The sequence below is a fragment of the Delphinus delphis genome, chromosome 11 (genome assembly GCF_949987515.2).
Source record: "Delphinus delphis chromosome 11, mDelDel1.2, whole genome shotgun sequence".
In the NCBI taxonomy this organism is placed as follows: Eukaryota; Metazoa; Chordata; class Mammalia; order Artiodactyla; family Delphinidae; genus Delphinus; species Delphinus delphis.
Genome location: NC_082693.1, coordinates 28513767 through 28657945, shown reverse-complemented (window position 1 = coordinate 28657945; position 144179 = coordinate 28513767). Strand labels below are relative to the sequence as shown.

The 144179-nt window shown below is 37.4% G+C and overlaps 2 protein-coding genes across 2 annotated transcripts; both read left to right on the top strand.

The window, feature by feature from the left end:
* Nucleotides 1-33987: 33987 nt before the first annotated feature.
* LOC138414217 (putative CENPB DNA-binding domain-containing protein 1) lies at nt 33988-34386 on the top strand. The gene has a single exon (XM_069541232.1). The coding sequence runs from the start codon at nt 33988-33990 to the stop codon at nt 34384-34386; it is 399 nt and encodes a 132-aa protein (XP_069397333.1).
* Nucleotides 34387-73689: 39303 nt separating this feature from the next.
* Nucleotides 73690-138829, top strand: LOC138414204 (uncharacterized). The gene is made up of 4 exons (XM_069541196.1): nt 73690-74357; nt 123242-123282; nt 124762-124808; nt 138289-138829. Exons 1-4 carry the CDS (start codon nt 73765-73767, stop codon nt 138304-138306), a joined length of 699 nt encoding a protein of 232 aa, XP_069397297.1. The 5' UTR covers nt 73690-73764; the 3' UTR covers nt 138307-138829.
* The last annotated feature ends 5350 nt before the right edge of the window (nt 138830-144179 follow it).

Sequence of the window (144179 nt, the reverse complement as noted above, 5' to 3'; positions counted from 1 at the left end):
ATGTTGACAGTATGTTCTCTAGATATCTTGTGTTGAAAATGACACTCTACTCTCTGTTACCTTCCTTCCCCAAACCTTTAATCCCAGTCTAACTATGAGAAAAACCCAACTTGAGAGATATTCTACAAACTACCTGACCAGCACTCTTCAAAAACTGTTAAGATCATTAAAATTAAGAAAAGGCTGAGAAACTGACCCAGTCCAGAAAAAAGAATGATGACAAATGTCATGTGATATGTTGGATAGGCTCCTGGAAGAGAAAAAGACGGTTGGTAAAAACAATGAAATCTGATAATGAATCAAGTCTAGTTAATAACAATGTATCAACATAGATTAATTATGACAAGTATACCATAGTGATATAATACTCTACCAATAGGAGAAACGGGGTGCAGAATATATGGAAACTGTCTGTACTATCATTAGGACTTTTCTATAAGACTTTTCTATATAATTATTCTGAAATAAAAAATTTTATGAAAAAGAAAACATATTAAGATTCACAGGAGTTCACATATTTGCTCGAAATTTGATGTCACCTTCCCAGTAGGAGTCACTGTAGTCACTATTAAATTATCTCTTCAGGTTATAACCATTTCAGCTTCCCATTCATTATGACTTCCTCCAATGCTGCTGTGACATCAATATGGCATTTGTAACAAAGGAGCTGGTTACCTTAATTTTGTACACGGTGTACAAAATATATGAAAATATAATTATCTTTTTAAGTTCAGAAGCTTCCAACTATTTACACTATTTTAATAAAACTTTATTGAAATCCAGATTGCTCTAGTATTAAATTTATGTTTTACCCAGGATTACAAAGATGTAATAAATACAGTGTGGATATACTTAATGATAGTTTCTGTCTCTTAGTATTGCCAGCATAGGATAAATCAACTCACTTATTTATGAGGTCTGTGTCACGGGCCTCCTGTGTGACAAGCATTTTGCTAACTGCTAGGGATACAAGGGGGAAAGACATCATCTCAGACCTCTAGTTTATGACATTTATATCCTCTTTAAGAAACCATGTCAGGGCCTACTAGAAAAGACAGCAAAGACCAAGCATCTTGCCAAATCCTTTAAAAGTCTCAGATGCTGGTACTGAGTCCAGATCCTCAGGTCCAAAGGCCTTGGGACAGAAAAAAATTTCCCAAAGCCCCTTGTAGGGACTCCTGCATGTCAGGAGAGACAGTGAAGGATTAAAAAAAACTATTCTATCTTTGATGAACAAGGGGAAAACCATCAAATATTTATCATTGTTGAGGAACATTTTACCCTATAAACTTACCACCAGAGATATTTGAAACTTTCAAGAATAACTTTTAAAGAATTACATAAAACAAATATTTCTTTTCAGAAGAGACAGACCACACCACCTGGCAGCATGTAACATCCCATCAAAATGTCACATCATGACTGCCTACCTGAACAAGCCTCTTCTGCTGTAAGAATGCTTCAAGTAATTCCACTGAATTCTTAGCAGTTTGAGAACATCAAAGTTCTCTCATGCTACACTTTTCAAAACAAATGTGATTTTATAAAGAAAATAATTTTAAAACATATTGAAATGAATCAATTGATTATTACCTTTAAAATGTTCCTTGAACTGTTCTCTGCCATTTTTTTAAACCAATCTCCCTGAACTTTTAAAAACCTGAGGTCACTTAGAACTAAGTCACAAAATCCTTTATGCACCATCCATTAATAAAGATTTTTGTGGTTTCTTTGTTTCTACATGGTATATAAGCTTAGTGTATTTATTTTACTAGAAACAAACAACATTAAACAAAAACAAAATTCAATGAAAATATTATGGTTGTCAAGCCTAACCACACCAGGAAACATGGAATTAATTTATTTTCAAACATATTCTCAAGACTAATTACTGCCTATTCCAAACCCACAGAAAATGTGAATTTCAACAAAGCACATGTAATAATATTACCTAGGTCCACCTCCAATCCCAGAACTTGTCATCACATGTGGTGGGCAAGAAATTTATTTGCTAGCAAAACAGGGTCTTCTGCTTATTTTCCTCAGTGAATTTATACAGAAAGCAAACTCACTCTGCTTTTCCACACCAAGGAAAACAAATGATACTGCAATTGGAAGGAAATTAGTACCAATTAAGACAATTGTGCAGCTGTAAAAGAGGGCATGTTTATACTTAGATTACGGCCATCATGGTATAATTAATAATAGCAAATCTAACAGTATGATATATAAATCAGGCTTATAATTTCCAACAAAGTTTTAACTTTTATTTGACAAATGGTGCTATTTTTATTCTGGCTCACAAATTGGAACTGATTTGTGTAAATTATTTAAAATGCATGCTGGAGTGTTCATTGTACTGTCACATTTTTCCACTTACATTCCCCATTCTATCTGTCATTTTTTTCCTCAGAGAATTCTGTACATGTTAAAATAGATCACTTATTGTGGTGTTAATTATGTACAAGAGAAGACCCAACTGTGAATGGATTGGCATCATCAAGGGCTTTATAGTTTTACCTTTTAAGTGTTTTCTTATATGTGGCGGTAAAGTATTCAGAGCTAGGCAGACACAATAATGTCAGTAGCACATTCTACATTCTCAGACAGTTTGTAGATGAATTTGTGGGCAACTTACAGACATACAAGCAGAAAGGATCCCAAACACTGAAAAAATATACACACACACACACACACACACACACACACACACACACACACACACATATATATATATATATAATTAAATGCTCATATTGCATAGAAGTATAATATAAACTAGGTTTTTGATTAAACATGATGGCATTTGTAGGAACCCATATTAAGATAAAGTGGCTCCTCTTGTTGGTAAAAGATTTTGTACATGAGAAAGAATTCAGGTTTCAAAAGAAGAAAGAAAGTGATCTTATTAAACCTGAGGAAGGAATTTGGAGGGAACACAAAATAGAAGACAGAAAGCACTTTCAAAGTAGAAAATGTTGCAAAGCTTTCTAAAAGGAGGGAAAGTAGCTTAACACAGGGAAGAAAAAAGACATGAGTGAGTCTAGGATATCTTGGAAATGGCTTTAAATCAGATGAAGATAATATTATATACCATTTAAAAGAAAACGGGAAAAATTCTAAACTGACAAGTGTAGATGAGTTACATTTCTTGGTTACAAAACACTGTGATGCTGAGCAAGATGAAGGATCATGGAGAACTGAGGTACAGACAGAACGAACACCTCATAATGTAGACAGTTAATAGGCAAAAATATCATTTTAGGTGGATAAACATCACTATGTATTGCATGTCATTGTTCATGGTCCCAGGATGAATAACTATGTTTGCCTTTGTGTGTATGTAGGGGTGTTGAGATACACAGAAAACAATTCACTTCCCCTCCCACATAGACACATGCAAATGCAGGTATTCAGTGATAAGTCTGGGACTAAATAAATATTGTGTACTTTTAACTTGTGGATTCTCTAAAAAAGAAAATGAAGGTATGAACAAATAAATAAAGCACAAAGAAAAGTATTATGGAATATAGAAATTAGGGAGATAACAAAATGTGCCCTCTTGTTATGCTCAAAGCAGCATTTTGGTGAAGAACTATAGCACAGAATAAGCCTATGAATGTAGTAATGTAGTAACGTAGTCATTTGATCCTGATAAATTTTGCCTCTGAGGAGGTTATTTTAAATCAGATTACAATTGCACTGAAGGCGTTCCTCTTTACTGAAAGTTAATGAAAAAGAATACTGCATACTTTTGGACGTGAGGGGTTGCTGGATTTACTCTCCCACCTTTAATAACTGGAAAAAACAGACAAAATATATGAAACAGCAGTTTTCAGGCAGTGGACAACAGACATTTCAGGATGGTGATCCTTGAGAGACAGAAAACAAAGGAGGTAAGCTTTAGGAGTACTCCAGCTTCCTGCCAGGACAGAGCTTCCAGGCCATGGCTCATAGAAGGAACTCAGGCACAGCCCAGATGACTGCCCAACTCAGGAGACAGAGCTTGGAACCCAGAGGCCAACCAAGCAGCTAGAATTTGTAAGGCACAGAACCAAAGAGCCTTATACTTCTATGAAAGGAGTCTAAAATTGTCAAAGAAATCAAATATCATTTTTAAAATTGAGTTCTAACTTACTAATCTATAAATCTAATACACTAATGAGTTCTATTCAAATTCTAAAATACTCCCTGTACTATTAAAAGGTACAATTTCTAATCCACAATAGTTTTTCCTAAAATCCAATTCTGTCACACCCTGCAGCTGAACTGGGGTTATAATTTGTTTAATTCTTCACTTCCTTCTTCAACTCTTCCTTCAAACCCCAGCAAGAGGCAGGAGTGGTCCTGGCTTTTGCTCTACTACTCCCTTCTTCTCCTTCGCCATCACCCAGTCATCTAGATTTTCCCTACCCATTCTTCGTATTCTACATTACCAAAGCCCAGCAGCTGGTTATCTTCTAAAACTCTCCTTTAATGGAGGGGAAGCTGAGTGGGCTAAGATAGACCTGAGCAGTATTTGTAGAGGAGAGAGGGCAGGAAACACCTGCAGGTGAATAAATCCTGTCCCTCTCCTAGAAAGATAAACTGTCATAGATATTTCTCATCCTTTTTTTTTGCATAGAATTAAACAACCTCTTCAGTGGGCTATATTAAGAATCAAAATAACTGAATTTTGGATATTCAGCAGAAAGACCAGTGCTGAATTTGCAGTTCATTATATTTAAGATTGAATGCTGGGCCAAACAACTAACTTAATTCACGTATTCCCAGTCTTCCTTTGGGAAAAACAAATTGCTGGAAGGCATTTTTGGACAATTTTCTGGCAAAGCCTAAATATATTGAATTTATTTGAAGGAAACAAATTTAGCAGCTGCAACAGCATTTCAAGGTTATATTTTTTCTTGAATAACAGCTCATTTATATTAATCAGATTCCACACACATATACACAAAGGTGCTAGATTCTTCCCACACAGATTTTATTAGTAAATAGTGAACTTTCAAATAGCTCTCATAACCAATACTAGCTGAAATGTACAAACGTGATACTGAGCAGATAGAATTATTGATATGATGATAACTTATGAAAATTTGTTAATCTCTATTGAAAAGATGGATAAATGAGATAATTGCACGTTCATGTACTTTAGCTGCCAAGTTCTGAGTAAAATTCCTTGATGCAATTTTTGAAGCATAAATTTTAAGCTAAGTGTTATAACTGATGACAACTTAATCAGAATTTTCTTGAGGAAAAAAATTATTAAAAAAGAAATACATGACCATATTCATATTTAAATTCTTTGATTTAAATGATACCAGCCAAAGACTCTCATGGGATCAGAATAATCTATCAGTAAAAACTTTTTCTCTTCAAAGCCTTGATTTTTGTCTTAGCAACAAACATACAAACAAATTTTGCTGCCACCTTTAAGTTTGGATGAACTGCATGAGCAGTATCTTATTGCAGAAATAATAAAGGTAATTTATTTACATCTTCTTAGACAAAATTAGTAACATGACAGAAATAGGACTTGTCAAATGGAGGATGCAAAGATGAACATAAATGGAGACAATCTGCTTACCTATAGCAGTGAACAGTGTATGTCCTAGACCTCATGTAAAGATTCATATCTGTATTGGGAGAAGTCATGAAAACTTCGGGAGGAAAGGAGGTAAATAAAGGCACTACTGGAACTAAACAGAGACAGGAGAAAAGAGCTGCTAAGGTGTCCAGGATTCACCATGCAGGAACTGTCTATTATCAGCATTCTCTGGTAGTAATCCCAAATGAAAAGCAGGAAAAGAAAATGTGGTCCCATGTTGTAGCCCCTCTGCAAAAGACCCAATGCCATCTTTCTGGCACTATAAACTCCTCCTCATTATTTTCATATCACATAATTATATTCCGTGATTACCCTAGAGAATTCTCTGAAAACATTAGGATTACTAGAAATCCATTAGCATGACTAGAAAAGTATGTTGTATATAAATATGCAAAAGTTACCAATTATTCTATGTATTGTAATAACCAGTGAAAACACCTACTCATAAACAACTTAAAACTAAGGATAAGTTAATCACAAAACATCTAGAAATTAATTTAAATTAAGAAAGAGAATTGTATAAAAAAACAAACATGCTTATTACTTGATATGGAAGAAGGATTTAATAAATGAAGAGAAATATGGAACTCTTCGGTGGTATAACTTAATGATACAAATATTTAAATTCTTTCTAAATTAAAACTTTAATACAACATTTGTCAAAATTCCAAAGCAAGAATAAAGTCTCAGACAAATGAAATGTGAAACTAGAGGTGAGGAATAAATCATCAAATCATCTAAGAAGAGAGGAAACCCAGGTCTGGGTGGGTTAAAGAGGCATTAGAACAACAACAACAAAAATCCCATAATTCAAAGTGGGTTTAGTTATTTCATTCAAAGTCCATTTATTCTAGCATAATAAAAGTTTAAATTTTGTGTACATTTCTATCACAAAGCAGGTTAATGAATACATTTATCTCAGATCAACAGATTTTTTCAATAATCCCAGTATTTTAATGTAAGGAATTCAAAGGCAGAGTATTAAATGTTCTTTTTATTATATATGAATATGATATTACCAGCCTAAAATCATGTTTGGAAAATTTTCTAATGGGCTGTGGTTTTTGTTATTCAGCACCCACTCCTTCCCTCTCACACTCCCTCATTTTTGGTAATAATACTGTTATTTTCCTTTGGGGACAGACCTCTACTCCATTATCATTCCATGTGTTTTGATGCATTGACTCTTCTCATGTTCAAGAGTGTGCATGAAATGGGGAGTGGGGACTGGGGAGTGGGGCATGACTAACTAGTAAGAGCCTCACACCCCCTGGCCAATGTGATTGAATCAAGGGTCTGCACGGGTCCCAATCCAACCCAATGAAATATAATATGAAAGATTTTTACCAGGATCACTGAAAGAGTCAAGTTTTCTTCTCCAGCATAACATTTGCTATACAAAATTACGTGAGACTACAACTGACAAGGAGTATGATAATGCAGAAAATAGAGGGTAAGGAGAGAACCATGTGAAATCCTGGGTCAAGATCATATTTTAAAATATTATTTAAAATATGATTACTTAGATTTTTCAGTTTTTGATTCCATAAATTATCTTTCTATTCAAATCACTTGACTGAGTGTCCTCTTACTGGCAGTTAAGGAGTCATAATGGATTCAACCAACTATTTAAAAGTGAAAAAGGTCAATACATTATTTTGTAAAGGAAAGGGAAGGATTTTACATGTTGCTATAACATACAAAATATGAATGTTATACAAAACACTTCAGTGAGAGTTATGTTTAAAAGCTTTTAAATTCAATTCATAAAATACCTATAGCTTCTGTTCAGAGACAAACAGTCCTTTTTTTTTTAACAACTCTATTGGAGTATAATTGCTTTACAATTGTGTGTTAGTTTCTGCTTTATAACAAAGTGAATCAGCTATACGTATACATATATCCCCATATCTCCTCCCTCTTGCGTCTCCCTCCCACCCTCCCTATCCCACCCTTCTAGGTGGTCACAAAGCATAGAGCTGATGTCACTGTGCTATCTGGCTGCTACCCACTAGCTATCTATTTTACATTTGGTAGTGTATATATGTCTCTGCCACTCTCTTACTTCATCCCAACTTACCCTTCCCCCTCCCTGTGTCCTCAAGTCCATTCTCTATGTCTTCATCTTTATTCCTGTCTTGCCACTAGGTTCATCAGAACTATTTTCTTTTTTTTTAGATTGTATGTATATGTGTTACATTACAGTATTTGTTTTTCTCTTTCTGACTTACTTCACTCTGTATGACAGACTCTAGGCCCATCCACCTAACTACAAATAACTCAATTTCTTTGTTTTTTATGGCTGAGTAATATTCTGTTGTATATATGTGCCACATTTTCTTTACCTATTGATCTGTTGATGGACACATAGGTCGCTTCGATGACCTGGCTATTGTAAATAGTGCTTCAATGAACATTGTGGTACATGACTCTTTTGAATTATGGTTTTCTCAGGGTATATGTCCAGTAGTGGGATTGCTGGGTCATATGGTAGTTCTATTTTTAGGTTTTTAAGGAACCTCCATACTGTTCTCCATAGTGGCTGTATCAAATTACATTCCCACCAACAGTGCAAGAGAGTTCCCTTTTCTTCACACCCTCTCCAGCATTTATTATTTGTAGATTTTTTGATGATAGCCATTCTGACTGGTGTGAGGTGATACGTCATTGTGGTTTTGATTTGCATTTCTCTAATGATTAGTGATGTTCAGCATCTTTTCTTATGTTTGTTGGCAATCTGCATGTCTTCTTTGGAGAAATGTCTATTTAGGTCTGTTGCCCATTTTTGGATTGGATTATTTGTTTTTTTGATATTGAGCTCCCTGTAAATTTGAGAGATTAATCCTTTGTCAGTTGCTTCACTTGCAAATATTTTCTCCCATTTTGAGTGTGTCTTTCCTTCTTGTCTATGGTTTCCTTTGCTGTGCAAAAGCTTTTAAGTCACATTAGGTCCCATTTGTTTATTTTTGTTTTAATTTCCATTTCTCTAGGAGGTGGGTCAAAAAGGATCATGCTGTGATTTACGTCATAGAGTGCTCTGCCTCTGTTTTCCTCAGAGTTTTATAGTGTCTAGTCTTACATCCCAGCCTTTAATCCATTTTGAGTTTATTTTTGTGTATGGTGTTAGGGAGTGTTCTCTTTTCATTCTTTTACATGTAGCTGTCCAGTTTTTCCAGCACCAGTTATTGAAAAGATTATTTTCTCCATTGTATACTCTTGCCTCCTTTATCAAAGATAAGGTGACCATATGTGCATGGGTTTACCTCTGGGCTTAGTATCCTGTTCCATTGATCTATATTTCTGTTTTTGTGCCAGTACTATCCTGTCTTGACTACTATAGCTTTGTAGTATAGTTGAAGTCTGGGCGCCTGATTCCTCCAGCTCCATTGTTCTTTCTCAAGATTGCTTTGGCTATTCAGGGTCTTTTGTTTTTCCATACAAATTGTGAAATTCTGTGTTCTAGTTCTGTGAAAAGTGCCATTGGTAGTTTGGTAGCGATTGCAATTAATCTGTAGATTGCTGTGGGTAGTACAGTCATTTTCACAATGTTGATTCTTCCAATCCAAGAACATGGTATATCTCTCCATCTGTTTGTATCCTCTTTAATTTCTTTCATCAGTGTCTTATAGTTTTCTGCATACAGGTCTTTTGTCTCCTTAGGTAGTTTTTTTTTTTTAACATCTTTATTGGGGTATAATTGCTTTACAATGGTGTGTTAGTTTCTGCTTTATAACAAAGTGAATCAGTTATGCATATACATATGTTCCCATATCTCCTCCTTCTTGTGTCTCCCTCCCTCCCACTCTCCCTATCCCACCCCTCCAGGTGGTCACAAAGCACCGAGCTGATCTCCCTGTGCTATGCGGCTGCTTCCCACTAGCTATCTACCTTACGTTTGATAGTGTATATATGTCCATGCCTCTCGCTTTGTCACAACTCACCCTTCCCCCTCCCCATATCCTCAAGTCCGTTCTCTAGTAGGCCTGTGTCTTTATTCCTGTCATACCCCTAGGTTCTTCATGACATTTTTTTTCTTAAATTCCATATATATGTGTTAGCATATGGTATTTGTCTTTCTATTTCTGACTTACTTCACTCTGTATGACAGACTCTAGGTCTATCCACATCATTACAAATAGCTCAATTTCATTTCTTTTTATGGCTGAATACTATTCCATTGTATATATGTGCCACATCTTCTTTATTCATTCATCCAATGATGGGCACATAGGTTGTTTCCATCTCCGGGCTATTGTAAATAGAGCTACAATGGATATTTTGGTACATGACTCTTTTTGAATTATGGTTATCTCAGGGTATATGCCCAGTAGTGGGATTGCTGGGTCATATGGTAGTTCTATTTGTAGTTTTTTAAGGAACCTCCATACTGTTCTCCATAGTGGCTGAACCAATTAACATTCCCACCAGCAGTGCAAGAATGTTCCCTTTTCCCAACACCCTCTCCAGTATTTATTGCTTCTAGATATTTTGATGATGGCCATTCTGACCGGTGTGAGATGATATCTCATTGGAGTTTTGATTTGCATTTCTCTAATGATTAATGATGTTGAGCATTTTTTCATGTGTTTGTTGGCAGTCTGTATATCTTCTTTGGAGAAATGTCTATTTAGGTCTTCTGCCCATTTTTGGATTGGGTTGTTTGTTTTTTTCGTTATTGAGCTGCATGAGCTGCCTGTAAATTGTGGACATTAATCCTTTGTCAGTTGCTTCATTTGCAAATATTTTCTCCCATTCTGAGTGTTGTCTTTTGGTCTTGTTTATGGTTTCCTCTGCTGTGCAAAAGCTTTGAAGTTTCATTAGGTCCCATTTGTTTATTTTTGTTTTTATTCCATTTCTCTTGGAAGTGGGTCATAAAGGATCTTGCTGTGATTTATGTCATAGAGTGTCCTGTCTATGTTTTCCTCTAAAAGTTTGACAGTTTCTGGCCTTACATTTATGTCTTTAATCCATTTTGAGCTTATTTTCGTGTATGGTGTTAGGGAGTGATCTAATCTCATAATTTTACATGTACCTATCCAGTTTTCCCAGCACCACATATTGAAGAGGCTGTCCTTTCTCCACTCTACATTCCTGCCTCCTTTATCAAAGATAAGGTGACCATATGTGCATTGGTTTATCTCTGGGATTTCTATCCTGTTCCATTGATCTATATTTCTGTTTTTGTGCCAGTACCATACTGTCTTGATTACTGTATCTTTGTAGTATAGTCTGAACTCAGGGAAACTGACTCCTCCAGCTCCATTTTTCATTCTCTACATTGCTTTGGCTATTCGGGGTCTTTTGTGTTTCCATACAAATTGTGAAATTTTATGTTCTAGTTCTGTGAAAAATGCCAGTGGTAGTTTGATAGAGATTGCATTGAATCTGTAGATTGCTTTGGGTAGTAGAGTCATTTTCACAATGTAGATTCTTCCAATCCAAGAACATGGTATATCTCTCCATCTATTTGTATCATTTTAAATTTCTTTCCTCAGTGTCTTATAATTTTCTGCATACAGGTCTTTTGTCTCCTTAGGTATGTTTATTCCTAGATATTTTATTCATTTTGTTGCAATGGTAAATGGGAGTGTTTTCTTGATTTCACTTTCAGATTTTTCATCATTAGTGTATAAGAATGTCAGAGATTACTGTGCATTAATTTTGTATCCTGCAACTTTACCAAATTCTTTGATTAGCTGTAATAGTTTTCTCGTAGCATCTTTAGGATTCTCTATGTATAGTATCATGTCATCTGCAAACAGTTACAGCTTTACTTCTTCTTTTCTGATTTGGATTCCTCTTATTTCCTTTTCTTCTCTGATTGCTGTGGCTAAAACTTCCAAAACTATGTTGAATAAGAGTGGTGAGAGTGGGCAACCTGGTCTTGTTTCTGATCTTAGTGGAAATGCTTTCAGTTTTTCACAGTTGAGGACGATGTTGGCTGTGGGTTTGTCATATATGGCCTTTATTATGTTGAGGAAAGTTCCCTTTATGCCTACTTTCTGCAGAGTTCTCATCATAAATGGGTGTTGAATTTTGTCAAAAGCTTTCTCTGCATCTATTGAGATGATCATATGGTTTTTCTCCTTCAATTTGTTAATATGGTTTATCACATTGATAGATTTGCGTATATTGAAGAATCCTTGCATTCCTGGAATAAACCCCACTTGATCATGGTGTATGATCCTTTTAATGTGCAGTTGGATTCTGTTTGCTAGTATTTTTTTGAGGATTTTTGTGTCTATGTTCATCTGTGATATTGGCCTGTAGTTTTCTTTCTTTGTGACATCCTTGTCTGGTTTTGGTATCAAGGTGATGGTGGCCTCGTAGAAGGAGTTTGGGAGTGTTCCTCCCTCTGCTATATTTTGGAAGAGTTTGAGAAGGATAGGTGTTAGCTCTTCTCTAAATGTTTGATAGACCTCGCCTGGGTAGCCATCTGGCCCTGGGCTTTTGTTTGTTGGAAGATATTTAATCACAGTTTCAAGTTCAGTGCTTGTGATTGGTCTGTTCATATTTTCTAGTTCTTCCTGATTCAGTCTTGGCAGGTTGTGCATTTCTTAGCATTTGTCCATTTCTTCCAGGCTGTCCATCTTATTGGCATAGAGTTGCTTGTAGTAATCTCTCATGTTCTTTTGTATTTCTACACTGTCAGTTGTTACTCCTCTTTTTCATTTCTAATTCTATTGATTTGAGACTTCTCCCTTTTTTTCTTGATGAGTCTGGCTAATGGTTTATCTATTTTGTTTGTCTTCTCAAAGAACCACCTTTTAGCTTTATTGATCTTTGCTATCATTTCCTTCATTTCTTTTTCATTTATTTCTAATCTGATTTTTATGATTTATTTCCCTCTGCTAACTTTGGGGTTTTTTTGTTCTTCTTTCTCTAATTGCTTTAGGTGCAAGGTTAGGTTGTTTATTCGAGTTGTTTCCTGTTTCTTAAGGTGGGCTTATATTGCTATAAACGTCCCCCTTAGAACTGTTTTTGCTGCATCCCATAGGTTTGGGTCATCGTGTTTCCATTGTCATTTGTTTCTAGGTATTTTTTGATTTCCTCTTTGATTTCTTCAGTGATCACTTCATTATTAAGTAGTGTATTGTTTATCCTCCATGTGTTTGTATTTTTTGCAGATCTTTTCCTGTAATTGATATGTAGTCTCATAGCGTTGTTGTCGGAAAAGATACTTGATACAATTTCAATTTTCTTAAATTTACCAAGGCTTGATTTGTGGTCCGAGATATGATCTATCCTGGAGAATGTTCCATGAGCACTTGAGAAAAATGTGTATTCTGTTGTTTTTGGATGGAGTGTCCTATAAATATCTATTAAGTCCATCTTGTTTAATGTATCATTTAAAGCTTGTGTTTCTTTATTTATTTTCATTTTGGATGCTGTGTCCATTGGTGAAAGTGGGGTGTTAAATTCCCCTACTATGAATGTGTTACTGTCGAGTTCCCCTTTTATGGCAGTCAGTACTTGCCTTATGTATTGAGGTGCTCCTATGTTGGGTGCATAAATTTTTACAATTGTTATATTTTCGTCTTGGATCTATCCATTGATCATTATGTAGTGTCCTTCTTTGTCTCTTCTAATAGTCTTTATTCTAAAGTCTATTTTGTCTGATATGAGAATTGTTACTCCAGCTTTCTTTTGGCTTCCATTTGCACGGAATATGTTTTTCCATCCCCTTACTTTCATTCTGTATGTGTCTCTAAGTCTGAAGTGGGTCTCTTTTAGACAGCATATATATGGGTCTTCTCTTTGTATCCATTCATCCAATCTGTGTCTTTTGGTGGTAGCATTTAGTCCATTTACATTTAAGGTAATTATTGATATGTATGTTCCTATTCCCATTTTCTGAATTGTTTTGGTTTCATTATTGTAGGTCTTTTCCTTCTCTTGTGTTTCTTGCCTAGAGAAGTTCCTTTAGCATTTGTTGTAAAGCTGGTTTTGTGGTGCTGAACTCTCTCAGCTTTTCCTTGTCTGTAAAGGTTTTAATTTCTCCATGAAATCTGAATGAGATCCTTGCTGGGTAGAGTAATCTCGGTTGCAGGTTTTTCTCCTTCATTACTTTCAATATGTCCTGCCACTCCCTTCTTGCTTACAGAGTTTCTGCTGAAAGATCAGCTGTTAACCTTATGGGGATTCCCTTGTGTGTTATTTGTTGTTTTTTCCTTGCTGCTTTTAATATGTTTTCTTTGTATTTAATTTTTGTCAGTTTGATTAATATGTGTCTTGGCATATTTCTCCTTGCATTTATCCTGTATGGGACTCTCTGTGCTTCCTGGACTTGATTAACTCTTTCCTTTCCCATATTAGGGAAGTTTTCAACTATAATCTCCTCAAATATTTTCTCAGTCCCTTTCCTTTTCTCTTCTGCTTCTGGAACCCCTATAATTCAAATATTGGTGCATTTAATGTTTTCCCAGAGGTCTCTGAGACTGTCTTCAGTTCTTTTCATTCTTTCTCTTTATTCTGCTCTGCAGTAGTTATTTCCACTATTTTATCTTCCAGGACACTTGTCCATTCTTCTTCCTCAGTTATTCTGCTATTGATCCCATCTAGAGTATTTTTAATTTCATTTATTGTGTTGTTTATCATTGCTTGTTTCATCTTTAGTTCTTGTAGGTCCTTGTTAAATGTTTCTTCCATTTTGTCTATTCTATTTCCAAGATTTTGGATCATCTTTACTATCATTATTCTGAATTCTTTTTCGGGTAGACTGCCTCTTTCCTCTTCATTTGTTAGGTCTGGTGGGTTTTTATCTTGTTCCTTCAACTGCTGTGTCTTTTTCTGTCTTCTCATTTTGTTTATTTTACTGTGTTTGGGGTCTCCTTTTTGCAGGCTGCAGGTTCGTAGTTCCCGTTGTTTTTGGTGTCTGTCCCCAGTGGCGAAAGTTGGTTCAGTGGGTTGTGTAGGCTTCCTGGTGGAGGAGACTAGTGCCTGTGTTCTGGTGGATGAGGCTGGATCTTGTCTTTCTGGTGGGCAGGTCCACGTCTGGTGGTGTGTTTTGGGGTGTCTGTGGACTTATTATGATGTTAAGCAGCCTCTCTGCTAATGGGTGAGGTTGTATTCTTGTTTTGCTAGTTATTTGACATAGGGTGTCCAGCACTGTAGCTTGCTTGTCGTTGAGTGAAGTTGGCTGCTGGTGTTGAGATGGAGATCTCTGGGAGATTTTTGCCATTTGATATTATGTGGAGCTGGGAGGTCTCTTGTTGACCAATGTCCTGAAGTTGGCTCTCCCACCTCAGAGCCACAGCACTGGGTCCTGGCTGCAGCACCAAGAGTCTTTCACCCACACAGCTCAGAATAAAAGGGAGAAAAAGTAGAGAGAAAAAATTAGTAGAAGTAGGAAGAAAGAAAGAAAAGAAGGAGGGAAGGAAGGAAGGAAGAAAGAGAGAAGGAAAGAAGGAAAGAAATAAAGGAGGGAGGGATGGAGGATAGGAGGGAGGGATGGTGGGAGGAAGGAGGGAAGGAAGGAAAAAGAAAGAAAGAGAGAAGATAAAGTAAAATAAAATAAAGTAAAATATAATAAAGTTATTAAATTAAAAATAATTATTAAGAAAAAAATTCAAACAAAAACAAAAAATGGATGGATAGAACCTTAGGACAAATGGTGGAAGCAAAGCTATACAGACAAAATCTCACACAGAAGCATACACATACACACTCAGAAAAAGAGTAAAAGGGGAAAAAATCTTAAATCTTGCTCTCAAAGTCCACCTCCTCAATTTGGGATAATTCGTTGTCTATTCATGTATTCCACAGATGCAGGGTACATCAAGTTGATTGTGGAGCTTTAGTCCGCTGCTTCTGAGGCTGCTGGGAGAGGTTTCCCTTTCTCTTCTTCATTCTCACAGCTCCCAGATTTGGCCCCACCTCTGTGTGTAGGTCGCCAAAGGGCGTCTGTTTTTCGCTCAGACAGGACGGGGTTAAAGGAGCCACTGATTGGGGGGCTCCGGCTCACTCAGGCTGGGGAGAGGGAAGGGCACGGAGTGCGGGGCGAGCCTGCGGCGGCAGAGGCTGGCGTGACGTTGCCCCAGCCTGAGGCTCACCGTGCGTTCTCCCGGGGAAGTTGTCCCTGGATCCCAGGAACCTGGCAGTGGCGGGCTGCACATGCTCCCCAGAAGGGAGGTGTGGATAGTGACCTGTGCTCGCACTCAGGCTTCTTGGTGGAGGTAGCAGCAACCTTAGCGTCTCATGCCCGTCTCTGGGGTCCGTGCTTTTAGTCGCGGCTCGTGACCATCTCTGGAGCTGCTTTAAGCAGCGTTCTTAATCCCCTCTCCTCGTGCACCAGGAAACAAAGAGGGAAGAAAAAGTCTCTTGCCTCTTCGGCAGCTCCAGACATTTTCTTGGACTCCCTCCCGGCTAGCCGTGGTGCACAAACCCCTTCAGGCTGTGTTCACGCCGTCAACCCCAGTCCTCTCCCTGCACTCCTACCAAAGCCCGAGCCTCAGCTCGCAGCCCCGCCCGCCCCGGCGGGTGAGCAGACAAGCCTCTCGGGCTAGTGAGTGCCGGTCAGCACCAATCCTTTTTGCGGGAATCTCCCCGCTTTGCCCGCCACACCTCTGTTGCTGCGCTCTCTTCCACAGCTCCAAAGCTCGCCACCTCCGCCACCCACAGTGTCCGTACGGGAAGGGGCTTCCTAGTGTGTGGAAACCTTTCCTCCTTCACAGCTCCCTCCCACTGGTGCAGGTCCCGTCCCTATTGTTTTGTCTCTGTTTTTTCTTTTTTTCTTTTGCCCTACCCAGGTATGTGGGGAGTTTCTTGCCTTTTGGGAGGTCTGAGGTCTTCTGCCAGCCTTCAGTAGGTGTTCTGTAGGAGCTGTTTTACGTGTAGATGTATTTCTGGTGTATCAGTGGGGAGGAAGGTGATCTCTGCATCTTACTCTTCTGCCATCTTCCTCTGTCCTTAGGTAGTTTTATTCCTAGGTATTTTATTCTTTTTCTTGCAGTGGTAAATGTGAGTGTTTCCTTAATTTCTGTTTCACATTTTTCATCATTAGTGTACAGGAATGCAAGAGATTTCTGTGCATTAATTTTGGATCCTGCTACTTTACCAAATTCATTGATTAGTTCTAATAGTTTTCTGGTAGCATCTTTAGGCTTCTCTATGTATAGTATCATGTCAACTACGAACAGTGAGAGCTTTACTTCTTTTCCAATTTGGATTCTTTTTATTTCTTTTCCTTCTCTGATTGCTGTGGTTAATACTTCCAAAACGATGTTGAATAATAGTGCTGAGAGTGGACCACCTTGTCTTGTTCCTGTTGTTAGAGGAAATGGTTTCAGTTTTTCACCATTGAGAATGATATTGGCTGTGGGTTTGTCATATGTGGGCTTCATTATATTGAGGTAAGTTCCCTCTATGCCTACTTTCTGGCGAGTTTTTATCATAAATGGGTGCTGAATTTTGTCGAAAGCTTTTCTGCATATATTGAGATGATCAAATGTTTTTTCTCCTTCAGTTTGTTAGTATGGTGTATCACATTGATTGATTTGCAAATATTGAAGAATCCTAGCATTCCTGGGATAAACGCCACATGATCATGGTGTACGATCCTTTTAATATGCTGTTGAATTCTGTTTGCTAGTATTTTGTTGAGGAGTTTTGCATCTATGTTCATCAGTGATATAGGCCTGTAGTTTTCTTTCTTTGTGACATCTTTGTCTGGTTTGGTATCAGGGTGATGGTGTCCTCATAAAATGAATTTGGGAGTGTTCCTCCCTCTGTAATATTTTGAAAGAGTTTGAGAAGGATAGGTGTTAGCTGTCCTGTAAATTTTTGATAGAGTTTGCCTGTGAAGCCATCTGGTCCTGGGTTTTTGTTTGTTGGAAGATTTTTAATCAGTGTCTCAGTATCAGTACTTGTGACTGGTCTGTTTATACTTTCTATTTCTTCCTGGTTCAGTCTTGGAAGATTCTACTTTTTAAAGAATTTTTCCCTTTGTTGCAGGTTGTCCATTTTATTGGCATAGAGTTGCTTGTAGGAATCTCTCATGATCCTTTGTATTTCTGCAGTGTCAGTTTTTACTTCTTTTTCATTTCTAATTCTATTGATTTGAGTCTTCTTCCTTTTTTCTTGGTGAGTCTGCCTTATGGTTTATCAATTTTGTTTATCCTCTCAGAGAACCAGCTGTTAGTTTTAATGATCTTTGCTATCTTTTCCTTCATTTCTTTTTCATTTATTTCTGATCTGATCTTTATGATTTCTTTCCTTCTGCTAACTTTGTATTATTTGTGTTCTTCTTTCCTAATTGCTTTAGGTGTACGGTTAGGTTGTTAATTTGAGATGTTTCTTTGGAATGTCGTGTTTTCATTGTCATTTGTTTCTATGTATTTTTTGATATCCTCTTTGATTTCCTCGGTGATCTCTTGAGTATTTGGTCGTGTATTGTGTAGCCTCGATGTGTTTGTAATTTTTACAGATTTTTTCCAGTAATTGGTATCCAGTCTCATAGCATTGTGGTCAGAAAATATACTTGATATGAATTCAATTTTCTTATATTTGCCAATGCTTGATTTGTGACCAAAGAAATGGTCTATCCTGGAGAGTGTTCCATTAGCACTTGAGAAGAAAGTGTGTTCTGTTCTTTTTGGATGTAATGTCCTGTAAATATCAATTAAGTCTGCCTTGTTTAATGTGTCATTTAATGCTTGTGTTTCCTTATATATTTTCATTTTGGTTGATCTGTCCATTGGTGAAAGTGTGGTGTTAAAGTCCCCTACTATGATATTGTTACTGTTAATTTCCCCTTTTAAGGCTGTTAGCATTTGCCTTATGTATGGAGGTGCTCCTATGTTGGGTGCATAAATATTTACAATTTTTATATATTCTTCTTGGATTAATCCCTTGATCATTAAGTAGTGTCCTTCCTTGTCTCTTGTAATAGTCTTCATTTTACCGTCTATTTTGTCCGATATGAGAATTGCTACTCCAGCTTTCTTGTGATTTCCATTTGCATGGCATAAGTTTTTCCATCCCCTCACTTTCAGTGTGTATGTGTCGCTATGTCTCATGTTGGTCTCTTGTAGACAGCATATATATGGGTCTTGTTTCTGTATCCATTCAGCCAGTCTGTGTCATTTGGTTGGAGCATTTAATCTATTTACATTTAATGTAGTTATCGATATGTATGTTACTATTACCATTTTTTAAATTTTGCGGGGATTGTTATGGTAGGTCTTTTCCTTCTTTTGTGTTTTCTGCCTAGAGAAGTTCCTTTAGCATTTGTTGTAAAGCTGGTTTGGTGGTGCTGAATTCTCTTAGCACTTGCTTGTCCGTAAAGTTTTAATTTCTCTGTCGAATCTGAATGAGATCCTTGCTGGGTAGAGTAATCTTGGTTGTACATTTTTCCCTTTCATCACTTTAAATATGTCCTGCCACTCCCTTCTTGCTTGCAGAGTTTCTGCTGAAAGATCAGCTGTTAACCTTATGGGGTTTCCCTTGTATGTTATTTGCTGTTTTTCCCTTGGTGCTTTTAATAATTTTACCCTGTATTTAATTTTTGATAGTTTGATTAATATGTGTCTTGGCATGTTTCTCCTTGGATATTTCCTGTATGGGACTCTCTGCATTCCTGGACTTGATTGACTATTTCCTCTCCCATATTAGAGAAGATTTCAACTATAATCTCTTCAAATATTTTCTCAGTCCCTTTGTTTTTCTCTTCTCCTTCTGGGACCCCTATAAGTTGAATGTTGGTGCATCTAATGTTGTCCCAGAGGTCTCTGAGACTGTCCTCAATTCTTTTCATTCTTTTTTCTTTACTCTGCTCTGTGATAGTTATTTTCAGTCTTTTATCTTCCAGGTCACTTATCCATTCTTTTGTCTCAGTTATTCTGCTATTGTTTCCTTCTAGAGAATTTTTAATTTGATTTATTTTTTTGTTTGTCATTGTTTGTTTGCTCTTGGTTCTTCTAGGTCCTTTTTAAATGTTTCTTGTATTTTCTGCATTTTATTTCCAAGATTTTGGATCATCTTTACTATCATTACTCTGAATTCTTTTTCAGGTAGACTGCCTATTTCCTCTTCATTTGTTTGATCTGGTGGGTTTTTACCTTGTTCTTTCATCTGCTGTGTATTTCTCTGTCTTCTGATTTTGCTTAACTTACTACGTTTGGAGTCCCCTTTGCACAGGATGAAGGTTTGTAGTCCCAATTGTTTTTGGTGTCTCCCCCAGTGGGTAATTTGTTTCAGTGGGTTATTTGGTTCAGTGGGTTTTGTAGGCTTCCTGGTGGAGGGGACTGGTGCCTGTGTTCTGGTGGATGAGACTGGATCTTGCCTTTCTGGTGGGTAGGACCACATCTGGTGGTGTGTTTTGGGGTGTCTGTGACCTTATTATGATTTTAGGCAGCCTCTCTGCTAATGGCTGGGGTTCTGATCCTCTCTTGCTAGTTGTTTAGCATAGGGTGTCCAGCACTGTAGCTTGCTGGTTTCTGAGTGGAACTGGGTCTTTGTGTTGAGATGGAGGTCACTGGGGGAGCTTTCACCGTTTGATATTACATGGAGCTGGGGTGTCTCTGTTGGACCAGTGTCCTGAACTCTGCTCTCCCACCTCACAGGCACAGGCCTGACACCCACCCAGAGCTCTGAGACCCTGTCTGCCACACAGCTCAGAAGAAAAGGGAGAAGAAAATAAAGAAAGAAAAATAAATAACTTAAAATAAAATAGAGTAAAATAAAATAACATTATTAAAATAAAAAATAAAAATTATTATTGAAAATAAAGTTTTAAAGTAAGAAAAGAAAGAAAGAAAAGAGCAACCAACACAAAAAACAAATCCACCAATGGTAACAAGCCCTAAAAACTATACAAAAAAACAAAAACAGAGAGAACCCTAGGACAAATGGTAAAAACAATGCTATACAGACAAGATCACACAAAGGAGAATACACATACACACTCACAAAAAGAGAAAAAGAAAAAATATATATCTATATATAACAAAAACGAAGAGGGCAACCAAATCAATAAACAAATCTACCAATGATAATAAACTTTAAATACTAAACTAAGGTAAACATAAAACCAGAAACAACTTAGATGCAGAAAGCAAACCCCAAGTCTACAGTTGTTTCCAAAGTCCACCACCTCAATTTTGGGATGATTCATTGTCTATTCAGGTATTCCACATATGCAGCATACATCAAGTTGATTATGGAGATTTAATCTGCTGCTCCTGAGGCTGCTGGGAGAAATTTCTCTCTCTCTTCTTTGTTCGCAGAGCTCCTGGGTTTCAGCTTTTGATTTGGCCCCTCTGCATGTAGGTCGCCTGAGGCCATCCATTCTTCACTCAGACAGGACGGTGTTAAGGTAGCAGCTGATTAGGGGGCTCTGGCTTACTCAGGCTAGTGGGAAGGAGGGGTACAGAATGCGGGGAAAGCCTGCGGCCGCAGAAACTGGCATGACATTGCAACAGCCTGAGGCATGCTGTGTGTTCTCCTGGGGAAGTTGTCCCTGGATCATGGGACCCTGGCAGTGACAGGCTGCACAGGCTCCCAGGAAGGGAGGTGTGGATAGTGACCTCTGCTTGCACACAGGATTCTTGCTGGCTGCAGCAGCAGCCTTAATGTTTCAAACCCTTCAGTGGTGTCCGTGCTGATAGTCATGGCTCGTGCCCATCTCTGGAGCTCATTTAGTCGGTGCTCTGTATCCCCTCTCCTTGCACACCAGTAAATAATGGTCTTTTGCCTCTTAGGCAGTTCCAGACTTTTCCCCCGACTTCCTCCTGGCTAGCTGTGGTGCACTAGTGCCCTTCAGGCTGTGTTCATGCAGCTAACCCCAGTCCTCTCCCTGGGATCTGACCTCCGAAGCCAGAGCCTCAGTTCCCAGCCCCCACCTGCCCCAGTGGGTGAGCAGACAAGCCTCTCAGGCTGGTGAGTGCTGGTCAGTACCAATCCTCTGTGCAGGAATCTCCCTGCTTTGCCCTCTGCACCCCTATTGCTGCACTCTCCTCTGTGGCTCCGAAGCTTCCCTGCTGCCACCCACCATCTCCACCAGTGAAGGGGCTTCCTAGGCTGTGGAAACTTTTCCTCCTTCACAGTTCCCTCCCAGAGATGCAGGTCCTGTCCCTATACTTTTGTCTCTGTTTTCTTTTGCCCTAGCCAGGTACGTGGGGAGTTTCTTGCCTTTTGGGAAGTCTGAGGTCTTCTGCCAGCATTCAGTAGGTGTTCTGTAGGAGGTGTTCCACACGTAGATGTATTTCTGACGTATTTGTGGGGAGGAAGGTTATCTCCACGTCTTACTCCTCCACCATCTTGAAGGTCTCTCAAGCCATCCTTTGAGAGTCACTTGCTCTTGTATGAAAATTTCCTTAATGATTAATGCTTAAAGAACTCCATCTGAAGAACTCCATAGGAAGATGTGTAATAAATCATACTCAAGGTAAATATGTACTCATATTTATTAATTCTGAACAAAAGCCTGAATCATTTGTAGGAGGAAAATACAAAGTGTATGAGAGCCAACAAAATTTAGCTTGACTACTAAACTACTGAAACAATAACACACTGAGATATAAAATTCTTCTTCCCTTCTTTATTACTGTCTTTTATATAGTTCCCTGCCACTGTTCACATATCTGATAACTTTTGTCCAGTTTGCGAAACCTCAACATGCCTGTGGTTACCCTTTCAAAACCTGGGTGTTCAGTTCTTGATCTCCTTATTTCCTGCTTGGGATTTTAGACAATAAATATTCATCAAGCTCCTGGTCTTCACATGCAGTGAACTAAAAATCTTCCACCCTTAAAGAGTTTACATTTCACTGGAAAAGGCTTGAAATATAATAAATAACTATGTAATATAATGTCAGGTATTTAAATGATGTGAAATGAAATATTACAAAGACACAAAGAATGCTACTTTAGATAGAGTGGTCAGGAAAGGACTCTGAGGAGTGACATTTAAGCAAAGTTTTCAGTGATCTAAGGGGTGATCAACATCTTGGGAGGGAACCAACGGAACAGCAAGAGTATCGTACCTGAAGCAGTACTTGCTTATGTTGTAGAGAGAGCAAGAAGCCCACTCTTGGAACAGAGGGAAAGAGTGACAGAATGAAATTGGAGAGGTAGCCAGAAGACAGATACATATAACCTTACAGGTGGAAGCAATTTTGAACTTATTCTAAGAAGTCTTTGGAGGGTTTTTATCAAGAGACATATAAGATGATTTACATTTTAAAAGGATTACTCTGGTTGAAGTGCAGAATATAGATTATTCTATGATAAGAGGAATAAAGTATTATATATGTAGAAGTAAGGAGAACAGCTAGAGTGCTTCATTAATCCAGGAGAGAAAAGGTGAAGTTTTAGATGAGATGTGAGAGGAGCAGAGGAGTTGGTCCTCTTGGTCACACATTCTTGAAGTCATACTCACTACCTTGTTATCATTAAGACATTTTTTTTTTTTTTTTTGCTGTACGCGGGCCTCTCACTGTTGTTTTCATCTTTGTATCCCCAGAATATTGAACTTTACAGTATTCAATAAATATTGGATAAATGATGAAATGTCCTAGCAGAACTAGAACCACAACTGTTTTTTTTTGTTTGTTTTTTTTGTTTGTTTTGCAGTACGCGGGCCTCTCACTGTTGTGGCCTCTCCTGTTGCAGAGCACAGGCTCCGGACGCGCAGGCTCAGCGGCCGTGGCTCACTGGCCCAGCTGCTCCTCGGCACGTGGGATCTTCCCAGACCGGGGCACGAACCCGTGTCCCCTGCATCGGCAGGCGGACTCTCAACAATTGCGCCACCAGGGAAGCCCCAAGACTTTTGCTCTTCAAAGAAAGTTCATAGTATTCCAGCTTGCTTGATCATTTTGTCCAGTTATGATATTTCTTTGGTATCACAAGGGCCTCCAAGCCATTGAGTCCTGAGCTCATTCCTAATCCATCAGCTTTCTCCCTTCTTTTCTGTCTTCCTTATCCAGCTTACATTCCATGGTTCCTAATTAAGTAAGAGTCATGCTAATATCTGTAACATCCTTGTTCTTTAGCTTGTTCAACTCACCAATCTGGCAAAAATGCAAATCTAATTGAGCCCATTATCTGCTTTCTTTATGTTTTTATTGAAGTATAATTTACTTACAACATTACATTAGTTTCAGATGTATAATACAGTGATTTGATATTTTATACATTAAAAATGGTCATTGTGATAAGTCTAGATACCATCTGTCATAGCACAAAAAACATTACAATATTTTTGATTATATTCCCTATGCTGTACATTACATCCCCATTACTTTTTTACTATATAACAGGACATTTATACCTGTTAATCTCCCTCAACTATTTCACTCATCCCCCACCCCCTCCCTTCTGGCAATAACTAGCTTGTTCTCTGTATCTATTTCTGTTTTGTTATAATTTTTTGTTTTGCTTTCTAGATTTTATATATAAGTGAAATCATATGGTATTTGTCTTTCTCTGTCTGACTTATTTCACATAGCATAAAATTCTCTAGGTCCATCCATGTTGTTGCAAGTGGAAAGATTTCATTCGTTTTGTATGGCTGAATAATATTGTGTGTGTGTGTGTGTGTATCACATCTTTTTATCCATTCATCTATCTGTGGGCATTTAGGTTTTTTCCATATCTCAGCTATTGTAAATAATGCTGCAATGAACAGAGAGGTGCATATGTCTTTTTGAATTAGTATTTTTTTTCTTAAGAAAATTACCCAGAAATAGAATTCCTGGATCATATGGTAGTTCTATTTTTAATTTTTTGAGGAACTTTCATACTTTTTTTTTCTATAGTGGCTGTACCAATTTACATTCCCACCAACATTGCACAAATGTTCCCTTTTCTCCACATCCTTGCCAACACTTGTTATTTGTTGTCTTTTTGATGATAGCCATTCTAACAGATGTGAGATGAAATCTCATTGTGATTTCGATTTGCATTTCCCTGATGATTAGTAAAGTTGAGCATCTTTTCATATGTCTTTTGGCCATCTGTGTGTCTTTTTTGGAAAAATGTCTATGCAGGTCCTCTGCCCATTTTTTAATTGTACTGTTTGTTTTCTGAATGTTGATTTGTATGACTTCTTGGCATATTTAGATATAAACCCTTTTATCAGATATATTGTTTATAAATATCTTCTCCCATTTAATGGGGTGTCTTTTAGTTTTGCTGATAGTTTCCTTGCTGTGGATATAGATGATTTTACTACTTTTGTCTTTTAACATTCCTAATAGCTTTATAAATGGTGAATCTACTACTCTTACTGTATGTTTGCCTTTACTAATGAGATTTTTCCTTTAATAATTTTCATATTTCTACTTGTGGTCTTTTATTTTTCACTTAGAGAAGTCCGTTTAACATTTCTTGTAAGTCTGCCTTAATGGTGCTGAACTCTTAGTTTTTGCTTGTCTGTAAAACACTTGCTCTCTTCCTCAAATCTGAATGATAGCCTTTTAAGATAGAGTATTCTTGGTTGTAAGTTTTCCTTTCATCGGTTTGAATATATTGTGACACTTCCCTTTGGCCTACTTACATATAGGAGTTTCCTCATAGGTAACTAGCTACTTTTCTCTTGCTGTTTTTAAGATTCTCTCTTTATCTTTAATTTTTTTCATTTTAATTTTAATGTGTCTTGTTTGGACCTCTTTGGATTCATCTTGTTTGGGAATCTCTGTGCTTCTTGGACATGGATTTCTGCTTCCTTGTCCAGGTTAGGGAAGTTTCTAGCTAATATTTCTTCAAATAAGTTCTCTGCCCCTTTCTCTTTCTCTTCTCCACCTGGCACCCCCATAATGCAAGTCAGTACATGATGTTTTCCCAGAAGTCTCTCAAATTATCTTTAAATTTTTTTTTCTCTTTTTTATTCCACTTGTGTGATTTCCACTACTCTATCTTCCAGTTCATTGATACATTTATCTGCATCATCTAATCTACTGTTGATTTCTTCTAATGTCTTTTTTTTTAGTTTCATTTATTGTGTTCTTCAGGTCTGTTTGGTTCTTCTTTATATTTTCTAACTCTTTGTTAAACTTCTCACTGTGTTCATCATTCTTCTTCCAAATTTGTTGAGTATCTTTGTGATCATTACTTTGAACTCTTTATCAAGTAGATTGCTTATCTTTGTCTTGCTTAGTACTTCTTCTGAAGTTTTGTCTTGTTCTTTCATTTGGAACATATTCCTTGTCTCCTCATTTTGCCTAATTCTCTATGTTTATTTCTATATAATTGTTAGGTCAGTTATGTTTCCTAATCTTGGAGAAGTGGCCTAATGTAGGAGGTGTCCTATGGAGCCAGCAGCATACTCTCCTCTAGTATCAGAGCTATATGCTCTAGAGATGCCCCTACATGGGTTGCATGGGCCTTTCTGTTGTGGTGGGGCTGACTACTGGTAGGTGGGGCTGGGCCCTGACCCAGTTGGCTACCAGGCCCTGCCTTGTGTGGTAGCTGCCAGTCCACTGGTGCTTGGGGGCCAGGTTCCAGCATGGCTGGCTGAACAATCTGGGGGACCTGGGGCTGATGCCCACCTGCAGATGGAGAGTCTGGATGCCAATGTGGCTAACCATGGGACCCAGTTGTTCCCAGGGCTGGTACCAGCCTGCTGGTGGGCAGGTAAGGACCTGGTTTAAGTGGCTACAGGGTGGACTCCTAAATGGCATTTGCCAGCTTTAGTGTTCTCCTGGTAAAATGAATTCCCAAAAATGAATGTTGCCAGTATCTACGTCCAAAGGGAGAGTCCCAGTTGCCTTCTGACTCTCTGGGAAGCTCTCTAAGATCAGCAAATGGGTCTGAGTCAGGCTCTTGTCAAATCACTGCCTCTGCACTAGGACTAGGAGTGTGTGAGGTTTTGTGAGTATCCTTTAAAAGCAGAGTCTCTGTTTCTTATAGCCATCCATCTTTCTGGTAGGCAAGCCCTGCTGACTTTCAAAGCCAGGCCTCCTGGGAACTCAACTTCCCGGTGCAGGACCCCATGGCTGGGGAGCCCAATGTGGAGCTTGAATCCCTTGTTCCTTGGTGAGAACCTCTGCATTTGTGATAATCCTCCTATTTATAGGTCTTCTACCCAGTGGCATGGGTTTTGATTATACCATATCTCTGCTCCTCCTACCCATCTTATTTTGGTTCCTTCTTTGTATCTTTACTTGTGGAAAATATTTTCAGCTACTCTATTAAATAGTTCAGGTAATTCTATTAAATAGTTGCTCTGTAAATAGTTGTAATTTTGGTTTGCCTGTGGGAGGAGGTGAGCTCAGCCTCTTCGTATTCCTCCATCTTGGTCACACTCCTTCTTTATCTATTTTTGTACCACAACTTTGTAACATCACCCAACACACAGAAAAAGAAAACCTGGATATCAATCCTTAATAATGCTTCCACCTTATCTCTGATACCCATTTTCAATATATCACCAATTCTCTCTATCTAGTATCCTAAATATCCCTCAAATCAATCCAGCTCTTTATGTGTAAGCAACCCTTTTGTCAAAGTCATTTTCAACTCTTGCCTGAACTTCTTCAAGAACCACTAACTAGTCCTCCAAAATCTTGTACCCTATACAACACAATCCAATTGTTGAAGCCAGAATGATTTTTTTTTTTTTTTACAATCAAGTTTGATCATGCTACTTCTTTGGTTAAACACTTTCAGTTGTTCTTGGGATAAATTTTGTAGGATGGCCTATAAATAGGGGTACTATATAGCTAATAAGTGTCCAAAATGGGACACTTTTTAAAGTGAAAGGGGGAACTATTAATAGATATGTTAGAACTACTTACATAAACCTGGAATAATCAGTGAAAACTGGGATATATAGTCAGATAACATAATGCCTGATTGATCCTGTCACTCTCTAACTCTCCAGTTTCATCTCATATTCCATCCCATAATTTTAAAATACTCCAGCCACAATCACATGATTCCTCTTTGTGGATCTAGGGCTTTTGCCCAGTGTTTTTATGCTCACTGGAATGCACTTTCTGTTCCCTCACCATATTATCTGTTCAACTCATCCTTCATCCTTCAACTCAGATTTTACTTTCTCCTCCCCTTTACAGGAAACTTTTGAAAAGAGATGTTTATTTTTCCTTATTTTCCATTCACTGCACAACCTGTGCCAATTTGGCTTCCCTCTTATACAGGAAAACAGTCTCTGATCCTCCAGTCTAGGTCAAGTTCTCCAGTATATTCTCTTATAACGTCGTTTGCCTCTCCTTATAATTTAAGGATTATCTCTGTGGTTGTTTGGCTGTTTTACTTTCTAGATTATTAATTTTGTTTATTATTTATGTAAATCTCCTGGCAAAATATCTACTACAATAGTAGACACCCGATACCTGTTTGTTAGGTAAGTTACTGAATAAATAAATGAAAATTTAAAGCAAAAATGAAAAGAGAGTAATCATACTTGTCACTCTCTTCTGATGAATGGGAGATCTGATACTCTATGTGTTAATTCCAACATAATTTAATTGGAAATAATATAATTTATTTTTTTACTAGTATACCCCAAATATTTGTTATTGGTCTTTAGAGGATCTATAACTTTGCCCTGTCCTTCATTGAAGCCACACTGAGATAGACACAGTTGTAGAATATTTTTCTTCCTTTTGTTTTATCTTATTACTTACATTTATTGTTGTAACTGATACACATGGTTTAAAGGAATGTAAGAATAAGCACATACCTGTGCTTACCACATATTACCACAGGTAATAAGAAATTAACTGTACGTCTTTTCTTCCATATAAGACAGAATATACCTGTTCCCCCTGCTCCTACCACCACCCCACCAGCAAATTAGTTTGGGGATAAGCATAAAATTCCTTATACCTAAATAAGTGCAAAAAATTTTTTTTCTAAAAGAAAAATAACTGCGTGTATGGAGGAATAGAGTGAGAGTGGGGTAATAATATTTTTGGCATTTTAGTGAGATGGATGGAGTTGTTTAGGTTCATCTTGGCTCTACTATTCACACATCTGAGTCATAGATGTTTCCACAGTAAAATGGAGAGACTAGTACTAAGCCGTCAACTTGTGAAAACAAATTTTACAACATAAAACCTTAAATTTTTTCAGGACTGTACATGTCTAAGAGTCTAGGCAGTGAACCTGAATGGAGACTCAGATCACAAGGTAGACAACAAGAAACTATGTAGCTCCTGATAGCAGCAAATAATACCATGTATATAGTAATTTTTCCAAACAATTGAATCTGAATCTTATCAAGCCTTTAGGTCTAACCATCAATTTACAGGAAATATAAGGAACAGAGAAGCTTAGTAATTGACACAACAGACATGTCATCAATAAAATTCAGACTGTGGTAAACTTATAAGACAAACAACATAGTTTCTACCATAAATAAATTGCAAGTGTGGGAGGAGGATGATTGAGGGAAGGGAATCTATGTTAAAATAAATTTAATAGATATACCAAAAAATTGCCATCTGTGATCTTTATTTTGATCTGATTCAATCAAATAAACATAAAAAATTGTGAAAAACAAAATTGTCAGGGAAATGTGAACTCTGATTGGGTATTTAATAATAATGAGAGATGTGATTAACTTTTTAGGTGAGATGTTGGTTTTGTGATTATGATTTTATACTTGATTCATCATTTAAGTCTACATGCTGAAGTATTTATAGATGCAATGGTATGATGTCTGGGATCTGCTTCAAAATAATCTAGAGGAAGATTGGAAGGGAATTAGATACTAATGAAACAAAATTGGCTTTGAGTAGGTAAATACATAAGACAGGTGATGGGTACATGGGGTTTTATTATACTATTCTTCATGTATTTTATATTTTAAAATTTTGTAATAAACTCCAAATTAAAAAAAAATCTCTAAGGGAAAAAAGCAATTCTTTTTCTTCCTCCTTTTCTTTCTCTTCTTTTTCCTCCTCCCTCTCCTCCTCCTTCTCCTTCTTTTATCTCTCTCTCTGCCTCTCCTTGTTTATCTTACTATTGAGAAAATGGAAGCTAGGAGAAATTAAGTGACTTGTCCAAGGCACAGTAATTTCCATACTAGCAGTTTCTAGAATGGAGATCATTGAACTCATATCTCAGCAAGAAATATCTATGTGTGTGTGTGTGTGTGTGTGTGTGTGTGTGTCCCTTTGTATTTTTCTCCTTGGAAAAAAGATATTTTCTTTTCCTTGGACTCTCAAAAGAATCTGATGTGGATGCAGATCTCTTTCAGAGTAAATATGGGTGCAGAGTGCAGAATCTTATGAGGTCATATAACATACTCTATTTCTTTTACTTTCTAATTTTCAGTAAATAATTACTTTTGGGCATCCAGTTAATGTTTGATTACTATAAATCATAAAGCATACATCTTCTTCTTCCTTCAGTCTTAGCCAAACTGAAGCTGTAAAATAATTGAAAACTTCATCTCAAAGCAATTTTATCATGAGGAAATATTTCTTTTTCTAATTACTCAAGATGCATACTACTTGTGAAGAAAAAACTCGGTAAGTATAAAGAGCTAAAAAGGAAATCCTACTTCTCCATAAACTATTCTCCTTGGAAATATCCATTGTATACAGTTTAGTGTGTATCCATTCAGATTTTTCTATGGGTTTATATCTATATGAGTATTCACACATATATACATTTTAAAAAAGTACTTAACTGGGAGCATTCTATATATTTTTCCAGTGGCTTGCTTTTTCTCCTTAACAGTAATGATTAGCATATAATTCTCTGCAAGCTGCTATAGATTTCCTTGCTCTATTTAACCACATATTTTAATAAATAGTATGGATGCACTATAATTTAGTTATTCCCTTACTGTCAGATATTTAAGTTGTTTTCAGTGTTTGTATGACAAACAGTATTATGGTACATATGCTGTACATGTAACTTTGTTGCATGTAGGTTACATGCCTATATCTATAGGATAAATTCCCCAACGTGGAATTATTCAGTCAATGATTTTCTTTAAAGTTGTATTCAGTACTACTATATTTCTCTCAAAAAGGCTATACAAATTACTGTCTCACTGGCAGTGAGTTTCAGGGCCCATTTCCCCATATTCATGGTGATAATAGTTATTATCAACCCACTGAATTTAATTCAATTTTATGTATAAAAGATAGTAACTCATTTATTTCTCTACTTCCTAGATAGTCTAAATGTCATTTACAGATTTATGGACCATATCTATTTATTTTGTAATTTGTTCTCTCTATTCTTTTTTTTTTTTTTTTTTTTGCGGTACACGGGCCTCTCACTATTGTGGCCCCTCCGTTGCGGAACACAGGCTCCAGACATGCAGGCTCAGTGGCCATGGCTCACAGGCCTAGCTGTCCACGGCATGTGGGATCTTCCCGGACCGGGGCACAAACCCATGTCCCCTGCATCGGCAGGCAGATTCTCAACCACTGCGCCACCAGGGAAGCCCCCTCTCTATTCTTTTATATTTAAAATAAATATTTTTGTAGACAATATACAACTGATATTAGTTTTTCTATTATATTAATTTCAGATATTATCTTTCAGTCATTTGCTTATCTTTAATTTTGATTATAAAATCCATTGACATAGAAAAGTTTTGATTTTTGTGTAACTTTCTAGTGTATATAATATTGTTTCTTGCTAGGAAAGCCCCCCGAACATCAGCATTAAGAAAATGTATATGTATACTTTGATTTTTAAAATGTTTTCTTCTAGTAGTGTTATACACTTGTTTTATATATTTTGACTTGTAATCCATTTGAAATTTTTTTGAATATGGTGTGAGGTAGGGATTATTTATTCCAACTTGATTGTTAATTCCATTAGGAGCATTTAATAGATAAATTAGATAAACTATGCTTTTCCCATTGATTTGAATTTTCAATTTTATCATAAAGCTGTATTTCCATTAAAACATTTTTTTCCTTTTTACTAATTCTTCTGGTAAAACAGTGATATTTTTGTTTGCATTTAATTAGTAAATACTTTCATATATTTTAACATATATTATTGGTACATATCAAATATATATAATTTGTAATATATAATACAATCATATGTATAATATACATTTTTTGAACAATTTTCCGAAGATTTGGCTATTAATGCACATTTCCTGTTCTCTTAAACTTTAGAATTCCAAGTTCCTGCTGGCATATTACATAATTGCTTTGAATTTACACAGTAATTTCATAAATTTGGTTTTAATTTATTGGCAAAAGTAAAATATATCTATTTAGTTGAGGCTCCTTTTGTACTTTTCAGTCAAATTCGATAGTTTTATTCCCAGAGCTTTTAGATAGTTTTTATCATGTTTATTCTAGTTCTGGAACAAGGAAATGTATAAGATGAACCTAAAACATCTTTTCATACCACAAAGCAAGAAGCTATCAAAGAGTCATGTCAAAAAAGCACTCAGGAGCCATGTTGAATAGTCTCATAGACCAAAGATGAGAAAAAGTTGTTACCAACAAAAGTAGTATCTTCAAATGGCTTTAAACAAGAATATGTTTAAATCTATATGTTCATAATAGTACCAAAAAATCATTTGTTAACTTTGAGATTACTAAGGAAATCATTGTTTAGAAGCCGACAAAGGGAAAAATGTTATCATGCCTTTCTTATACAAACTGTACCTCAGAGTAACCAAATATTTAATGAGGGAATGAGCCACTAATCTAACTACCAATTTCTAAGAAATACAGGGGATAGAAGATTATGTTAATAGGCAAAGCAGAGATGTACTCAGCAAAATAATGACTGTAATAAACTCTTCAGGACAAACAACATAGTTCTTTAAAACACAATAACACCTCTCCAGAAAAAAAATCACAAGGAAAAATAGGGAAGAGAAGACTTGAGAATAAAACAGACCTAAGAGGTTTATCAAATAACTAAAATATATGCCTGTTTTGTTTCCTGATCCACTAAAGAAACTAAAGAAAACACTAAAAAACAATGATTAAATGTAAACTAACTGTATATAAAATAATACAAGATATTTGTTACTTTTTAAATGGTATAACAAAACTGAAGTTATGTTTTAAACTTCACTCTGAGGGAATACCTTTACCTTGTAGTTAATAATGTAATCTTTAGCTACATTTATACTGCTATTATGTCCATTTGCTAAATTTTTAATTTTTTTTTTGTGGTATGAGGCCACTGTTGTGGCCTCTCCTGTTGAGGAGCACAGGCTCCGGACGCGCAGGCTCAGCGGCCATGGCTCACGGGCCCAGCTGCTCCGTGGCACGTGGGATCTTCCCAGACCAGGGCACGAACCCGTGTCCCCTGCATCGGCAGACTGACTCTCAACCACTGCGCCACCAGGGAAACCCTAAATTTTTAATATTTTAACAATCACTTTTTACATTTCCACAAACTCATTTTCCTGAAATTCCATTAATGTGTTATGGATATAATTTTCTTTCAGTACATTATTTTTAACTTAATGTGTTTTAAAGTAGTATTCTGCTCATTATTCACCACCCCCCAGATGTTATTTATATTGTTGACTGAATTCAGTGATTTCACAATGTTGATTTTCCCGAAATTTTTACAACTCTTTTTTTTAATATCTTCATATTTTTAAATAAGTGTGATTTCTAAGGTGAAATCTGACATACAGGTGAGAATTAGCTAGATAAGACAAGGAGTATAGCAGAAAGAGTGATTAAATGAGAAAAACTCAGGGCTAGTATGAAAATGTACATTGTTTAGTATGGCTGATATAAAATTGTTAAAGGGGTGTGGTTATGATACAGTAGGCCAGAGAGTTAAAAAAAATGCTTTATATGTAATGCTAAGACATTTTGGACTGTATTCTACAATCAATGGGGAGTAATAACTGTGGCTTACAAAAATTACTTTGAGTAAGTGGTTTTCAAGAAAATGTAATGCATTCCTTTAAGAGAATGAGATTCAAAGATATAGGCTTGGTTTGATAGCTGGCTTCACAACTTACAAACTTCACACAGTAAGGCAAGTTATATTATCAACCTTGCTAAATTTCAGTGCCTTTCAGAAATTGCAGCTAATAATACCCACCTCATGTGTTGTGTAAGAATTAAGTTAGTCTTACATTACACTTACTCAATAATGTAGTAAATGCTCAAGGAATTAGGATTTTTATCATGCTGGTAAATCTTCCTTTAGACACCTTGAGTTGGAATTGCTATGTTATTACAGTAAGTCCCCTGCTTTCGAATCTTCAAGTTGTTAACTTTCAAATCTAGGAACATGCATTCGTATGCTCAATTATGTAAGTTAGTTCACGTGTCTGGCATACATTGTCATGTGTGTGCATCCTCTACAAGTTGTTGTGCTTTTGTGTACTTTACTGTAGAGTACTGTATAGAGTACATTAGTACAGTATCTTTATTTCAAGCCTAGGATGTCCAGAACAGGTGTAAAAGCAGCAGTGATGTAGCTGGTACTGCTGAGAAGTGCCAAGCAATAACAATGGAAACAAAAATGAAAATAATTGAAAGAGTGGAGCGAGGTGAACACACAGTAGACGTTGCTCATTCTTATAACATAAATAGTTCAACCATCAGCATGATTCTAAATAATAAGGACAAGATCATGGAACATGTGAAGTCTGCTGTGCAAGTGATGTTGACAATAATATTGAAGAAGTGTGGAAAAGTGATGGAGGAAATGGAGAAACTTCTCAGTGAGTGGATGCAGGATCAGCATCAGCATCGAGTCCCCCTCAGCATAATGCTGATTCAAGAGAAAGTTAAAAGGCTTTATGAAGACTTGAAGAAGAAACATGGTGAAGAATCAGAGGGTACATCTTTTAATGTCAGCCATGGCTGGTTTCATCGGTTCAAGGTAGAGCCAACCTTCACAATGTAATAGTAAGTGGCGAGGCAGCAAGTGCAGATATGGTAGCTGCCTGGGAATTTCCTGAAACCCTTCGAGAAATTATTGATGAAGGCACGTATTACCCAACAAGGTTTTTTAAAGTGGGTGAGACAGGACTGTACAGGAAGAGGATGCCAGACCGAAGTTACGTCAGTAAGGAGGAAACGTTGATGCCAGGCTATAAAGCAGCAAAGGATAGGCTAACTCTGTTGTTTGGTGGCAATGCATCTGGCGATATGAAGCTGAAGCTTCTCTTAGTTTTTCATTCAGAGAACCCAAGAGCCCTTAAAAACATAGCCAAGAGCTCTCTTCCTTTGTGTGGAAGAGTAACCCCAAAGCCTGGGTTACACAGGCCATTTTCTAGGACTGGTTTTTCCACTACTCTCTCTTGGAGGTAAAGAAATATTGCTTCAAGAAGGACATCCTATTCAACATCCTATTCTTTTGCTGCTTGACAGTGTTCCGGGTAACCCTCCATTCATGGATGACTTTCATCTCAATGCCACCGAATACTAAGTCACTCATCCAACCTATGAGCCAGGGAGTTATAGGAACTTTCAAGAAATATTATTTACATCACACTTTTTGTCAGACAGTAAAGGTGAGTGATAAGTCAGGAACAACCTTGCAACAATTTTGGAAGAACTATAACATCTATAATGCCATAAGAAACATTGACTTTTCTTGGCATGAGGTTATGGCCATCACCATGAATGGGGTTTGGAAGAACTTTTGCTTGCAGTTTGTTCACAATTTTCATGGATTTGAGAAGGTGGATGAAGAGAGAGTACAAAGAGGTCTTCAGCAACTTAGAGACCCTCAGCTAGAAGCTGGAGCTAGATCTGTGAGGACAACTTCATTGAACTCCTTGCTGTGCAGCACGAGGAGCTTACTAATGAAGACCTGATGGAATTGGAGGCCCAGAGAAAGGATGAAGAGAGACAAGAGGAAAAAGAAGTATCTGAAGAACCGAAGAGATTCATGATGAGGAAACTGCCAGGGGATTGTCTTGAAAGAATGCATGATAATTATTATGTAATATGTAAAAATATAGTGTTGGAAGAGCTGAGAGTACATTTAAAAGATGTGTTTGTGTCTAGTTCTATATTAGACACTGGGGAAGATATGGAGGAAGTTGCATTTGAGGTGGGAGATAAAACAATGATAGGATTTTGATAGATGGACATAGGCAATTCAGGTGAAGGAAATGGTACAAACCAAAGGAGAGTAGAGATAGATATTGAACTTGCACTGAAGGTAATCCAATAGCTAATATTTGTAAAAAATTGCCTACAAGTTTTAGGCAGAAGTTTCCTAAATATAGGTCTCCAGCTTTGATCTTTTCCTCAAGATCCTGTTACAAAGACAAATATTAGGGTTTTTGGTTTCATGTATATATTCCCATACTTGAACTTATCTATAATACCTTAGAAATACTTTTTGAAATTGGTAATTTCATGATTAAAGAAGTAATACTTTTTCTGCTAATATTATAGGCTGATTTTTGTCATAAATTTATAATGTTGTAATGGCAAGACAAATTTATTACTTGTTTAGATTTTTTTCCTGTAAATGGATGGATTACTAATTCTTCTTGCTATGACAATTGTTCGATTTTCCTAGCCCTTCCACCAAATAATAGTTTTGGGGACTCTCCTTAGATTCTGAGTCATGAAAGTTCTCTAAGATGTGTTAATTAATGACTTCCAATGGAAACAAAGAGAGAGGTTGTGGAGGAGTGATTGATATTTACATCCTGTGGTACTTGAGTTCATTTATACCATTGAAACCTAGAAAAATGTAATGCTTTAAAGACCAACTTCTTGTATTCTTAAATGTTCTGTGTCTACTTATTCTGGAGAATTGTAGTTGCTTATGGGCTCTGGGGGGAAAACACCTTTGCGTCTTAAGGTAGGTGAAGACTCAGTATTTTGAGTCTATTATTTTTTATGATACCTCATCATCAACAGCTACCCCTATGGCACTTACACAATATTTCTCTAACTCCTGTTTAGTGCATTGCAATAGAAACACATGTTCATGTTTTGACTTAAAAATTAAGTTTAGCTCAATTTCCTCCTTATTTGTTAAATTCCTTGAGTCAATTGCATGGGGTCCTCTAGAGCAAGTGTCATAACATGAAATATAATAGGAAATATATTTTTCTAAAGACATATTCTCCATGCAAACCCTCTGTGTTAACATTTCCTGCTTTTCAGCTAGAGAAAATGTCCTGTGTTATTTCCTACAATTACTTGGTAGAAACTGCGTAAAAGGGCACAGTGAATAAAACTTTTCAAGTCACCATATTGCAAGAAAAGCAAGTCTTGGAACAAGGCTCTTTCTATCTAATTTTAGGCATAGTTACACAGTGATACTTAATACCAAAAATCAAAGTAGGAAGTAAGGAAGACATGAAGCGAGTGGTCCCTGGCTTCAGAATTTATGGGTCACTTGGGTACCATTTCAGAACACTTGTCTTGTGATATTAGCTTTTTCTGCCAAGTGGCTGATAGGGTTACATTTTCTGGTCTAAATTCCTGACTTAGAACAATGAGTAACTTAGAAACTGAGGAGAAAGGGAGTCTACTGACTTCTAGTTTAATTTTAGAAATGTTCTTAATTGTAGTCAGCTTAATTTTTTCAGATTAAGGGTTTGTGTGTAAAATAATGGGGAAAATGGAACAGTTCATTACTGTTGACATTGCACAACTAACAGACTCAATCTGCTAATGTGTTTCTTCCTTACTTTATTTATTCATTCATTAAGCACTGTTTAGTATTTATTTCTGAGCTAAGTTTACTATCAAAGGTGCTGAGAGGAAATAGGGAAGTGAATAAGACATGGTCCCTTGCCTCCAGAAATTAATTCAGTCTAGTGAGAGTTTAATATTGCCTTTGCACATACAGGGGGTGTTTTAATTGATGATCATTTAAATTTGGCATTTGCAACTGACTAAATATATAAGAGCATGATTGGAGGAGGTTTGTTAAGAAGGTATCATTCTAAACTGCTAATGCAGATAAGGGACAGATTTCTCACTCTATGAGACTCATATCTCCCTCAAACTGAGCTTATTCACAGTCTTAAGTCCCTATTCTAGCCAGTAGTGGAAGACTATTCTTGAGTTTACCCTTTAGGGTAAGCTCAATCAATATTTTGTATTCTCCTCCTGTCCTCTCTCCCTAGGTAAGCATTTAATTTTCTTGGGGCTTATATAGCATCATGAGAACATAAGTCCAAGATCCAAAAGTTTGAATTCATTCAGGTTTGATTCCTGTCCCTGTGTCTCTAGCCTCTACTTCATAATAATGAAGATACATTCCTTGGATAGAAGCATGTTATATGGTATTCCATGACAGTAATTAAGGTTCGGCTGTGTTAGCACTTAAGGCAATTCTTTCAACTAGTCAACACAGTAATTGTTCTGTTGAATTAGGGTCTGTGTCTACCAGCAGGATGGATGATATTATCTTGCTTTTTGAGGCTATTCAGTCAATCAATATTCATAAGATACATATTTGTGGTGCAATGAGCTGATTTGCATGGGATTTCCTGGGTTTACCATATACTTTAACACTGAGAAGCAGTTTGTCTTATAAAACTGAGAAAACTCAGTTACGGCTGGGAGTCAAATTCTTATGATGTTGTAGTGCTCTCTTATAGGATGGCTTTAATGCTCTGAATTCATTGAATGATGCATTTTCTTTCATATTCATGGTATTTGCTTCTTATGTATACAACACTGCATTCTTGTTCACAGGTTTGAATATATCCAGGAAAATTCTTTCATGGAGATACTATAACAGTTCCATTGAACTGAGATTTCTGCCTGGCAATTTTAGGCTCATATTGCCACTTAATGAGAGGTAAAAATACTCAACTGGCTTGGATAATTTAGCCTCTCAAAAGGAAAGAGATTTACTACTACACAAAGGAGACAGAAAGGAGTAGTAGATAGATGCCAGAAGGTCTCTGATACATGCATGTTCATTAAATGGAATAAAAAGCAATACCATAGAGGAAGGACTTCCAGGGTGTGGTTAAGATAAAAAACTTAGGCAAAGAACCCAGGCCAGATTAGGTATTAGCTGAAGGATAGGGAATCAGTAAATGGGATGGTTAATAAGATATGGAGGTCATAAATACCAACTATAGCCTTATAACCAGTTGTAGATACAAAGAAGGGTATACTCATATTGTTCTTCTTGCAGGATTACATGTACACACACACACACACACACTACAAACTAATTACCATTTTTCTTTCTTTTTCTCTCTCTCTCTGTATCTCTCATTATATGTTAGTCTATATTTTAAAGATTATTGAGACAGAATTATTTTGGAAAAAGAAAAGGCATGGGCATCCTCTAGAGATCTTGAAACAGGATGTGGTAACTAATAAGTCTTTGTGGTGGTAATGAGTGTGTATTTGATGTGCAAGGCATAGTTGTTTTGTACTATATGTAATTATACATATAGATGTATGTGTCCAAATACATATTTAGAAGTTTTAGTAGGAGAAGAACCTCATTGAATATTTTTTGACTGCTCAGTGCTGTTATTCCTTTCTATATTTGTATTATTCTCATTTTGTGAGTTTTGGTGGGAAACATAGCTCATTTCTGAATAATGAATACTCATTTTCCCAGCCTCCCTTTCATCTAGAAAATGAGGTCTTTCTCTTGACCCAGTTTCTCCAAGAAAAAGACAAATATTCTCTCCTTGCTAGTGGTGGCAATGGTGTAAGTGGTATAGGTGGTGGTAGCAATGGTGAAGATGTAGCAATAGAGGTGGAAGAACTGCTGATAATGTTAGCAAAGGTGGCAAGTTTGACTATGGTGCTGCATGCAGATCAATTTTCCAGGAACAATAATCGAGCAGTACCAGGGGCAGTATTGATTAGCCTGTCTTAGTAATAGCAACACTACAAGGACAACATCTAATATTTATTGGTAGAAATGGTTTATGGGCATTGTTTCTAACTTCATTGCCTTTGAGACTGGTTCTCTTGTACTCTTAGTGATTCTGGAAATTACTCGATATCGAACAAGTTAATTAATTTCCTGCTGGAATCAACCAAAGGCTGCTTTGGTTGCTTCAAATTAAATAACGTGACATAAGATCTGTCAAGTTAAGTTAAAGCTTTCCTCTGAGAGAGAAAGTTATGTGAGGCCAGGGAGAGGTTTTGTCAATTGTTCTGACAGCAAGGATTTCTTCATTTTTTCCTGATTGCATTCTTCCTTTGAGTTTGAGCTTTGAAATTTCCCTCCCATATCTAGATTAAACCTACAAAGAACATATCTCCAATAACATTAAGAAAATTATCATTTAGGGGTACTCAAACTTACTTCCCTAAAATGCGATTGGCTTTTTTTCTACCTTAAATATAAATTTTCTTGTATGCTATTTTTTTGGATTTCCTGTTGGAGGTCTTCTCAGTTTTTTGTTTTTTGTCCTAAGTGTGGTTTATAAAAACTTATTTTTAATCAAGATTTTGGCTCACTGTGAGAGAGCAAAAAACAAGAAAACTATTTAAATAAAACTGGAAAATAAAACATTTAATTAAATGTTGTGTGCTTAGAAATGTAGAGATAGCTAAATTTAACACCAATTTAAAAAGGTTAAACTACTGTGTATTTGTTACAGGAGACATCAGTAAGAATTACCCAAAGTTGGAAAATGCTAAATACTTCATGTTTCTTTAAATTTACTTGGTTCTAAAATAAAATCATTTAGTGAAAGTTAATGAAAAGTAATATTTTAAAGAAGTACTAGAAGTGTGGAAGAGAAAGTGTCCAAGTTATTTATGTTGATATAAGGATTTACAGTAATTTAAAGAAAATATGTCTATTGCTATATCAATTATTTTTTAGTTTATGGTCTCTTTGTCCTAGAGAATTTAATAATAAAAGTATACCTCTCCTTAGAAAAATCACTGCCCAAAACAATATTTTGTACATAATTTTATAGGATTCATTGGCCCATTGAAGTCCATTCTTTCTTAGCGTACTTGGCTATCAAATTTCTGTTCTATTCTAAATAACCTACAAAAAGAAATTCAGTCAATTTTTCTGCAATTAATTTGTCAATTTACATGATCACATTAGAGATTTAACTCTTCTTTAGAATTTAAAATTAACTTGATTCAATTAACTTAATCTTATCATATGGAATAGTTTTACTATAGAGTTTGGGGAAACATAAAAGAAGGATAAGTATTAATTATTTTTAAAAACAATCTTATTTCTATTTGACTTAAGTAGATTTTAAGCAGAAGAAAGGGGAAAATAGCTTTAGGAAAACAAAAGTAATTTAAAAAGCTGAATCAGATCAGTCACAGCTGTTCACAATAGCAGGAAGAAAAGGCATTGGCAGATAATGTGGTTACTCATTATTTATGCTCACTAGCAGGTAGGCATGTGCCATCTGCTCATCAGACAGTTTGATCGGGGCATATTCCCATTATGCAACAAGCATGAGTCAGAGCCTGAAAAATGAGAATATATCTTGACAAAGCAAAACCTCTTGGGAGTGGCCAATTTTTGTTTGTTCATTTGTTGGTTTTAGTGCCTTTTTTTCTGTTCTAAAAGGAGGTATTACATTGCATCATAAACCTCAAATCAGACTTTCAATATCTGTTGATTTAATTTATAAAGCAATAACATGTTACATATTTGAACTGAAATCTACATTCTGCACAGACATAACCTCTAGCTTTGATGTTGTTGTTTTTCCTATTTACTGAATCTCCCTTTCCACCAAGGCAGATATATTAAAGAATTTTCAACTGAGTTATAGAAATAATCCTTGGGCGAAGACTCATTAATTTATCCTTATGGTCCAAGGTGGGATACAGACTAAATGTTCTATCAAGGGCTCTTATGATAATGTTCAAAGAGTTATGGACAACCCCTTGAAATGATAAACCCCTTCATAAAAGAAGTCTTTATAAATTCTAAACTGTTATCATATAATCCATGTCACCTGACAACACGGCAATTAAATTATTAATCAATACTAAAAAGGTTAAAAGAAAAACTCTTTGGAAAAACAAAGATAGGCTCCTAAATAATCAACTGATTATAGATGAATTGAAAATGATGTTTATAAAATATTTATATAATTTATAAAAGTACTATATACCCAAACTTGTGGGATGCAGCTAAAGCAGTGCTAAAGGGAAATGTATAGTTTTAAATAATTTATTATAATACAAAAAATATAAATAATAAACTAAGCATTAAAGTCAGAAAAATGTAAACAGAGCAAAGGCAAAAGAATATGACAAAGCACAATAAAAATGAGCATGGAAATTAACAGAATAGTAAACAGATAACATGACACACAAAACATGCAGCATCAGCAGAGCTAAATGATTATGAGCAACGATGTTATGGGAGTTCAGAAGAGGAACGGATTAACTATGGGGGAAGGGAATATAATGTGCTACAGTGAGAAGAATCCAAACGTTGGAGATATTTGATTGATGCCATCTGCTACTTTAGATATATGATCTAGGTAAGTTACCGAGCCCCTCTAAGTCTCAACTTTCTTACCTGAAAAAAGGAATAAGTAATACTTATTTTAAATACCTACTTCACAAGGTTTTGGTGAAGATTAAATGATGTTAATTATTAACATTATTTAGTGTACTTCAGCTTTGGATTTCATCGCCTAAGGAATGTTTTGATATAGTAAATTTCACTCAAGACTCTGAATTGCTTAATGTGTACATTCTAAAATGCCATTCAGGGACTTCCCTGGCGGCACAGTGGTTAAGAATCCTCCCACCAATGCAGGGGACATGGGTTCGAGCCCTGGTCGGGGAAGATCCCACATGCTACTGAGCAACAAAGCCTCTGTGCCACAACTACTGAGCCTGCACTCTAGAGCCTGCAATCCACAACTACTGAGCCCACGTGCCACAACTACTGAAGTCCATGTGCCTAGAGCCTGTGCTCCACAACAAGAGAAGCCACTACAATGAGAAGCCTGTGCACCTCAATGAAATGTAGCCCCCACTCACCGCAACTAGAGAAAGCCCACATGCAGCAACAAAGACCCAACACAGACAAAAATAAATAAATAAGTAAATTTATAAAAAAAAGAAATAAAATGCCACTCAGTAGCCTATAATACACATGTACGAAGGGAAACACACCTTTATGATTAAAATTCTAGATTTTGAAAACTCTCTGGATTAAAATATATTGCTTCCTAGTTTTTTTCCACAACAAAAAATGACCTCTCATTTGTAATTCATTCAATATATTTACCATAAATAATTGTGTGCCAAGTCCTGGGCTTAGCAATCAGATGCTTTGGGTGACTTTCAGCTGACTGATAGACAGGCACAGTCTCTTGAAAACTGGCTTCATTATTTTTTTTGTCATCCATTTTGTTTTAGGTGAAGACATGTTTCATTCTTGCAATAATTGAAGGACAGGATACAGTTCAGTTTTAAAGAATAGGAAGAAGGCTCATTTGAACTTCTAAATGCTTAAAAACAAAATTTTCCCCCACTGGTTTGACTATGTGCATTGGAAAACATACAACTGTTTGCTTCCTTGAATGAATCTATCTATGTGGAATTTTACATGGTTGTTAACCATCTGGAAATTAAGCATTTACCTGCAGATGCTGGAGTCATGGAGACACCACTTGAGTGAAAAAAAAAAGCAGGTCTTGAAAAGGGATTCACAATGGAGAAGTATCTAACATTCCCACTATTGCGATTACCTAATATCTTACTATTTGGGGTTATAGCTATTATACAAACAAAGTGGCAGTATGAAGTCCTTTGAAGAGAATAAGAAAATTGTGTCCTTCCAATCTGTAATTCTTTAAATGTTAGTACTTTTCTCAAGAAGGAAAATATACAAGAATTGTTAAAAATTTTATAAACCCAATGTAGTTGTCAATCTTAGTAATTAGAACAATTAACTGCCCAGCTAATATAATGAACTGTACTAGAAATGCTTCTCAAAACAAGCACACCAACACTACCACTACTGCCACCATAAACAGAAAACTAAGATTTAGTGGAAAATGTTTTTAATGGCCCCTGTTAAAGGTAAGCCATTTTAAATATACATGGAATCAATTACTATACAAATTGAATGTTAATTTTTGTTTTATGTCTGTAGACATTGTTGAGATAAGCATGAGTTTACTTGTATTAATTTTAAAATGTCCTAATAGAGATACATAAGGCTTTGCAATCCTATATATACAAGATAGAATAAGTAGGAATAATAGAGTCTCCTATGGAGAGATACTACTACACCCCAAATAACAGAGTTTCATACGGGCTTTTTAAATTCCTGTGGCATAGAGGGACACTAATAATTTATGAAAAAGAAACAGAAGGATGCAGAAAGAAGGGAATTGCTAGAAGCGAAGTTAGTGAACACAAACCTCCAAGCAACTTGCTTTTGTGGTCAGTGGAGTTGGAAAGGATGCCAGCCAAGAGTGGAAATGTATAATAGTTGGTACAATCAATTTGCTTGAATATTTCCCCAAAGATCTAAGAAACATTTATTAAATATTTAAATAAAGAATTAAAAGTTTCAGATAAATGTGTATATCATAAGAAAGATTTGGGGCTAAAAGCTGTCTTCCTTTAATTGAGTGACAAGGTCCAATAATAGTCATTATATCTAAGTTTTGGAGGATGTAATTTTCTGGTGCCATGAAATCTTCCTCCATTTTACTGAGTTTTGTGTTTTTTTGTTTGTTTTTGTTTGTTTTGTTTTTTTGCAGTACATGGGCCTCTCACTGTTGTGGCCTCTCCCGTTGCTCCGGACGCACAGGCTCAGTGACCATGGCTCATGGGCCTAGCCGCTCCGTGGCATGTGGGATCTTCCGGGACCGGGGCACGAACCCGTGTCCCCTGCATCGGCAGGCGGACTCTCAACCACTGCGCCACCAGGGAAGCCCCTAGCCTAAATCTTCTTGTTGTCTCTCTGTTATTGATGATGTCATTTATCCTCTTGGGTCTGCTACTGTTTTATTTAGCTAGAGGCTATTTACATCAAAAGATTTGCTTAACTAGGTGAAAGTGCACAGGAAAAGTATCGCAAATCTTTTTTAAAGCAATGTTAATCAAAGTTCTGCTAATCTTCAGCCCTTTGCATATTAGTAGTGGTATGCAATATAACAAGAAGTAAAATAATTTTAAAGGGAATAAAATGTAATGGCTAGATTGGGCATTATATCAAGGTGGATCTGAAAAAGTAATGAGCAGAATTCAAGGAAAGCCCAGAGAGTATATGGTGAAAAGTCTCTCATGCTTTTGTTTCCAAATCATCTACTTTCTGTGCTAGAGACAAATGACTAGTATCAATTTTATGTGGATCCTTCCACAGATTTTTTTTAAATATAAAAATATATGTACATGCAAATATAGTTTTAATTTTTTAAATACAAAAGTTAGCATGATATACACTGTTCTGCATCTGTTTTTTATTACTTGATATATTACAGATTATTCCATACTAGTAGAAAATGAACTTATTCTTTATTATGCCTACCTAATATTCAATTGTGAAACATGATTTATCAAGTTCCTTACTGATGAACATTTAATTTGTTTTCAGTCTTTTGGTATTATTAACTATGGTGCAATAAATTACCTTGGGAAAATATAATTTCGCACACTTGCAAATATTGCTGTAGAATAGAATGGATTTCTGAATTGGAACTGCCAGTGCAAATGGTATGTGCATTTTTAAAGCAGCTTTATTGAAGTATTTTTGACATACAATAAACTACACATAATTAAAGTGTTCAATTTGATATGTTTTGACATTTATATACAACCATGAAGCCATGACCACAATCAAGATTATGAACATACCCATCTCCTGTCAAAATATTTTTGTGCCCCTTTGAATTCTCTCCTTGTCTGTCCTTATTCCCAACCCATCTCCCGGTTCCTAGGCAACCAGTGATTTGCTGTATTTCACTGTGGGCTAGTTTATGTTTTCTAAAATTATATATAAAGAGAATCATGCAGTATGTAATCTTTTGTTCTGGCTTCTTTCACTAAGCATAATTATTTTGAGACTTATTCGAGTTGTTGCCTGTATCAATAATTCATTGCTTTTATTGTGTGCACCACAGGCTAACAAACAAACAAATACCTTTGGTAACTTCTCAGCCACAATATGAACTAGAGCAAAAGAAAACATTCTGTCATTGGACAAAATCTTAAATAGACCAAAATTTAAAGAAAACAAACACCCAAGTCCAAAGCAATATTAAAATAAAAACTACTGGGAAGAAAGAATTTCCATCCTATAAGCAACTTGAAATAAAAACTTCAGAATTATAATAGTTACTCTACCATAATTTTCTGTAATAAAACTTCTATTGTAACTGATATGGCAATACAATACAAGTCCTGTTGTTCAGAAAACAGTACTATAAGTGAGCCAGGAAAATTAAAGAAATACTTGTGTCAGAATTGCATGTTTAATGGAACCACTGAAAATTATCCTTCCTAGAGTGAAAATAAGTCTTGTGGGTATAGAGGAACTCTTCAGTGACATCTAAAATGGAAAACAAGGTGGGTTTGTTCATATTTTTTGTTGTTGTTGTTGGCTAGTAAGTATCCCACTGTATGGATATACGATAATTTGTTTATTCATTCATCTTTTGTTTCTGATTTTGGGCTATTACAAATAAAGTTGCTATGAACATCACATATACATCTTTGTATGGATATGTGCTGTTTATATCATGGGAATATACCTAGTAGTAGAATGGTATATGGTAAGAGTATGTTTAACTTTAAAAAAAATTGATGGTCAAATTGTTTTTTCTGTATTTTACTATCTTATTAATATTTTTAAATTGAAATATAATTGATTCACATAATTATATTAGTTTCAGGTGTACAGCATACTGATTCAATGGTATATAGATTATACTCCCCTTAAAATTCTTAGAAGATAATGGCTATATTTCCCTTTGCTATATAATACATCCTTGTTGCTTATCTATTTTATACACAATAGTTTGTATCCCTTAATCCCATGCCCCTATCTTGCTCCTCCCCACCCCACCCCACCCCCACCCCATCCCCACTTGTATCTACTTGTTTGTTTTCTATATCTGTGAGTCTCTTTCTGTTTTGTTATATGCATTTGTTTGTTTTATTTTGTAGATTCCACATACAGGTGATAACATACAGTATCCTCTTTCTCTGAATTATCTCACTAAGCATAATACTCGCTAGGTCCATCCACATTGTTGCAAATGGCAGAATTTCATTCTTTTTCATGGCCAAGTGTGTGTGTGTGTGTGTGTGTGACATTTTCTTTCTCTGAATTATCTCACTAAGCATAATACTCTCTAGGTCCATCCACATTGTTGCAAATGGCAGAATTTCATTCTTTTTCATTCCAGTGTGTGTGTGTGTGTGTGTGTGTGTGTGTGTGTGTGTGTGTGTGTGTGACATTTTCTTTACCTGTTGATGGGTACTTAGGTTGCTTACATATCTTGGCTATTATAACTAGTGCTACTATGAACACTGGGGTGCATGTATGCCTTTGAAATAGTGTTTTCATTTTCTTCCAATATATTCCCAGCAGTGGAAACATGGCTCATATGGTAGTTCTATTTTTAGCTTATCTTCCTATGTTTTCCTTACTGGCTGCACTAATTTATAATCTCACCAACAGTGTACTAGGGAATGCTTTTGTCCCTATTCTCACCAACATTAGTTATTTGTAGACATTTTGGTGCTAGCCATATTCACAGGTGTGAAGTGATACGTCATGGTTCTTTTGATTTGCATGTCTCTGATGATTAGTGATGTTTTACAATTTTTCATGTGCCTGTTAGCCATCTGTATATCTTCTTTGAAGAAATGTCTACTCAGGTCTTCTGCTCATTTCTTAATTGGGTTCTTTGGGGGTTTTTTTGCTATAAAGTTGTACGAGCTGTTAATGTATGTTGACTATTAACCACTTGTTGGTTATATGATTTGCAAATATTTTCTCCCATTCAGTTGGTTGCCTTTTCATTTTGTCAATGCATTCCTTTGATGTGCAAAATCTTTTAAGTTTAAATTGGTCCCATTTGTTTATTTTTGCTTTTATTATTTTTTAAAATAAATTTATTTATTTGTGGCTGTGTTGCTGTGCATGGGCTCTCTTTAGTTGTAGCGAGTGGGGGCTACTCTTCCTTGTGGTGCACGGGTTTCTCATTGCAGTGGCTTCTCTTGTTGTGGAGCACAGGCTCTAGGTGCACAGGTTTCAGTAGTTGTGGCATGCAGCCTCAGTAGTTTTGGTGCATGGGCTTAGTTGCTCCATGGCATGTGAGATCTTCCTGGACCAGGGCTTGAACCTGTGTCCCCTGAATTGGCAGGCAGATTCTTAACCACTGTGCCACCAGAGAAGTCCCTAATTTTTCTTTTATTTATTTTGCCTTAGGAGACAGATCCAAGAAAATATTGTAATGGTGGCCTTATAGAAAGAATTTGAGAGTGTTTCATCCTCTTTATTTTTTTGAATTGTTTGATGATAGGTATTAGCTCTTCTTTATATGTTTGGTTGTATTCCCATGTGAAGCCAACCAGTGTTGAACTTTTGTTTGCTGGGAGTTTTTTGTTACAAATTCAATTCCACTACTAGTGATCAGTCTGTTCAGATTGTCTATTTCCTCCTGATTCAGTCTCGGAAGGTTGTATGTTTCTAGAAATTGTCAGTTTCTTCTTGGTTGTGCAATTTATTGGCATAACAAATAAATAACTGTTCATAGTTTCCCTTCATGATATTTTGTATCTCTCTGGTATTTCTCCTTTTTATTTCTTGTTTTATTTGTTTGGGTCCCTTCTCTTTTCTTCTTGATGAGCCTGGTTAAGGTTTATCCAATTTGTTTATCTTTTCTAATAACCAGCTCTTGGTTTCATTGATCTTTTCTGTTATATTTTAGTCTCTATTTTATTTATTCCTCTCTGATCTTTATTTTTTCCTTCCTTCTGCTGACTTTGGGCTTTGATTGTTCTTCTTTTCCTAATTCCTTTAGTTGGAAGGTTAGGTTGTATATTTGATTTTTTTGTTGTTTGAGGTAGGCATGTAATTGCTATAAACTTCCCTCTTTGAACTGCTTTTCCTGCATCCCATTTTCATTTGCTTTGAGGTATTTTCTGATTTCCTCTTTGCGTCTTCATTTGCCCTTTGATTTTCTAGTAGCATGGTGTTTAGTCTCCATGCATTTGTGCTTTTCCATTTTCCTTCCTGTGATTGATTTCTAGTTTCATACACTGTGGTCAGAATAAATGCTTGATATAATTACTGTCCTCTCAAATTTGTTGAGATATGTTTTGTGGCATAACATGTTATCAATCCTGTAGAACGTTACTTGTGCACTTGACAAGAATGTGTATTCTGCTGGTTTGGATGGAATGTCCTATAGATATCTATTAAGTCCAACTGATCTATTGTGTCATCTAAGACTCCTGTTGCCTATTGATTTTCTGCCTGGATGATCTGTGGATTGATGTAAGTGGGGTGTTAAATCCCCTTCTATTACTTGTAGTGTTTTCAATTTCTCCCTTTATGTTTGCTAATATTTGCTTTATATATTTGGGTGCTCCTTTCTGGGTCCATATATGTTAACCAGTAAAATATCCTCTTCTGGTATTGATCCCTTTATCATTATATAACACCCCTCTTTGTCTTTTGTTAAAGACTTTGTTTTAAAGTCTACTTTGTCTGATATGAGTATTGCTAATCCCAGTTTCTTGTCATTTCCATTTGAACATAATGCCTTTTTCCATTCTCTCCCTTTCAGTCTCTGTGAGTCTTTAGTTCTCACATGAGTCTTGTAAGCAACATATAGATGGATTTTGTTTATCACTCAATCAGTCATCCTATATCTTTTGTTTGGAGATTTAAGTCCATTGACATTTAAAGTAATTATTGATAGGTATGTATTCATTGCCATTTTATTACTTGTTTTCTGTTTGTTTTGTAGTTCTTCTCTGTTCATTTCTTCTTCATTATGTTTCTTCTCTGTGGTGTGATGATTTTCTTTGGTAGAATGCTTGTGTTCCTTTCTTTCTAGCTTTTGTGTATACAGTGTAAGTTTTTGATTTGTGATTACCATGGGGTATGTATTGTTGACCTATAACTAGATCTATTTGTTTTAAACATCCTTTAAAACATCCTAGTCCTTTAGGTTCAAACACATTCCAAAAGATCTATATTTTTACTCCCTTCCCCCACATTTTGTGTTTCTGATTTTACATTGTCATGTTTATCCCTTTACTGATTATTGCAGTTATACTTGATTTTACATTTCTTGTCTTTAAACTTCATACTACCTTAAGTGATCAATCCTCAGCTTTTGCTACATATTTGCCTTTCATAGTGAAAATTTTCTTTTCCTATAGATATTTACGTCTTGTTATAGCCTTTTCTTTTCCACTTAGAGAAGACCATTTAATATTTCTTTTAGGGTTAGTGTAGTATTTATGACCTCTTAGTTTTTGCTTGTCTGAGATGTTCTTTAGCTTTCCTTCAATTCTAAATGATAATCTTGATTGGTAGAATATCCTTAGTTGCAGGTTTTCCCCTGTCAGCACTTTAAATATATTATGCCACTCTCTTCTGGCCTGCGATTTTCTGTGGAAAAATCAACTGATAGCCTTATGGAGATTCCCTTGTATATGACTCTTTGTTTTTCTCTTGCTGCCTGTAGAAATCTCTATATTTATCATTTGCCATTTTAATTATGATATATATTAGTGTGGGTCTGTTTGAGTTCACCTTGTTTGGGACCCTCTGTTCTTCCTGTACCTGGATATCTGTTTCCTCCTTCAGGTTTGGGAAGTTTTCAGCCATAATTTCATTAAATACATTTTTGATTCCCTTCTCTCTCTCATTCCTTCTAGAAGCCCTATAATGCAAATGTTGGTTCACTTCCTGTTATCCCAAATATCCTTTAAACTCTTATCATTTTTTAAATTTGCTTTTCTTTTTGTTGTTCTGTTTGGGTGATTTCCATTATTCAAACTTCCAGATCATTTGTGTGTTCTTCTGTATCACCTACTCTGCTGTTCATTCCTTTTACTGTGTTTTTCATTTAAGTTACTGTATTCTTCAGTTCTGAGTCATTCTTTTTTTGTTTGTTTTTCGTTCCTTGTTAAAATTCTCACTGTGCTTATCTATTCTTTTCCCTAATTCAGTTAGCATTCTTGTTAGTAATGCTTTGAATTCTTTAATTCAAATATTGTTTATTTGTTTCATTAGTTTTTTTTTTCAGGGATTTTCTCTTGCTCTTTCAGTTGAGAGCAGTTCCTCTTTCTCTTTCCATTTTGCTTAACTTTTTCTGTCTCTTTGAATATAAGTAAAACAATTACCTTTATCACTATTGAAGGGATTTTCATATGTGGCAGCATCCCTATACAATCTGCAGGTGCTCAGTGGCTTTGTTGGGAGAGCTGGATTTGACATGAACAAAAGTCACATCTTTCCTTAGGGCATGCTTGTAGCTATCACCTTGGTAGGGGGTGGGGCTAGAAATTGGCCGCCTAGGTCTAGTTAGATGTGACGAGGGTTTCCACTCTCTTCAATGGCCATTACCACCCTCTCGGGGGCAGGTTTGGATACCAAGTTGATGGAACAAAAGCCCTCATTGTCGAGTCTGGGTTGGCTCTGTTCCTTTTAAGTATGTGCTCTTTCATATCATAGCACCAGTACCCTTAACCCAGAGGGTAGCAATGCTGCAGTAAGAGAGGTCCATGTGGGCTCTTGGTTTGTGACAGGGCATGAGCTGTCATGGGCTGGTCTCAGACACAGGTCTGGTCTGCCTCTGTTGTGCAGCCTGTGCAACCACCAGCAATGCCAGACCCACTGTGTCTGAGTGTCCTTCGTTCCCCACAGTTTATGACCCCTTAGCCTCCACTGCCCCCACCCTTTCATGGAGCTGCTCTCCAGGGCAGGCAGGGCCTGTGTGGGCTCTCATCATGTATGTAGCATGGGCTCTGTCTGTCTGGATGCTATCAAATTGGGATCACCCATGAAACTCTGTCCATGCAAGCATCTGCAATGGCCACCCCCACTGTGCTCAGATACTGTGCCAGGTCCAATTCACTTCTGTGTCCCATAGTTGAACTCTCTCTCACTCTGCTCAGATTAGGGCACACACAAGAAAGTCATAGGAAACCAGGTAGCCACTGGAGCAGTCCTCAGTCTTCCCTTTTCTCAGCCTTCGTAGCAAGCAAGTGCTTGTATGCTCCTCATGAGCAGAGTTCAGGATTCCCACAGTCCTCTTGTTAGTCCAAGTTGCCCTCCAACCAGCCAATGGGGTTGGTCTTCCCTGTGTCTGACTCCAGAAGTGGGGCACCCAACATGTGGCTTAAATAGCTCACTCCTCAGGGCAGATCTCCACACATGCATTCTCCCTTTTACTCTGAGTCCTCTCTGAAGGACAGAGGTCCCAACCTGACCACTTTTCTTCCTTTATTATCCAATCCTGTGTGGGTATTTCTTACAACCTTAGTTATACAGGAGTCTTTCTGCCAGTTTCCAGTTAGTTTCATTGAGAATTACTCCACACATAGACATAATTTTGATGCGCTCACAGGGGTAGTTGAGTTCTAGGTATGCCTACTCCACCATCTTGATTAACCAATGTATGTCTAACTTTTAAGACACTACCAAACTGTTTCCCAAAGTTATCTGTATCATTTTATATTCCCAGCAGCAGTATATGGGAGTTCCATGTGTCCCAGACCATTGTCAATATTATGTATGGTAAATCCTTTTAATTTCAGCCATCCTAATAAAGGTGTAGTGGTATCTCACTGTGGTTTTAATTTATACTTTTCTAATAATTAATGATGTTGAGCTTTTTTTTTTTTTTTTAAACATCTTTATTGGGGTATAATTGCTTTACAATGGGGTGTTAGTTTCTGCTTTATAACAAAGTGAATCAGTCATACATAAACATATGTTCCCATATGTCTTCCCTCTTGCGTCTCCCTCCCTCCCACCCTCCCTATCCCACCCCTCCAGGCTGTCACAAAGCACCGAGCCAATATCCCTGTGCCATGCGGCTGCTTCCCACTAGCTATCTACCTTACTACGTTTGTTAGTGTGTATATGCCCATGACTCTCTCTCGCCCTGTCACAGCTCACCCTTCCCCCTCCCCATAACCTCAAGTCTGTTCTCTAGGAGGTCTGTGTCTTTATTGCTGCTTTACCCCTAAGTTCTTCATGACATTTTTTTTTCTTAAATTCCATATATATGTGTTAGCATACGGTATTTGTCTTTTTCTTTCTAACTTACTTCACTCTGTATGACAGACTCTAGGTCTATCCACCTCATTACAAATAGCTCAATTTCGTTTCTTTTTATGGCTGAGTAATATTCTATTGTATATATGTGCCACATCTTCTTTATCCATTCATCCGATGATGGGCACTTAGGTTGTTTCCATCTCCGGGCTATTGTAAATAGAGCTGCAATGAACATTTTGGTACATGACTCTTTTTGAATTTTGGTTTCCTCAGGGTATATGCCCAGTAGTGAGATTGCTGGGTCATATGGTAGTTCTATTTGTAGTTTTTTAAGGAACCTCCATACTGTTCTCCATAGTGGCTGAACCAATTCACATTCCCACCAGCAGTGCAAGAGTGTTCCCTTTTCTCCACACCCTCTCCAGCATTTATTGTTTCTAGATTTTTTGATGATGGCCATTCTGACTGGTGTGAGGTGATATCTCATTGTAGTTTTGATTTGCATTTCTCTAATGATTAATGATATTGAGCATTCTTTCATATGTTTGTTGGCAGTCTGTATATCTTCTTTGGAGAAATGTCTATTTAGGTCTTCTGCCCATTTTTGGATTGGGTTGTTTGTTTTCTTGTTATTGAGCTGCATGAGCTGCTTGTAAATTTTGGAGATTAATCCTTTGTTGGTTGCTTCATTTGCAAATATTTTCTCCCATTCTGAGGGTTGTCTTTTGGTCTTGTTTATGGTTTCCTTTGCTGTGCAAAAGCTTTGAAGTTTCATTAGGTCTCATTTGTTTATTTTTGTTTTTATTTCCATTACTCTAGGAGGTGGGTCAGAAAGGATCTTGCTGTGATTTATGTCATAGAGTGTTCTGCCTATGTTTTCCTCTAAGAGTTTGATAGTTTCTGGCCTTACATTTAGGTCTTTAATCCATTTTGAGCTTATTTTTGTGTATGGTGTTAGGGAGTGATCTAATCTCATACTTTTACATGTACCTGTCCAGTTTTCCCAGCACCACTTATTGAAGAGGCTGTCCTTTCTCCACTGTACATTACTGCCACCTTTATCAAAGATAAGGTGTCCATATGTGCATGGGTTTATCTCTGGGCTTTCTATCCTGTTCCATTGATCTATCTTTCTGTTTTTGTGCCAGTACCATACCGTCTTGATAACTGCAGCTTTGTAGTATAGTCTGAAGTCAGGGAGCCTGATTCCTCCAGTTCCTCCTTTCGTTCTCAAGATTGCTTTGGCTATTCGGGGTCTTTTGTGTTTCCATACAAATTGCAAAATTTTTTGTTCTAGTTCTGTGAAAAATGCCAGTGGTACTTTGATAGGGATTGCATTGAATCTATAGATTGCTTTGGGTAGTAGAGTCATTTTCACAATGTTGATTCTTCCAATCCAAGAACATGGTATATCTCTCCATCTATTTGTATCACCTTTAATTTCTTTCATCAGTGTCTTATAATTTTCTGCATACAGGTCTTTTGTCTCCTTAGGTAGGTTTATTCCTAGATATTTTATTCTTTTTGTTGCAATAGTAAATGGGAGTGTGTTCTTGATTTCACTTTCGATTTTTCATCATTAGTATATAGGAATGCCAGAGATTTCTGTGCATTAATTTTGTATCCTGCCACTTTACCAAATTCATTGATTAGCTCTAGTAGTTTTCTGGTAGCATCTTTAGGGTTCTCTATGTATAGGATCATGTCATCTGCAAACAGTGACAGCTTTACTTCTTCTTTTCTGATTTGGATTCCTTGTATTTCCTTTTCTTGTCTGATTGCTGTGGCTAAAACTTCCAAAACTATGTTGAATAAGAGTGGTGAGAGTGGGCAACCTGGTCTTGTTCCTGATCTTAGTGGAAATGCTTTCAGTTTTTCACCATTGAGGATGATGTTTGCTGTGTGTTTGTCATATATGGCCTTTATTATGTTGAGGAAAGTTCCCTCTATGCCTACTTTCTGCAGGGTTTTTATCATAAATGGGTGTTGAATTTTGTCAAAAGCTTTCTCTGCATCTATTGAGATGATCATATGGTTTTTCTCCTTCAATTTGTTAATATGGTTTATCACATTGATAGATTTGCATATATTGAAGAATCCTTGCATTCCTGGAATAAACCCCACTTGATCATGGTGTATGATCCTTTTAATGTGCAGTTGGATTCTGTTTGCTAGTATTTTGTTGAGGATTTTTGCATCTATGTTCATCAGTGATATTGGCCTGTAGTTTTCTTTCTTTGTGACATCCTTGTCTGGTTTTGGTATCAAGGTGATGGTGGCCTCGTAGAAGGAGTTTGGGAGTGTTCCTCCCTCTGCTATATTTTGGAAGAGTTTGAGAAGGATAGGTGTTAGCTCTTCTCTAAATGTTTGATAGAATTCACCTGTGAAGCCATCTGGTCCTAGGCTTCTCTTTGTTGGAAGATTTTTAATCACAGTTTCAATTTCAGTGCTTGTGATTGGTCTGTTCATATTTTCTATTTCTTCCTGATTCAGTCTTGGCAGGTTGTGCATTTCTAAGAATTTGTCCATTTCTTCCAGATTGTCCATTTTATTGGCATAGAGTTGCTTGTAGTAATCTCTCATGATCTCTTTTATTTCTGCAGTGTCAGTTGTTACCTCTCCTTTTTCATTTCTAATTCTATTGATTTGAGTCTTCTCCCTTTTTTTCTTGATGAGTCTGGCTAGTGGTTTATTTATTTTGTTTATCTTCTCAAAGAACCAGCTTTTAGTTTTATTGATCTTTGCTATTGTTTCCTTCATTTCTTTTTCATTTATTTCTGATCTGATTTTTATGATTTCTTTCCTTCTGCTAGCTTTGGGGTTTTTTTGTTCTTCTTTCTCTAATTGCTTGAGGTGCAAGGTTAGGTTGTTTATTCGAGTTGTTTCCTGTTTCTTAAGGTGGGCTTGTATTGCTATAAACTTCCCCCTTAGAACTGCTTTTGCTGCATCCCACAGGTTTTGGATCGTTGTGTCTCCATTGTCATTTGTTTCTAGGTATTTTTTGATTTCCTCTTTGATTTCTTCAGTGATCACTTCATTATTAAGTAGTGTATTGTTTAGCCTCCATGTGTTTGTATTTTTTACAGGTCTTTTCCTGTAATTGATATATAGTCTCATGGCGTTGTGGTCAGAAAAGATACTTGATACAATTTCAATTTTCTTAAATTTACCAAGGCTTGATTTGTGACCTAAGATATGATCTATCCTGGAGAATGTTCCATGAGCACTTGAGAAAAATGTGTATTCTGTTGTTTTGGATGGAGTGTCCTATAAATATCAATTAAGTCCATCTTGTTTAATGTATCATTTAAAGCTTGTGTTTCCTTACTTATTTTCATTTTGGATGATCTGTCCATGGGTGAAAGTGGGGTGTTAAAGTCCCCTACTATGAATGTGTTATTGTCGATTTCCCCTTTTATGGCTGTTAGTATTTGCCTTATGTATTGAGGTGCTCCTATGTTGGGTGCATAAACATTTACAATTGTTATATCTTCTTCTTGGATCGATCCCTTGATCATTATGGAGTGTCCTTCTTTGTCTCTTTTAATAGTCCTTATTTTAAAGTCTATTTTGTCTGATATGAGAATTGCTACTCCAGCTTTCTTTTGGTTTCCATTTGCATGGAATATCTTTTTCCATCCCCTTACTTTCAGTCTGTATGTATCCCTATGTCTGAAGAGGGTCTCTTGTAGACAGCATATATAAGGGTCTTGTTTTTGTACCCATTCAGCTAATCTGTGTCTTTTGGTGGGAGCATTTAGTCCATTTACATTTAAGGTAATTATCGATATGTATGTTCCTATTCCCATTTTCTAAATTGTTTTGGGTTCGTTATTATAGGTCTTTTCCTTCTCTTGTGTTTCTTGCCTAGAGAAGATCCTTTAGCATTTGTTGTAAAGCTGGTTTGGTGGTGCTGAACTCTCTCAGCTTTTGCTTGTTTGTAAAGGTTATAATTTCTCCATCAAATCTGAATGAGATCCTTGCTGGGTAGAGTAGTCTTGGCTGCAGGTTTTTCTCCTTCATCACTTTCAGTATGTCCTGCCACTCCCTTCTGGCTTGTAGGGTTTCTGCTGAAAGATCAGCTGTTAACCTTATGGGGATTCCCTTATGTGTTATTTGTTGTTTTTCCCTTGCTGCTTTTAATATGCTTTCTTTGTATTTAATTTTTGACAGTTCGATTAATATGTGTCTTGGCGTATTTCTCCTGTATGGGACTCTCTGTGCTTCCTGGACTTGATTAACTATTTCCTTTCCCATATTAGGGAAGTTTTCAACTATAATCTCTTCAAATATTTTCTCAGTCCCTTTCTTTTTCTCTTCTTCTTCTGGAACCCCTATAATTCGAATGTTGGTGCATTTAATGTTGTCCCAGCGGTCTCTGAGACTGTCCTCAGTTCTTTTCATTCTTTTTTCTTTATTCTGCTCTGCAGTAGTTATTTCCACTATTTTATCTTCCAGGTCACTTATCCGTTCTTCTGCCTCAGTTATTCTGCTATTGATTCCATCTAGAGTACTTTTAATTTCATTTATTGTGTTGTTCATCGTTGCTTGTTTCATCTTTAGTTCTTCTAGGTCCTTGTTAACTGATTCTTGCATTTTGTCCATTCTATTGTCCATTCTATCTCCAAGATTTCGGATCAACCTTACTATCATTATTCTGAATTCTTTTTCATGTAGACTGCCTATTTCCTCTTCATTTGTTAGGTCTGGTGCATTTTTATCTTGCTCCTTTATCTGCTGTGTGTTTTTCTGTCTTCTCATTTTGCTTATCTTACTGTGTTTGGGGTCTCCCTTTTGCAGGCTGCAGGTTCGTAGTTCCTCCTGTTTTTGATGTCTGTCTCCAGTGGCTAAGGTTGGTTCAGTGGGTTGTGTAGGCTTCCTGGTGGAGAGGACTAGTGCCTGTGTTGTGGTGGATGAGGCTGGATCTTGTCTCTCTAGTGGGCAGGTTCACGTCTGGTGGTGTGTTTTGGGGTGTCTGTGGCCTTATTATGATTTTAGGCAGCCTCTCTGCTAATGGGTGGGGTTGTGTTCCTGTTTTGCTAGTTGTTTGGCATAGGTTTTCCAGCACTATGGCTTGCTGGTCGTTGAGTGAAGCTGGGTGCTGGTGTTAAGATGGAGGTCTCTGGGAGATTTTTGCCGTTTGATATATGTGGAGCTGGGAGGTCTCTTGTTGACCAGTGTCCTGAAGTTGGCTCTCCTACCTCAGAGGCAGAGCCCTGCCTCCTGGCTGGAGCACCAAGAGCTTTTCATCCACACGGCTCAGGATAAAAGGGAGAAAAAGTAGAGGGAATTAGTAGAAGTATGAGGAAAGAAAGAAGGAAAGGAGGGTAGGAAGGAAGGAAGAAAGAAAGAAAGAAGCAAAGAAGGAAAGAAGGCAAGAAGGAAAGAAAAGAGGGAGGGAGGGAGGAAGGAAGGAGGGAAAGAAGGAAAAAAGACAGAAAGAAAGAAGATACAGTAAAAATAAAATAAAGTATAATAAAGTTATTGAATTAAAAAATTCTTATTTAGAAAAAAAAAATGGGGACGGATAGAACCTTAGGACAAATGTTGGAAGCAAAGCTATACAGACAAAATCTTACACAGAAGCATACACATACACCCTCACTAAAAGAGGTAAATGGGGAAAAATCATAAATCTTCCTGTCAGAGACCACCTCCTCAATTTGGGATGATTCGTTGTCTAAAGGAGGGAAGGAAGGAAGGAAGGAAAGAAAGAAAGAAAGAAAGAATGAAGGTAAAGTATAATAACGTTATTAAAATTAATTATTAAGAAAAAAATTAAAAAAAAAACATGGACGGATAGAACCCTAGGACAAATGGTGGAAGCAAGACTATACAGACAAGACCTCACACAGAAGCATACACATACACATTCACAAAAAGAGGAAAAGGGAAAAAATCATAGATCTTGCTCCTAAAGTCCACTTCCTTAATTTGGGATGATTGGTTGTCTATTCAGGTATTCCACAGATGCAGGGTATATCAAGTTGATTGTGGAGCTTTAATCCGCTGCTTCTGAGGCTGCTGGGAGAGATTTCCCTTTCTCTTCTTTGTTCTCACAGCTCCCAGGGCTCAGCTTTGGATTTGGCCCTGCCACTGCGTGTAGGTCGCTGGAGGGCGTCTGTTTTTTGCTCAGACAGGATGGGGTTAAAAAAGCCGCTGATTCGGGGGCTCTGGCGCACTCAAGCCGGCGGGGAGGGAGGGGCACGGAGTGCGGGGCGGGCCTGCGGTGGCAAAGGCCGGCGTGACTTTGCACCAGCCTGAGGCGCGCTGTGCGTTCTCCCGGGGAAGTTGTCCCTGGATCCCGGGAACCTGGCAGTGGCGGGCTGCACAGGCTCCGCAGAAGAGGGGTGTGGAGAGTGACCTGTGCTCGCACACAGGCCCCTTGGTGGCGGCAACAGGAGCGTTAACGTCTCCCGCCTGCCTCTGGATTCTGCGCTTTCAGCCGCGGCTCGCGCCCGTCTCTGGATTCCGCGCTTTCAGCCGCGGCTCGCGCCCGTCTCTGGGGTCCGCTCTTTCAGCCGCGGCTCGCGCCTGTCTCTGGGGTTCGCGCTTTTAGCCGCGGCTCGCGCCCGTCTCTGGAGTTCCTTTAAGCAGCGTTCTTAAACCCCTCTCCTCACGCCCCAGGAAACAAAGAGGGAAGGAAAAGTCTCCTGCCTCTTCGGCAGGTGCAGACTTTTCCCCGGACTCCCTCCCGGCTAGCTGTGGTGCACTAACCCCTTCAGGCTATGTTCAAGCCGCCAACCCCAGTCCTCTCCCTGCACTCCGACCGAAGCCCGAGCCTCAGAGCCTCAGTTCGCAGCCCCGCCCGCCCCGGCGGGTGAGCAGACAAGCCTCTGGGGCTGGTGAGTGCCGGTCGGCACCAATCCTCTGTGCGGGAATCTCCCCGCTTTGCCCTCCGCACCCGTTGCTGTGCTCTCCTCCGCGGCTTCGAAGCTCCCCCCTCCGCCTCCCGCAGTCTCCGCCCGCGAAGGGGCTTCCTAGTGTGTGGAAACTTTTCCTCCTTCACAGCTCCCTCCCACTGGTGCAGGTGCTGTCCCTATTCTTTTGTCTCTGTTTTTTCTTTTTTTCTTTTGCCCTACCCAGGTACGTGGGGAGTTTCTTGCCTTTTGGGAGGTCTGAGGTCTTCTGCCAGCCTTCAGTAGGTGTTCTGTAGGAGTTGTTCCACGTGTAGCTGTATTTCTGGTGTATCTGTGGGGAGGAAGGTGATCTCCGCGTCTTACTCTTCTGCCATCTTCCGCCTTCCCCCAATGTTGAGCTTTTTTAATGTACTTATTTGCTATTTGTAATCTTATTTGGTGAAGCTGTTTGTTCTTACAGAATTTTGACTGTTTTTTATGTATTCTGTATGCAAGTTATTCATTATATAAATGTTTTATAAAATATTCCCTTCAGTGGGTGCTTTGTCTGCTTCATAATCTTTCAAAGAATAGGACATTTTAATTTTGATGAAGTCCATTGTATCAGTTTGTTCTTTTTAAAAATCTGTTTATTCAGTTATTTTTGGCTGCACTGGGTCTTCGTTGCTGCGTGTGGGCTTTCACTAGTTGTGGCAAGCTGGGGTTACTCTTCGTTGTGGTGTGCAGGCTTCTTATTGCAGCGGCTTCTCTTGCTGTGGAGCATGGGCTCCAGGCACATGGGCTTCAGTAGATGCAGCACATGGGCTCAGTAGTTTTGGCTCAGGGGCTCTAGAATGCAGGCTCAGTAGTTGTGGCACATTGGCTTAGTTGCTCTGCGGCATGTGCGATCTTCCCAGACCAGGGCTCAAACATATATCTCCTGCATTGGCAGGCAGAATTCTTAACCACTGCGGCACCAGGGAAGCCCTCAGTTTGTCCTTTCATAGATCATGATTTTGGTGTCATATCTATGAAATCTTTGCCTAAACTAACCTCATAAAAATTATCTCCTATATTTTCTTCTAGAAGTTTAATAATATTACGCTTTATGTTGCAGTCTATGTTGGGTAATGTTTTATATGGTATAAGGTATGGATTAAAGTTTGTTTTTCAAATAGATATCCAATTGAACAATTTTTAACTTGGATAACTATTACCAGGTTGTCCTCTATAAAAATCACACCATTTTACATTTCTGACAGAAATGCATGAGGGTGTCTCTCACAGACTCACAATACTTGAATACTAGGAAAAAAGTAGTATCTTCATCTATTGTTAAATTGTTTTTTTAAATTGTAAGTGAGGTTGAGCATCATTTTATATATTTTAGAGCTATTTCATTTCCTTTCTGTATACTGTTTATTTCTGCCCTCTGTTCATTATTTTCTCCTGGGATGTTGGTCATTTTTCTTTTTGTTTAGGAAATTAATTAAAAATGCTGAATTCTCAGGCTTCCCTGGTGGTGCAGTGGTTAAGAATACACCTGCCAATGCAGGAGACACAGGTTCTAGCCCTGGTCCGGGAAGATCCCACATGCCATGGAGCAGCAAAGCCCGTGTGCCACAACTACTTAGCCTGTGCTCTAGAGCCCATGAGCCACAACTACTGAGCCTGCATGCCTAGAGCCCATGCTCCTCAACCAGAGAAGCCACGGCAATGAGAAGCGCACAAACTGAAATGGAAGAGTAGCCCCCACTCATCACAACTAGAGAAAAAGGCCACATGCAGCAACGAAGACCTAATGCAGCCAAAAATCAATAAATAAAATAAATAAATTTTACAAAAAGATAGCCTCAAAGATGTATTGCACAAACCAGGGAATATAGGCAATTTTTTTTAAATGCTGAATTCTATCTGATTGCTTTTGCAAAAATAAAATAACTTTCAGAGTGTAACACATGAACACTGAATTTCTAAAAAGTATTTTTTAAAATTTTTAATTAATTAATTAGTGTCTTTTTAACACCTTTATTGGAGTGTGATTGCTTTACAATGTAGTGTTAGTTTTTGCTGTAAAACAAAGTGAATCAGCTATATGCATACGTATATCCCCATATGCCCTCCCTCTTGCATCTCCCTCCCACCCTCCTTATCCCACCCTCTAGTAGGTCGCAAAGCACCAAGCTGATCTCCCTGTGCCATGAAGCTGCTTCTCACTAGCTATCTATTTTACACTTGGTAGTGTATATATGTCAATGCTAATCTCTTACTTCATCCCCGCTTACCCTTCCACTGCCCTGTGTCCTCAAGTCCATTCTCTACGTCTGTGTCTTTACTCCTGTCCTACCCCTAGGTTCGTCAGAACATTTTTCTTTTTCTTTTCTTTTTTTTTAGATTCCATACATATGTGTTAGCATGCGGTATTTGCTTTTCTCTTTCTGACTTCACTCTGTATGACAGACTCTAGGTCAATCCACCTCACTGCAAATAACTCAATTTCATTTCTTTCTATGGCTGAGTAATATTCCATTGTAAATATGTGCCACATCTTCTTTATCTATTCATCTGTTGATGGACACTTATGTTGCTACCACATCCTGGCTATTGTAAATAGTGCTGCAATGAACACTGGTACATGACCCTTTTTCAGTTATGGTTTTTTCAGGGTATATGCCCAGTAATGGGATTGCTGTGTCATATGGTAGTTCTATTTTTAGTCTTTTAAGGAACCTCCATACTGTTCTCCATAGTGGTTGTACCAATTTACATTCCCAACAACAGTGCAAGAGGGTTCCCTTTTCTCCACACCCTCTCCAGCATTTACTGTTTGTAGGTTTTTTGATGATGGCCATTTTGATTGGTGTGAGGTGATATCTCATTGTAGTTTTGATTTGCATGTCTCTAATGATTAGTTATGTTGAACATCTTTTCATGTGTTTGTTGGCAATCTGTATATCTTCTTTAGGAAAATGTCTGTTTAGGTCTTCTTCCCATTTTTGGATTGGGTTTTTTATTTTTTGATATTGAGCTGCATGAGCTGCTTGTATATTTTGGAGATTAATCTTTTGTCAGTTGATTCATTTCCAAATATTTTCTCCCATTCTGAGGGTTGCCTTTTTGTCTTGTTTATGGTTTCCTTTGCTGTGCAAAAGATTTTAAATTTCATTAGGTCTCATTTGTTTATTTTTGTTTTTATTTCCATTTATCTAGGAGGTGGGTCAAAAAGGATCCTGCTGTGATTTATGCCATAGAGTGTTCTGCCTATGTTTTCCTCTAAGAGTTTGATAGTCTCTGGCCTTACATTTAGATCTTTACTTCATTTTGAGTTCATTTTTGTGTATGGTGTTAGGGAGTGTTCTAATCTCATACTTTTACATGTAGCTTTCCAGTTTTCCCAGCACCACTTATTGAAGAGGCTGCCTTTTCTCCATTGTATACTCTTGCCTTCTTTATCAAAGATAAGGTGACCATATGTGTGTGGGTTTATCTCTGGGATTTCTACCCTGTTCCATTGATCTATGTTTCTGTTTTTGTGCCAGTACCATACTGTCTTGATTACTGTAGCTTTGTAATAAAGGTTGAAGTCTGGGAGCCTGATTCCTCCAGGTCCATTTTTATTTCTCAAGATTGTTTTGGCTATTTGGTGTATTTTGTGTTTCCATACAAATTGTGATTTTTTTGTTCTAGGTCTGTGAAAAATGCCATTGGTAGTTAGATAGGGATTGCATTGAATCTGTAGATTGCTTTGGGTAGTAGAGTTATGTTCACAATGTTTATTCTTCCAATCCAAGAACATGGCATATCTCTCCATCTGTTTGTATCATCTTTAATTTCTTTCATCAGTGTCTTCTAGTTTTCTGTATACAGGTCTTTTGTCCCCTTAGGTAGGTTTATTCCTATGTATTTTATTCTTTTACTTGTGATGGTAAATGGGAGTATTTCCTTAATTTCTCTTTCAGATTTTTCATCATTAGCGTATAGGAATGCAAGAAATTTCTGTGCATTAATTTTGTATCCTGCTACTCTACCAAATTCATTGATTAGCTCTAGTAGTTTTCTGGTAGCATCTTTAGGATTTTCTATATATTGTATCATGTCATCTGCAAAGAGTGACAGCTTTACTTCTTTTCCAATTTGGATTCCTTTTATTTATTTTTCATCTTTGATTGCTGTGGCTAAAACGTACAAAACCATGTTGAATAAAAGTGGTGAGAGTGGACAACCTTGTCTTGTTCCTGATCTTAGAGGAAATGGTTTCAGTTTTTCACCATTGAGAACGATATTGGCTGTGGGTTTGTCATATATGGCCTTTATTATGTTGAGGTAGGTTCCCTCTATGCCTACTTTCTGCAGAGTTCTCATCATAAATGGGTGTTGAATTTTGTCAAAAGCTTTTTCTGCATCTATTGAGATGATCATACGGTTTTTATTCTTCAATTTGTTAATATGGTGTATCACATGGATTAATTTGCTTATTGAAGAATCCTTGCTTTCCTGGGATAAACCCCATTTGATCATGGTGTATGATCCTTTTAATGTGCTGTTGGATTCTGTTTGCTAGTATTTTGTTGAGGATTTTTGCATCGGTGTTCATCAGAGATATTGACCTCTAATTTTCTTTGTTTGTGACATCTTTGTCTGGTTTTGGTATCAGGGTGATGGTGGCCTCATAGAATGAGTTTGGGAGTGTTCCTCCCTCTGCTATATTTTGGAACAGTTTGAGAAAGATAGTTGTTTGCTCTTCTCTAAATGTTGGATAGTATTTGCCTGTGAAGCCATCTGGTCCTGGGCTTTTGTTTGTTGGATGATTTTTAATCACAGTTTCAATTTCAATGCTTGTGATTTGTCTGTTTTTCCTTTTTATTTGTTCCTGGTTCAGTCTCAGAAGGTTGTAGTTTTCTAAGAATTTGTCCATTTTTTCCAGGTTGTCCATTTTATTGGCATAGAGTTACTTGTGGTAATCTCTCATGATCCTTTGTATTTCTGCAGTGTCAGTTGTTATTTTTCCATTTTCAATTCTAATTCTGTTGATTTGTATCATCTCCCTTTTTTTCTTGATGAGTCTGGTTAATGGTTTATCAATTTTGTTTATCTTCTCAAAGAAATAGCTTTTAGTTTTATTGACCTTTGCTATTGTATCCTTAATTTCTTTTTCATTTATTTCTGATCTGATCTTTATGATTTCTTTCCTTCTGCTAACTCTTGGGTTTTTATTGTTCTTCTTTCTCTAATTGCTTTAGGTGTAAGGTTAGGTTGTTTATTTGAGATTTTTCTTGTTTACTGAGGTAGGATTGTATTGCTATAAACTTCCCCCTTAGAACTGCTTTAGCTGCATCCCATAGGTTTTGGGTCATCGTGTTTTCATTGTCATTTGTTTCTAGGTATATTTTGATTTCCTCAGGGATCTCTTGGTTATCTAGTAATGTATTTTTTAGCCTCCATTTGTTTGTAATTTTTACAGTCTTTTTCCTGTAATTGATATCTAGTCTCATAGTGTTGTGGTTGGAAAAGATGCTTGATATGATTTCAATTTTCTTATATTTACCAAAGCTTGATTTGTGACCCAAGATATGGTTTATCCTGGAGAATGGTCCATGAGCACTTGAGAAGAAAGTGAATTCTGCTTTTCTTGGTTGGAATGTCCTACAAGTATCAATTAAGTCCATCTTGTTTAATGTGTCATTTAAAGCTTGTGTTTCCTTATTTATTTTCATTTCGGATGATCTGTACATTGCTGAAAGTGGGGTGTTAAAGTTCCCTATTATTATTGTGTTACTGTCAATTTCCCCTTTTATGGCTGTTAATTTTTGCCTTATGTATTAAGTTTCTCCTATGTTGGGTGCATAAATATTTACAATGGTTATATCTTCTTCTTGGACTGATCCCTTGATCATTATGTAGAGTCCTTCTTTGTCTCTTCTAATAGTCTTTATTTTAAAGTCTATTTTGTCTGATATGAGATTTGCTACTCCAGCTTTTTTTTGATTTCCATTTGCATGGAATATCATTTCCCATCATCTCACTTTTAGTCTGTCTGTGTCCCTAGGTCTTAAGTGGGTCTCTTGTAGACAGCATATGTATGGGTCTTGTTCTTGTGTCCATTCAGCCAGTCTATGTTTTGGTTGGAGCATTTAATCCATTCATGATTAAGGTAACTATCGATATGTATGTTCCTATTAACATTCTTTTAATTGTTTTGGGTTTGTTATTGTAGGTCTTTTCCATCTCTCGTGTTTCCTGCCTAGAGGAGTTCCTTTAGCAGTTGTTTTAAAGCTGGTTTGGTGGTGCTGAATTCTCTTAACTTTTGCTTGTGTGTAAAGGTTTTAATTTCTCTCTAAAATCTTAATGAGATCCTTCCTGGGTAGAGTAATCTTGGTATAGGTCTTTCCCTTTCATCACTTTAAATATGTCCTGCCACTCTCTTCTGGCTTATAGAGGTTGTGCTGAAAAATCAGCTGCTAACGTTATGGGGATTCCCTTGTATATTATTTATTGTTTTCCCCATGCTGCTTTCAATATTTTTTCTTTGTATTTAATTTTTGATAGTTTGATTAATATGTGTCTTGGCGTGTTTTTCTTTGGGTTTATCCTGAATGTTACTCTCTGTGCTCCCTGGAATTTATTGCCTATTTCCTTTCCCATGTTAGGGAACTTTTCCACTATAATCTCTTCAAATATTTTCTCAGACCATTTCTTTTTTCCTTCTTCTGGGACCCCTGTAATTCGAATGCTCATGTGTTTAATGTTGTCCCAGAGGTCTCTGAGACTGTGCTCAATTATTTTCATTCTTTTTTCTTTATTCTGCTCTTAGTAGTTATTTCCACAATTTTATCTTCCAGCTCACTTATCCGTTCTTCTGCCTCAGTTATTCTGTTATTGATTTCTTCTAGAGTGTTTTTAATTCCAGTAACTGTGTTGTTCATCACTGTTTGTTGCTCTTTAGTTTTTCTAGATCCTTGTTAATTGTTTCTTTTATTTTATCCATTCTGTTTCTCAGAATTTGGATCATCTTTACTATCATTATTCTGAATTCTTTTTCAGGTAGGTTGCCTATTTTGTCTTCATTTATTTGGTCTTGTAGATTTTTACCTTGCTTCTTCATCTGTCACAATTTTTTTTGTCATTTCTTTTTTTGATGGGTGGTGCTGTATTCCTGTCCCAGTGTTTTTTTGGCCTGAGACATCCAGCACTGGAGTTTGCAGGCAGTTGGATAGAGCTGGGTCTTGGTGCTGAGATGAGGACATCTGGGAGGCCTCACTCTGATTGGTATTCCCTGGGGTCTGAGTTTCTCTGTTAGTCCAGCAGTTTGAACTTGGAGCTCCCACCACAGGTGCTTGGGCCCAACCTCTAGTCTGGGAACCAAGATGCTGCAAGCATTGTGGTGTGGTTAAAAAAAAAAAAAAAAAAGGAAGAAAGAAAAAAAGGAGGAGTACAACATCAAAGAATAGAAAACAAAATAAAATTAGAAAGATAAAAAATATATTAGGAAAAATAAAATATAATTGAAACAACTGCATCAATGTAAAATAAAACCAGAACAGAAAAAAGAAAAAGAAAAAAACTGGGGGATGGGGGTTAGGGGGAACAAGTGAAAAGGAGACATCACTAACAAAGTATAACGAACAAAGAAAAATTAGAAAAATAAAAGATTTTTTAGGAAAAATAAAAATAGAATCAGCAACAATGAATCAACAAGGTAAAACAAAACCCCAGTCTAAAAGAGAAAAAAAAGAAAAGAAAAGGAAAAAAAAGCCTTTGCTCTTGGGGTGTAGTTTAGGCAGGTGTGGGACTTAGGCAGGGGAGGGGTTTCGGGTGGGGTGGGACCTAGGCAGGTAGGGGTGATGATGTTTGAGAATGGGGTGGGGTCTAGGCAGGGCAAAGTTCAAGCGTGGGGCAGGGCCTGTGCTTAGGACCTGTGCAGAAAGGGAGAGGCAGCAGGTGGAAAGGAGGGCCTGTGGAGTGCAGAGTCCCCACGTTTGGAGGTAGGGCCCTGGGTGAGGTTGTGTGGGTGGTGTTTAGGCCCAGCACATTGGAGGGGGTCTCCGAGTATAGAGGTAGGGCTCTGAGTGGTGGTGTAGGGGCGGGGCTTGGGCTCTGCGTGGCAGGAGGGAGGCTCTGAGGGCACAGGATTAGGCCTGGGAGCCCAACAGGCTTCCCAGTGGCTAAGTGGACAGGTAAAGCATTGGCCCCATTTCCTTCCATTCCTTCGTGCTCCTCCCTCACCGTCTCCCCCAGATCTCCCCCGTCGCCACTGGACCCCTAACTGTGGGTGGGTCCCACTGGGTGTATGAACTCCTCCCCTCCTCCAGCCGCCCCTCATGGGTGCCGGTCCCATAGGTCCGGCCTTTTCTTTTGCTCCCCCTTCCCTCCCTCCCACTCCCTCAGGACCCGGGCGGTGGAGGGGGCCTTGGTGGGCAGAGGATCAGGCCTGGGATCTCAGCAGGCTCCTGGGGGTCCAAGTGGGCAGGGGAAACCTGGCCATGCTCCCTTTTGATCCTCTGCCCTCCCAGTAGTTCCCCAATTTCCCCCTTTGGGAGTGGCATCCCTTCCCCTCTCCCAGCTGCCCCTCAGGGGCACCAGTCCTGTCCTGCCTCCACTTCTCCTCCCCCTTCATTCCCCCAAGCCCCACATCCTACCTGGTTGCTGGGCATTCCTCCCGTCCCCTTAGGTGTCTGTTGCCCCCCGCCGGTGACAGGTGCCCTAGTTGTGAGGAGATGTGAATTCCCTGTCCTCCTAGTATGCCATCTTGACTCCTCAATATTTGAACTTTTAACACCCTAAAATAGTGTTTTTAAAGAAGTCTCAAAATACTTCATTAGTAAACTATTGCTGAGTTAAATGTAGGACTCTAAAATTCAAATCTCCTAATTCACCAAGATAATTTTCAGTGACATGGACTGATCAGAATACCATTTGAAAAGTCCAGAGACACAGTGACGTAAGTGGGCTTATGCTTTATTTTACTGTCTATATTTTCAAAACAAGACCACAAAATACAAAAACTTGACTCCAGTCATTAAGATGTGGGTCTCAACAGAATGCTTTCCTACTATGAATCTCTTTAGCAGCATCAATGCCATTTGGCAAAAGTATCTATGGGGGTTTGGTCCTTCAATGTCAATAGGCAAAAACAGGGACATGTTATGATGTTGAAACTTAAAGATAATTGTTCCTTGGACAGCTCTTGGTAGATGAATTTTAACTAAGGAGGAGCTTAATAAATGGCATAAGTTATCCTTCATTAAAGCAAAAACTAAACTGCAACACAGTTTCATAGAATAAATAACTAAGGTCCTTCTTTTTAAAACAAGATTATCACTTTCAGTGTCTGTGGGAACTTTTCCTGAGCATCTAACAACTAAAACCCCATGTTTATTTCTATTAACCTTACAACATTCTAAGAGACTCACTTGAGAAACATGATGATTTAATTATTTGAACTTGAATAGAAAATACTCCATCGACTGTGCCAAATCATGGTAAATTTAACAGCAATTATTAAGGTATGAAAAAGAGTTTTGTGAATTACAAAATTCTGACCAAATCTCTTGGGCAGTTAGGGAAAGTTTCAGCAAAATTTTAGCATTGTCTCATTAAAATATCTATTTTAAAATATATCAAAAGGCTGGGTTATCCCCCAAAATGTTAATTTCACTAAGTTATTAAATACTTAAGATTTATATACTTTTCTCTGTGTGTGTCTCTCCAGTTTCCAACAAAACTTTCATTTTTTTCCATGGTTGCACATTCTAATTGTCCAAGCAGGAAAGAAACCAGAATAGACTCTGACCACATACTAATTAATGTTTATCTGCCCTGCTCTAGGAAAGGTCTAAATCAGGTTTGAAAATTAGGCATTTAGTTCCTTACGCATTATGGCCATAAAATGCCATTGTTTCTGTATGAGGTCCTCAGCAATGCAATTGCTTACTAGATACCTATTTTTTGCACTGATGACTTCTGAAATAGGGTAGGCTTCAGGCTCAAGGCAGTAAAGTAGGGCTAAAGGTGAGCTTCCGGGAGCATTGCAGCCGAAGGGTCTGAAAAACAGACCTGGAATAATAACTGATAATCTTTAGAGTATTCTGTAATACTGGTAATTGTCCAAGAAAGAGAATGAGGCAAGCCCACAGCCAGAAAAAAAAAAAAAAGGCAGTAATGTGGTCTCTGCAGCACCTGCTGCAATGATCCTGTTGGTCTCTTTCTCCTTGAAAGCCTCTTCTTCCTTTTCCTTAGTATCTTTATCTTGGGTTTTTTTCTCTCCTATTTGTTCAAGTGCTTCTTCCCCACCCATTTCCTTGGTGGGACCCTTCCTTGTTTTCTTTTCTCCAGGGTGGATGCTCATCCTACTTGATTCTTATTTTTATTCCTTTTTCCTTTTTCCCTGGAGTGTCACTCATATGCTTGGCTCCAACTCTAACTCTAAGCTGTTGATTCCAACCTCAACAATCCTGTTTCCTCACTATAGCTCCTAATGCCTGTTGTACATTCCACCTGAGTGCTCAGCTCTCACTTGAACTCAATATATCAAAGCAAATTTTGATACTTTCAACAGTTGCTGGCCACACAGCACCTGACTCACATCAGTCAGTATGCTGGGCAGAGGAGATAATCAATGAAGACGATATGCTCCTTATGCTCTTGAAATCGAAAGTCTAGCAGGGGCAATAGGTATCAAGCAAGTTGTCACACAATAATTATTCTAATTATGATAGTTAAAGGTAAAAGGTATTGTACTACAATCTAGTCTATTTTGGGCATTTAGGAAGGCTCCTGTACAAGCAAAATATTTTAGACTTTATAATCCTTTTATAAGAATGTTTACTTTCCTATATTCTTTGAATAAACTGGAGAATTCTTTAGGCCTGTCCTTTCTGATACATTCTTGAAAATGGATTTCTTACAGCAGCTTTGAAAAATCAAACTCTCTGAATTAGCAGATTTAGTGAAAAGCTACTTGAAGAAACTTTAGGTAAATTTGGCAGCTGAAAACATTTATAAAAATAATAATGTGGGTTTCCCTGGTGGCGCAGTGGTTGAGAGTCCGCTGCCGATGCAGGGGACACAGGTTTGTGCCCCGGTCCAGGAAGATCCCACATGCCGCGGAGCAGCTAGGCCCGTGAGCCATGGCCGCTGAACCTGCGTGTCCACAGCCTGTGCTCCGCAATGGGAGAGGCCACAACAATGAGATGCCCGCGTACCGCAAAAAATAAATAAATTAATTAAAAATTTAAAAAAACAATAATAATGCTTAGGGTGATAATAATAATTTGGTGATGATGGTTTAAATTCTCTAGCTCTATTTTCTCATGTAAGCTACCCAAAGTAGCACTCCAAGAAGTGCCACTTATCTGCCAAGTAATAATTTTAAATTACTTATATAGCTCATATTACTAAAGGGGATCCGCATTCACTATAATTCAATTACATGGCCTTCCCTGAACCATTCTACCCTACTATGCACCTCTCCTCCTTGAAGCTTGAAAAAAAAAAAATTGATATATATACACATCTTCTTTATTCCATCATTACTTAAACTCCTATTCATCCCTATGGCCTATCTAAAATGTCACTTCCTCATGGAAATGTCCAATAAATACTTTGCACTGGTTTCAAATAACTAATCTGACAGGGCAACTTACTTTATGCACAAAGAAGAGTCAGAGATGAAATTCTTTTATCTAACAGGGAAAACGGCAGTTTACAACTCTTCTAGAGTTAGATGTTCATCTGAATATGATTATCCAATGATAACTAGTTAACATTAAGAATTTTCATAGAATAAACCCTACATTCCTTGAAATCCTTTAAATGTCTTTAGGAGAAATGCAAATCAAAACTACAATGAGGTATCACCTCACACCGGTCAGAATGACCATCATCAAAAAACCTACAAACAGTAAATGCTGGAGAGGGTGTGGAGAAAAGGGAACCCTCTTGCACTGTTGTTGGGAATGTAAATTGGTACAGCCACCATGGAGAACAGTATGGAGGTTCCTTAAAAGACTAAAAATAGAACTACCATATGACACAGCAATCCCACTACTGGGCATATACCCTGAGAAAACCCTAATTCAAAAAGATTTATGTACCACAATGTTCATTGCAGCGCTATTTACGATAGCCAGGACATGGAAGCAACCTAAGTGTCCATCGACAGATGAATGGATACATAAGATATGGCACATATATACAATGGAATATTACTCAGCCATAAAAAGAAACAAAACTGAGTTATTTGTAGTGAGGTGGATGGACCTAGAGTCTGTCATACAGAGTGAAGTAAGTCAGAAAGAGAAAAACAAATACTGTATGCTAACATATATGGAATCAAAAAAAAAATTGTTCTGATGAACCTAGGGGCAGGACAGGAATAAAGACACAGACATAGAGAATGCACTTGAGGAAATGGGGAGGGGGAAGGGTAAGCTGGGACGAAGTGGGAGAGTGGCATTGACATATATACATTACCAAATGTAAAATAGATAGCTAGTGGGAAGCAGCTGCATCACACAGAGAGATCAGCTCGGTGCTGTGTGTCCACCTAGAGGAGTGGGATAGGGAGGGTGGGAGGGAGATGCACAGAGGGAGGGGATACGGGGATATATGTATACAAATAGCTGATTCACTTTGTAATACAGCAGAAACTAACACATTGTAAAGCAAGTATACTCCAATAAAGATGTTTTAAAGTCTTTAAAAGGTGCCTTTCTTAAGAATTTTACAAGAACATATTGTAAACCCATCTAACACCTGTCAAGGGCCCCTATTAAGTCTCTTTCAGATACCCCAGAACTGTAAAATTACTGAAGACTGCAAGTCTATTCTCTGAAAAACTACATCCTACAGAGACACAGCCGGCCTGGGTACTGCTGTGGAACAGAATAGACATAAACCCACCTTGCCCTGTGAAGCCCAGTAAAAGGCTGCACCTTGCCCTGTGAAGCCCAGTAAAAGGCTCAAACCTCCACCCTTCGGTGCCGATTCTACTCTATGAGTCTGGCTCCTTTCCTCCCTTGGAAAGTGAATAAAAACTTTGTTTTCTTCTCTTGCTAATATTTCTGTGAATTCTTTCACAATCCGCGTCGGCTCACCTAACACATATTTTCATGATTACTAGACACAGAATAGATCTTACTTTTATTTCTTCAGTAGGCTTCTATAAAATAAAAGTATGGTTAGCTTAAAAAATATACTTAGGTCTCTTCCCCTAAGCTAATTTTGGACAGCATAACAGAAATGTCTGGAGTTTTAGGACATTTTCCAATAGGCAAAGGGAAACAGAAAACTCTAGACTAAAGTGTGACAAGTGGTGGGTGGGGAGATCAGGAAAGGAAACCAAGAATGAAACGTGGGAAGGATTTTTGGCAGCGCAAAGCCTCCAGACTGCACCCACACATCCTCACCTGCAACTCTATAGATTCTCTAGCAGGTGGCTCCAATTGTATTAAAATGTTACAACCAACGTAGGGTAAGTCCTCAAATCACGAAAACGGTTCCTCCCTAAGTTAGTCTTGCCAGCGGGCAACTCAGTGCTTCGGCGCTTTAAAGGAAGGTGGATACCCATAACCCTCCGTCCCTCTGTACCCCTTCTCCTGCTTCGCGGTACTCCGCGTCCTGATCTCTGTCTCCCCCTGGTGGTGAGCGTCCTGGGACCCTCAGGCGCTGGGGTGACGCTGGAGGGAAGGTGCCTGTAATAAAGGTCGCTGTAATGGAGTGGAGCGGCGGGCTTTTGCAGCTTCTGCATCCTGGCACAAGTCTGGCGGCCCCAGAATCCAGTTTCCAACACTGCGCTCACTCCGGCTCAGTTCTGCTTTCATCCGTCCAGTTTCATTCATGTCTTGCCGGGTGGGAGTCGGAGTGAGGGAGGTCTGTTTTGTAGTTGTGATTCAGGTTTTAGAGCGTAACTTCCATGCATTTGGAAACGAGGGGGCGCAGAAGACCCCCGAAAGTAGAAGGATTGTCACCTTTAGACCCCTATGTTCCGAAGAACTCAAGGAAGAGGGAAACCAGATGGCTCCCTTAAATTCCATATAGTTTTTTCCCCCTCCACCTTAGGTCCACCCTGCTCTCGTCTTGTTCCATATATTGATCTGTTACTTTACCACCGCATACATAAGGTTGGAGATCGTCCCCAAGTCCGTCTCATCCTCCCCAATCCTTAAGCGGCCGCGCGCGGACAGTTCAGAAGCGGGGACTCGGCTCGCCTGTCCTATGGCGTAGTGCGGGGGACCTCCGTGGACTCCGAGAGCGAGGTGAGGATCACCGCTGGATGGGAAGGGGTGGGCTTATGATGCGGGATTTAGGAACTGTCGTGGGTGTGAAGAGGCGGAGACAAAACCCTAACCGCGCTCCAAACCGGGCTGGGCTTGCTCTACTAGACGGTTGGGTTCTGGGTCTGCGGCCACCTATCCCGCCAGGCTGCCCGGTGGCTCCGCAGAGCCTGACGCTCAGAGCCGGGAAAGGATCGCGGAGTGTCCTCAGCCGGGGCTGCTGCCTGCAAGGAGGGGGCGGGGAAGCTGAGAGCCCGGTGCGCCACTTCCCCGGCAGCTTCAGCTTGTGCAGGCCTGTCTTGCTGCTGCCTCGCGGCTTTGCACTGAGGTCCGCCTCTCCCCTCCCTCCCACTTCCCGCGAGCTGCCTCCGCCTTCTTCCTCTGCCTCCACCCTCAACCTCCAACCCCGACTGTCGGGAGCTGGGCTAGGAGCCCTCAGTCGGCCGGAGCTCTGGATGTGGGCGCCAGCCAAGCCCACGGCGCCTACCTCCAAGATGGACAGCCGCTACACCAGCACCGCCGGCCTCGGGGATTTAAACCAGCTGAGCGCGGCCATCCCGGCCACACGAGTGGAGGTGTCCGTGTCCTGCAGGTGAGGACGCAGCCCTCCCCCTTCCTCCTTCTGGCTCCCATCTACCCTCCCATCTACCCGGTCGGTAGCGCTTGGCAAGCGCTCAGGGTACCCCGAGGCTTTGCGCGGGTGTGAAGTTGCGCAGTGAGTGGGAAATAGCCCAATTGTGGGTCTCGAGTCACCGCCGGGTCGAGTGACAGAGCGGAGAGCCGCAACTAGGAGCGAGTGTAGGCTACGGGACTGAGACTTAATTTCCTTTCTGGGAAATGCTGTAAAAGTTGGCTGGGCTGTGACTCAGCGGCGGGAACCCCTGGCCTCCGCCCACTTTACAAGCTCTTTTTCACGTCGCACACCCGAGCTGTGGGGTTGGGTGATGGCAGGAATCGAAGGGGACAGCATTGCCAAAAGCGCTTGTGAGCAATGCGCTCAGTGGCCCAGGACTCCCTCTGGTAGGCGTGTGCAAACCTGCTGTCTGCACTGTTGGCTCCAAACCCGGCAGCTTCCTCCCCACCCACTTCCTGGAGCCATCCAGCTTGCTTCCCGCGCCCCCCCGCCCCCACCCCGGGCTCTATGCCTTTGGCCTTCTAGGTGGAGATTTCGGCTGCAGCCTTACCTAAAGTGTGGGAAGTCAAGACATTTTGCCTGCAAGTGGATACATTTGAGTGTGTGTAACAACCTACACTCTGCTGTACGTTTCAGACTCCTTTGCGTGACGTTCTTTGGGTCAGTTTCCTTGTAAATAAAGCAGCATAATTGCTATATTGCAGAAGATTTTGAGAAACAGATGGACAGACTACACTAAATTTGTAATGGCAACAGAAGGAGAGAGAGAACTTGCAAATTATACTACTGACTGGAGCCCACTCCCTTGTTTGCATACTTTGATCTTGCTCAGTGGAAAGCTCTTCTCATCTGTCCACTTTTTGCGTGTTTTTAATGCCCTCAAATCCTCCCCTTCCTTTTTTAGCAAAAAAAGGAAAAAATCTTGAAGAAATCTAATAAACATGGGTAATCTTCGATGTAAATAAGCCCCAAGGCATAAACTGCTATCAACCCAGTGGTGTTTAATTTTGCATTGTCACAAGACTAAGCTTAAAAGCCAAAGGAATGATTTATTATTATTTTTTTGGTGGAGACTCAAGCACCAACACTCCCCTCCCCTGAGGTATTAGGGGATAGGTGATAGATAGCTTTATAGCTGTCCCTGAAACTATATCCCATGATTGCTTGCTTCCTCTTAAGTGACCTCAGACCATAACAGTAATTCTGATAGTGGTTGCTAACATTAGTGGTTGCCTTATTGTGGTCACTGCTTTAAATGCTGCCTGAGATTTCTGTCAATTGAACAAGTGAATCTGAATGGAAAATTCTTTTTAGACCTTAATTTCTATGCCTTTTTCTTTTCTCTGAAACTAGCTTTGCGTGCTAGAGGGAGGTTATTAATGTATACAGATAATGCGTAGCCTAAAGTCCTACAATAACAGCATTTTCTAGAGTTCTTATTCTCTGCTGAACATCCTGCAAGTCTGAATGGCATGTGGCCTGTACATGGAATGAATGCAAATGTAAATTAAATCTGAATTCCCCATAAGCTCTTTAGGGGTGATGGAGAAATTATACCTTAGCTGGTCTTTCTGCCCATAAGGTCCATATTTAACTGCTTGTTTTGTTGTTGTTTTTTTCCTCCCTTTGATGCTTGTTTGCTATGGGTGTAGTACTGGGAATCCTGAAGTCAGTTGGCTTTAAGCCAGTTTCTTTCAGCTTGCTACCTCAGAACCTGGAGATCCCCTTGTTTCAGCCTTTTTTAATACCACTGATTTATGTATTGTTTTTAATTTTTAAATGTTCAAATAGAAAAATAAGTTCTGAAAGAGAACCCAAGTACTTTTAGTACTTATACTGTTGATAATTGGATATTGTAATGGTAGATGGTGGTGTCTTTTGGGCTTTGGCATAAGAGACCTGGTTATATATTCTGGCTTTGTGACTTACTAGTGTTGTTGCCTTGGAGCAAGTCTTTAAGCTTTCTAATGTCTAAAATGAAGATAATTATGGTATTTATGTTATATAGGGTGTTACCAGAGTTTAATAAAATGATATCTGAAAAATACTAATGCGATGTATGACACAAAAGAAAGTGTTAAAAAATGTTAGTTATTATTATGATATTGGAAATAGTATTTATTGAATAAATGCATTATATATGATTCAGCTATGGAATTCTGTAAATAGTCCTTCTCTTTTGAACTTCAATAAATTGGTTAAAGGATACAAGGATAGAGATGGCCTTGAGATACCTGTTCCCTCTTTCTCTTTCTTCTTTGATATGTATAAAAAGCGTATTTCCTGGTTGTTTGTGGGGATTTTACTTAGCAACAAGGTGCAACTGTAAGCCCCTTAGCCTTACTATGGGCAAGCAGAGCAAGGAATTACCTTGCCTTTTCATATTGAAGACTTCTTATGATTTGCTGACAACCCTTTTGATAACCTCCTTTCACTGTGTCCAGTCTAAGACTTTGTAAAAGTTTTATGATGTTTGCATCTTCATTTTGAGGGCGGTGAGAAAATCGGCAATTGAAGCTTTAAGCAAAACACAATTCATGGAAATCATTTCGTCTATTCACTTATGGAAGTGTTTGAGTGTCTTATATATTTAGCCCTATGCCATGCTCCATGAGAAATGCAAGAGAAGTTCACTGAAAACGTAAAATCTGGTTGGGAGATAAATATAATATTAGATTATATAACACACAATAACATAGGACTAAATCCAAAGATGAGGTTCATGCACAGGTAGGGAGGAGATCATTGTGGAACAGAGTACTTGGAATATGCTGCAAAGAGGAGATGGGGCTCAAGTGGAGACAAGACAGACTGGCATTGCTGGTATGAGAGAAAGGGCAGTATATGTGGAGTTTCTGTAGTAGCTACAAAGTTGGTTGTTAGAGTGACAAGTACACTTTTCTAGCTATATTTAGAGATAAGCTCCTACTCTTTGACCTAGGCTTCTACTCATTATTTAGCTCTTATTGCATTCATTTTTAAAATTATGTTAATTTTTTAACATTTAAGATTTTTAAGTTATTGGGTTACCTAATTAAAGTGTCTATAGCTGAAATGATACAACCTTAGAAACATAAAGTAACATTTATAACATTCCTGTTTTTATTCTGAAAACAGATTAACATAGAATAATGTTAAAACCAATGGGAAAAATAATATGCAGTAATTAACTGTTTTCCCTGGAAACTTGGTTTGTTGCACTATTTCTCACACACTGTTTTGATGATTTTTGTCATTTTCTCTGATTGAGAAACTAGCTTATCAAGTATAAAAACAGGGAGGGCAGTCTATATTTCTAGATTTTGTAGGTTAGGTATCACATGTAAATCGTTTCAAAGCAATAATCCTGTAATGGTGATAAAACTAATTTTAAAATCTAGTGTGGAAGGAAGAATACAAAGTGGAAAAGTAATTCCAACTTTGTACTAGGAATTCTAAAAAGCACTTCCTGACCTGGCCATAACTGTCTTGCCTAATCTCCCACCACTCCTTGCATGAACTCTATGACTGAACATAGTCTAACAAATATGTGCTTACTATATGCGAAAACTAGGGCCAGGTAAATGTGGCTACAGAACACTAATAAGAGGTACAGTCCCAAAGCATGTGCTGTTGTCCTATTGGGCCAAACTCTCTTTGCCTATGTGGCTGTACACATGCTGTTCTCTGCCCTGAACGTCCCTTCCTCTCTTCTCCTTCTTTTCTTGATTAGCTTATTCTCCTTCTTCAAGGCTCAGGTCAAACATCATTTTCTCTCATGACCCCGACCCCTCTTCCAAGCTGGATTTTGCTGTATTCTCAAAGCAGCTGGTATGTACCAATATTATAGTTATAATTCTTGGTCTCTGTAGTCTCCTTGAGGACAAGTTTTGTCTCTTTCGTATCTACACATTCTGAATTTGGCATAGAATAAGTAGTCAGTAAATGCTGGATGATGTAATTCTCTGAATGAATCATCTGTCATGGGGAGAGGGGTTTGCCTGTTAAAATACAAAACCCTAGGCCCCACACCAGATCTACTGAATGAAAATCTCTGGGACTAAGGTCCAGGAATCTGTACTTTTAAAAAGTTTTCCATGTGCTGGTTATATACATTAAATTAAAAGAAAGATATTGTTGGAATGAACAAATCTATGAATAAATCAACTCTGAACCTAGTATGTGAGTAGTAGTCAGAAATTTCTCTTTGCTTTAGATAGGGCCATTGGTGATTCATTCTCAACTTGCTGACAAGATGTTGTTACTCTGTCCTGGCACTGCTGACTTCTCAGACACCTCATATTACACAGGGCTTATGAATTGTCTTTTGGAAATTTTGTACCAGACTTTTTTTTTTTACCATTTCCCTATGCATTAAACATTTTAATTTACTTGTTTGATGAGCTAATGACTCTGACTGTAGTTACTTGGTTTGGATTAACAGTACCTGCCTCAGTAAGGTGCTAGGAGTATACTTTTCAATGGCATGCTGGAACTGGCTTAAATGGGATTGAAACAGGAATTTGTGTGTTAGTGGTTAAATACAGAGATTTTTAAAAATTTAAGTTATGTAAGTCTAAAATTAAATTATACCAAAGACAAAGTTAAGACATACTCAAAAATTATTACTTCCTAATTATTTTAGTAACTACATTTTATTATTATCTAGATTCTTTACTATCATCTATGCTCTGTTTCTTAAATCTGTGAGTTGAAAATATTATGCAATTATGTGCTACTGCTCATCTTATCTCAATCCATGTTCAGTGACATCACATTTGGCAGCTTGAAATTGACTGTGGTGGGAATATTTACATCATGGAAAGTGGCAAACACTACAAATCAGGGTTTGATATATTGTTTTATTGTTGTCTATGCTTAAGACATTCTGTGGGAATCAATTGGCTCTATAGAATTTATAATAAAAGTATTATTTGTATATATTTTATTATTTGTAAATTGCTCAGCTACACATATTTTATATCAGTAAAATTTATAATAAATTATGTACCTACAACACACACATACATTCAGTTTTTTGGGGGGAAATCTGTTTTTAAACATACTTGCACATCACTGTTTATGGGCCTTTTGTAAAAGATAAAGCATGTACAAAGGAAAATTACTGCTGCTGTCAGGTTGTCACTACTAGAAATGGTAGTGTCAAGTTCGGCTCGGTCTCTGGTTTTACTTTTTTACTATAATAAGTGGGGTTGTGTGATCTTTTATAATCCATGAAAGGTTTTGGCAGCCTGCAAAACACTTTTTCTTTTCTTCTTTTCATGTAGTCCTTTCCACATCTTTATTCTTCTTTTACTTTGAAGATTATTTTTCATTTTTCCATCCACTAGTGGGATGTACTTTGCAAATTTATGTGTTACAGTTCCAACTCATTTAGTGATTAATTGAGCACTGGGGAAAGCAAATTCAATTCCAAGAGACAGAATCTGATTGGTCCAGTGGGAAGTGATACAGTTTGAAACAGATACTGATGCTGTTCCGAATATCTATGGTGAAAGAGAATCAAAGTGTTCAAACACGATTGGTGGCCTCACTCCAGTCCACATTGGTTTATCTCTTATACACACTTTACCCTTCTTTTGTCAGACAAAATGTTCGACATTAGCCTGTAAATAGGTTTTCAAGTGATACTGATGAATTATAAAGTTACTATAAGCTAGGGAAATTAGAATACCTGTTATCCTGTTAATGAGGCATGTGACAGGCATGGCCATAACAGCCTATTCTCTGGCTCTGCAGTTCCTGAGGTCCTGTGGTTCAGAATTGTATTCACCCAATAGTGCTTTTTTGGGTTTGTCTTAACCCCAGAGTTTCAGAGAAATTTGTCCTAGGGGCATGTTTGGACAGTGCTTTTGAAGTCTTAATGGTGGAGTTGCCCAGGTATGTCTTAGCAGAGAAAAGCTTTACTCATGTTGTTGTTCTATCAATAGTTTGGTATGCCCTGCATTTTTTTTTTAGCATTTGAAGTGTTTAAAACAGCCTTGTAATGTGGAGAATGTGAGTCTAGAAGCAATTCACAAAGCAGGGCCCCATAGGAGAGGATGCTAAAGCTGTGCTCTTTTAGGTATGCTGTTTGTGGCATAATAGTCAGAAGCCTGAATTCCCTATTTGATTTTACTCAAGGCAGAGAAGAAAAACAATCCATCTCAAAGGGGTTTTATTCATTTGTTAGCCTGTTTTATAATAATAACACTTGCTTATTTGAGCCAGTTTGCTTAGCCTTGAGGAGCATGGGTGTGGAAGTAGACCAGTTCTAACACTTGCTAGCTATGAAAACTTGGAAAGTTACTTAATCTCTCTGTTCCTCAATTTTTTCATTTGTAGAGTGGGTATAACAATAGCCCCTACCTCGTATTTTGTTTTGAGGGTTACATAAGCTAATACATTTACATGAGTTAAAACACTGCTCGTCACATTAATTAAGCAATCAGTAATTACAAATAGATATAAGCACAAAATAAAAATCACCCACTATTTCATCAAACTATATGCATTCAGTTCATTTCTTTCTCTTGGGAGGCGGAGATATTGAATAATATCCCACGAACTGAGAAAGAACTTTGAGACTGAAAAATGAAGCAGACAACTCCATAAAGTGCAATTATAAAGTTTATTGTGGGTAACTTACATACAGGTAGGAAAGATCAGGCGAACAGAAGATCCAGAGGCATTCACAGCTGTGCTTTGTACTGCCAAAAGGGGTATGGGGGATTTAAAGGTACCAAAGTTAAAAACAGAATCAGACTACCAAGTAAGAAGCACATCCACACAGACCAGAACCAGGGACACCCACCCCACTTCTGGGTCTCATGACCATTAACCATCTACCTCAGCAAAAGGCCCTCTTCCAGCTTTCATTTTAGATGAAGGCAAGGGTAAAAGTTGATAGGGAACTCATCTGGCTTGGGCGCATTCCTTTGTGAGCTAGGCTAAAGCTCAGTCACCTGGAAAGGACTGCAGGCCTAAGATAGAGCTGCCAAGATGGAGCCAGTATGGTTCAGCTCCACGCTCCACCCCTGACATCTATAAGGCCTGCACGATCTTATCCACCATTCTTCCGAGAATACCCTAGAGCCAGACCTCAGGAGTTTACATGCTGGCCCCACCCATTGTCCCCGTGATGTAAGGCTGAAAGACAGTATACCCCTGGCATTACTTCAGAGCTAGACATTGGCAGCAATCTGCATACCCAGAAGTCAGAGTGGTTGTGGATGTCAACATAGGTGGTAGCCCAGGACAAGAATGCATTAGTGAAGGTAGGTGGCACTAATCTTAGAAGGAAAAGGCTAAGGATGATAAGTGTTTTAAAGGTACCAAGAAAGACAAATCTTCGTTCAGAAACAACACTGTAGCAGTTTGGTCTCCATGTGCCAGGATCACCCTGGGCTTTGACACTTTTCCAATAGGACAATACCAGACATTTTGTGCCTTTACATCGGAACTGGGCAGGGAGATATTATATGTGGGAGCTTCAGTAGGGACTCATAAAAGAAGCCCTACTTCAGTCCCCCATTTGATTTCTATGGGTGTGATCACCTTGGTTATGGCTGGGCCTTCACTTAGAAAGATTGAGGAAATACTATGCCAGGGCCTAGCCCTTACCCCCAAGGTATAAGGATGCCAAGCCACCTGGGAGGGGTATACCATTTGTCTCCAATCTAAGATAGTCTCCCCAGGTAGGAAGTTCTGTGGCACTCTTAGGATAAGACCCACATCCTATCAGATGGGTCTCAGTGCTCCTTCTAACACTTGTACCTTTCAGGCCCTAGTTGGCAGAACAGGCACAGTCAGTCTCTCATAAGCAGACCTGTGGCCTGCTGTGGGTTCAGTGTTTAGCAGCCACATGGCTTCTAACAGTGGTGGAGAACAACTTCTTAAAGACCCGTCTGGAGAAAGCTTCTTCAATGTCTCTTTCAGTAACCTGTTCATTCTTTCTACCAGCCCTGTGGCTGTTGGGTTATATGGCAGATGGAAGGTCCATAAAATCTCCTGGGCTTCAGCCCATTCTTTTACATCATGACCAGTGATATGGGTCCCTTGGTTGCTGTCTGTATGAATGGGGATCCAGTACATACTTTCCAACTTGGTCTAGCCCCTGATAGTGGCTGTCTGATTTGCCCTTTTACTGGGAAAGGCTTGTATCAGTCAGGTACCTGTGTCCACACAGGTCAATGTGTACTTGTGTCCTTCTGATAAGGGCAGGGGGCTGATATAGACCACTTACCACCTGGTCACTGAACTAGTGCTCGTCCGACGTGACCAGGAGTATGTCTCAGGGGTCGTCACCACAGGCTACAGTGGGGGCAGTCCCTATCAACTGCCTGCCAGTCAGTGTATTTGATGGAGAGGTGTAACCTCTTGGCTATCTCCCAGGTGGTTGGGGCCTCAGTGTCTGTCCTGGTTTTCAGTGAAGCCACTTTGCCACGTCTGAGGGAGTCTGTAACTCTTCCAGGAGGACAGCTTCCTCCTTGGCTAGGGTGTCCGCTTTGTGGTTCCCAGGCAGTGTAGTTGGAGAATGCCCAGAGACGTGCCTTACCTTGATGGCAGTACTGGGTTGTGTGCACACATCCCAGATGTCCCTCTGTAGGTCAGCTCCCCACAGATGCCGTCCCAAGATAGTCCAGCTTTCCTGATGACATTGTGGCATCCACATGGCCAGTCCTTTTCACACAGCCCACTTGTCTGTGGCTGTATAGAGGGGCGTAGATTGATGAGTGATCTCAAGCTATACTGCCCCCAGTTTAGCCCGCTGACTGCTGTGCTTAGTGCCTTTTTCAAACCAAATGACATTGAAATCCAGGCGAACTGCTGAAGTGGGCCAGGTGGGGGTATTGCCTTGACTGCTGCCATTGGTGAACCATGTCTCAGGAGGAATGGTCCCGATTCCGTCTTTGACTTGGCTGAGAGGGGAGCGATGGGTGGTATCTGAGGGGCCATGTCTAGATTCACATAAGACCCTGGCCCAAGGAGAGCATGTAATTTCTCAGACAGCAGGCTTGAATTGTACACATTATCTTGTTGAAGGTATGGGTGCCACTTTTGCAGTGTGCTTACGTGGGCACAGGCACTTTTTGGTTTAAGGAGCATGTTCTTAACCCATTCACTTACTGGGAGGGAAGTTTGAACAGACACTGGTAAGTCCATGGTGAGGCCTTCTGTTTTTGCTGCAGGGCCAGGTAGACTACAAGGAGCTGTTTTTCAGTAGGGCTGTACCTCACCTGCTGTCCCTTCTACAACTGAGAATAAGATCCTAGTGGGATGCATTTCCTTTCCTGCCTTTGCCACAGGCCCTAGCCAGAACCTTTCAGGTGTGAGTCAACATCTAATTCACAGGCAGCGTCCCACATAAGTACTCCCAGAGCCTGAACCTGTTTTACTACAATTTCAGCCTTTTCAAAAGCTTCCTGAAGGTGGATGTCCTCGTCCCATTTTTGTCCCTTTCTAACCAGAGAGTACTATAGGGGCCGTATTATTTGTGCCGAATGTGGTATGAAAGGATGACAATAATATAGTGACCCCAGAAAGGATTGTAATTCCTTGACTGACTGGTCTGGCCAAGGCTTGGATTTTATCGATAACCGAGGCTGGGGTAACTTTTGTCTTACCTGACCAGATAACTCCCCAAAACTTTACTGACTGCCCAGGTCCCTGGATCTTGTCAGTGTTTATTACTTCCTATCCTCAGTTCTGTAAATGTGTCTGTAAAGAGGCAGCAGTTCGCAGCAGGAGTGACAAGGCATCAGAGGTCAACATAATGTCATCAATCTAATGAAATAATTCCAGCTCAGGGTGGGGCTTTCACCAGATTTCTAGGTCCTGAGCGACCAAACTATGACAAATGGCAGGACTGTAAATAACCTTGAGGCAAGACCTGAAAGGTCCATTGCCTCCCATCCCAGTTGAAGGCAAATTGATCTTGAGAGCTAGCACACAAAAGAATGTTGTAAAAGGGGTTACAGAGGTCAGTCACACAATAGAAAGTTTTCAGCGCAGAGGAAAGATGTTCTAAAATAGTAGCAATATTGGAGACCTCCACATGGATGGGAGGAACCACCTTATTTAATTCTCTTTAGTCAACTGTCCCTTTAGGCCATTTTACTGGCTGCAATGGACTATTTTAGGGGCTGTGCATGGATCTAATGACTCCCACATTTTCTAGTTCTTTAAGTGTAGTAGTAATTTCTTCATAGCCCCCAGGCAGCCAATACTCTTTGACATTAACAATCTGGCAGGGTAAATGGACAAGGGTTCACTTCACATGGCCCACCAACATGGGTTTCACCACTCTGATGCGAAGGCAGAACTCTCCAGTAGTGGTGGTCAAATCTAGGTCTTGTGAAACATCAACGCCTAGTATATATTCTGGTATGTGGTCAATGTATATGAAGGACAGGCAGGGGACAAACAGCCAATTTGGAGATATAAGCTGGTTTGTCTTACTCGAATAGTTTGGCCCCCTTATCTATCTATAGCCCGTATTCTCCCCCAAATTTAAAAGGGTTGTCATGCAGTAAGGTATACTCAGCTGTGGTATCTACCAGTGCTAAGACTGTTCGTGCAGGTCCAATAAATCATCAGTTCCACTTGGGGCTTCCAGTCACCTCCTACAACACAAAGTAGAGGGCAACGTTGTCCCAACCCCTAGTTCTCTGCATGTAGGGGATCCATCCTGGCGTTCTACTTCTAGTGATGGGACACTGGGACCCATTGCCACATGTTTATGTTCAGTAGGCAGAGGAGTGAACTGTCTTGTTAGGGCTTTCCACAAAGATAACAGGACTTAATTAGGTTGCTTATCAATGTCTTCCTTTGGAGTCCTTGCTACTCCTATATCCTGCCAAAGCTGTTTGCATGTCAACTGGGTTGGTCCTTTCTGTGTTTTCTCCATCCTTTCTTTGTTTCACCTTTATTTCTTTATTTTTGTTTGCCTTTCTGTTTCCTTCGTGGTGGACTCTTTCTGTTTCACTGAGATCTGCTATAATTGCAACTACCAGAGCTATTGCTTTACTGACCATAGGTGCCAGAACTGATATTAAGGTGCTATACCAAGCTCCAGGAGCAAGACTGTAAGAAGCAATCCTTCATACCTGCGGTAAATATTTCTTCATGGGTTGCCTGAGTCTTTGTTTGAATGAGTGGATGAGTCCTTGGGTCATCTTTCTCTTCAACAATTATATCTTCCTACTCAGAGGAATCATTACACCTTGGATCCTACCATTTGGGATTCCAGTCTTCCCGTGAGATGATGGTATTCACTTTGTTGGTGAATACAGGTGCCGCCTTTGCATTTTAGCCACTTTAGTCATTTTAGCTTGACCTCCAGGTGTTCTTGTTGTAGTAACTTTTTGGCTAGTAGATCCTAACTAGAGGAACAAGCCACTTGTAGATCTTATTCTAATGCCAGGGCCTCTTTAGATTTTTCTAGTTCCTACCTGAGTTGGAGCTCGTTTTCTGTATCAGTCTCAGGGCCCAATGCAGAGGCCATAGCATACCTATTTTCCCACCTTAGTTTCTTTTTCCTGTTGTTTCAGTTAGAATGTCCAGCAACCCTTTTGGTGTTTTCGGGGTGTCCCCAAACTCACGTGCCTGCCTGAAGCATTCCAAACTTGGCTAGATCTCCCCATGTGGAGGAAGCTGGCCATCCTGGGATTTCCACCACTGACAATGGGCTTTCCCACAACACATTTCCTTTACCCATGCCTGTTTCATTTTCTGTCTTCTGGCTGGCTTGCCAATTGTTGGGAGGCAGAGGTATTGAATAATATCCTCCAAAATGAGAAGGAACTTTGAGGCCAAAAAACAAAGTAGGCAGCTCCATAAAGTGCAGTGGATGGAAGGGAAGGGAGTAGGCCCGGGAGCTTAAGAAGGAGCTGACAAAATGGAGCCAGTGTGGTTCAGCCACATACTCTCATGTATAACATCACATTTATACTCTCGTTGTCCCTCTGTGCGTGTTTTTGTGTGTGTGTGTAAGCTCACACACATTGTATAATGGGATCATACTATATATTCTATACAATTTATCTTCTGCACTTTTCTAGTAATATTATATCATGAAGATGTCATTAGTTTTTGCAAATATAACCTTCCATGTCTCTGCTGTAGTCCATTATTTGGGTATACTATATTTATTTAATTTATCTCTTATTTTCCAAAATTTATTTCAATAAGTTACTGTTCATCTGCTTCATGTGAGCATTCTTATTTGCAAACACTTGAGTACACCTGTGATTCCTTTTTTCCTGGGAATCGTTTTCTAGAGCTGAAGTTATTGATAAGCTATCTTCTCAAGGAGATTTTAATAGCTTGTTTTGGTTATTTCCCCCATTCCTCTTTAAATAAGCTGAGTGAAGTATAAACGTCTGGCTGCACCTTTCTAAATACTTTCATTCCCATGAGTAAGTTGCATTTAAAGATTAATGAGAATTTGGGGCAGCAAAGTATACCAGCAAGAAAATGGAATTGAGTCAGATGTCTTTAAATCCCATTTTTATCCCTTTTTGTAATGGTATTTTTGGTAACTTATTTCAACTTTTGGAATCTCATTTCCTAATCAGTAAAATGGAAATGACTTAAAAACCAAATTTATAAGATTATTGGGGAAGTAAATGAAGTAAAGGCTATAAAATACCCAGCACCATGCCTGTCACAAAAAAGGAGTTAATAACTGTTAGTCTTATCTCAGTTTATTATCAGTATATTGCCGTGTGGCACAGAAGCAATATAGGAGAGAAGGGTCTTTGTATTCTAATACTTTGGGATAATTACAATCAATTTGGGAAGTCATACAAACATGAAATGCAAAGTTGCAGTTACAAAAGGGAATGTTAAAGACCATACATTGTAGTCCAGGCATATACCTGGAGGAGATATAGAATAAAATAATGGTCACAAGAGTGTAGATTTGGAAATGCATACTCATGTTCTACAGATTTTACCCCACAGCTCCTCTACCGGAACACACATAATCAGACATGTGGACCTAATAGGATTTGACAAATAGGAGGTAGTGTTTAACAACAAAGTTTCAGAATCAAAGCACATTCTTGCATCTGACCAGTAAGATCAATGGGCTGATGTTTATTTAGAGAGGTCTTTTGTGTCAGACATGTGATAAAACATATCCAAGTAGATGACAACACAGGCTGAAAATGGGTAAGCACTTATTGCCAGTGATAAAATGAGGTATATTTAAAAGCTGCCTTGCCTCAATGGCCAGTGTTCACTGCCTGACATACAATACCTTAATACTTTCAAACTTGTGACAACCGTTAATGTTAATGCCTCTTCAGCCAGGATCATTAACTATCAGGCCTTCTTTTTCAAGTTGTTAGACATTTTGTCAAGTTTATTCTGTAAAGAATAATACTCCAAACATTCTGAGGGAATTATCAGATAATTTCCTGAAACTCTGAAGATACAAAATATCATTGAATAATCCCTGGGTAATATTTCTATTTATTAGACAGTAAAGCTATTCAAATATAAGCTGTACTAATGAGTCCAAGAAACTTGAAAGCTTTGGACATTTACATCAGTGTCCAAATCTAAATCTATGTGAGACAATGTATAGAGCACGTAATATATGCTAATTTGCTCAGTCCTTACAACAGTTATGTAAAACAGGTAATATTATGTCCTATTTTACAGGTGAAGAGATTGAAGTTCAGAGAATGTTCAAGTAATTTGGCCTAAGTTGCACATCTGGGGTGGTGGGGGTGGGGCAGCAAGGTATGTATGGAGATCCTGCTCTATACATATTTAATTCTTAGGTGTATGCTTCTGACCACTAGCCATATTCCGTTACTCTTCTCTAAGTTCTTGTTTTTTTTAAGAGTTTTATACTATTTTTTAAAAATTGAAGTACAGTTGATTTACAATGTTTTGTTAGTTTCAGGTATACAGCAAAGTGATTCAGTTATACATATATATATATATTCTTTTTCAGATTATTTTCCGTGATAGGTTATTATAAGAAATTAGGTATAGTTCCCTGTGCTGTACACTAGGTCCTTGTTGTTTATCTGTTTTATATATAGTAGTGTGTATGTGTTAATCCCAAACTCCTAATTTATCTCCCCCCCTTCCCCTTTGGTGCCCTTAAGTTTGCTTTCTATGTCTGAGACTCTATTTCTGTTTTTAAAGTAAGTTCATTTGTATCATATTTTTTTATTCCACATATAAGTGATATCATATAATATTTGTCTTTGAGTTACTTCACTTAGTATGATAGTCTCTTAGTCCATCCATGTTGCTGCAAATGGCAATATTTCATACATTCTTATGGCTGAGTAATATTCCACTGTATATATATACCACATCTTCTTTATCCATTCAGTTGTTGACAGGCATTTAAGTTGCTTCCTTGTCTAGGCTATTGTATCAATAGGTAGTGCTGCTATGAACATTTGGGTGCATGTATCTTTTTGAATTAGAGTTTTCGTCTTTTCCTGATATATGCTCAGGAGTGGGAGTGCTGGATCATGTGGTAACTCTATTTTTAGTTTTTTGAGGAACTTTCATATTGTACTCCATACTGGCTGTACTAATTTACATTCCCATCAACAGTGCAGAAGAGTTCCCTTTTCTCCACACCCTCTCCAGGATTTATTATTTGTAGATTTTTTGATGGCCATTCTGACCAGTGAGAGGTAATACCTCATTGTGGTTTTGATGTGCATTTCTCTAATAATTAGCAATGTTGAGCATCTTTTCATGTAGCTGTTGGCCATCTGTATGTCTACTTTGGAGAAATGTCTATTAAGGGTTTCTGCCCTTTTCTTGATTGTTCCTTTTTTAAAAAAAATATTGAGCTGTATGAACTGTTTGTATATTTTAGAAAGTACTCCCTTGTCCGTAGCATTGTTTGCAAATATTTTCTCCCATTCCATACGTTCTTTTCATTTTGTTTATGTTTTCCTTTGCTGTGCAAAAGCTTTTAAATTTAATTAGGTTCGATTTGTTCATTTTGCTTTGTTTCCATTACTCTAGGAGATGGTTTTTAAAAAATATTGCTACCATTTATGTCAAAAAGTGTTCTGCCTGTTTTCCTCTTGGAGTTTTATAGTATCTGGTCTTACATTTAGTTCTTTAATCCATTTTGAGTTTATTTTTGTATATGATGTTAGAAAATCTGCATGTAGGTGTTGAATTTTCGCAGCACCATTTATCAAAGAGACTGTCTTTTCTCCATTGTACATTCTTGCCTCCTTCATCACTGATTAATTGACCATAGGTTTGTGGGTTTATTTCTGAGCTTTCTATCCTGTTCCATTGATCTATATTTCTGACTTTGCATCAGTACCATACTGTTTTGATTACTACAGCTTTGTAGTATAGTCTGAAGTCAGGGAGCCTGATTCCTCCAGCTCCATTTTGTTTTCTCAAGATTGTTTTGACTCCTCAGAGTCCTTTCTGTTTCCATACAAATCTTAAATTTTTTTGTTCTAATTCTGTGAAAAATGCCACTGGTATTTTGTTAGGGATTACATTGAGTCTGTAGATTGCCTTGGGTAGTATGGTCATTTTAACAATATTGATGCTTCCAATCCAAGAACATGGTTTATCTGTCCATTTGTTTTGTTGTCTTCAGTTTATTTCATCAGCATTTTATAGGTTTTGGAGTACAGGTCATTTGCCTCCTTAGATAGGTTTTTCCTAGGTATTTTATTCTTTTTGATGCAATGGTAAATGGGATTGTTTCCTTAATTTCTCTTTCTGATATTTTGTTGTTAGTATACAGAAATGCAACAGATTTCTGTATATTAATTTTGTATCCTGCAACTTTACTGAATTTATTGATGAACTGTATTAGTTTTCTGGTGGCATCTTTAGTATTTTCTATGTATAGTATCATGTCATCTGCAAACAGTGACAGGTTTATTTCTTCCTTTCCAATTTGGATTCATTTTATTTGTTTTTCTTGTCTGATTGCTGTGGCTAGGACTTCCACAACTATGTTGAGTAAATGAGGTGAATAAAAGTTTTCTTGTCTTGTTCCTGATCTTAGAGGGAATGCTTTCAGCTTTTCACCATTGAGTATGATGTTAGCTGTGGGTTTTTCATATATGGGCTTTATTATGTTGACATGTGTTGTTTCTATTCCCACATTCTGAAGAGTTTTTTTAATCATAAATTGATATTCAATTTTATGAAAACCTTTTTCTGTGTCTATTGAGATGATCATATGGTTTTTATTCAGTTTGTTAATAGGGTATATCACATTGATTGATTTGTGGACATTGTAAAATCCTTGCATCTCTGGGATAAATCCCATTGATAATGGTGTATAATCCTTTTAATGTATTGTTGGAGTTGGTTTGCGAATATTTGGCTGAGGATTTTTGCATCAATGTTCATCAGTGATATTAATCTGTAAATTTCTTCTTTTGTGATATCTTTGTCTGGTTTTTGCATTAGTGTGATGGTGGCCTTATTGAGTGAGTTCTCAAGTATTCCTTTCTCTGCATTTTTTGGGAATTGTTTGAGAAAGATAGGTCATAAGTCTTTTCTAAATGTTTGGTAGAATTCATCTGGTCCTGGACTATTGTTTGTTGGGAGTTTTTTTTTTTTTTTTTTTTTTGTGGTACACGAGCCTCTCACTGTTGAAGCCTCTCCCATTGCGGAGCACAGGCTCCAGACACGCAGACTCAGCGGCCATGGCTCACGGGCCCAGCCGCTCCGCGGCATGTGGGATCTTCCTGGACTGGGGCACGAACCTGTGTCCCCTGCATCAGCAGGCAGACTCTCAACCACTGCGCCACCAGGGAAGCCCCTGTTGGGAGTATTTTAATTACTGATTCAATTTCAGTACTGGTAATTGGTCTGCTCATATTTTCTATTTCTTCCTGCTTCAGTCTTGGGAGATTGTACATTTCTAAGAATTTGTCCATTTCTTCTAGGTTGTCCATTTTATTGTTATAGTTGCTAATAGTAGTCTCTTATGACTTTTTGTATTTCTGTGGTGTTGGTTGTAACTTCTCCTGTTTCATTTCTGATTTTAATGATTTGGACACTCTCCCATTTTTTTTTCTTGATGAGTCTGGCTGAAGGTTTATTGATTTTGTTTATCTTTTCAGAGAACCAGCTCTTAGTTTCATTGATCTTTTCTATTTTTTTTAAACCTCTACTTCATTTATTTCTGCTCTGAGCTTTATGATCTCTTTCCTTCTACTATGTTTTTTTTTTTTTTTCTCTAGTTGCTTTAGGTGTAAGTTTAGGTTGTTTATTTGAGATTTTTCTTGCTTCCTGAGGTAAGACTGTATTGCTGTTAACTTTCCTCTTAGAATTGCTTTTGCTACATCCCATGTGTTTTGGATTGTCATGTTTTTGTTGTCATTTGTCTCTAGGTATTTTTTGATTTCATCTTTGATTTCTTTAGCAATCCATTGGTTGTTTAGTAGCATAATGTTTATCGTCCAAGTGTTTGTGTTTTTTGCATTTCTTTTCTTGTAACTGATTTCTAGTCTTACACTATAATGGTCAGAAAAGATGCTTCACATTATTTCAATTTAAATTCACCGTGGCTTGTTTTGTGGCCTAGCATATGATCTATACTGGAGAATGTTCCATGTGCACTTGAAAAGAATGTATATTTTGCTGCTTTCAGAGGTAATAGTCTATAAATATCAATTAAGTCCATTTGGTCTAATATGTCATTTAAGGCTTGTTTCCTTATTGATTTGTCTGTCTGGATGATTTGTCCATTGATGTAAGTGGGCTGTTAAAGTCTGCTACTATTACTGTGTTACTGTCAATTTCTCCTTTTATGTCTGTTAACATTTTTCTTACATATTGAAGTGTTCCTGTGTTGGGTGCATATATATTTACAATTTTAATATCTTCTTGGATTGAATCCTTGATCATTATGTAGTGTCCTTCTTTGTCTCTTGTAACAATCTTTACTTTACTTTGTCTGATACAAGTACTGCTACTCTGGCTTTCTTTTAATTTCCATTTGTGTGGAATATCTTTTGCCATCTCCTCACTTTTAGTCTGTATGTGTTTCTAGATCTGAAGTGAGTTTCTTGTAGGCAGCAAATATATGGGTCTTGCTTTTGTGTCAGTTCAGCCAGTCTGTGTCATTTGGTTGGAGCATTTAGTCCATTTACATTTAAGGCAATTATCGATATGTATGTTCTTATTGCCATTTTGTTAATTGTTTTGGATTTGTCTTTGTTGGTCATTTTTCTTTTGTGTTCTTGTCTTGTGATTTGATGACTATATTCAGTGTTATGTTTAGAATCCATTTTCTTTTTGTGTGTATGTTTATTATAGATATTTGATTTGATGTTACCATGAGGTTTTCATATAGCAGTCTATATATAAAGGAGATTGTTTTAAGTTGCTGATCTCTTAATTTCAAATTCATTTTATTTATTTTTGCATATACGTATTTTATTTATTTATTTATTTTATACAGCAGGTTTTTATTAGTTACCTATTTTATACATATTAGTGTATATATGTCAATCCCAATCTCCCAATTCATCCCATCACCCCCACCACTTATTCCCTTGGTGTCCATACGTTTATTCTCTACATCTGTGTCTCTACTTCTGCCTTGCAAACTGGTTCATCTGTACCATTTTTCTAGATTCTACATATATGTGTTAATATATGATATTTGTTTTTCTCTTTCTGACTTACTTCACTCTGTATGACAGTCTCTAGGCCCATCCAAATCTCTACAAATGACCCAATTTCGTTCCTTTTTATGTCTGAGTAATATTCCATTGTATTATATGTACCACATCTTCTTTACCCATTTGTCTGTTGATGGGCATTTAGGTTGCTTTCATGACCTGGCTATTGTAAACAGTGCTGCAATGAATTTTGAGGTGCATGTGTCTTTTTGATTTATGGTTTTCTCTGGGTACATGCCCAGTAGTTTGGGATTGCTGTGTCATATGGTAATTCTATTTTTAGTTTTTTAAGGAACCTCCATACTGTTCTTCATAGTGGCTGTATCAATTTACTTTCCCACCAATAGTGCAGGAGGGTTCCCTTTTCTTCACACCCTCTCCACCATTTGTTGCTTGTAGATTTTTTTTTCTTTTTTTTTTTTTGCAGTACGCGGGCCTCTCACTGTTGTGGCCTCTCCTGTTGCAGAGCACAGGCTCCAGATGCGCAGGCTCAGCGGCCATGGCCCATGGGCCCAGCCGCTCTGCGGCATGTGGGATCTTCCCGGACTGGGGCACGAACCAGTGTCCCCTGCATTGGCAGGCAGACTCTCAACCACTGCGCCACCAGGGAAACCCATAGATTTTTTTGATGATGGCCGTTCTGACTGGATGAGGTGATACCTGATTGTAGGTTTGATTTGAATTTCTCTAATAATTAGTGATGTTGAGCAGCTTTTCACATGCATCTTGGCCATCTATATGTCTTCTTTGGAGTAGTGTCTATTTAGATCTTCTGCCCATTTTTTGATTGGGTTGTTTGGTTTTTTAATATTGAGCTGCATGAGCTGTTTATATATTTTGGAGATTAATCCTTTGTTGATTCATTTGCAAATATTTTCTCCCATTCTGAGGGTTGTCTTTACGTCTTGTTTATAGTTTCCTTTGCTGTGCAAAAGCTTTTAAGTTTCATTAGGTCCCATTTGTTTATTTTTGTTTTTATTTCCATTTCTCTAGGAGGTGGGTCAAAAAAGATGTTGCTGTGATTTATATCAAAGAGTGTTCTTCCTACGTTTTCCTCTAAGGGTTTTATAGTGTCTGGTCTTACATTTAGGTCTTTCATCCATTTTGAGTTTATTTTTGTGTATGGTGTTAGGGAGTGTTTGTTTGTTTGTTTGTTTTGCGGTACATGGGCCTCCCACTGCTGTGGCCCCTCCCGCTGTGGAGCATAGGCTCCAGACGTGCAGGCTCAGCGGCCATGGCCCACGGGCCCAGCTGCTCTGTGGCATATGGGATCCTCCCGGCCTGGGGCACGAACCCGCGTCCCCCACATCGGCAGGCAGACTGTCAACCACTGTGCCACCAGGGAAGCCTGGGAGTGTTTTAATTTCATTTTTTTACATGTAGCTGTCTAATTTTTCCAGCACTGCTTATTGAAGAGGCTGCCTTTTCTCAGTTGTATATCCTTGCCTCCTTTGTCATAGATTAGTTGACCATAGGTGCATGGGTTTATCTCTGGGCTTTCTATCTTTTTCCATTGATCTGTGTTTCTGTTTTTGTGCCAGTACCATACTGTCTTGATTACTGTAGCTTTGTAGTATAGTCTGCAGTCAGGGAGTCTGATTCCTCTAACTCCATTTTTTCCCCTCAAGATTGCTTTGGCTATTTGGGGTCCTTTGTGTCTCCATACAAATTTTAAGATTTTTTGTTCTACTTCTGTAAAAAATGCCATTGATAATTTAATAGGGATTGCATTGAATCTGTAGATTGCTTTGGGTAGTATAGTCATTTTCATGATATTGATTCTTCCAATCCAAGAACATGGTATATCTCTCCATTTGTTTTTGTCATCTTTGATTTCTTTCTTCAGTGTCTTATAGCTTCCTGAGTACAGGCCTGTTGCGTCCTTAGGTAGGTTTATTCCTAGGTATTTTATTTTTTCTGTTGCAACAGCTAATGGGATTGTTTACTTAATTTCTATTGCTTCACATGCATTTAAAATATCCTGCTTTGTACTTTCTGTCCCTCATGATTACTGTTTTTGATATATTTTACATCTAATTTTTTGTGTATCCCTTAACTTCTTATTGTGGATATTGGTGTTTTTACGACTTTTGTCTTTAACCTCCCTACTAGTTTAGTGTGTGGGTGATTTCCTACCTTTCTTGTATGTTTGGTTTTACCAGTGAGCTTTTTCATTTCATTGTTTTCTTGTTTCTAGTTGTGACCTTTTCTTTTTCACCTGTAGAATTTCCTGTAACATTTCTTGTAAAGCTGGTTTGGTGGTACTGAATTCTTTTAGCTTTAGCTTATCTGTAACGCTTTTGACTTCTGCATCAAATTTGAATGAGAGCCATTTTGGGTACACCATTCTTTGTTGTAGGTTTTTTTCTTTCTTCGTTTTATTTTTTTAAAAAAATATTGAAATATAGTTGATTTATAATGTGTTAGTTTCAGATGTACAGCTAAGTGATTCAGCTTTATATATATTATATATGTATATAATATATATGTGACATAATATGATATTTGTCTTTCTCTGTCTGACTTCAGTTAGTATGATAATCTCTAGGTCCATCCATGTTGCTCAAATGGCATTATTTCATTCTTTTTTATGGCTGAGTAATATTCCATTGTGTATATATACCACATCTCTTAACCATTTATCCATTGATGGACACTTAGGTTGCTTTCATGTCTTGTCTAATGAATGGCCTGCAGAGTCTCTGCTTAAACATTGGTTGGTAGTCTTATGGTAGTTCACCTGTATGTGATTTGTTGCTTTTCCCTTGCTACTTTTAGTATTCTCTCTTTATCTTTAATTTTTGTCATTTTGATTACAATGTGTCTTGTTGTATTCCTCTTTGGGTTAATCGTTTATGGGACTCTGTGCTTCTTGGACTGGGGGCCTGTTTCTTTTCCCCAGTTAGGGAATTTTTCAGCTATTATTGCTTCAAATATTTTCTTGGACCATTTCTCTCTTTCTGGATCCCCTATAATGCAAATATTAGTGTTCTTCATGTTGTTCCAGAGGTCTCTTAAACTTTCCTCATTTCTTTTCATTCTTTTTTATTTTTTCTTTTCAGTGGCAGTGATTACCACTGGTTTGTCTTCCAGCTTACTGATCCGTTCTTGTCTACTTGTCTATCATTTAGTCTACTATTAATTCCTTCTAGTGTATTTTTCATTTCAGTTATTGTGTGCTTTATCTCTGTTTGTCCTTTATATTTTCTAACTCTTTGTTGAAAATTTCTAACTTCTAGCTAGAAATTTCTAAATTCTAGCTTCTAGCTAGAAACTTCTAGCTCTGTGCATCTACTCTTCTCCCAAGTTCTTTGAGCATTTTTAGGATCATTACTCTGAACTCTTTCTCAGGTAGACTGACTATTTCCACTTCATTTAGCTCTTTTTCTAAAATTATATCTTGTTCCTTTGGCTGGAATGTATTCCTCTGCTGCCTATTTTGTCTAAATTGCTATTTTTATTTTTAAGTCTGCGGTATGTTATGTTTCTCGACCTTGGAGAAGTGGCCCTCTAGGAGATGTCCAGTGCATTCCAGAATGCACTCCTCTCTTGTCACCCAAGCTATATGCTCTAGGGGTTCTCCTTGAGAATGCTATGTGGGTGCTTCTGTTGTGGCAGAATGACTATGTTGGTGGTCTGGTAGGCTTGGTTGGCCCTTAGTGTGGTTGGTTGCCAGGTCCTGCCATGTGTGGATGTTGTTGGCTGATGTTTAGCACAGCGTGGTCATGAGGTGGCTGGTTGTGGAACCCTAGGAAGCCTCAGGGCTAGTGCTGGCTCACTGACGGGTGGAGTTAGGGTCACACACACTCTGGGGCTGTTGCCCACTCACTGGCAGTTGAAACCAGATCATGGGGTTAGTGCCAGTCTGCTGGCAGGCAGGACCAGTTTCTGGAGTCTGACTGCAGGGCCCAGGGATCCTAGAGCTCATTTCAGATCATTGGTAGGGGAAGGCCAGTTTCTGACACAGCTGGGTATGTGGTCTTGGGTACACCAAAGGTGGTGTTGGCCTGCTAGTGGGCAGGGCCAGGGCCCAGTTGGTCCTGGGCTAGGGTGTGTCTTGTGTTATAGGATCATAGTTTTCTTGCTTCTTGTGTCTGCCCTTTGGGCTGGTCTAGAGGTTTGTGCAGGCTTCCTTGCAGGAGAGGCCAGTGCCTGCCTACTGGTGGGTGGAGTTGGGGCTTGGCCCTCGTGTAGGCAGGGTGTTGTCTAGGGGCATGTCTGTAGGCAGCTGTGGGCTCAGGAAGACTTTAGGCATCCTGTCTGCTGATGGGTAGGTCTGTGTTCCTGCCCAATGAGTTGTTTGGCCTGAGGTGTCTCAGCACTGGAGCCTACTGGCTATTGGGTAGGGTCAGGACTTGGTACTAATGATGCAATGTCAGCCTCCAGGAATGTTCACCTGGTTGAATATTCCCCAATATGTGTGCCACTGGTGTCTGTGTCCCCCAGTGATCTGCAGCCACCCACTGCCTCTCTGGGAGACTCTGCAAGACCAGCAGGTAGGCCTGGCCCAGTCTCCTATCAAGATATTGCTTATGCTCTGGGTCCCAGTGCAAGTGAGATTTTGTGTGCACCCTTTAAGTGTGAAGTTTCTATTCCCCCAGTCCTGTGGGGCTTCTGAAATTAAAACCCCACTGGCCTTCAAAGCCAAATGTTCTGGGGCCTCGTCTTCCTGGCACTGGATCCCCAGGCCAGGGAACCTAATGTGGCGCTCAGAACTCTCACTCCTGTGAGAGACCCTCTGCAACATAATTATTCTCCAGTTTGTGGGTTGCCTACCCATGGGGTATGGGATTTGATTATGTCATGAGTCTGCCCCTCAAACCCATTTCGTTGTGTTTCCTTCTTTATGTCTTTAGTTCTAGAAGATCTTTTCTGATAGTTTCCAGTTTTTTTTTTTTATCAATGTTTGTTCTGCAGGTAGTTGTGATTTTGGTGTGCTTGTGAGAGGAGGTGAGTCAGTGTCTTTCTACTCCACCACCTTGGCCACTCTCCCCATGACTCTTGCTTGATTTTTCATTTAAAAAGGTGTGTCCATAATTTCTTTATTTTAGGATATAAGGGTGGAGGTCTTTCCTATCAGAATCTAGGTGTTGGTGACTGAAGACAAATTACAAAGCTGGGAGAGATCATTAGATGATTACTAATACTATCACATAGCGGTATATGGAATTCTTTTGTATTTTTTCTGTCACCAGTTGGTGAGACCGTGGGGAGAACAATTCAAATGTGTGACTTAAACTTTGACAATTTAATGTTTATTTTCCAAGTATTGATTCTTACCTTTTTTCACTGCTGAGTTACCTAATGAAGATATGGGAAATTGAGTTAGGAGAGGACTATTTAACTGAAACCAAAAGGCAAGGTGATATGAAAGCTAAATGCTGGAGAAAGGGTGATGGACTTGGCAAATGAAAGGTACAGGAAAATTAATTGAATTTTTCTTCAGAATTCTATGTAAATAAAATAATTACTTAGATATTGAAAATGTCACATAGTATTCTGAGTTGTGACATGAATTTATAGTCAATATTTTCTACTTTGCTAATTAGCTGCTCTCTTTCTCTCTCTGTGTATATATATACATACACTGTATATATAAATATATATATATAAATACGTATATAATAATTAACAAGTGATGCATTAGATTTATTAAGAATGATCTTAGGGCTTCTCTGGTGACACAGTGGCTGGGAATTTCCACATGCCACGGAGCGACTGAGTCTGTGCGCCACGACTGCTGAGCCAGCATGCCACAACTACTGAAGCCTGCATGCCTAGAGTCCATGCTCTACAACAAGAGAGGCCACCTCAATGAGTAGCCCACACACTGCAATGAAGAGTAGCCCCTGCTCTCTGCAACTAGAGAAAAGCCTGTGTGCAGCAGTGAAGACCCAACACAGCCAAAAATAAAATAAAATAACTTAATTTAAAAAAAGAGAATGATCTTAAATGTTAGAGAGTGTAATGAACCAGATATATTTATAGTTGTCATAACTGGTTAAAACCAACACATTTCTCAGCCTTAGTTAGCATAATAGTGGTTTTAGGATCATTTTCAGAAATTTGTTTCTCAATGTGTATAATTCTGTGGGCATTCTTTCAAACCTTTTTTTTTATGTAAATGAACTCCCATAAAGGGAGTATCATATTTGTGGTTTTCTAGGTAGTTGAAAAATCAATCATTCTTCTTTAATGTCTTCAATAGGATATAGAGCAAAGAATATAAGAGAGAGAGAGAGCTAGTAGAGTGAGCACTATGGAGACTAAGTGATACTTGAGAACTGTATCAGAATAATAACTTTGTTTGCTAAGTATTTCTAAATTACCTACTATTTTGGACATAGCTTATTTTCTGATTTACCTTGATATCTCAACTTTCAAATTAATTGTGAAAGCAGAAGTATTAAGAAAGTTGACTGCAATTGATTTTTATGCTGGTGGTTTCATCCAAAGGCTTTTGGTAGGCATTGGGAAAAGGAGGCATAATCAATATTAAGTTATTAGTGAATGCTTCTCTTAGTTGGTAAATTAAGTTAGTAAATTTAAAAATATATTTGGAGTGAAGCTTGAAATATACTAGCTAAAAGATTGATTTGCAACTCAATATTTGTCTCATAATTTAAATTAAGTCATTTTGTCATTTGAATGTCATTTATATGACTTCTTTCCTCACGGAATATGTCAGCAAGTATAGTGGAAATCCCTGAGCTTTCATTCTGTTTCTGACACTGGCTTTGTGACCTTTGACAACCTCACCACTTCTCCGGGCATTAGTTCCTATGGAAGGTTGAATCCTTTTTCTAGTTGACCTGGGATGTCACTTGGAACTTGGTAATTCTACGATGTTAGAAGCAGGACCTTGAAATAAAATGTAAACATGCTCTGATTTAAGGAAATGTTGTGATCGTCAATGCACATTTGAAAACTTAGGCTCTAATTCTAGTGTCTGAGTTTTTAGAGGAATATTAAGGTAGACTTAGAATAATGCAAACTACTTCCTACTTCAAAGTCCTCATTACACTTAATGTACTCCCAAATGGGTGTCAAGTTCTGTTGTTGCTGTTCTAGTTTTTCCTCTCAATAGGGATCTATAGCTAGTTTTCTTCATCCTGAAAATGAACATTTGATATTGATAGATATCTGTACCTTTCTTGCAATTTACTTTTGTAATATGTTACCCTTCCCCCCACCATTTATATCTCTGTGGCAAATATAGGGCTTATGGTGGAGAGGGCAAATGGGTTCAATCTTGTGTTACCTGGTTAGTTGTTAGTAAATGTTGGCTGCCTGAAATAGTACCTAGAAAGATGTTTTGGGAATATCCGGGCTTTGTGGGAAAGAGTGCAATAGTTGACTTCAGAAATATAGTAAATGTGGCATGTAAACTGTTACTTTTTTATTGTGTTAATCTTTGACTTACTGACTGATCAGTCACTGAAACTTGTCTATGCAGCAGTTCAGAGTATTGGTCGCTTCCCTTTCTATTCCTGCTGCCACAATTCTTGTTCAGGAAGCTGTCACTTTACCCCAGACTATTAAAATATTCTCTGAATTATTCTCTGTAACTCCAGAATTCATGACTTTGGTCTATTCTTCCCATGTTGTGTAGTTAGCTTCCCAAATGAAGGTTGAATTGTGTGATTTTCCTTTGCAGAAACTTTCATTGTTTCCCCTTTGCTACAGAATGGGTCCAAGCACCTTAACATGGTGCTCAGGATCTTTCCTCATCCTGGCCACATATCTCCTTCCAGTCATGTCTCAGACATGGACTCTAGTCAAAGTGGAGTACTTGCTAATTGCCAAAACTCTTGTGTGTAACTTTCACTTCCCACCATTGTTGGTACGTCCCTTTGGGCTGAAATCTCCCCTTCTCCCCACCAATTTCTGTGCCTATCCTTGTTTGTGAAGGTATAACAGTAACTCATGATGGTTTACTAGACTCCCACAACTGGAATTAATTGTTCCTTCTTTTGAGTTCCCACACCATGTTTCTTACACTTTTATTTTATTCTGACTTATGATTGCTTATGTTTTTGAATGTTCTGTCTCACTTACCAATTTTAAGAGTGCATTTTTATTTTATTAGTGATTTTTCATAAAACCTGTGTGCTTTGCACATGGAAGGATTTCAATAAATATCTGCTGCCTGATGGACAGATTGGAAGAATGAATTTGGACACCAAGTAATTTTTGTGTACCTACACTCTTAAAAATATTAGTTTATATATATATATAAATATATATTATATATAATATATATATGTTATATATATATAAGAACATTAAAATGATTCATTTTACTAGTACGATTTAGGAAAAGCATAATCAATCAATCTTAGTTTATATGAAACATCCTATAATGTTTTAAAGAAATGAGAAAAAAATAATTTCAAATGAACTTACCTTGTCTCCAAGCAGAGCAAAGCTATATAGTTTTAGAACTGGGCACTTAGTACTTTCTAAAGGTGGACAGATGATTTGCTTATTTAAATTGGGATAAAATAATAATAATTTAAAAAACCAGAGAAGTAGTAGAATTCATATGTATGATATTCTGTGTAATATATCTAAATAGGAAAATAAATGAGCATATCTTTGACCAAGGAAGATTTTGTCCTGGGGGAAGATGTTTCTAATACGATACTTGGTGAACCGATAAAGTGCAGTAGGACATAATGGTTTCACTTGGGTGTAATCCAGTGTAAGAACAGCTTTTTGGTGGCCTGGCCTCTTCAAGAAGCAGTAGATTTCCACCAATTTTAATTTTGTGTCAGAAAGTGGTAAAACCAAATTTTAGAAAAGTCTAAATTCAACTTAAAAATGTCAAAAATGTGGAGATAGAAGATGAAACAATGTTTTCTATGGGAAAAGGAAAAAAAAAAAAACTAAAACCAGAACTTGTTTTCATGTGCACAAGTAAAAAATAAATGAGCATGTTTACTTAAGTCAAGTTGCTATACATCAATCACATTGTTTCTTACACTTGTCTGGTTATAAAATTTTGTTGGATTTCCTAAGTGCTTGTAACACAGCTGAAGCATCTAAGAGCTCAGTTGAGTATATTTTACCTAAAATGTTTAGGTCCTGCTTTTTTTTTTTTTTTTACATCTTTATTGGAGTATAATTGCTTTACAATTGTGTGTTAGTTTCTGCTTTACAACAAAATGAATCAGTTATATATATACATATGTTCCCATATCGCTTCCCTCTTGCGTCTCCCTCCTTCCCACCATTCCCTATCCCACCCCTCTAGGCGGTCACAAAGCACCGAGCTGATCTCCCTGTGCTATGCAGTTGCTTCCCACTAGCTATCTATTTTACGTTTGGTAGTGTATATATGTCCATGCCACTCTCTCACTTTGTCACAGCTTACCCTTCCCCCTCCCCATATCCTCAAGTCCATGCTTTTTTTTTTTCCTTAAATTCCATATATATGTGTTAGCATACGGTATTTGTTTTTCTCTTTCTGACTTACTTCACTCTGTATGACAGACTCCAGGTCCATCCACCTCACTACAAATATCTCAATTTCGTTTCTTTTTATGTCTGAGTAATATTCCATTGTATATATGTGCCACATCTTCTTTATCCATTCATCCGATGGTGGACACTTAGGTTGCTTCCATGTCCTGGCTATTATCACTTTTACACGGCTGACAACTCTACTTCTGAGCAGTTTCAGGCCTGACTCCTGCACAAGTTCCTTGACTCTTCCAACCTCACACCTTGCTTTGGCCAACCTCCTCCTCCCTGCCGTGAATCCTTTACATTGGGCTGCTAGAGCCCTGTTCAAAATGCGCAGATATCATCATACTCTTACTCTTTTGCTTACAACCCTTTAATTGCCTGGGTAATGAGTACATCTGGATCTTGCAAACACCGACCTAGCTTTTCAGCTTCATTTCTTTCACTCCATGTCCAACCCCGTTCTTTCTCCCCACTTTCCTGTCTAAATTTTCTGCTAAACTCTAAGCCATTTCAGACCACTTGCATTTCCTGAGGGAACCATGATGCTCACACCTTAGTTATTTTGGGAATCATTCTGCCTCACTTTGTTATCTCACTCTATAGACTCTACTGATAGTTCAAGCATCACTCTCACTATGAAGACTTTTCCTGATCTTTCAGAGATAATTGACCATTCCTCCTTTTCTATAATCTGTAATGAATATATTATACACATTCCACATTTTATTGCACATCTGTCCCCTTGATGGAATATAAATAACAAGGGCCTTGAGCTCACGTGTTCATATCACAATCTCCAACAACAAATCCTTTTTCTGTCACTTAGTAATTTGGTATTTGTTGAATAAACATTTGAAAGAATATCAGATGATTATTAATTATAAATTACTATAGGACAGGAATGTGTCTTATTCACCTTTTTCTTAGTATCTAGTACAGTGTATTGTATATAGAAAGTGCTTGATAATTATTTATTCAATATAAAGTTGAAGAAAGGAAAGTCGAGAATCCCAGATGAATGGGAACCATGATTGGTAGGCACCAATGAAGGAAAGAATGTAACAGCATTCGATTTAAAAAAATCAATTGTATAAAGTCTAAATGAAGAAGACATGGCTGAATAAGGAGATTTGTGCCTGTTTCACTCAGTTATTTTTAGGAATGGTAGCATGGGTTCATAGGTTGCTATTGAGCTTTTCTTTTTTCTTTTCTAGAAGAGAATTTTTGAGTTGGGGCAAATTTCTGGTCTAATTATCTGTGACAAGGGTAACAAATGCATATTAGAAAATGATTTTCAGTCTCTCTATCTCAGCTGGCCATTTATGCTTACAAATAAATTTCCTTTCCAGATTAATTCCTTCTTCTGTTTAAATTCTGATGTTGATTCTGCAAAGCTCAGATTGCTCTTAAAGACATTTGATTTGTTTAATGATCAATGATCCAAAGAAATTACAGAAGCTCGTACTTAAAATCTGGAGGACAAAACAAAATAAAATACTGCCAACCTAGTCTTACCTTTATAGGAATATTATTTTTCACATTGGAATTAGCCTACGTATTGATTGATAAATCTTAAAGAGAGCTTCCAAAAACAACTTTGCATATAGATAAAGATTTTCTTTTGAAGTGTTGAGCCTGAAGATACATTACTTTTTCCCCACATAGAAACAATATATTGCTTAACAACTAATAGACAAAGAAACAAAGAGTTGGAAAACATAGGGATGTGACCAACATAATTTGGGAGTGGTTTTTGGAAGGCAGCAACGTCTGAGCTGATATTGGGCAGAGTAATGTTAGTCCTCAGCTTTCTACTTGGTGGTGATTTGGGCATCTATCACAGTCATCAGCTCTTATATTTTGGACAGGTGATTGTTACCTATAAGCATGCCTTGTGCATTGACTCTGGGAAAAGTAATAAACCCTGAAAGACTGCTAATCTAGCTAATTGTTTAAAATATGTTAAGCTCATTGCCCTCCTAGCTGTTGGCAAGTGAGCTGAAAGTGGTTACTGCTTTTAGAGTAGGCAGCAGGAGAGACTGAGGAAAATGATGATACACAATCTCAAGTGTTGTAACATAATTAGGGAAATGGTGTAATGTATTGAGCACAGCACAAGTTTAGAGATGGAAAGATCTGGATTTAAACTGCAGGTCCATATATTACCAACCATGAGAGTTCAGATAAATTAGTTAATCTCTCTGTGCTTTGCATTATAAATGAGGATAGACATTCCCCAACTCTTAGCAAGAACTCTCATTTTTATAGTGGCATTCAACAGAAATAGTTGGAAAACAGTGGAACACATCATGAAGATAGTGAAGACTATAAAAACATCTATAATTTTTGAAAAATGCTCATGCTCATTGTAAAAACACACACACAAAAACTGAATAGCATTGAAAACAACAAAGGAGAATGTACTCATCACCCCATATTTTACCCAGTGATAGTTCATACCAACCAGATATCTCTGTGCATTTCTTTAAATATATACATACATATGTATGACATGTATCCATTAATATCCATGTTATGATCATTTAGACAAGATGGAAGTCCAGTATTTTCCTGGGTTTTTCCACTCAAAATATTAATTCTTGAAACTTGCTTTCTCTCTGCAAGCGTGGTGCCCCCTGCCTGCAGAGGAGGAACTCAAGTGCACCTCTCTGAGTGAATGACCTCAGTTGCCATCCCAGTAAATCTTTCACTGCTGTCTACACAGAGCCCTGACCAATATTGTTAAAAAGTTGCTGTTGACATACCCCTGGGAAGGTGCAGTAATATCATTTTTAAAAATACTGAAGTATAGTTGATTTACAGTCTTGTGTTAGTTTCAGGCATAGAGCATAGTCATTCAGTTTTCCTTTTTTTTTTGCAGGTAATATTCCATTATAGGTCATTACAAGATATTAGGTACAGTTCCCATGCTATACAACAAATCCTTATTGCTTATCTATTTTATGTATAGTACTCTGTTTCTGTTAATCCCATACTCCTAATTTGTCCCTCCCCCACTCCTTATCCTTTTTGGTAACCATAAGTTTGTTTTCTATGTCTGTGAGTGGATTTCTCTATTGTATAGAGATTCATTTGTATTATTTTTTAGATTCCACATAAAATGATATCAGATAGTATTTGTCTTTCTCTGTCTGACTTATTTCACTAAGCATAATATTCTCTAGGTCCATCTATGTTACTGCAAATGGCAATATTTTATTCTTTTTTATGGCTGAGTATATATATATATATATATATATATATATAATATATTCACATCTTCTTAAGTTAATTGTCTGTTGATGGGCATTTGGACTTGGGTTGCTTCCAAGTCTTGACTATTGGAAATAATGCTGCTGTGAACCCTGGGGTGCGTGTATCTTCTTGAATTAGAGTTTTCACTTTTTTCTGGATATATACCCAGGAGTGGAATTGCTCTATCATATGGTAGTTCTATTTTTAGTTTTTTAAGGAACTTCCATACTGTTCTCCATAGTGGCTGTACCAATTTACATTGCCACCCCACAGTGGATGAGGATTCTCCTCCACATCCTCTCCAGCATTTTTTATTTGTAGACTTTTTGCTGATAGCCATTTTGACAGGTGTGAGGTGATACCTCATTAGGGTTTTGATTTGCATTTTTCTAATAATTTGCCATATTAAGCATCTTTTCATGTACCTGTTAGCCATCTGTATGTCTTCTTTGGAAAAATTTATATTTAGGTATTCTGCCCATTTTTTTTAATGAGTTGATGATTTTCTTTGATATTGAATTGTATGAGGTGCTTGTATATTTTGAATATAAATCCCTTGTCGCTTGCACATTTGCAAATATTTTATCCCATTGCATAGGTTGTCTTTCTGTTTTGTTGATGGCTTCCTTTACTGTGCAAAAGCTTTTAAATTTGGTTAGGTCCCATTTTTTAATTTTTGCTTTTGTTTCTTTTGCCTTAAGAGACAGATCTAAGAAAATAATGCTGTGATTTATGTCAGAGAATATTTTGCCTGTGTTCTCTTCTAAGTGTTATGTGGTGTCATGTCTTAAATTTAGGTCTTTAAACCATTTTGAGTTTACTTTTGTATATGGTATGAGGGAATATTCTAATTTCATTGTTTTAAATGTAGATGTCCAACTTTCCCTACACCACTTGTTGAAGAGACTGTCTTTTCCTTGTATATTCTTATCTCCTTTGTCTTAGATTAATGAATTATAGGTGCATGGATTTATTTCTGGACTCTGCATTCTCTTCCCTTGATCTATATGTCTGTTTTTTTTTGCCAGTACCATGCTGTTTGGATTACTGTAGCTTTGTAGTACAATGTGAAGTCTGGAAAGGTTATATCTCCGGCTTTGTTCTTTTTTCTCAGGATTATTTTGGCAATTTGGGGCCTTTTGTAGTTCCATAGAAATTTTAGGATTATTTGTTCTAGTTCTGTGAAAAATGGCATGAGTATTTAGATAGGGACTGCATTAATTTGTAGATTGCTTTAAATTTGTAGTATAGCTATTTCAACAATATTAATTCTTCCAATCTAAGAGCATGGTGTATCTTTCCATTTTTTGAATCATCTCTAATTTCCTTTATCAATGTTTTATAGTTTTTCATGTTAGGTCTTTCAGTTCCTTGGTTAAATTTATTCATAAATTTTTTTGATGCAATTTTAAATGGGATTTTTTAACTTTCTCTTTCTGATATTTCTGTGTATTAATTTTGGATCTTGCTACCTTGCTGAAGTAATTTATTAGTTCTAATTGTTTTTGTGTGGACACTAGGGCTTTCTATATAGAGTATCATGTCATGTAAATAATGACAATTTTACCTCTCCCCTTCTTATTTTGATACTTTTTTATTTCTTTTTCCTGTCTGATTGATGTGGCTAGGACTTTCAATCCTATTTTAAATAGAAGTGGTGAGAGTGGGCATCCTTGTTTTGTTCCTGAATTTAGTGGGCTTTCAGCTCTTCACTCTTGAGTATGATGTTGACTGTGGGTTTGTCATAAGTGGCATTTATCATGTTGAGATATGTTCCCTCTATAATCACTTTGATGAGAGTTTTTATCATGATTGGATTTTGAATTTTGTCAAATGCTTTTTCTGCATCTGTTGTGATGATCATGTGGTATTTGTCTTTCCTTTTGTTAATGTGGTGTATCATGTTGATTGATCTGCAAATGTAGAACCATCCTTATGATCCTGGAATGAATCCAACTTGATCATGGTGTATGATGCTTTTTATGTATTGTATTTGGTTTGCTAATTTTTTGAGGATTTTTACATCTATATTCATCAAAAATATTGGCCTGTAATTTTCTTTTTTTGTAGTGGCTTTGTTTTGTTTTGGTGTCATGGTAATGGTGGCCTTGTAGAATGAATTTGGGAGTATTCTTTCCTCTTCAATTTTTTGGGATGGTTTGAGAAAGATAGGTATAATGCTTCCTTATATGTTTGGTATAACTCCCCAGTGAAGCTATCTGGTCCTGGATTTTTGTTTGCAGGGAGTTTTGTTTGTTTGTTTTCTTTTGTTTTGTTAATTAAAGATTCTATTTCACTTCCAGTGATTGGTCTGTTCAAATTGTTTCTTTCTTCTTGACTCAGTCTTGGCAGGCTGTATATTTCTAGAAATTTGTCCATTTCTTCTAGGTTGTTCATTTTGTTGGCATATAGCTATTCATAGTGTTCTCGTCTTTCTTTTTTTTTGTATTTTTGTGGTATTGGTTACTATTTTCCTCTTTCATTTCTTATTTTTTTAAAATTTGCATCCTCCCTTTCTTCTTGGTGAGCCTGGCTAAAGATCTGTCAGTTTTGTTTTTTTTATCTTTTCAAAAAACCAGCTCTTGGTTTTATTGATCTTTTCTATGTTTTTTTTTTTAATCTCTATTTCATTTATTTCCTCTCTGATCTTTATTATTTTTTTTTCTTCTGCTGACTTTGTGCTTGTTCTTCTTTTTCTAATTCTTTTAGGTGGTAGGTTAGGTTGTTTATTTGAGATTTTTCTTGTTTCTTGAAGAAGGCCTGTATCACTGTGAACTTCCCTCTTAGAACTGCTTTTGCTACATTCCATAGATTTTGTAAAGTAGTGTTTTCATTTCATTTGTCTCTAGGCATTTTCTGATTTCTTTTTTGACTTCATCATTGACCCATTGATTTTTTTTTTTAGTAGCATGTTGTTTAGTCTCCATGTGTTTGTTCTTTTCCCATTTTTCTTTCTATAGTTGATATCTAGTTTCATACCATTGTGGTCAGAAATGAGGCTTGATATTTCTATTCTCTTAAACTTGATGAGGCTTGTTTTGTGACCTAGTATATGGTCTGTACTGGAGAATGTTCCATACATGCTTGACAAGAATGTGTGTTCTGCTTTTTTTGGATGTAATATCCTATAGATATCATTAAGTCCAACCAGTCTACTGCATGATTTAGGACCTCTGTTGCCTGACTGATTTTTTGTCTTGATGATCTGTCCACTGATGTCAGTGGGGTTAAATCTCCTACTCTTATTGTATTATTGTTGATTTCTCCTTTATGTCTGTTAGTATTTGCTTTATATATTTAGGTGCTTCTGTACTGGGTGCATATATGTTAATGAGTGTCATTTTCTCTTCTTCTATCAATCTTTTTATCATAATATAATGCTTTTTATAATATAATATAATAAATATAATATAATTATAATAATGTCTCTCTTTAGGGTATTTATTTCAAAGTCTATAATATAATATAATTATAATAATGTCTCTCTTTAGGGTGTTTATTTCAAAGTCTTCTTTGTTTGATATAAGTATTGCTATTTCTGCTTTCTTTCATTTCCACTTCATTAAATACCTTTGTCTATCACGTCACTTTCATTCTGTGTGTGTCTTTTGCACTGAAGTGAATTTCTTGTAGGTAGCATATTGCAGGTTCTTTTAAAATTTATTTATCTAATAAGACACTGTGTTTTTTTGTTTGGAGCATTTAGTCCATTGACACTTAAAGTAATTATTGATAGGTATGTACTTATTGCCATTTTTATTTTTTGTTTTCCAGTTGTTTTTTGTTCTTCGTTCATTTCCTCTTCTTTTTGTTTTTCCCATTGTGGTTTCATGATTTTCTTTTGTAGTATGATTGAGTTTCTTTCTTTTTGGTTTTTGTGAATCTGTTGTAGGTTTTTGATTTGTGGTTACCATAGGGTTCATATATCTTGACCTATAATTATATGTATTTGCTTTAAACTGATAATCATTTAAGTTCAAACACATTCTAAAATATCTACATTTTTTACTCCACTTCTCCATATTTCTTGTTTTTGATGTCATATTTTACATCTTCGCTTATCCCTTTTCTGTTTATTGTAGCTATAGTTGCTTTTACAATTTTTATTTTGTTTTTTTTTTTAATCTATGTACTGGTTTATTTTTTTTCACATCTTTATTGGAGTATAACTGCTTTACAATATTGTGTTAGTTTCTGCTGTATAACAAAGTGAATCAGCTATATGTATACATATATCCCCATATCTCCTCCCTCTTGAGCCTCCCTCCTACCCTCCCTATCCCATCCTTCTAGGTTATCACAAAGCATTGAGTTGATCTCCTTGTGCTATGCAGCAGCTTCTCACTAGCCATCCATTTTACATGTGGTAGTGTATATATGTCAATGCTACTCTCTCACTTCGTCCCAGCTTCCCTTCCCTCCCTGTGCCCTCTAATTCCTATTATGTACTTGCCCCTTCCTGTTGGGATTTTCCCTTTCTTATAGATTCTTAGTTCTTTCCATTTAGAGAAGACCGTTCAACATTTCTTTTAGGGTATGTTTAGTATTGCTGAATTCTTTTAGTTTTTGCTTCTCTGAGAATTCTTTCTCTCTCCTTCTTTTCTAAATGATAATCTTGTTGGGTAGAATATCCTAGGTTGCAGGCTTTTCCTTTTCAGGACTTTGACTATATTGTGCCACTCCCTCTTGGCCTGCCACGTTTCTGTAGAGAAATCAGCTGATTGCCTTATGGGGGTTCCCTTGTATATGAGTGGTTTTCTCTTGATTCCTTTATAATTCTCTATTTTAACTTTTGCAGTTTTAATTATATGTCTTGGTATGGGTCTGTTTGGGTTCTTCTGGTTTGGGACCTTCTGGTTTGTGACCCTCTGTGGTTCCTGGACCTGGATATCTGTTTCCTTTAGGTTTGGGAAGTTTTCAGCCATAATTAATTCACATACATTTTTGATTGCTTTTGCTCTCTCTTCTCCTTCTGGAACCCCTATTATGTGTAGGTTGGCCTGTTTTATATTATTCCATAGATCTTGTATGTTGCTCTTGATTTTCTTCGTTTGTCTTTCTATTTTCTGTTCTCATTGTGTGATTTCCATTATTCTGTCTTCCAAATCGCTTTTAAACTCTTCTGTGTCATTTAGTTGGCTATTCATTGCTTCTTATCTCAGAAATTGAAGTATCTATTTTTGATTGAGTCATCTTTATAGTTTCTAGTTCCTTGTTAAAATTATCTTCCTTTACATCAATAATCTTTCTTAATTCAGTTAGCATTTTTATTACTAAGTTTTTGAACTCATTATCTGGTGGACTGATTATCTCTGTTTCATTGTTTTTTTCAGGGGTTTTCTTTTGCTGTTTCAATTGAGAGTAGTTTCTCTGACTTTTCATTTTACTTAACTTTCTCTGTCTCTGTGAATTTAGGAGAAACAGTTATCTATCATGGTCTTGAAAGGGTGTTTTTATGTAGGAGCATCCCTGTGTAGACTGTGTGTGTTCAGTGCCTTTGGTGTGATGCCTGGTTTTGATATGGATGCCAGCCATGTCTTTCCTCAGGGTGTGCTGGCCACTGTCAACTCTATAGGATGTGTGGCTGGTGTTGGAGGATCTAGAGCCAGTGTAGCATGTGAGGTGGGACTTCCTCTCTGCTTCCTGTCACTGCCCTGTCAGAGGTGGGGTGTGCTCTTCAGTTGTTGGAGTAGAAGCCCTGAGGGTCAGGCTGGTCAGACTTTATTAACCTTGAGTGCCTGTCCTGTAACAAAGGAAGGGATTGCTGAAGCAAGTGAGGCCCATGCACTCACCCTCACCAAGGTCTGATGTGGTACATAGACATCTGCAGCTCTGCTCAGATGGAACCCAAAGTCATGTCTCTTCTCTTATTGTGTTTTTCCTTGATCTAGTACAAGTCTATAGCATGGAGTGGGTGGGTCTAGAGTATTTGCTGGGCTGGGGTTGGGCGTCAGGGCATTGTGGCTGCAGGAATTGAGGTGGCCACGCTGCTACCAGATATCTGGGCTGCCACTGTGGCAGTCTTCTCCCAGGACTTTTCTGCCAAAGATCCAGTGTGAAGCTGTGGCTTGGAATGGGTAAGGCCAGAGCACTCTCTTGGCTTGAAGAAGGACCACAGTGTGAGGGTTGTGGTGTCTCAGCAAGTGCTGACAATGGCCATTGGCACCCCACTAGGATCACACCCTAGGCCCACAGTGGCTGCTGCCACCCCACCAGGACCACACCACACTACACCTAGGCCTCTGGGTTCTTTCTCCATAGCTAGACTGAGTCTTTTCTCAGGGCTGTCTCAGATCTCATGCCAAGCTGTGGTGTGGAATGAGCAGAGCTGGAGTGTTCTTCTCACTTGGATTGGGGAGTATGGCAAGGTGGTGGCCACCAGTGTAAAGCCCTCTCTGCCCTGATCATTGAGCAGTCAGCACAGGTACACTCTTTGTGAGTAGAGTCTAGGCTTTTCTAGCTCTTCTATCTGTCCCAGTGTTTCTTCCAGCAGCCAGGGGAGCTTGTCTCCTCCCTGAAGGGCCCCAGGACTGGGATAGCCAATTTGTGGCTCGACCTGCTTGCTCCCCAAGTGAGAGTCCACCATGTGGACCTTCTCTTCCTTTCACATTCCTCTCAGGGCCAGAGGTCCCAACTTTATCCTTTTTTTCTTCCTACCTTGTTATGTGGAAATCTTTCTTATAGCTTTGGTTGTATAGGAGTTCTGCCAGTTTCCAGTTAGTTTTCCATGTGAATTGTTCTACATGTAAATGTATTTTTGGTGTGTTTGTGGGGGGTGGTGAGCTTCAGTCCTCCTATTCTCCTATCTTTATCTGCTCAGTAATGCCCTTTTGCTGCAGGGCCTGGCATGTGGTCTTGCTGCCTATTGTCCCTGTAGCCTTGCTTATTGCCTTGTGGTGCTGGTCTCTGCTGATTTACCAGGTCTTTGGGGGTTTGTCCTTGTTTTAGTTCTTTCCATTGGGTCAGTTATGTTCTTAAGTTACCTCCATAAAACATCTCCATACTTTCATTATAAATTTCCCTGTTTTGTGTCACTTACAACTAAATGAGTCTTAATTCATGCAGCTAATATTTATCTATGTCATAGGACATTCTTATTTATTTAATTTTCATGTCATTGCTTACTATTGCGGATGAACTTCATGTAAATTTTAAAATATTTCAACAGAGGCAGTGTGATTTAGATGTTTGTGTTAGATTGTAGTGTTAAATCTGAAGTATCTTAATCAGTATCTTACATATTTAGGATGTACTGTGTTAGTATTTGAAGTCTGAGAGCCCACACTTAAGAAATGCCTACTCTGAAACTATTCTATGGTTTTTATCCTTGATCAGCACCAGAGGGTTTTGTAATTACTGTGTATGTCAGAAATGACTTTTTTTTTTTTAACTAGTGATGCGTATGGTGATCAGATATGTGAATTGACCACTTTACACCACTAGATGATTATAATAAAAAAGACAGTAATAAGTACTAGAGAGGATGTGGAGAAATTGGAACCTTCATACATTGTTGGTAGGAATGTAACATGGTGCAACTACTTTGAAAAATAGTTTGGCAGTTTCTCAAAATGTTAAAAATAGTGTTATTATATGTGCCAGAAATTCCACTTCTAGGTATATATCCAAGAGAACTGAAATTCTATGTTCACACAAAAACCTATATGCAGATGTTTAAGGCAGCATTATGGATGATAGCCAAAAGTGGAAACAACCCAAATGTGTTATCATTTAATGAACAAAATGGGATATAGCCATACAATGGAATATTATTTGGATATAAAAAGTAAAGATACTGATACTTGCCATAACATGGATGAACCTTAAAAACATTATGCTAGGTAAAAGAAACTAGTCACAAAAGGCCATATATTGTGTAATTCCATTTATATGAAATATGCAGAATGGGCAAATGCATAGAGACAGAAAGTATATTGGTGGTTATCAAGGGTTGGAGGAGGTGGAATTGAGAGTGACTACTAATGGGTAGAGTTTTTGTAGGGGGTGGTGGTGAAAATGTTCTAAAATTAGATAGTGGTGATGATTGCATAACTCTTTGAATATACTATAAACCACTGAATTGTACATTTTTAAAGGGTGAATTGTATGGTCTGGGAATTATATCTGAGTAAAATTGTTATTAAAAAATATATATGCAGATTGGCTAGAAATATTGCACAAATGAACAGGGCATATGAACCTAGAGAATCCTGTGATTATGCCTTTTGGAGTGGTGCCCTAAACTTAGGGACTCCTTGGGTCATGGGCACAGAATGTTTAGAGGATTCTCTACCATGATTTGACCAGAGGTTAGATGAATCTTGTCAACAGAAGATTGTCACATCTGCCTTAGGCTGCTGTTCTGAATGCCTGAAAGCACAGAGAGTTGGAACTTGATTAAACATAGAGCATATTGTGTGACTGTTTTGAGTCCCACTTATTAATGTATGTGCCTTTGGCAGAATTTGGTCTGAGACTTGCTTTCATGGTAACAGCATTTGGGAGTGAAGTGATAGTGTAAGAGAATTGCACAGCACTCACATACTTCAGCAATTGAAGGCAACAGATAACTACCAAAAAGTCCAAAGTGGATAGGACAGTTGTTAACAATTGGTACTCAGGAATATTACTGACCTTTATGTATTCATCATGCCTCTAACCACTTTACTGAATTATCCTGTTAATTTTGAAAGATTTTATTAATTAATTATCTTACTTTTTTCTGGGTACAAAATTAAATCTTTTGCACATAATGATAATTTTCCTCTTTCCTGTAGTGTGTCTTATTTTCATTTTATAATTTATTGGCTAGAGCTTGGAAAGCAATGATGAGTGGTATGATAATACTGTTTGCAGTTCATTTCATTTTATACTTAATAATATGGACAAATAATATAACCAATACAAAATTTGAAAGTCAAAATCAAAATTATAAATCAGTCAAAAATTTACAAAAATGCACCTTAAGCATTTATTATTCTTGCAACTTTTTCCACATTATTTGACCTCTCTGAATTTTACTATCTCACCTGGAAAATGGATTTGGAAAATAATTGCTACTTATTAGGATTATGGTGAAGATTAAATAAAATGATTTATTTAAAGTGCTCATACCATGTTCTTGGATTGGAAGAATCAACATTGTGAAATGACTCTACTACCCAAAGCAATCTACAGATTCAGTGCAATCCCTATCAAACTACCACTGGCATTTTTCACAGAACTAGAGCAAAAAATTTCACAATTTGTATGGAAATACAAAAGACCCCAAATAGCCAAAGCAATCTTGAGAAAGAAAAATGGAGGTGGAGGAATCAGGCTCCCGGACTTCAGACTATACTACAAAGCTACAGTAATTAAGAGAGTATGGTACTGGCACAAAAACAGAAATATAGATCAATGGAACAGGATACAAATCCCAGAGATAAACCTACGCACATATGGTCACCTTATCTTTGATAAAGGAGGCAAGAATATACAGTGGAGAAAAGACAGCCTCTTCAATAAGTGGTTCTTGGAAAACTGGACAGCTACATGTAAAAGAGTGAAATTAGAACACTCCCTAACACCATACACAAAAATAAACTCAAAATGGATTAAAGACCTAAATGTAAGGCCAGACACTATAAAACTCTTGAGGAAAACATAGGCAGAACACTCGATGACATAAATCACAGCAAGATCCTTTTTGACCCACCTCCTAGAGAAATGGAAATAAAAACAAAAATAAACAAATGGGACCTAATGAAACTTCAAAGCTTTTGCACAGCAAAGGAAACCATAAACAAGACCAAAAGACAACACTCAGAATGGGAGAAAATATTTGCAAATGAAGCAATGGACAAAGGATTAATCTCCAAAATTTACAAGCAGCTCATGCAGCTCAATATCAAAAAAACAAATAACCCAATCCAAAAATGGGCAGAAGACCTAAATAGACATTTCTCCAAAGAAGATATACAGATTGCTAACAAACATATGAAAGAATGCTCAACATCATTAATCATTAGAGAAATGCAAATCAAAAGTACAATGAGATATCATCTCACACCGGTCAGAATGGCAATGTAGATCAAAAAATGTAGATCAAAAAATCTAGAAACAATAAATGCTGGAGAGGGTGTGGAGAAAAAGGAATCCTCTTGCACTGTTTGTGGGAATGTAAATTGATACAGCGACTATGGAGAACAGTATGGAGGTTCCTTAAAAAACTAAAAATAGAACTACCACATGACCCAGCAATCCCACTACTGGGCATATACCCTGAGAAAACCATAATTCAAAAAGAGTCATGTACCACAATGTTCATTGCAGCTCTGTTTACAATAGCCAGGACATGGAAGCAACCTAAGTGTCCATCAACAGATGAATGGATAAAGAAGATGTGACACATATATACAATGGAATATTTCTCAGCCATAAAAAGAACCGAAATTGAGTTATTTGTAGTCAGGTGGATAGACCTAGAGTCTGTCATACAGAGTGAAGTAAGTCAGAAAGAGAAAAACAAATACCGTATGCTAACACACATATATGGAATCTAAAAAACAACAAAAAAAGTGGTCATGAAGAACCTAGGGGCAAGACGGGAATAAAGACACAGACCTACTAGAGAATGGACTTGAGGATACGAGGAGGGGAAAGGGTAAGCTGGGACAAAGTGAGAGAGTGGCATGGACACATATACACTACTAAATGTAAAATAGATAGCTAGTGGGAAGCAACTGCATAGCACAGGAAGATCAGCTCGGTTCTTCGTTACCACCTAGAGTGGTGGGATAGGGAATGTGGGAGGGAGGGAGACGCAAGAGGGAAGAGATATGGGGATATGTGTATATGTTTAACGGATTCACTTTGTTATAAAACAAACTAACACACCATTATAAAGCAATTATACTCCAATAAAGTTGTTGAAATAAATAAATAAAGTGCTCAGCACAAAAAAAAGAAGCAAGTGGTAGCATTAGCCATGCCCCTATAAGAGGTAAGGCCTGCCAGTTTTTAAGTATGAAGATTGCAAAATTTTGAATACAATTTTAAATATTAAAAAAAAGTGTTCAGCACAGTGCCTGGCACCCAGCTAAGTAAATAAATAGTAAGTGAGGAATTTGTGACATAGGTTCATGTTGGGTATGATGGAGTAGACGGAGGGAATAATCATTTCTACCTTCTCGGGGGACACCAATGAGGAAAGGCTGAAAGAGGAATTCACATTTCCCAGCGGAAATGAGGTTGCTGAGGAAATTTTAGGGACAGGGTAAAATAATAGTACAGAAATATGAGGCAATTTTAGACTAAAGGACTGTAAAAAATCTGAAATGTCTGGAACAGAGTCTGTGATATGGAATATGGATAGAAGTGCAGCTAGAGATAAAGCCGGGATCAGAATGTGGCAGGTATGTAGTATTATTTTAAGGAGTTTGGAGTTTTTGTTGGTAATGGGTTTTATGCAGGGGAGCCATTTGGTCAGGTTTTACTGTAGAGAACTTTCTCTTGGAGACATCTTGGTGAATGAACTGGGAGACAGGAGGCAGGAAGACCAGTTAAGAGCTAGCTCTAAGGTCTGGGATGCAGTTGGGACTTGGAAGCAGAAGCCAAGGTGGGGGAAGCATTAGCAGAAGGAGATGGAGGGGAAGGATGATTGGAGTCTTGCTTGGAAGAAAGATGGGTTGAACCCTGTTGCTGTATTAGTTTCCTGTAGCTGTTGTAACAAATTATCACAAACTTGTTGAGTTAAAACCACAGAAATTTTTTCTTACAGTTCTGGAGGCCAGAAGTGTAAATAGAGTGTCACTTGGCTGAAACCAAGAGGTTGGTAGGACTGCTTTCCCTCTGGGGGTTCTGGTGTAGAAGTCATTCCTTGCTCTTTTCCAGCTTCTTGTGGCTGCTGGCATGCCTTGGCTTGTGGCTGCATCATTTGGGTCTTCAAGGCTAGAGCCCACACATCTCTCTCTGCTCTGTTCATATCACTCTCTCTGTGTCAAATCTCCCTCTGCCTTCTTCTTATTAGGATATGTGATTGATTGCATTTAGGGCCCACCCAGATAATCCAGGATAAATGCCTCATCACAGAATCAATAATTTAATCACATCTGCACAGACCTTTTTTCCCCTAAATAAGGGTCACATTAATAGGACCCAGAGATTAAGACCTGTTATGTTTAGGGGGCCATAATTCTGCCTTCCATTGTTGCCACTTACTGAGATAGGAAATGAAGAGGCTACAAGACTGCAGAAAATATAATGAAATTAGTTTTGTACATAAGTTTTAGGTTTTTAAGAAGACTCATATTCTGTTCTCAGTTTCTTTTATCCTTCCCATTTTTAACACAAATGTTTCTCTTCTTTGGCTGAAATCAGGGATTGGGTTTTGTCAAACCCATCTTTTTTTCTAAAAGCTTGTATCACCCTGAGTTAACCCTACATATTACTTCAAACCAAAGGGTTCTTCTGTTTACCTTAGCTCAGGCAAACAGAGCTCTGACATGTCAGATTGTGAAAAGCCCTGAGTTTCCTTTAAGTAAATTTCAAGAATATCAATCATAGGTGAATACAGAAAAATTTTCACCATTAATTATCTTCCCCTCAAATTCTTTTAGTATATATACCAAATTCAACCCAGGCAAAGGTTGAAACTGTATATTTTATTACTGACCTTTTCAGCTCAACAGTACTAATAAATACTTTAAAACAACCATTTTCAGCAAAAACTGAAAAATAAAGTTTATTTTATTACTAGTTTTCATTGAGTAATATATATCATACACGATAAAGTTCTACTTGTATGCTCAGACTATGAAAGGTGGCTGCTGCTGAGCTGAAATTTTAGTCTATTTGTACAACTTCAAACCTGAATGTCTATTCTTATTTTCTTGAAAGCTGATAAACTTGTTAAGTACTTTCCAATGATCCTACCCTTTAGAATTACTTGGTGTCTTAGATTCTAGCTAATTCTGGCTTTTTAGTAAGCTTCAGTTTCAAAATACTTGATTTGTTTCATTTCTAAAGTTTTACTTTTTCAGTACAGTGTTTCTATTTGCCGTAGAAGTTTTAGGTTCAGGAAAATATTTTTTTCCTTAAATTTGCATGCTAAATTTCCAGCTATAATATTTGATCAAAGAATAAAAATAATGCATAAATGAGTCATAGAGAATTAAATATTGCATTCAAGTGACTTCCAAAGATTCGATGAATTTCCTTTCAGTTGCTCAAAACAAGTCTTGATTTCCCTGTCATTATTTAAAAAACTCAGAAAACCATTTTGTGTGTTATATGCATTAAATATATAATATATATATTTTATATATATATATATGCATGCCAAGAACTTCTTAATTCCAGTCCTTAAGACAATATAATGCCCAAGGTAAGGGCCTAGACATGACCCAGTGACATGGGGCATGTTTATAATTTCCTCACTCAGGTTTTATTCAGTTAATGAGTTACTTATTAGGGCAAAGGTCTAATATGCCACCTTCCTCTTCTACTCTTTTTTCCATAATAAAACACCTCATCATACCTAAAGTGAAAAAGGTGATGCTTTTGATTTGATACTAAAACCGTTCATTCGTACAGACCTTTGCTTATGTGCCAACTAGGTTCTGTGGTTGCCTAACCAATATTTAGTAAAGACCTTGCAGGTGGTCAGTTGATCCTGAGACTAAGTTGAATAACAGGTAAATAAAAGTCCTATAATAATTTCCTAAATTTTAATTAAACCCAGAGTCATCCTGTTTATAGATACAGAACAGTTCTCAGAGGCAGTTATATTTATGCAGAGACGTGGTTCTCTGTCCACATGTAGAAAATTTATGCTGGACTGTGTTTGTAAAATGATAAAGCATTGTTTGGCTCTATTCATAGGTATATTTTTGTTCATATGGAAAATTAAATAGAACAGTTTTTTTATTTGGCTCTATTTATAAGCTATATTTTTGTTCTTATTAAAAATTAAATAGAACAATTCCACTCAGGTACAGCAGTGGAGCCTCGTTACATGTTGTCTAAGTTCTGCTGGCCACAAGTAGCTTTTTGGAATTCACTTCATACCTTCAGTTTGAAGATTTATTCCCTAAAACAAATATATTGTGTGCTTTTTTAAAATTAGCACTTTAAAAATTCACAAATAGTAAAATTGTCTTTACTGTGGAACTATTAACTTTAGAATTCATAATATATACAAGTAGAATTTCTTTTTCAAAATGCATCTGTGTTAGGATAATAATATTTGCTTCTCTTTTAAAGGAATCAAAAAATTCAATATTTACTACACTAAGAACAATACTTATTAGCTTATTTCATTTACTGAGTTGGAAAGAATTAGGAGCAGGCCTACAACTTGTAGGTTAACTCACTTACAAATATCCTTTACCTTAATAGATGGTGTTGTTATGCTCATTTTACATGTGAATAATTAGAAGTTTTAGTTTTCCACTAATAAACTCTCATTATATAATTGTAACAGAAAAGGATACTTAACCTTAAAAAAATAAGGCAATTATTTCAAGATATACATTTGTTTAGACTGTTTTTGTTATATAGACATACCTATAAATTGTTTTTTTTCTAGTATATTTAAAAAAATAATTTGGTTAAGAGCTAACTATTGTACCTGATGTTTTTTATTTGTAGTTGAATTAATTTTACTCTATTTTACTCTTCCTTCTCCCCATAATAAACTGTTATTTTATATACCATCCAATATTGCTATTGATTTCTGAGTTTGTCCTCTTAGTAAAGTTCAGGCATCTTGAGATTTGAGAACATGTTTAATTAGTTAGTGCTTAGTTAGGTCTTGGGCATAGAATATTTTCTCGAAAAATACTTGCAGAATTGCTCTGAAGTTTAAATGGAATTGCAATTTTCCTGTTAGAGAAAGACAAGTCTGAGATGTCATTTTAAGAGATTAACTGGCTGTTCAGTATGGGTCTTGGAATGCCAGTTGAGTATAAAAACTATAATGGTCAAGAAAACTGTAATATTCATCTTGGCCACTAAGCACAGTTCTGTGCTAATAACTATATGAGAAGCCATCTTAAAATTGGAAGGTGGCTTGTTGAGCATAAAATCAGAGTAAGCAGCGTTGTCGGATGAGCTAATTGACTATTGTCATCAAGGGAAGGTAGCTTGATGCATTTGTCTGTTTTAAGAGATTAATATCAATGATGATTGAATTATAAAGGGTGAAGTCAGGGAACCTTTTCTCCTGGATGGTCCTGGAAAGGTGTTACTAACTTCTTCCTTATCTACTCCTATTGCAGGCTTCATGCAAAATATGCCTCTTCCATTAACCTAGTACTTCTTCATACAGGTTAGAGTTTAATTGATTGTGCTTTAGCTTTAGTTATGATATTTCAATCATACTCTTAAGTCCAGACATTTTAATTGGAATTTGAGATGAGTGGTTACTAGAGCAAATCATGCAATTCACAGATTAACTTTTTGATTAGGTTATTTCTTCAGGTAAGTTTTCTGACTAATGCACTGTATTTCTCCATAATTTCTTTTCAGGAATTTGCTCTCTTCCTTGTTTAGCTTCATCAAGGTTTATAGAATAGAAAGACCTGTTCAGGATTTTTATAATGTTCAAGTTCAACATTCCATTATAAAATTGTAGGCATAATGTTAAAGGCATCCTAACTCGAGCAAAAGACAACCTCATGGAGGGAAGAGTAACCTTCCTATATAAAAGCTGGTGAGGGGTGGTGTGTGTGTGTTTTTTTAAAGTGCTTTATATAGAAAACAAAAAAATTTTTCTGTGACTAGGTACAGAAAGTACAGGCCTCCTATCCTAGTTCTCTTTGTTCATAGCATAGGCGGCATCTCTCTTCACATTAGTCTATAAACAAGAATTTATTTTATGTCATACTCCAGTGGCTCAACGAGTAGGTATAATGGGAGGCCTTCTACATTTCCAACAGTCAGGAAAACAAGTTGTTTCTCCCTGACTTCTCCAGACGATGTAGCATTTTGTAAAGAACAGGGAAATCAGATTCAAAAGGTTGACTTCATTGGAATATTCTGTACTGGGCTGTGTGGTCTTATTCATTTACTCAGTTTCTCTGACCCTCAGCTTCTTTTCTTTTTTTTTATACAATAGTCTTCACAATAATACCTCTCTTTTAACTTAATGTGAAAGTGCTTTGTTTCTAATGGGATATTAGGGAGGAAAAAATCTTGCATTCCTGTCATCAGTCCTAACTTTATGATGCATTTTGATAATCACTGGTCTTTTGCAGTGATTCTTATCATGTAAGAATATTTGCCTTTTACAAACTTGTAAAATCATATAACTTTGAGTATAGTAGTCTTTGGGGAATTAAATCTAGTCAGAGATAGTTTATTCTATTTTATTCATATGATCAAATTATAGCTGAAATTTATTGTCAAACAGCAATGGGAAAGCTAAACTGCAAAGTTCAGGGACTAAGTTATGAAGAGTTTATGGAGTTTTTTCCCCCTCATATTATAAAGGGTCTAAGGTTTTTTGTTTGTTTGTTTGTTTTTGACCTTACCTACTGTATGTTATGGATCATAATTGCTAGAAGAAATAATGTGGCAAGTAAAGTCTATGATTAAGAATATTTATCTTTATTGTTGATAGAAATCCATTATTTTGTATTTATGGTTAAAGATTGTAAGGTTTTTATTTTTTTTAAGATAAATAAGGCACCGAAATCACATTATTTGCTTTTAAATGTGTATAACATAGTTTTTGAGTCCCAAGCACACTGCAATATTTGCACTGTCATCTCTCCTCGACTTCAGTGAACTCTGAAAGAGCTGAATTACATTTTTTAGGACACTTAATGAGCAAAACTAGACACATAGGAAAGGCTGGAGAATTTCCATGTGAGCGGAGAGCTACCTTTATAAATATATAACATAGTATATTCTCAAATGGAAATGTTTGAAATTTACTGTTTGCCAGTCATTGCTGGAGTCATAGTGTCTGCTTAGGGGACAGAAGGATTATTTTAATATGATTTCTGACTAGTGGTCTTTGACTTAATTCCAAATATAAACATGTCTGATAGTTTCTTTCTGGGAATATTTGAAGGTGTAATCCCATTTTTTTTTTTTTTTTTTGTCTGTGCTGTTCTGTTGACTGTGTTTTTATTTTCTTAGTGTATAGTGATTCCATAGAAGGAGTAACTTTTAAGAACCTGAAATATGAAAGGCTATCAGGTTGATATGAAAAAAAGCCTTTCAAATAACAAGCACGGTACAGATAAATGCACATGAGTGGTAGTCCTGGTGAAAGAATACAACAGGGTAAACATGAGATTTTTATTATAAGTATTAAACATAAAAATGTAATTTAACTATTATAAATGATTACCAATTAATGGAGGATGAATATGAAGCACAAATGTAACTTTTGGAACTTTCAAGTCATCATTCATGTATATATATATTTATATAAATATTTTGGTATTATATTCATCTAACATTTTCTCTTTTATTCAACAGAAATCTTCTTGACAGAGACACATTTTCTAAATCTGATCCAAGTAAGTATCTATTACTTGCTTTTTTTTTTTTTTTCCGGTACATGGGCCTCTCACAGCTGCGGCCTCTCCCGTTGTGGAGCACAGGCTCCAGACGCGCAGGCTCAGCGGCCATGGCTCACGGGCCCAGCCGCTCCACGGCATGTGGGATCTTCCCGGACCGGGGCACAAACCCGTGTCCCCTGCATCGGCAGGCGGACTCTCAACCACTGCGCCACCAGGGAAGCCCTATTACTTGCTTTTTGAAATAGTCTACTTATTTTACTTGATTTTTCAAAAACTTGTTTGAAAATCATAGTTCTTATTTAAATATTTGTTTTGAAGCCTAGAAAGCAAGATGGAGTATAGTCTTAGGCCCTGCATTCTCATCTACCTGGGCAGTACTCTGGCTAAAGAGAGGGAATTGCTTAGCATTTTGAGAATAAGATGACAATGCAGATGACTGCAATGTAGGACAGTTCACTTTGAAATTAAACCTCATTGTATAGCCATATGGTAGAAATTATCTTTGAAAGACAACTGTAATGGGCCATAATTTTATGATCAAGTCAGAGTAATCATTTTCCTTTTTTTGTGAATAAATGCAGTATATAAAGGCATGTACAACCAAGTGAATTATATAATATCTTGAATGAGCTGAAGTTTTTGATTCCTAATTATATATATTGAAAATTGGAGATAAATTGTAAAATGAGACAGTTTAAATTAGAAAACAACAGAAATAATGTATAAATCAAGTAGTGAGTCCAAATCTTGTAATATTTAGAAGCTGATATCCAGCAGCTCTCCATCTCTACAAATGTGTGAACCTGTGTGGTTTAACTACAGGAGAGAGGTTTTGTCAGTTGACAGAAGAATTCTTGAGGTAGTCACTGGAGAAAAGGCATTAAACTTTGTGGGTATTAAAAATTCCTGGGGCCCATTGACAAGTGGGTGGGATATTTTTATAAATTAATCTTTACCCCAAACTCTTAATCTCCCTTTTTTGCAACTTCCTTTTGTGGTTCATAGGATTTCTTACTTGTTTACAAACATTGAGGATAGGAGTTGCAAATATTAAATGTGGCATATGATTTGCTCCAGATATCCTTCCTATGATGGTTTTGAGCATTATAAGTATCCTAGGAAGAGCTTGACTTATGACTGGTAACATACTGAAATATTTCAAACTGTTTAACCTTAGTTAAAAGATTTTTTTATCTATATCTGTAGCATAATGCAATTGAAGACATTAGCAAATAATTGTTATTTTTTTTTTGTGCCTAGCTCTATACATGCTAAGTTCTAAAGACCTGATATTGTTTCTTGCTTTTTTATAAAAAATTTTCATCATGTGATGATTTATTAGCAATTTTCATGCCAGAGTAAGGCTAGGAACTAATTTTAATATAGCTTTTGTACAGCTGAAAAATAAATTGGATACACTTATATCTGATATTTATAAAAAACGTTTAGATATATTTATTTTTTCATCTTTTGTAGTTTGTGTCTTGTATGTACAAGGAGTTGGAAATAAAGAATGGAGAGAGGTAAGAATTTGAATTAAAAAAATTGTGCTGGAAGATATGGTATAAGTTATAATGTGATCAAGATGATACTTTCCTGTTTTTAGTTATTTTAGTAATTTTCTTATAGATTTATTTATTTTTATTTATTTATTTTTGGCTGCATTGTGTCTTTGTTTCTGCTCGCAGGCTTTCTCTAGTTGGGGCGAGCAGGGACTACTCTTTGTTGTGGTGCGTGGGCTTCTCATTGTGGTGGCTTCTCTTGTTGTGGAGCACTGCCTCTAGGCATGCGGGCTTCTGTAGTTGTGGCACACAGGCTCAGTAGTTGTGGCTTGCAGGCTCTAGATCTCAGGCTCAGTATTGTGGCACATGGGCTTAGTTGCTTCACGGTTTGTGGGATCTTCCCGGACAAGGGCTCAAACCCATGTCCCCTGCATTGGCAGGCAGATTCTCAACCTCTGCACCACCAGGGAAGTCCTTCAACCCAAAGATTGAATTCCTTTTTTATTTTATTTCATTTTAATTTGATGAAAGCAATCTTTGTGTTTTGTTCTTAATAATCCTTAATGTTTAGCTCATTTATGATCTTTCTGTGGAATAATCTACCCTTGAATTTGTATTCTCCTCAGTCTTACATAAATTTAATGTGATCCAATTCTTACATAATTGAAGTTTGTGGGTTTAGTCTCACTTTTTGAGGTCAACTGCTGATTTTATAAAATATTGCTTTAAAGTGTTTTAAAAGTGATATCAATTATCACCTGCTTTTTGACAGTTAATAACTTGTTATTTGAAAATAAAGTAGAAACTCAGTTTCCTAATACAAATACTTTGTGTAATGGAGTAAGAGCAAGGAGGCAGAATTACTTTTTTCATGGTTAATAATTTTATTTATTTATTTTTATTGCAGTATAGTTGATGTGTAATATGTTTCAGGTGTACAATATACTGATTCACAAATTTTAAGGGTTGTACTCCATTTATAGTTATTATAAAGTATTGGCTATATCCCCTGTGTTGTATAGTATATCTTTCTAGCTTGTTTTATACATAATAGTTTTTACCTCTTAGTCCCCTCCGCCTGTATTGCCCCTCCCCACTTTCCTCTCCCCATTGGGAACCACTAGTTTTGTTCTTTATATCTGTGAGTCTGTTTCCTTTTTGTTATACTCACTAGTTTGTTGTATTTTTTAGATTCCATGTATAAATAATATCATCCAGTATTTGTCGTTCTCTGTCTTATTTCACTTAGCATAATACCCTCCAAGTCCATTCATGTTGTTGCAAATGTAAAATTTCATTCTTTTTTATGGGTAATATGCCATTTTGTATATACGTGTGTGTGTGTATATATATATATTTATATCTCACATCTTCCAGTCCAAGAACATGGTATACCTTTCCATCTGTTTATGTCATCTTCAGTTTTTTTCATCAGCATCTTACAGTTTTTGGGATACAGGTCTTTTTCCTCCTCGGGTAGGTTTATTCCTAGTTATTTTATTCTTATTGATGCAATGATAAATGGGATTATCTTCCTGGTATTTCATAGATAGTATACAGAAATGCAACAGATTTCTGTATATTTGTATCCTGCAAAGTTACCAAATTCATTGATGAGCTCTACTAGTTTTATGGTGGCTGCTTTAGGTTTTTCTGTGGATAATATCATTTCAACTGCAAACAGTGACAGTTTTACTTCTTCCTTACCAATTTGGATTTCTTTTATTTTTTCTTGTGTAATTGCTATGTCTAGGACTTCCAATACAATGTTGAATAAAACTGGTGAGAGTGGGCAGCCTTGTCTTAGAGGAAATTCTTATAGATTTATACTGTTGAGTATGATATTAGCTGTGGGATTTTCATATATGGAATTTTCATATATTTTCATATATGCCCTTTATTATGTTGAGGTATGTTTCCTTTATGCTCACATTCTAGAGATTATAATAAATGGATGTTGAATTTTGGGGACTGTTAAAGGAACTGAGATAAATATCCATAATGTATAGAACCAGGCATCTTGGCCAACGAAAATCCTTAATGATGAGGCTTTCTTATTGCCTAAGCAATGAGATGTAAGTTTCTTATTTAATATACAGTGTTTTTCATAATAATAATGACTCTTGTTCTAAGCCCTTTAGAATACTGACTAATTTAGTTTGCACAGCAACCTTAAGAGGTAGATGCCATTTGCATCCTTATTTTACACATGAAGAAATTAAAGAACAGAAAGCTTAAGTGACTTGACCAAAGTTAGCCAGTTGTAAATAATAGAATGGGGATTTCAACCCAGGCCATTTGGCTCTATAGTTCCTAATTTGCAGAATCCTTATCTGACTCCAACCTTCACATTCTGGTTTTATTAATAGAAAGAAATTCTATAAATTGATCTTTAGGTCTTTATTCATATCTTCTTCAGCTTGACTTTGGATGAAAAACAAGTAAGAGAAGAAGCCTACTATTTAGGTAAAATGGCATAATATTAAAATAAATCAGAAAACAGAATATTTTACTTATTTATTTTTTTCTCTTCAAAGGGGTAGAATGTATAAGAGGGAATAATATGCAAAATTGGTATAAAAACAAAGTAGAAATTGAGAATATGATGATAAATAGGACCCAGAATCATATAGAGGGGGTAGGGAAAAGATGGACGAAGATGGGGAGATACCAGTTAAGAGACAATTTCAATAGACAGCATTTCAAAAAAATTAAAAGTGTTAAGAACTAGAGAATAGTCTGGAAGAATAGAAAAGGAAGTGTCAGATGCAGAGACAGCATTTTGTAGGTAAAATCCATTGTATATAGCATCTAATTGAACTAGCTGGATAAAGGAAAGGGGTGAAAAAAATGAAATACACTGTATATATTACTAAATCCCCACCAAATCATTTGAGAAAGTCAGTTTCTTTACATTGAGAGCCAGTATGGTATACAGTGGTTAAGGGAGTACACTTGACCTCTTAGTGACTGTTTCCTCATCTGAAATGTGGGGAATTATGCTAATGATTCTAGCTCACACAGTAGTTATGAGGATTAAACTAACCACTGGACCATGACTGGTACATAGTAAACACTATATGATTAAGGCTACCTTGGTTCTCTAAGAGAGCAAAATACATTTTTAAGAATAACAAAACTAGTAAGTGGCAGGTAAGTAAATTCCTGCATTATAATATTCTGTAAAATTCATTGTACAAGCCCAACAGTTGATGGGAAAATGACCTGTGGGATTTGCTTGGCCTCAAACCTAATATGATGGTATGGTGTTGCATAACTGCTAAAAAGCTAATGCAATCTGAGGATGCATTGATGGATGTGCAATGCTTACATTAAGGAAGATCATGCTGTTATGTTGAGCTATATTAAATTGTCATTTTTGTAGCTCAGAGTGGTTGAGTGTTGGCAATTTTATGTGATTCAATTAAATACTCTTGTATTTTGCTCTCGTAGGAGCAAATCTGGAATGTTTGTTTTCAGTTCTCCATTTGAGATCATTGAAATGCCATATATGAGGAGGGCTACCATCTTGAAGAAAGGGATAGACACTATGTCATATTAACGGAGGAATGTTTAACCTGAAAAATGCAGACACTCTGAGTAGTTATAATAATTGTCTTCAGATTCTTAAAAGTATTTTGATTTAGACATGGGGGTACAGTTACTTGAAGTTGAAACAAGAAAGGAGGAAAGAAAAAATTTGGCTCAAAGGATGAAGAGACAAAGGCATATATTTTGTTCACTGTGGGTGAGACCTTTGTAACATTTAGAGTATTCCATGGTAGAATGGGTTTCCTAGAACAGTATCCTGGAGCTAGAACTATAGTGGATGTCCTGTCCTGTATTCAAACAGGGGTTGGACTAATTCATCAGGAAAAAAACTGGACTTAATTAGTTCTAATTACTTGCAACTCTGATTTTATGATGCTATAGAAGTCATAAAGAGTTTTGCACTCATATTATTAATTCTTCCCATTATCTTCTAAGTACTGAGCATATTTTACAAAATAATAACAAGAACCACTCTAATAATTATCCTCAGTGTATTTGGAATTAGACAAGTAAAACAATATTTTAGATAATTTAGTAAAAATTTAACATATATTCATCCATTTATCAATTTGACCTGTATTTATTGGGTGCCTATCATGTAGCTGCAGTGGTGGAAAAAATTTTAAATAGACAGTATTTTTACCTCAAGGAGCATAAAATATAGTTGAAGAGTTTTACCAGCAACTTCAGTGTGACTATACAATCCATTTACTGATTTAGGTATCAATACTGTGTCAGTAACATAGTGGTCATGTTTGTATTTGAATTTAGATGTGTTCTGGAAAAGTATGTATTCACTAGCCACATGATTTTATGTTCTGGGATGAATTACTTTTATACAGTAAGGAGAAATTAAAAAAAGAAAAAAAAATGGGCTTCCCTGGTGGCTCAGTGGTTGAGGGTCCACCTGCCGATGCGGGGGACACCGGTTCATGCCCCGGTCTGGGAGGATCCCACATGCCGCGGAGCGGCTGGTCCCGTGGGCCATGGCCGCTGGGCTTGCGCGTCCGGAGCCTGTGCTCTGCGGCGGGAGAGGCCACAGCAGAGGGAGGCCCGTGTACTGCAAAAAAATAAATAAATAAAAAAATTTTTAAAAAGCTTAAAATATGTGGAAACAAATGCTCCAAATAAAGTGATAAAAAATTATTTGAAACTGTAGTGGTAATCTGCAGTTTAAAAATTATATCTGACACTATTACAATTACCTGCATACAAAACATTCTATCTAATGATTGTGAATTGTCAAAGTAATTTATCTTTTAAAACTAAAACAATATTTCAGTGCATAATAATTTGGAGCTAGAAATGATAAAGTGCCATGAATTATGAAAATATGAAAACCTCTTAGTGATGAATGGAAATAGCAAAGTCATGTCCCTAAGGATGCACACATACTTGGCTTTGAGAGGTTCTGAAAATGTTGCAATTAATTTCTTTGAGTTAAATTTTAGTTATCCATAGGTCATCTATTTTGTGAATTACTTTTAAACATTTAAAATTACAGAGTTGGTTCCTGATTCCATATGTTAGTTATATAATGAAATGAAGCAAGCTGAAGTTGTTTATAACCCACAGTGAGTGTACTTTGGAGGCAAATATACTGCCAAATGCTGATTTCCATAGTTTGACATTGTCTCTGTTCTGCACTGTTCCATTGATATTGAGCTGTTTTAATATTTATCATGTCCATGCTGAATAATATATGTATAATACGTAAACACACACATATTCAGAAAGGATAAGAAAATTTTTCATAGCTCAGCTTAAATGTTACTTTACCTGTTGACCTTTTCTAACCCTCACAACTAGAATTTCCTCCTTTCATCTTTTTGAAATCCCATAACTTAAATATCTTTCTTATGGTCCTTGTCACCTTCTACTTTATATCATTCAACAAACATTAAAGACTTTTTTGTGAACCTATTTTCTTCTGTGTCTTCACTTCTTAATTCAGTGCTCCTTAAAGGTCAAGCTCCTCCCTACAGCATTTAGGATAGGGCTTTTGTGCTTAGAAGATGCTCAGTTAATATTTGTTAACAGGAGGAATTTGAGGATACCCTCAAATATGGGCACACACTTAATGATTGTGGTTTCAGAATTTATGAGTTGCAAGCCTCCTTGTAGATAATTCGGTACAAAGGTCACATTTTTCATATGAGAACATTCACGTGGCATGCGAAGTACTTATGAGAGCTCAGTGCTTATTCTGCTGCTTTTTATCGTAACTTTTACTACATATTTAGGAAATTGAATTATAGCATTCATTGAAAAACATGCTTTTTACCTCTTAAAGCTTAGGGTGTACTCATTTCATTCTTTTTTGTTCTGTGGAAATAATAGAGTGAAGCATCTATAAAGTTATTGATATAGGAAAGAGGAAACTCCCCATGGCCTTTAGGCAGTCACTGTTGCTAAACCACTGAGGGTCCAACTTGGTTATTGACACTATCTGCACTATTGGGTTCATGCTGCAGAGCAGCTGCACGTTTTTGTTTGGTTTAGTTTTATTTTCTATTTTATAAAAGAGACTTTAATTACAATATACTGCTGAGAATTCAGTCTGTAGAGATTATATTCCTCTAGTAGACATTTGAAGGATTCTTACTATATGTATCCGCTGTGATTGAGGGGATGATAACAGAAGAGAATTGAGGAGAAGTTGTGTGGCATGTGGTTGAAAGAACTTTGTTAAACCAGTATTTTCTACAGAAAGTATAGTCAATCTTAAGGCGTTACTGCTTTAGCAAAAATTTGTTGTGTGTCCCTCAGGAAAATACCATATTACACTCATTTGGATTCCTAACATCAGCCATACCAGTTTTGGAAACAACTGTAGATTGGCTTTGAAATTTTTCTGTTTGGGAAAGGACATAAAATAGTTTTACAGATATTTCTGGTCATAGAGAATTAGACGTTTAGGCTTAATGTAATTGCCTCTGTTTATAAGGCTAAATTGAAGTCTTAGCTCTATCGATATTTTATGTCCAACTGAACAAGAATTATACTTTCTTTTTTTTAAAATTTCACTATCATGTTATCTGTTTTTTTAATAAATTTATTTATATTTTATTTATTTATTTTTGGCTGTGTTGGTCTTCATTGCTGTCCGCAGGCTTTCTATAGTTGCTGCGAGCGGGGGCTGTGCTTTGTTGCAGTACACGGGCTTCTCATTGCGGTGGCTTCTTTTGTTGTTGAGCACAGGCTCTAGGCACACGGGCTTCAGTAGTTGTGACACGTGGTTTCAGTAGTTGTGGCTCACGGGCTCTAGAGCACACGCTCAGTAGTTGTGGCACACGGGCTTAGTTGCTCCGCGGCATGTGGAATCTTCCTGGACCAGGAAGATTGAACCCGTGTCCCCTGCATTGGCAGGTGGATTCTTAACCACTGTGCCACTAGGGAAGTCCAAGAATTATACTTCAACAGAACTTTTCTGATTGTTAGCTGAAAAACAAATCCAGAATAATTTTCTTCTCGAACTATTTTTTCCTGTTTGGCTTTTATTTATTTTTTATTTTTCCAGCTTTACTGAAAGGTAGTTGATATAGAACATTGTGTAAGTTTAAGGTGTACAACATACTGATTTGATATATGTATATAGATATTCTTTCTTTGTGTGATGAGAACTTTTAAAATGTGCAGTATAGTATTGTTAATTATAGTCACTATGCTGTACGTTACATCCCCAGAACTTACTTATCTTTATATTATAACAGGAGGTTTTTACCCTTTGACCAACTTCACACATTTCTCCCACCCCCCACCCTTGGCAACCATCCATCTGTTCTGTTTCTATGACTGGCTTTCTTAGATTCCACACATAAGTGAGATCATACAGTATTTGTCTTCCTTTGTCATATTTCACTAGCCTAATGCCCTCAAGATTTATCTGTGTTATTGCAAATGGCATAATTTCCTACTTTTTAAAGGCTGTGTTCCTGTTCTAATTTTAGTATACCTTTTTATTGAAATAAAACATACCCAGATGAAGGGTACACATCATACAGCACAGTGAATTTGTTAGATGCAAATACATCCATGTGACCACCCCACATCTACAAATAGAATATTGCTAGCATCCAGGAATTCTGTTTGTGCACTTTCTTCCTCCCAGATTAAACTGCATCCTGACTTCTAGCACTATAAAATAATTTTGCCTATTTTTAAGCCTCATATAAGTAAAATCATATATTATATATGTATTTGTCTAGCTTGTTTCACTCAGAATTATGTGTGTGGAATCTATCCATGCATGTGGCAATAGTTTGTTCATATTTGTTGCTGTATGGTTTTCTATTTTATGAATATACCCCAATTTATTTATCCATTCTACTCTGGGTAGATTTTTGGATTGTTCGCAGTTGCTGAATATTATGATTAACTGCTTAGAACATTCCAGTACATGTCTTTTAGATCTTATATTTGTAAATTATTATTGTCTGCACATGTAGGAGTAAAATTTCTGAGCCACAGGGTATGCATATTTTCATATTCAGTAAATACTGATGAACTGTTTTCTAGAATTTTCCACGTGGCAGTACATCTTTGCCAGTGCTTTGTATTGTTAATTAAAAAAACATATTTCCATTCTGCTTAGTATAAAGATATCTTGTTTGGACTTTAACTTCATGATGATTAATATGGCTGAGCACCCTTTGATAGGCCTAATGGCCATTTGGCTATCCTCCTATGAAGTGCACATTCAGGTGTTTTGCCTATTTTCTTACTGATTTTTAGGAGTTATTTATGCCTTCAGGATAGGAATTTTTGTTGCTTATATGTCTTGCAAATATCTTCTCTCCTGTTGTAGCATGGCTTTTAACTCTTTGAACCATATATTTTGTTGAACAGAAGTTCGTAATTTTAATTTAGGTTGTAATATCAATTTATTCCTTTCTGATCTGTGCTTTTATTCTGTTTAAGGAATGTTTCTGTTTGAAGGCCACGACGATGTTATATTCTAAAAGTTTTATTGTTTTAACTTTCATATTTAGACCTACAATTCCTCTGGGATTAATTTTTGTGTATGATTTGAGGTAAAATTTACTTTGATTCCATATGGTATCAAATTGACCCAGGAGCATTTGTTGAAGAGATTTTCTTTTTTTATTGTAAATCATATGACCTTTGACATAAATGAAATGATTAAATATGTGAAGACTTAATGATTAAATCCTTGTTGAGGATTCTATTGTGTTATACTATGCTATCTTAATAACTAGTTGTATGTACTTTGTAGTTGTTTTCTTTTACTTCAAGGTTTTCTAGGTCAGGGGTCAGCAGTCTTTTTCTGTAAAGGACAAGATACAAATAGGGGCCAGGGGTAAATATTTTAGACTAGGTGGTCCCTATGTTCTCTGGGGCTATTGTAGCATAAAAGCAGCCATAGACAATACATGAATGGTTAATTAGGGCTATGTCCCAATGAATCTTAATTTACGAAACAAGTGGCAGGCCAGATTTGGCTTATGGACTGTTCTAGGATATTTGTAGCTTTTTACATCACCACAAAATTTTAGAATTTGTCAGTTTATACACATACACTTGCATACATGTATGTGTGCGTGCGCGTGCGCGCGCACACACACACACACACACACACTGTGAGATTTGAGTTTGGTTTGAATCTGTAGATTAATTTCTGAGAATTGAAGTATGTAAAATCCATGAATATGGATACAATCCATGAATATGGATACTCCTCTATTTATTTAAATTTTCTTTAGTTTCTCTGAATAATATTTTATAGTTTTTGTGTAAGGGTCTTATACATCTTTAATTGTATTTGTCCCTAGTGATTAGATATTTTTTTGATGCCAATATAACTTGTCATGTCTCATTTTTATTTATTATTGTAGTATATAAAATGTCATTTTATTTTTTGGATAATTGAATTGACTTTGCTTAACTTACTAATAATAGTTTGGATTTTTAAAAATTTTCTTCATACACTATGGTAATCTGCACATAATGTTTTATTTTTCCCTTTCTAATCATGATGTTTATTGTACTGACAACTTCCTCTGCACAGTGTTGAATAAAAGTGGTGATAGGAGACATCCTTGTCTTGTTCCTGATATTAAGACTAAAGTTTTCATATATTTGCATCTATGAGGTGTTTATATGATTTTTCTTTATTTTTGTAAATGTGGTAAATTACTTGATTTTCAGTATTAAAACAAATATATTTCTGGAATGATCCAACTGATTCATGATATATTATCTTTTAAATATATTGCTTACAGTGTTTTCCTAATATTTATTAGAATTTTGCATTATGTTATTTATGAGTGATATTGATCTATAAATTTCCTTCCTTAGCATAAATTTGTTGGTTTTTGTTCTTAAGGTTAAATAGGACTCATTAAATGTGTTTGAAAATATTTCCTCTTTTACTGTTCTCTGAAAGAATATGTGAAAGATTAACGTTATGTCTGAGTTAAATGTTCGGAAAAATTTCCTGCTAAAGAATTCTGAGCCTGATTATTTCTCTGTGGGAAGTTTGAATTTCAAATTCACTTTTTTTCTTTTATTAATTTATTTATTTTTGGCTGTGTTGGGTCTTCGTTTCTGTGCGAGGGCTTTCTCAAGTTGCGGCAAGCAGGGGCCACTCTTCATCGAGGTGCGCAGGCCTCTCAGTATTGTGACCTCTGTTGTTGCGGAGCACAGGCTCCAGATGCGCAGGCTCAGTAGTTGTGGCTCACAGGCCTAGTTGCTCCATGGCATGTGGGATCTTTCCAGACCAGGGCTCGAACCCATGTCCCCTGCATTGGCAGGCAGATTCTCAACCACTGCACCACCAGGGAAGCCCCACTTTCTTTCTTAACTATCTGTCTACTCACGATTTCGGTTTCCTGTCCTGACAATTTTGCATGTTGTGTTTTTCCAGGAATTTGTTGATTTCGCCCAAATTCTCAAATTTATTGGCATAAAGTTGCTCATAATATACTGTTAAGATATATATTTCTCTAAGGTCTATAACGATACCCCGCTTTTTACTTTCAGATGTTGATAATTTGTATTTTTCTCTCTATTTTTTTCCTTTATCCATCTCAGCAGAGGTTTATCTGCACTTAGTGTTTTATTTTTTCCTCTCTAATCATGATATTTATTGCACTGACAATTTTATTAGTCCTTTCTAAGAAGCCACTTTTGCCTTTGTTGGCTATCTCTAGTTTTTTAAGAATTTCATTGATTAGTGCAATTATCTTTATTTTTTCCTACTTTTTTTGGTTTTAATTTGCTGTTCTGTTTCTAAGTTCTTGAGATAGATAACTTAATATTTATTTTCAATCATTTTTCTTTTCTACATATGCATTTTAGGCTATAAATTTCTCTTTAAAGGAGCTTTAAGTATATCCAACAAGTATTGTTATGTTATACTTTTATTTACATTCAGATTCAAAGAGTTAAAAAAAAATTTTTTTTAATTGATCTCAAATTTACTGAAAAGTTGTGAATATAGTGTAAAGATTTTTTTTTCCTTTGAGCTATTTGAGAATAAGTTGCCAACATGATGCCCCAGGAGCTTGAATACTCTATTGCATAAAGCACATTCTCCTAGAAAGCCATAATATAATAATCAGAATCAGGAAATTAGCACTGACATATTTTTACCATTTACTCTTAAGACCCCTTTCAATTTCACTTAATTGTCCCAATAATATCTTTTAGCAAATGGATCCCATTCAGAATTACCTATTCCGTGTACCTGTCTTTTCCTTTACTGTTTTTTTGTTGTTGTTGTCTCTTTGATCTTAGTTTCTCAGTCTTTTCTTAACTTGATGTCCTTGACAATTTTTGTGGATGGAATGCCAGCTACTTTGCAGAATTTGTCGTATTTTGACTTTGAGTGATTTTTTTTTTCTTCATGATGCATCTTTGGGTGGAATATCACAGAAGTGGTATGGTGCTCTTCTTATGCCTGGCATAAGATTTTGATTTGTCCCATTTCTGGTTAGGTTAATTTTGATCACTTGATAAAAGTGGTGTCTGCTAGCCTTCTCTATCAAACAGTTACTTTTTCCATTTTGTAGTTAATATTACTTTTGGGACGGGAAGCTGGGAGTTATGATGGGAAGGTATTTGATGAGTATTTGGGAAGATACTTTGAGAGTATATAAATATCCCTTTCCTCATTAAACGTTTTTTAATTAATTTAATTATTTTGTGAGTGTGGACTTATAGTTTCCTCTGTTTTTCAATGGATTTTCATATTATACTATCATTTATTTTGGTGCTCAAATTGTCCCAGATTTGTCCAATGGGAGCACCTTGAGGCTGGCTTCTGTGTCTGTTAAAAGTTGCCCCTATCATTCTTTTAGCATGTCCTTATTTCCTAGGACAAGATGTTCAGGGTGTTTATTCTTTTCTGGAAATGTTTCTTGTCTTAAATTCTACTTTGCTTAGAAAGTGAATAGTTAGACTAGTTTACATTTGTTTAATTTTTATATGGTTTCTCTTATCTCATGGATTTGCTTTTGACTTTCCTGTGTATTTATATTTGAAGTGTATCTCTTATAAGCAGCAGATAGTTGGGCTTAAAAATAAACTTACATTCTCTTTGTCATTTATATGGAGTGTTTAGATCATTTACAATTAACTTAATTATCAATATGTTTGGGTAAAACTTACCATTTCTTTTTATTTTATTCACATATTTTAAATTCTTTATCTTTCCTTTCTTTCCTTCCTGGATTTGGATATTTATCTATCATCTATCTTTCTTTCTTCCTATCTATCTATCTATCATCTATCTATATCACTGTATATTTTCCCCAATATTAGCTTGTTAGTTTTACTTTCTTTTATCATTATTTTAATAGTTACCCTAAAGATTTCAACATACAGTCTGGATATTTTAGAATCTGTTATAAACTAGTTTTGTAACTTCTCCGAAAATGCTTGGTCTTTAAAACATTTAACTCAAGAGGGACTTTCAAGATGGTGGAGGAGTAAGACGTGGATATCACCTTCCTCCCCACAAATACATCAAAAATGCATCTACATGTGGAGCAACTCCTACAGAACACCTACTGAACGCTGGTAGAAGACCTCAGACTTCCCAAAAGGCAAGAAAATCCCCATCTACCTGCGTAGGGAAAAAGAAAAAAGAAAAAACAGAGACAAAAGAATAGGGACAAGACCTTCACCTCTGGAGGGAGCTGTGAAGGAGGAAAAGTTTCCACACACTAGGAAGCCCCTTCACTGATGGAGACAGGGGTTGGGTTGTTGCGGGGGGAAGCTTTGGAGCCACAGAGGAGAGCACAGCAACAGGGTGCAGAGGGCAAAGCACAGAGATTCCTGCACAGAGGATCAGTGCTGACCAGCACTCACCAGCCTGAGAGGCTTGTCTGCTTACCTGTTAGGGTGGGTGGGGCCTGGGAGCTGAGGCTTTGGCTTCTGAAGTCAGATCCCAGGAAGAGGACTGGGGTTGACTGCATGAACATAGCCTGAAGGGGGCTAGTGTGCCACAGCTAGCCAGGAGGGAGTCCAGGAAAAAATTCTGGACCTGCCTAAGAGGCAAGAGACCATTGTTTCAGGGTACATGAGGAGAGGAGATTCCTTCCTCATCTGCCCACAGAAGGCAGAGCACTCCCTACATGAGCTCCAGAGACAGGCATGAGCCACAGCTAACAGCTCAGACTGCAAAGATGGGCATGAAATGCTAGTGTTGCTGCTGCAGCCACCAAGAATCCTGTGTGCAAGCACAGGTCACTATCCATACTCCCCAGGGAGCCTGTGCAGCATGCCACTGCCAGGGTCCTGTGGCACAGGGACAACTTACCCAGGAGAACACATGGCGTGCCTCAGGCTGTTGCAACATCATGCCAACCTCTGCCTCTGCAGGCTCACCAGGCATTCCAATTATAACTACTGTACCTCTCCCACCCCCAGCCTGAATGAGAAAGAGCCACCTAATCAGCCGCTCCTTTAACCCCATCCTGTCTAGGTGGGAACAGATGCCTGAGGGTGACCTACATGCAGAGGTGGGACCAAAACCAAAGTTGAACCCCAGGAGCTGTGAGAAAGAAGACAAAAGGAAATTTCTCCATGCAGCCTCAGGAGCAGCAGATTAAATTCCCACAATCAACTTGATAAACCATGCATCTGTGGAATACCGGAATAGACAACAAATTATCCCAAAATTGAGGCGGTGGACTTTGGGAGCAACTGAAGACTTGGGGTTTGCTTTCTGCATCTGATTTGTTTCTGGTTTTTATGTTTACCTTAGTATAGTTTTTAGCACTTGTTATCATTGGTGGATTTGTTTATTGGTTTGGTTGCTGTCTTCTTTTTTTAATTATTTTTTTTTCATTTTAATAACATTTTTATGATTAAAAAAATTTTTTATCCTTTCTTTTTTTTCTCACTTTCTTCACAGCCATGTGGCTGACACGGTCTTGGTGCTCTGGCCTGTTCTCAGGTCTGACCCTCTGAGGTGGGAGAGCTCAGTTCAGGACACTGGACCACCTGAGACCTCCCGGCCCCAAGTAATATCAATTGGCGAGATCTCTCTCAGTGATCTCCGTCTCAATGCTAAGACCCAGCACCACCCAAAGGCCAGCAAACTATAGTGCTGGACGACCCATGCCAAGCAACTAGCAAGACAGGAACACAAACCCACCCATTAGCAGACAGGCTGCCTAAAATCATACTAACTTCACAGACACCCCAAAACACACCACCAGATGTGGCCGTACCCACCACAAAGACAAGATCCAGCCCCACCCAGCAGAACATAGGCACCAGTCCCCTCCACCAGGAAGCCTGCACAACCCACTGAACCAACCTTAGCCACTGGCGAAAGACACCAAAAACAATGGGAACTACGAACCTGCAGCCTATGTAAAGGAGACCCCAAACACAGTAAGTTAAACAAAATGAGAAGACAGAAAAATATGCAGCAGATGAAAGAGCAAGGTAAAAACCCACCAGACCAAACAAATGAAGAGGAAATAGGCAGGCTACCTGAAAAAGAATTCAGAGTAATGATAGTAAAGATGATCCCAAATCTTGAAACTAGAATGGAGAAAATACAAGAAAGGTTTAAAAAGGATATAGAACTAAAGAGCAAACAAACAATGCTGAACAACACAATAAATGAAATGAAAAATTCTCTAGAAGGAATCAATAGCAGAATAACTGAGGCAGAAGAAATAGTGGAAATAACTACTGCAGAACAGAATAAAGAAAAAAGAATGAAAAGAATTGAGGATGGTCTCAGAGACCTCTGGGACAGCATTACACACACCAACATTCGAATTATAGGCATCCCAGAAGAAGAAGAGAAAGAGAAAGGGTCTGAGAAAATATTTGAAGAGATTTTAGTAGAAAACTTCCCTAATATGGGAAAATAAATTGTCAATCAAGTCCAGGAAGTGCAGAGAGTCCCATACAGAATAAATCTAAGGAGAAACACGCCAAGATACATATTAATCAAACTATCAAAAGTTAAAGAAAAAATTTAAAAGCAGCAAGGGAAAACAACAAATAATATACAAGGGAATCCCCATAAGGTTGGCAGCTGATCTTTCAGCAGAAATTCTTCAAGCCAGAAGAGAGTGGCAGGACTTATTTAAAGTGATGAAAGGGTAAAACATACAACCAAGATTACCCAGCAAGGATCTCATTCACATCTGATGGAGAAATTAAAACTTTTACAGACAAGCAAAAGTTAAGCGAATTCAGCACCACCAAACCAGCTTTACAACAAATGCTAAAGGAACTTCCCTAGGCAAGAAACACAAGAGAAGGAAAAGACCTACAAAAACAAACCCAAAACAATTAAGAAAATGGTAATAGTAAATATGTCTCAATAATTACCTTAAATGTAAATGGATTAAATGCTCCAACCAAAAGACATAGACTGGCTGAGTGGATACAAAAACAAGACCCATATATATGCTGTCTACAAGAGACCCACTTCAGATCTAGGGACACATACAGACTAAAAGTGAGGGGATGAAAACAGATATTCCATGCAAATGGAAATCAAAAGAAAGCTGGAGTAGCAATTCTCATATCAGAAAAAATAGACTTTAAAATAAAGACTATTACAAGAGACAAAGACAGACACTGCATAATGATCAAGGGATCAATCCAAGAAGAAGATATAACAATTGTTAATTTTTATGCATCCAACATAGGAGCACCTTAATACATAAAGCAAATGCTAACAGCCATAAAAGGGGAAATCGACAGTGACACAAAAATAGTAGAGGATGTTCATAACCCACTTTCACCAATGGACAGATCATCCAAAATGAAAATAAATAAGGAAACACAAGCTTTAAATGATACATTAAACAAGATGATCTTAATTGATATTTATAGGACATTCCATCCCAAAACAACAAAATACACTTTCTTTTCAAGTACTCATGGAACATTCTCCAGGATAGATCATATCTTGGGTCACAAATCAAGCCTTGGTAAATCTGAGAAAATTGAAACTGTATCAAGTATCGTTTCTGACCACAGTGCTCTGAGATAGATATCAAATACAGGAAAAAACCTGTAAAAAATACAAACTCATGGAGGCTAAAACATATGCTACCTAATAACTAAGAGATCACTGAAGAAATCAAAGAGGAAATAAAAAAAAATACCTAGAAACAAATGACAATGAAAACACGACTACCCAAAAGCTATGGGATGCAGCAAAAACAGATCTAAGAGGGAAGTTCATAGCAGTACAATCCTATCTCAAGAAACAGAAACATCTCAAATAAACAACCTAACCCTACACCTAAAGCAATTAGAGAAAGAACAAAAAAACACCAAAGTTAGCAGAAGGACAGAAATCATAAAGATCAGATCAGAAATAAATGAAAAAGAAGTAAAGGACAAATAGCAAAGATCATTAAAAATAAAAGCTGGTTCTTTGAGAAGATAAAAAAATTGATAAACCATTAGCCAGACTCATCAAGAGAAAAAGGGAGATGACTCAAATCAACAGAATTAGAAATGAAAAAGGAGAAGTAACAACTGACACTGTAGAAATACAAAGGATCTTGAGAGATTACTACAAGCAACTATATGCCAATGAAATGGACAACCTGGAAGAAATGGAAAAATTCTTAGAAAAGCACAACCTTCCGTGACTGAACCAGGAAGGAATAGAAAATATAAACAGACCAATCACAAGCACTGAAATTGAGACTGTGATGAAAAATCTTCCAACAAATGAAAATACACGAACAGATGGCTTCCTAGGCGACTTCTATCCAACATTTAGAGAAGTGCTAAGACCTTTCCTTCTCAAACTCTCAAAATACAGCAGAGGGAAGAACACTCCCAAACTCATTCTATGCTGCCACCATCAACCTGATACCAAACCAGATAAAGATGGCACAAAGAAAGAAAATTACAGGCCAATATAATTGATGAACATAGATGCAAAAATCCTCAACAAAATATTAGCAAACAGAATCCAACTGCACATTAAAAGGATCATACACCATGATCAAGTGCGGTTTATTCCAGGAATGCAAGGATTCTTCAATATACGCAAAACAATCAATGTGATACACCATATTAACAAATAGAAGGATAAAAAGCATATGATAATCACAATGATGCAGAAAAAGCTTTTGACAAAATTCAGCACCCATTTATGATAAAATCTCTCCAGAAAGTAGCCATAGAGGGAACCTGTGTCAAAATAATAAAGGCCATTTGTGACTAACCCACAGCCAACATCATTACCAATGATGAAAAAGTGAAACCATTCCTCCTCTAAAATCCAGAACAAGACGAGGTTTCCCACTCTCTCTGCTGTTATTCAACATAGTTTGGAAGTTTTAGCCACTGCTAGGAATCAGAAAAGAATAAGAAATAAAAGGAATCCAAATTGGAAAAGAAGAAGTAAAACTGTCACTGTTGGCAGATGAAATGATACTATACAGAGAGCATTCTAAAGATGCTCCCAGAAAACTACTAGATCCAATCAGTGGATTTGATAAGGTAGCAAGATACAAAGTTAATATACAGAAATCTCTTGCAGTCCTATACACTAATGATGAAAAATCTGAAAGAGAAATTAAGGAAATAATCCCATTTACCATCACAACAAAAGAGGATAAAATACTTAGGAATAAACCTAGCTAAGGTGACCAAAGACCTGTATGCAGAAAACTATAAGACACTGATGAAAGATATTAAAGATGATACAAACAGATGGAGAGATATATCATGTTCTTGGACTGGAAGAATCAACATTTTGAAAATGACTATACTACCCAAAGCAATGTACAGATTCAGGGCAATCCCTATCATACTACCAATGGCATTTTTAAAAGACCTAGAACAAAAAAAATTCACTATTTGTATGGAAACATGAAAGACCCAGAAAAGCCAAAGCAGTCTTGAGAAGGAAAATAAGAGATGGAGGAATCAGGCTCTCTGACCTCAAACTATACCTCAAAGCTACAATAACCAAGACAGTATGGTATGGGGACAAAAATAGAAATATGGATGAATGGAACAGGATAGATATCCCAGTGATAAACCCATGCCATGCACATATGGTTACCTTATCTTTGATAAACGAGGCAAGAATATACAGTGGGGAAGAGAAAGCCTCTTCAATAAGTGGTGCTGGGAAAACTGGACAGCTACATGTAAAAGAATGAAATTAGAACACTCCCTAACACCATATACAACAGTAAACTCAAAATGGGTTAAAGATCTAAATGTAAGACCAGACACCATAAAACACTTAGAGGAAAACATAGACAGAACACTCTATGACATAAATCACAGCAAGACCCTTTTTGACCCACCTCCTAGAGAAATGGAAATAAAAAGAAAAATAAACAAATGGGACCTAATGAAACTTAAAACTTTTGCATAACAAAGGAAACCATAAAGGAGATGAGAAGACAATCCTCCAAATGGGAGAAAATATTTACAAATGAAACAATGGGCAAAGGATTAATCTCCAAAATACACAATAGCTCATGCAGCTCAATATCAAAAAAACAAACAACTCAATCCAAAAATGGGCAGAAGACCTAAACAGACATTTTGCCAAAGAAGATATACAGATTGCCAAGAAACACGTGAAAGGATGCCCAACATCACTAATCATTAGAGAAATGCAAATCAAAACTACAATGAGATATCACCTCAGACTGGTCAGAATGGCCATCATCAAAAAATCTAGAAACAATAAATGCTGGAGAGGGTGTGGAGAAAAGGGGACCCTCTTGCACTGTTGGTGGGAATGTAAATCGATACATCCACTATGGAGAACAGTATGGAGGTTCCTTAAAAAACTAAAAATAGAGCTACTGTATGACCCAGCGATCCCACTATTGGGCATATACCCTGAGAAAACTGTAATTCTAAGAGTCATGTATCAAAATGTTCACTGTAGCACCATGTACAATAGCCAGGACATGGAAGTAACCTAAGTGTCCACTGACAGATGAATGGATAAAGAAGATGTGGCACATATTTACAATGGAATATTACTCAGCCATAAAAAGAAATGAACTTGAGTTATTTGTAGAGAGGTGGATGGACCTAGAGCCTGTCATACAGAGTGAAGTAAATCAGAAAAACAAATACCGTATGCTAACACATATATATGGAATCTAAAAAAAAGAAGAAATTGGTTCTGATGAACCTTGGGGCAGGACAGGAATAAAGGTACAGACATAGTGAATGGACTTGAGGGTACGGGGAGGGGGAAGAGTAAGCTCGGACGAAGTGCGAGAGCAGCATTGACATATATAGACTACCAAATGTAAAATAGAAAGCTAGTGGGAAGCAGCTTCATTGCACGGAAGATCAGCTCCGTGCTTGTGACCAACTAGACTTGTGTGATAGGGAGGG

Coding starts and splice junctions, on each gene's coding strand:
- LOC138414204 (XM_069541196.1), top strand. CDS start 73,765: ATGGGAAGGGGTGGGCTTATGATGCGGGATTTAGGAACTGTCGTGGGT. Junction 74,358..123,241: donor GAGGTGTCCGTGTCCTGCAG/GTGAGGACGCAG, acceptor TTTATTCAACAG/AAATCTTCTTGACAGAGACA. Junction 123,283..124,761: donor ATTTTCTAAATCTGATCCAA/GTAAGTATCTAT, acceptor CATCTTTTGTAG/TTTGTGTCTTGTATGTACAA.
- LOC138414217 (XM_069541232.1), top strand. CDS start 33,988: ATGGAAACAAAAATGAAAATAATTGAAAGAGTGGAGCGAGGTGAACAC.